Source organism: Eumetopias jubatus, unplaced genomic scaffold (genome assembly GCF_037043125.1).
Source record: "Eumetopias jubatus isolate StellerSeaLion01/CBP00866 unplaced genomic scaffold, mEumJub1_p1.0 scaffold_17, whole genome shotgun sequence".
In the NCBI taxonomy this organism is placed as follows: Eukaryota; Metazoa; Chordata; class Mammalia; order Carnivora; family Otariidae; genus Eumetopias; species Eumetopias jubatus.
In genome coordinates, this window is record NW_028274823.1 from 65,133,623 (window position 1) to 65,269,792 (window position 136,170).

A 136,170-nucleotide genomic window follows, 5' to 3' on the forward strand; every position below is an offset into this window, starting at 1 on the left:
TTCTCTCCCTCACTCATTCTGGTCCAAACACCCTGGCTTCTTTGCTGTTCTTTGAACACACCCAGCATGCCTCCTCCTAAAGGCCCCCATGCTTGCAGCGTCCTCTGCCTCCAGATGCCAGTATGACTCACTCACCTTTCACTGAGGCTGTCTCTAACCACTGTATGTAAAGTAACCATCATTCTCCACAACGGCCTATCACTTCCTACCTCATCTTGCTCAGTTTTTCTCCCTAGCTCACCACCTGGCATACTGTATTTGCTTATGTAGATAGTAACTGTTTGTCTCCTCCCACTAGAATATAAGCTTCTTGAAGGCAGGAGCTTTGTCTGTTTTGTTCACTGCTGTATCCCTAATGCTTAGGACGGTGCCTGGCTCATAGGTGTTTGATGATACATCGAATCAAGGGAAGAATGACCATAGTGGTCTCTGGAGTCTCATGATTCACCCCTAGGCCTGAAGTAAAGGCCTACCTTTCCTAAGGTCAAGAGATCTCCCCTCTCTAACTGAATAGGTCTGACTCAGCAGGTAGGAAAAGGCTGACAAGTAGGTAATAGGCAGTATCTGATACAAGGCTCTTACTCAGGAAATTGAACTATTGAAAACCAAATTTCGTTCCACCCAATTTAAAAACAAACAAACAAACATCAAAACTATAGTATCTAGAAACCTTCCTGGGCACTGAGATGATTGCCTCCCTAGCTCGCCTTTGCCCTTCCCCATCTATAGTGCTGGTGACCCTGAACCTCTGCCCTGCTGAGTTGGATGACCCTCCTGGGATCCTTCTTAGCTGTCTGCCTTCAACCCTGACAATCTCCACTTCCCAGGGCTGCCCTGTGGGTAGCTCCTTCTCTACCCTCTAATCCCCCCAGCTGTTGAAAATGGGACCCAAACAAATAAACCACTCTTCTTTTTCTTTTAACCATAAATTCCTAAGAAGCAAAGGAAAAATAAACCCTAATAACTACATCAGTCAAAACTGAAACAAAATCTATCGGGGGATAGATACTTCAAAACAAAATGTCTTAGAAGGCACATGCAAGGGCGCCTGGGTGGCTCAGATGGTTGGGCATCTGCCTTCGGCTCGGGTCACGATCCCAGGGTCCTGGGATCGAGTCCAGCATCGGGCTCCCTGCTCAGCGGGGAGCCTGCTTCTCCCTCTGCTCCTCTCTCTGTCTCTCTGTCTCTCATGAATAAATAAATAAAATCTTAAAAAAAAGGCACATGCAATAAAACATTTAGTAGCAAAATAATTTCAAAATTACTTAAGTTGCATTTCTTAAAGATAAATTCTCACTCTATTTGTTACTAATTTGAATCAAGATTTTAGTCTTTGGTCATTGATCACCATTGGAAATGTAATTAGATTCAAAATAACATGTTCCAAATTGTTGTTTTAACTCTCACAAATTGTTTTCTGCCTCTAAAGTTTACCCCTCCGCCTCCACTCGCCCCCCGCCCCCACCCCGGGGCTGTTACAAACTTGTGTGAGGAGTTTGCCTCTATTATTAGTCTAAAATTGTTTTTTAGCAAAATGATGATCAAATGTCAGGAAATTCGTAGCATTCTGCCTAATTCTGTGTTGCACAATTTGGAGAGTGGATATATCTACCATGTGGAGAACAGCCAGTGGGGTTGCGGGTGGGAGACAAGGGAAAGGGGGACAGATTTCCCCCCATCCCTGGCATGCACGGAACATCTGTTCCTTTATATTAAATGTAAAATCAGGCTCACCACAGCACGATAAACCAACTTCTGAGGTATAATTGGGTATTTAATATTCAAAAGAAATAGAATGCTCTGTAAAAACAAATTTCTCTTGGCAAGCGGGACTTTCCTTTTGAAATTTTGTACAAGATTAAATAACCTTTTATCACCATTTTGACATTAGATTTCAAAACAAACTTAAAGTGTTTTATACTCATTTGGTCTTAAGATGATAAGCAGATTGATGGCCCCGCTGAGGAGAAATGATGTGTATATTTTCATAGAATAAATTGATGTCACCACCATTGAATGTAATGTCTCCATCCCTTGCTCCATTCCCTGTAAGTATGTGTGAACATGTGTGGTGAACATACATTCCATTTGGTTAAATATCCATATATTTAAACAATGGTGAAAAACCGATTGGAGCAATACTATCTGGGGTTTATGGAATGACATTTTTCTTTCTTTCTTTTTTTTTTTTTTTTTAAGTAGGCTCCACTGGGTGTGGAGCCCAATGTGAGGATCAAGACCTGAGCAAGATCAAGAGCTGGACACTTAACCAACTGAGTCACCCAGGCGCCCCATGGAGTGAAAAATCTTAACAGGACTTCCCTTAATGGTATGGAATTCAGAGGAGAGGAGATCTTTTGTTGAGAGTAGTAAGTTAAGGGGAGTTCTTTTATCCCAAAATATATTAAATTGTAGTAATTTTTTTTCCTCTGTGCTTTTTTCCTCTTCCACTGCACTGACTGCAGCAAGTTGAATATTCAGTTAACTCAGTACAACCTAAGAACACTCTGTCTTCTAGAATAATTACTTGGGTTCATCTACAAAAGGTTGAAACTCTTCAATAAAAGCAAATACAGGGGTTGCAGGCAAGATGGCGGAGGAGTAGGAGACCTAGATTTCGTCTGGTCTCAGGAATTCAGCTGAATAGGGATCAAACCATTCTGAACACCTACGAACTCAACAGGAGATCAAACAGGAGAGTAGCAACAACTCTCTGAACAGAGAAGCGACCACTTACTGGAAGGTAGGACGTGCGGAGAAGTGAATCCGAGGCGATATTCGGGAGGATAGACGGCGGGGGAGGGGCCTCCGCCAGCCGCTTCTGGCAAGTGCTAGAGCCGCGGAGCACAAAATCGGACCTTTTAGAAGTTGGCTCCGCTGAGGAACGTCGCTCCAGTGGCTAAGCGGGGGGTGGAACCCTCGTGGGACAGTGTGGTCTCAGGACCCTTGGGGTCACAGAGAGACCGGGGGTGCCTGAGTGCGGCAGAGCTCCCAGGTATCAGAGCGGGGAAGCCGGCTGCAGAGACGGAGCCAAGTCGCGGGCTCTCAGCTCGGGGTTGCCATAAACTGTGATCTGCGGCCCAGTCGGGGCACGGCTCCCCCAGCAGGGACCCAGCAGGCGGCAGATCCGGGGAGACTCCCCTTCCTTCCCGGGGAGGAGCGGCGCGGGAGCGCACCGCAGGGATCTGCTGGGTTTGGAGACTCCACACGGGGTCGGGTGCCAGAGATAGAAACGCTCAGTCACAGGCCGGGTGAGCACAGAGTGCGGCCGGAGACCGGGGACACGGAAGTGACTGCTTTTCTCTGGGGGCACACTGAGGAGCGGGGCCCCGAGTTCTCAGCTCCTCCAGGTGGAGATTGGGAGGCCACCATTTCTGCCCTGGTCCTCCAAGGCTGTACGGAGAGCTTGCAGGGAACAAAAGCTCCTGAGAGCAAACCGGAGCAGCTTCCTTAGCCCGGACCGACAAGGGTGGGGCAATTCAGCCTCCGGCAAAGACATTTGGGAACCACAGCAACAGGCCCCTCCCCCAGAAGATCAGCACAAACAGCCAGCAAGCCAAGACCAAGTTGATCGATCAAGGAGAATGGGAGAACTCCAGCGCTAGGGGAATACTGCACATAGAATTCATGGCTTTTTTTTTTTTTTTTTTTACCATGATTCATTATTTCATCAAAGTTAATTTTTGTTGACTGTTTTTTTTTTTATTTTTCTTTTTCCCTTTTTCAACCAACATCTTATCAATCCCTTTTAAAAAAAAAAAAAAACATTTTTTATTTTTCATTTTTAGAGTCATATTTTATCCCTTCATAGTAGTTACCCTTATTTTTGGCATTATATATATAAGTTGTTCTCTCTTTAAAATTTTGAGGTACAGTTTCTTCTAACAGATCAAAATATACCCTAAAGCACTAGTGTATGGCTCTGTTCTAGTCTCCTGCCTGATCACATTCTCTCCCTTTTTCCTTTTTTTTTTCTTAAATCTTCTTTCTTTTTTCAAACAACTTCCCTTACCAAGTCCTTTTATAAAATCTTTTATAATTTTCATCTTTACAGTCATCTTACATCCCTTCATTGTATCAACCCTTATTTTGTACATATATGTCTTTCTTCCTTTAAAATTTTAGGAGGCACTTTTTTCTAACAGACCAAAATACGCCCAAAATCTAGTGTGTGCCACTGATCTATGCACTAGCCTGATCATATTTGATCATATTCTGCTTTTTTTGTATTGTATTGTTTTTGTTTTTATCTTTTTTTTTCTTTTTTTTTTCTCTTTCTTTTTTCTTTCTTTCCCTTTCTTTTCCCCTGGTTTCAGGTCTTTTCTGATTTGTATACAGTATATTTGCTGGAGACGTTGTAAACCTGTTAGCATTTTGTTCTCTCATTCATCTATTCTCCTCTGGACAAAATGACAAGACGAAAGAAATCACCTCAGCAAAAAGAACAAGAGGTAGTACCGTCAGCCAGGGACCTACTCAATACGGACATTAGTACGATGTCGGACCTAGAGTTTAGAATCATGACTTTAAAGATACTAGTTGGGCTTGAAAAAAGCGTGGAAGTTATTAGAGAAACCCTTTCTGGAGAAATAAAAGAACTAAAATCTAACCAAATCGAAATCAAAAAGGCTATTGATGAGGTACAATCAAAAATGGGGGCACTAAATGCTAGGATAAATGAGGCAGAAGAGAGAATCAGCGATATAGAAGACCAAATGATGGAAAATAAAGAGGCTGAGAAAAAGAGAGAGAAACAACTACAGGATCACGAGGGCAGAATTCGAGAGATAAGTGATACGATAAGACGAAACAACATTAGAATAATTGGGATCTCAGAAGAAGAAGAGAGACAGAGAGGGGCAGAAGGTATATTGGAGCAAATTATAGCAGAGAACTTCCCTAATGTGAGGAAGGAAACAGGCATTAAAATCCAGGAGGCACAGAGAACCTCTCTCAAAATCAATAATAATAGGTCAACACCCCGACATCTAATAGTAAAACTTACGAGTCTCAGAGACAAAGAGAAAATCCTGAAAGCAGCTCGGGAGAAGAGATATGTAACCTACAATGGTAGAAACATTAGATTGGCAACAGACCTATCCACAGAGACCTGGCAGGCCAGAAAGGACTGGCAAGATATCTTCAGAGCACTAAACGAGAAAAATATGCAGCCAAGAATACTATATCCAGCTAGGCTATCACTGAAAATAGAAGGAGAGATAAAAAGCTTCCAGAACAAACAAAAACTAAACGAATTTGCAAACACGAAACCAGCCCTCCAAGAAATATTGAGAGGGGTCCTCTAAGCAAAGAGAGAACCTAAAAGCAGCAAAGAGCAGAAACGAACACAGACAACAGACAGTTAACAGTCACCTTACAGGTAATACAATGGCACTAAATTCATACCTTTCAATAGTGACCCTGAATGTAAATGGGCTAAATGCCCCAATCAAAAGACACAGGCTATCAGATTGGATTAAAAAACAAGACCCATCCATATGCTGTCTGTAAGAGACTCATTTTAGACCCAAAGACACCCCCAGATTGAAAGTGAGGGGGTGGAAAACAATTTACCATGCTAATGGACACCAAAAGAAAGCTGGGGTGGCAATCCTTATATCAGACAAACTAGATTTTAAAACAAAGACTGTAATAAGAGATGAGGAAGGACACTATATCCTACTGAAAGGGTCTATCCAACAAGAAGATCTAACAATTGTAAATATCTATGCCCCGAACATGGGAGCAGCCAATTATATAAGGCAATTAATAACAAAAGCAAAGAAACACATTGACAACAATACAATAGTGGGGGACTTTAACACCCCTCTGACTGAAATGGACAGATCATCTAAGCAAAAGATCAACAAGGAAGTAAAGACTAAATGACACACTGGACCAAATGGACTTCACAGACATATTCAGAACATTCCATCCCAAAGCAACGGAATACACATTCTTCTCTAGTGCCCATGGAACATTCTCCAGAATTGATCACATCCTAGGTCACAAATCAGGTCTCAATCGGTACCAAAAGATTGGGATAATTCCCTGCATATTTTCAGACCACAATGCTTTGAAACTAGAACTCAACCACAAGAGGAAAGTCGGAAAGAACTCAAATACATGGAGGCTAAAGGGCATCCTACTAAAGAATGAATGGGTCAACCAGGAAATTAAAGAAGAATTAAAAAAATTCATGGAAACCAATGAAAATGAAAACACAACTGTTCAAAATCTTTGGGATACAGCAAAGGCAGTCCTGAGAGGAAAGTATATAGCAATACAAGCCTTTCTCAAGAAACAAGAAAGGTCTCCAATCCACAACCTAACCCTACACCTAAAGGAGCTGGAGAAAGAACAGCAAATAAAGCCTAAACCCAGCAGGAGAAGAGAAATCATAAAGATCAGAGCAGAAATCAATGAACTAGAAACCAAAAGAACAGTAGAACAGATCAACGAAACTAGGAGCTGGTTCTTTGAAAGAATTAACAAGATTGATAAACCCCTGGCCAGACTGATCAAAAAGAAAAGAGAAATGACCCAAATCAACAAAATCATGAATGAAAGAGGAGAGATCACAACCAACACCAAAGAAATACAAACAATTATAAGAACATATTATGAGCAACTCTATGCCAGCAAATTAGATAACCTGGAAGAAATGGGTGCATTCCTAGAGATGTATCAACTACCAAAATTGAACCAGGAAGAAATAGAAAACCTGAACAGACCTATAACCACTAAGGAAATTGAAGCAGTCATCAAAAATCTCCCAACAAACAAAAGCCCAGGGCCAGATGGCTTCCCAGGGGAATTCTATCAGACATTTAAAGAAGAATGAATACCTATTCTCCTGAAACTGTTCCAAAAAATAGAAATGGAAGGGAAACTTCCAAACTCATTTTATGAGGCCAGCATTACCTTGATCCCAAAACCAGACAAAGACCCCATCAAAAAAGAGAATTACAGACCAATATCCTTGATGAACATGGATGCAAAAATTCTCACCAAAATACTAGCCAATAGGATCCAACAGTACATTAAAAGGATTATTCACCATGACCAAGTGGGATTTATTCCTGGGCTGCAAGGCTGGTTCAACATCCGCAAATCTATCAACGTGATACAATACATTAACAAAAGAAAGAGCAAGAATCATATGATCCTCTCAATAGATGCAGAAAAAGCATTTGACAAAGTACAACATCCTTTCTTGATCAAAACTCTTCAGAGTATAGGGATAGAGGGTACATACCTCAATATCATAAAAGCCATCTATGAAAAACCTACAGCGAATATTCTCAATGGGGAAAGGCTGAGACCCTTTCCCCTAAGGTCAGGAACGCGGCAGGGATGTCCACTCTCACCACTGCTATTCAACATAGTATTAGAAGTCCTAGCCACAGCAATCAGACAACAAAAAGAAATCAAAGGCATCCAAATCGGCAAAGAGGAAGTCAAACTCTCACTCTTTGCAGATGATATGATATTGTATGTGGAAAACCCAAAAGTCTCCACCCCAAAACTGCTAGAACTCATACAGGAATTCAGTAAAGTAGCAGGATATAAAATCAATGCACAGAAATCAGTGGCATTCCTATACACCAACAACAAGACAGAAGAGAGACAAATCAAGGAGTCTATCCCATTTACAATTGCACCCAAAACCATTAGATACCTAGGAATAAATCTAACCAAAGAGGCAAAGGATCTGTACTCAGAAAACTATAAAATACTCATGAAAGAAATTGAAGAAGACACAAAGAATTGGAAAAACGTTCCATGCTCATGGATTGGGAGAATCAACATTGTGAAGATGTCAATGCTACCTAGAGCAATCTACACATTCAATGCAATCCCCATCAAAATACCATCCACTTTTTTCAAAGAAATGGAACAAATAATCCTAAAATTTGTATGGAACCAGAAGAGACCCAGAATAGCCAGAGGAATACTGAAAAAGAAAAGCAAAGCTGGCGGCATCACAATTCCGGACTTCCAGCTCTATTACAAAGCTGTCATCATCAAGACAGTATGGTACTGGCACAAAAACAGACACATAGATCAATGGAACAGAATAGAGAGCCCAGAAGTGGACCCTCAACTCTATGGTCAACTTATTTTTGACAAAGCAGGAAAGAATGTCCAATGGCAAAAAGACAGTCTCTTCAACAAATGGTGTTGGGAAAATTGGACAGCCACATGCAGAAGAATGAAACTGGACCATTTCCTTACACCACACACAAAAATAGACTCCAAATGGTTGAAAGACCTAAACGTGAGACAGGAGTCCATCCAAATCCTAAAGGAGAACACAGGTAGCAACCTTTTCGACCTTAGCCGCAGCAACTTCTTCCTAGAAACATCGCCAAAGGCACAGGAAGCCAGGGCAAAAATGAACTATTGGGATTTCATCAAGATAAAAAGCTTTTGCACAGCCAAAGAAACAGTCCACAAAACCAAAAGACAACCGACAGAATGGGAGAAAATATTTGCAAATGACATATCAGATAAAGGGCTAGTATCCAAAATCTATAAAGAACTTATCAAACTTAACACCCAAAGAACAAATAATCCAATCAAGAAATGGGCAGAAGACATGAACAGACATTTCTCCAAAGAAGACATCCAAATGGCCAACAGGCACATGAAAAAGTGCTCAACATCGCTCGGCATCAGGGAAATCCAAATCAAAACCTCAATGAGATACCACCTCACACCCGTCAGAATGGCTAAAATGAACAAGTCAGGGAACGACAGATGTTGGCGGGGATGTGGAGAAAGGGGAACCCTCCTACAGTGTTGGTGGGAATGCAAGCTGGTGCAACCCCTCTGGAAAACAGTATGGAGGTTCCTCAAACAGTTGAAATTAGAGCTACCGTTCGATCCAGCAATTGCACTACTGGGTATTTACCACAAAGATACAAATGTAGGGACCCGAAGGGGTACGTGTACCCCAATGTTTATAGCAGCAATGTCCACCATAGCCAAACTGTGGAAAGAGCCAAGATGCCCATCGACAGATGAATGGATAAAGAAGATGTGGTATATATACACAATGGAATATTATGCAGCCATCAAAAGGAATGAGATCTTGCCATTTGCAACGACGTGGATGGAACTGGAGGGTGTTATGCTGAGTGAAATAAGTCAATCAGAGAAAGACATGTATCACATGACCTCACTGATATGAGGAATTCTTAATCTCAGGAAACAAACTGAGTGTTACTGGAGTGGTTGGGGGTGGGAGGGATGGGGTGGTTGGGTGATAGACATTGGGGAGGGTATGTGCTACGGTGAGCACTGTGAATTGTGCAAGACTGTTGAATCATAGATCTGTACTTCTGAAACAAATAACGCAACATATTTTAAGAAAAAAGAAAAAGAAGAAGATAACAGGAGAGGAAGAAAAGGGGAGTATGTCAGAGGGGGAGACGAACCATGAGAGATGATGGACTCTGAAAAACAAACTGAGGGTTCTAGAGGGGAGGGGGGTGGGGGGATGGGTTAGCCTGGTGATGGGTATTGAGGAGGGCACGTTCTGCATGGAGCACTGGGTGTTATGAACAAACAATGAATCATGGAACACTGCATCAAAAACTAATGATGTAATATATGGTGATTAACATAACAATAAAAAAATTAAAAAAAAAAAAAGCAAATACAAAGACATACTTTAAATAAGCTGCATGTGCTCTCCCAAAGTTTCCTATGTCAGACTCCCAGAGAAAGCCCATTATTCCTCCAAATGAGTTTTCTGATCACTTAAACAAATAGAGCGTTCTGTTCCTCTCCTTACTTGTCATAATGAATATTCTCAAATTAATGTACTACACAGTTAATATGTATGACATTGTTGTTTTCTTACAGATTTGCTGTCAAACTTTGAAATAAACAGGTCCACAGTTAGAGAATAGATCTATGTGGTTTCAAATATTTTCAAAGCTCATTTCTATTCCTTCCATTCTAATTTCTGAAAGAAAAACAGAAGCATAATAAGTGCTTCCTTTCTTGAATATAACTTCCTGAATCTAGTGAGAAATATAGGACACTAAAAATGCTAAGCCTCAAAACTGAAATCTTCCAATATTTATCAACAAATATTAGCTTCTCTCTGATGTTCAGAAGTTGGCCTTAACAGACATTAGAATTTTCCATTGCTATTGATGTGGTTTAGAGAAGTGAGAAGAAGATGGAAAAGAGATGAGAATCTCATTCATTTCTATAGGGCAAGGTGCTTTCTAAGATGAAATTCAAATTGTGTATAAATATAGGTCCATTCCAAGTTAATATTAACATTAGGATACACTTTAGAATTATGTAAGTTTATAAGAGGAGGATTTGAATAAATCTGTATTTATTAAACAAAAGATATTAAGAGATAAATGATGCTTTTTTTTTTTTTTAAAGAAGTATAGGTGTCAGGTTCAGGATAATCAGTAATCTGATGCAGGTTATCCTCTCATCATAGGACCTGTCCCAGGAGAAATTTTCTCTCCTCAACTTTAACCTCCCAGGTAAGTTCTGTTCCCCTACTTTCTCCTTTTCATTTTCTGAACTTTACTGTAGTATTCAGTGGGGGTATAATGGGGGCTTAGTAATTCAGATTTTCACAATAATTACAGTAAATGAGTGTGAATGGGTCCTTGAAGCCTTAAAGGAAGGCCAAGAGAACTTTAGCTTTAAAAAGAAATGAGTATTGTCAAAACAAAACTACTCAGGAAAGCACCAAATGAACTTTTAACTTTAAAACAACTTTTTTGGTGAACTCACTGAGAGAAAAAAACAGTTAAATGTATCCCTAGAAAATGGGTTGTTAACTATAAGGCAGTTAATTTTAGGGGAACATTTTCCAAACATGATGACTCTGTTATCTGTTATGCAGTATTAAACTGAAGTCTTTTTTTGGCAATAATTAGAAAACTGGGTCAGTTGTCAATTTCATAATGGGTCAAAATTAAAAACTTTGTTTTTAGGCTTTTTTCACATCCATTGGAGATATTTTTAACAAGATAGAATAATCAGATTCTACTTCTGTAAAGAATCTTGGAAAAGTCCTACCTTATCCACTCTTTCCCTGCTTCCCAACTCACTCCCTGTTTATTTACTGATGAGAAAACAGACAGGCCAGAAAGCTTGTGGAAGGCCACCAGTGGAGTTGGAAGTAGCCTAGGTTTAAGCACATGCACCAAGAGTTCACCTGCTTCTGATTTTTGCTCAGGAAGTTCTCACCATCTCAACTTTCTAAAATGCAGTCATCATCTTACCAACTCTTGGAAAGTTTTGTGGAAACTTTCACCTTACTCCCCTCCTCTGCCATTCCTTTGCAAAACCATGATACACAGTGCACATGGCATGTCTGCTATGATGTAATTGCTGATTTCCCTCTATCTCCTTCATTAGACTGGGAGGACAGGTATTATGTGTCTTTCTGTATCCTCAGCACCGACATAATACCCAGAATATATTAGAAACTTAATGATCTATGTATTTAAAAGATTCAATCAGTAGAATTATAGTCTCCTTATTTCTTTTTTCTTTTTTTAATAGTCTCCTTATCTCTAAGACTACATTTTTCTCTATGCATTCTATACTTAGGCAATGCAAACCTTTATTTTATTTTTTTTTTAAGATTTTATTTTTTAAGTAATCTTTACACCCAACGTGGGGCTCGAACTTATAACCCTGAGATCAAGAGTCACATGCTCCACTGACTGAACTAGCCAGGTGTCCCATGTAAACATTTATTTTTATTATTACACCAAACATTTGGATTTTTTTGTTGCATATTTATTTTGTCTGTCTATATAGTATCCATTTCCATCTTCAGTTAGCAATATTGGGAAATGGCTCTACTCTCTGTGTGGTTGGGTAGGGTGGACCCCACCTTCAGCTCCAAGGGTCTCAGGAGACCTGATCGCTATATTTCATGTCTTTGGCTGGAGAAACTGTTCCATGGAAGAAAACAGAGCTCAAACCAGATGAATCTCACTAAATCCTAGGACACTTTGGGGACTCTTCTGGAGGAAATTCTTCTTAGGTTAAAACTGGTATCAGTAAATTTATGTTAGTTTATACCTGCCTGGGGTCACTACTTGGAGCCTGATAATGAAGCCAACAAAGAGGGAAAAACAATTGTGAGAAAAACAGATAAACATTTGATAATATCCCTCAAGCTTTTGAACTTAACCATACCTGAAATCAGTATTATCAATTACAATGCCTTTGGCTACACATAAACATTGCAATAGAAGTGATCATTGCATTTCATCTAACAAAGAGTTCAGGGGTAGATTGTTCCAGATTTGCCCCACATCTCTTGTGTAACCACTGTGGCATCACATTCTCACACAACCATGACTAAAGACAGGAAGGAAAAGTCTTTCCCAAGGGTTCCATGTTGACTTCTCCTTTTGTCTCATTGGCCAGGATTAGGTCACATGCCCATACCTTAGCTGCAAGGGAAGCTGGGAAGCTGGTTAGATGCAGATCTGTCGATTTCCACTTGCACAGTGAGAGATAGGCCTTTCTGGTAAGGGAAAGAATGGTATGGGGTGGGAAGTGAGGAGGGTGTGTGTGTGGGGGGGGGGAACCACTAGTAGGGTCTACCACAGTGATTTTCCATGGATTTTTCAAGTACCTGAGGAAAAATAGTTCATTTATTTAAGCTATTTTGAATCAGTTTCTGTCCTTTGCAACTAATTGTGTATCATAAAATATTCCATTTTAAAAATTTATCTTTTTATTTTAAATTTTAAAGTAGTTAAGAGAAATTTCTTATAAATTAGTGTACTATTACCAAAGAAGTAAAAAATTATAAAGGTTATTTAGTTTTAGAAGATGGGTTTGCTGCCCATATTTTCATACCGGCGACCCAAACATTCCTGTGTATGAAGTAGACCACTCATGTACTTACTGAGAAGGTAACTGAGCTATTATCTCACAAATAGGGCCCTGGAACAATTGCAACATAAAATCACTTAATATTTCATAGGGTTCTTCATCTTTATCTTGATTTCAATCTTTGAAATCTATCTCAATCTTTGAAATAAAAATATTTATGGAATTTAAGATTACTGTGCTCTTTTATCCACCACACATTCTGTAAATGCATGTCATTCCATTGCTCACTGTTTAAAATTTTTTTTACAGAAAAAGACCAAAGAGCATAAAGACATAAAAGTTGAACTCAGATGACTGGCAGAATTGGGACTCAAAAATTTTCTTCTCTTCACACACACAAAAAAACTAGCCTACTTCCAATGAAATTTTTTTTCTTTAGTGCGTTTTTTGGTGATTAACTTTTAAAGACTTGAATCATTTGTAAATTAGATATTCTTTCCAATTTTTTCTAAATGATGTTGCTTAATTTTTTCAAAAGCCAGGACAGATGGCTTGTTCATTTTCAAATTTAATTATAGCTGTACATATGAGGAGCAAAATTGTTACTGTGTTTTGTATTAATTTTCTCAAAAATTTTCAGACAATTTAGTGAATACTAAATTTCCTAGCTTTCATAATGGGTTTAGAAAATAGATATCAGAAGAGCAGGTGGACTAATTAGGAATGAGTATTGCAAAAAAATGAGCTTTGTACTTCAACCACAAATTGTAGTGAGATATCAAATTCTTCTGAGTATAACTACAGTTTAGTGAATAAAACTATAATCTGATCAGGGGACCAAGATAAAGGCTCATCCTAAGGGTATTTCAGGAGTCTCTCTAAAGTCATTCTGATATTCTTTTAATCTATGGTATATTTCAAATTATATGTTAGAAATAATTACTATTTATTTAGTGTAAACAATTTGTACCTAAGATGTGAAGATGATAAAAATGGACAAATTGGGAAAAGTTAGGGATAAAATAAAACTTGAATGTGACCATGCCTCTGGAGTTTCTCAACCTTGGTGCTATTGACAATTTAGCCAGATAATTCTTTGTTGGGGGAAAGGAGTTATCTCATGTACTGTAGGATATTTAGCAGCGTCCCTGGCCTCTTCCCACTAGATGCCAGTAGCACTCCCCTTCATTGTGACAACCCAAACTGTTTCCAGGTATTGACAAATGTCCCCTCGGGTCAAAACTGCCTGGATTGAGAACGAGCACTCTAGATCCTACTCCAGTTTACAAGAAGTTCAGAGGACAGAGGAACAGGACATGCAGTCAACAAAACCTACACCGTGGGAAATTATACAAATCAAGTGACATGTTTTTTTTTTTCTACAACTAAATCATAAGAAAGAGTAAAAAAGGGATTAAGAGAGACTTAAGAAGCATATCAACCATTTTCAATGTATGGATCATATTTTGACCCTGATTCATACAAATGAAGTATAAAAATGTTATGCGATGATAAGAGAACTATGAACACACTGGCTGGATATTTTATGACAGTAAGGAATTATTTAAATTATGGGACTATGGTTATGTTCTTAAAAAGAGATCTTGTCTTTTAGAGACCCTTCTGAAATACTTTCAGAAGAAGTGACATGCTGTTTGGTACTTGCTTCCAATTAATCAGTGTTGGAGCTGGAAGGAGGGGGCAACTTAGATAAAGCAAGACTGATTATGATTTGATAGTGTTGAACCCAGGTGATGAATTCGTGAGAACTCATTAAATTATTCTTCTTACTTAGAATTATGTTTAATATATGCCATCATGAAGAATTTAAACATATTTAAACATTTTTAACAGTTTTAGCTTCATACACCATCCTTACACTAGCAGCTTTTAATTTTTTTACTACACTCAGTAAAAAACTTTATTAGTTACTAAGTTAATTGCCAAGAGAAAAACACAATTCATTTGCTTTAATCTAAATTTGGTGGCTCTATTGATTAATTTAAGTATTGCTAAGTCACTATCTTATATTAAATAGAGAAAAATCTGACACAATGCCCAGTACATTAATTTTCAGGTAGTGTGCCTCACCAATCCTGAGGTTCCACAGAAGTACTTTCAGAAATACCTGATTCAAATTTCATGGTTTAAACACTTCCAATTATTTTTTAAAACTGCCATTTAAAAGACTCAATTTGGAAATCTACCTATCTATTACCATGTGTGCATGTTAATTCGATTTTCCTAAGAGTAAGAGTGAAATTACTTCTGCCATCACTGTTTTATTAAGTAAAGAGCATCCTGAGAGTACAGGTGAGTGGTTGAAAAGTAGTGTAATTTCCATTACTAGTTTGTGTGAATCCAAATTTTTTCAATGTTTTCTAACCCACTCCCAAGATGTGAAAGTCTAAAGTACTTTATGACTGTAACTTGCAATCATAATACCCAATATTAATATTTTGTTTACTGTTATTTTTTTAAAGATTTTATTTATTTATATTGAGAGCAGGGAGGGGGGAGGGCAGAGGGTGAGGGAAAAGCAGACTGCCCACTGAGATCATGACTTGAGTCAAAGGCACACGCTTAATCTAGACTGAGCCACCCAGGCACCCTGTTTATTGTTATTTCGAATCAATGTAATACTATAGAAATGTTTGTAAATCTAATAAAATAATTTTATGTTAATCAAGTCCTGAGTTATTTATACATTTAAAAAAATTATGGTGCTACAACAAGAAGTTTGAATATCAATGTCCATGTGGAAAAAAACCCTGGGCATCAACTTTGAATAAACAGACCATGTGCATTGGTGGCAGGACCACACCTTGAGAAATGAGGCCTTATACATTAGAAATTCCATTCCACCTAAAAGCCCTATCAGGTCAAGAATTATATATGGTTTAGTCACAACCATATGCCCAGACTATTACTAAGGTGTGGCCTATGGAAGCTTTAGTTCCCACTTGAATCTTTATTAACTCTCTACTAGTGTCTCAAGACTCTCTAAATTCAAAAATTTAAAAATACCAGTCAGGATACGTGGAGGGAAAGGAAGTCAACTCAGGAAGATTGGAGAGATTCTAAGAAGGGCCTCCCCCCTGAGTCGTGAGCTGAGTGAAGGGAAACGACGCAGCATGGTGAGGTACCTAGGGTCCAGCAACAGGGGAAGCCATCGGTGTCCCTATGCCTAGAAGGGTAAAGAGAGGAAGCAATACTACTGAAACCCAAGGCAGTTGGAGCCTCGAACTGGAGGTAAAGCCGGGGAGGCATACAGCCACCACTCAAAGCAGGAGGGAATGAGGAAGAGGCAGGGACTCCTGTCTTCCCCCATGCTTCAAGTACTGCCAGTGTCTCCCGCTTGCATGCTGTGGTCACCACCCAGCAACCCGCATCTCCCGCATCTCCCGCATCTCCCGCATCTCCCATCCCCACCTGGGAGATGCGGGTCGCCGGGTGGTCTCCACAGCACAGCCCAGGCAACGGATGGATGATGGGCACGGATGAACAGAGAATAATCAGCAACCTTCTCCCTCCCCTGCCCCCAAAATTAGGAAAATGAATATTTAAAATCCTCAGGCTGACAATGTCATGGATTAAATAACAAATGAATGAAATCAAGTAAATCCTTCAATCTAGGGTGACGCTTGGGTGACCAGTGGGAATTACAAGCAATCCTTGTTTCAGCTTCTACTTAAAGATTCCGTTTATGTGAACAGGTCTTCATATATCTAATAAGTTTAACATTTTCATTTTATGGCGATCAGTCAATTCAGCTTTGTTCCGTCCCTGGGGTGGCAGCCTTGGATAGTGTGACTTGTATAGGGTGGCCCCAGCAACTTCTACTTCCAGTGATATCTGCGGAGATGGCTACTAACTTGCCTGCTCCTTAATTACAGGTCCCCACCAGTTGCCCAGAGTGTACCTTCACTGCAAGATCCCTTCTCTGGGGTCCAGTTCTCTCTGCAAAGTCAGCGCCATTCTCAAGCTGTACAGGGATCTGCATGCTGCTCCCGAGCTATGCTGGGCTCTGGGAGAGCTGTCAAGGACCTTTCCCTCTGGGCATGGGAGGGGACATGGGAATCCTTCTCTGCTTCTACAAAGAGGCAAGGGAAACTGTGGAGCCCTTTTCTAGCACATCTACATACCTAGTCAAGTATCCCTTCCCTGGGGCCTCACTGCTTCTCCAATCTCTATCCAGGAGTGAGGCCCAGGTCCTCTGATCAATGATCTTGGATCCTCAGCCTGTCTGCGGTTTCCCTTTTCCAGGGACACACAGTCTCTAAGCTCTCTGAGCTTCTCCTCCTACTTTCACCTCCCCTGACCAGTTGAATCGTATCAAGTTTGAGAGTGGTATCTGTGGTAGAAACCAGAGTTTTGACATTTTTTTCTTTATAGCAAAAAACATCTGGCTCTAATCCTATCAGACACAGGCTCTCCTATTGTACTCCAATTCTATTCTATTCTATTCTATTCTATTCTATTCTATTCTATTCTATTCTATTCCATAGCAAGTGGAAAAGTAGTGTAGTAGGCTCTAGAGTCCAACAGATCTGGTTTAAGTCTCAGCCAGGGTGGCCACTAATTAGTTGTGTGAATGAACAAGTTCCTTAATTTGTGAGTCTTCCCCCCTTCCTGCCCTGTATTCACCTGCCTCAGAGCAGTGAGGATTAAATAAGATAGAACATATAAAGCACTAAGTATCATCACTGCAGAACAAAATACCAAACAAATATTAGCTGCTCCTGCTGTTATTACTGTATGTAAAGTCTCTAATTCATACTTTATATCATGGGGCTACTGAAAAGATTCAGTGAGTAAGCAAACAGACTTCAATTCCATTTTCAAACGGGGAGAATATTTAGAAGGCACAGAAAACAGAAAAAATGGAAGGCTTTCCTAAGCACATCATTTAGTGAGTATACTAAGGTCCATAGAAATAATTTAAGAGTAGTGTAAGCTATGAAATCAAAGCCATTAGGAAAATATATACTACTTTTCATTAATGGGGGTAAGAAAAGAATTGACCCCAATTAAGTTAAATGATAAATTTAACATTCAGAAAAATTGGTTAGTAGAATTTTCAAGAATTGTGTTTTCAGGATAATGATTTTGCTTATCTTTATTCTGCAGTTATTTTCACATTTTTTCCATTTTAATATTCATCTGTAACTTAGCAATTGCTAAATGAAGTGGTAAATTCTATAAATACATAAAGGGAATGACATTTCTCAAATATAGTAACCATAGAAGAACTTAACCCTTTGTCAGAAACCCAGCATCTCTTCAACATGCCTACGATTCAAAGATTTAATTCTTACTCAACATTTCAGATCCTTATTCTTTACTATAGCTTGAAGGTAATATGCTTCTTGCTAATATTATATCTTTTGCTAAAAGATAAAGGGTTTGATTCTTAATCTCTTGGGTTCTAGCTTAAATTATTAAGAGATTTGTGTAGTAAACATAGAGTCACAAAAACCCAAACCAGGTTCAAAATAATTACAAAATGAAAGCTGTTAATGTACCCTTTTATACTTTTAGCTAAACATCTTGAAAATAATTTCCCCCTAATCAATAGTGTAATAATGAGAGGAATGTTTACACTATGAAGTCAAATATAATTAATTGTAGAATAAACCAATTTTTACAAAATGTATTAGAAGTAGAACTAATAAAATTACTGCAGTATTAACACATTAGTATACAATAATTAAAGAGAAAATAAGCACATCAAATTTAAAGGATAAAAACATGATTTATAATATCCATAAGGATTAACAACTTACAAGAGAATCACTTATTTCTTTAAACAGTTTTGGTTTATTAAAAAATAGAAGTGTGAAATGACTAAGACTTATTGCTAACTGACCTATTTCAGAAAAAAGCAAGTTGATTATTAGGAAAGCAATTGAGAGCCAAGAGAAATAATCTATCCTAATTGATCATTAATTAATTTTGACTGGTTATTCTTGCTAGACATTTGTATGAAATTATTAATATTGAAAGTACTTCAATAATTTAGCCATGTATTTGACATAAGTTATTTTAATGATACATGAAAGACATCTTGTTAACATTCTGGAATGAATAACTTTATTCATACCATCATAAATATGATGATCATAATAACAGATTCAAATATGTAGTCTCATTTTTTAAATTAATTACTATGGCATCAGACTGACATTTTACCTAGTGTTGTATAACCTTTTGATATTAATCTTGTTAATTTGAGGTTTGAAATGTAGCCACAGAAATAAATAATGATGAGCCTGAGAAATTATTTAATGTTACAAAGTATATGAGAGCATTGAAGCTGAGGGTGGAGGTGGCAAGGCTTTTTGTTGTATTCTTCATCTGAAAAATTAGAGACTTAATATTCAACAGATGCAATCCTATGTTTGGTTATACCTCCAACTTTTCTCCAATAAAAACTGCAAAGAAATTCAACAGCATTGAGGCTGACTCTTGGCTTTAGACAGAGAAATGTGACGATCGTTCAAGAGCTCTATCTTAAAAGCTAGATTTTGCTTTTTATAAGAAGAGAAAAATTGCTGCTACTACAAGGAAGAAATAAAATGACTTTCTCAGTGGACAGATGACTATATTTATTCTGTGGCCAGTACAGCTGTAGCATAGTGCAATCAAGGAATCATTTTATTTAAAAGGCATTGCAACTGTCATGACCACTGAGCTCCTGGTTGATTAATGTCTTGTCTTATCTAAACTATGACAATTGGATCTGGGAGGTAGGAAAATAAGAAGCACGGCAGAATCTTCAGGGCTGGCATCTTTTCTTTAACACACTCTTGTTTCCCCATTGAAATAACTGTCTACACGTCCAACAGCATTTATAACTTTTAGGCTCACAGCTGGAAAGACAAACCAGAGCAAGAGCCTTTCACAACTGTCCTAGAAAGATGAGCATATGGAGATGGCCCTTGGGGAGATCACGTACTGCTACCTGGGTGAAACCCTGGCCAATACTGTAAGGAGTCATTTTAAAATGATGGGAAAAATACTGTGGTAGCTCATCATTAACAACCAATTTGGGTCCTTAAGTAAATGTTGTCATGGAAAAGGCCACATCAGAAAACCACTTTGTGAAACTCTTTTTTATCATATATTGGAATTGTACCTCATGCCATATAATATATATCAATGTTTATACAAATACATAATAAACGCTGGTGATGTATCATATTATGAAAGATCTTTCAGAAGAGATTACCAATATGCCTCAGTAGTATCTTAAAGGTACTTAATATGTAGTAAATTCTTTTGTTATTTTTATAATGCTTTATAATGATTACATTGTTTCTACCTTCTCCTACAAAACCGTAGAATAGAACTGGATAGGTACTCTCTAAGGCTTGCTCTAATTTCTAAAATTTTATGATTGAATCTTCTTGGCTCTGAAAGTCTTGTAATACATTTTGCCAATAGTCATAAAAATTCTGACCTGATTAAGCCATAAAGAGTTGCCATCAACCCAGATCCCTTTTTGCTACCATTGTTACACAATAGGTTTTACTCTGTACCTTAGAAAAACACAGCATAGCATCTGCCTTGTACACGTGGTGATAATTACTAAATCATTCTCATATTCAAAATATATATAGTAAAATCTTCCATTATTTAACAAATCTAACCTGTCATTCATTAATGACAATGTCTGGGACAATCAAAAATTTTTCAGGGGAAAATATTTTGTTTGAGTAATAAAAGGTGGTTAAATGCTTAATCAATAATTTGTTTCCTCTAATAACGAATTAAGATACAGAAAAAACCAATAAGATACACAAAGGACTTTTAAATATTTTTTCCTAATTTCTACTGACGTTTTCAACTTATAAAATTCATTTTTGTTAGCACTGAATTATGTTAAAAAATAATTTATGATAATCCAGATTTCCATAGCCATTCTTTTTATTTTATTAATTTTATGAATTTGAAACACAGCTAATAGAGACAAATTTAGTTTCAGTAAATAAGTAATGCCCCAAAGTGGAAACTAATTGCACCTTAGATAATAAAAGACATATAATTTTGTATGTAATTTCTACAATTAGCCTGAATGTAAGAAACTATTAAGCAAAGAAGCAAAGTAGAATTCGATTAAATAAAAACTATACAGAAAAACAAGATATCAGGGGCGCCCGGGTGTCTCAGTCAGTTAAGTGTCTGCCTTTGGCTCAGATCATGAGCCTGGGGTCCTGGGATTGAGTCCAGAGTTGGTCTTCTTGTTCAGCGGGGAGCCTGCTTCTCCTTCTCCCTCTGCCCCTCCCCACTGCTTGTGTGTTCTCTCTCTGCTCTCTCTCTCAAATAAATAAATAAAATCTTTAAAAAAAAGAAAAAAGAAAAACAAGATATTGGGCATTGGGAAGAAAATTCTTTTTTTGGGGCGCCTGGGTGGCTCAGTTGGCTAAGCGACTGCCTTTGGCTCAGGTCATGATCCTGGAGTCCCGGGATCGAGTCCCACATCGGGCTCCCTGCTGAGCAGGGAGTCTGCTTCTCCCTCTGACCCTCCCCCCTCTCATGCTCTCTCTCTCTCTCATTCTCTCTCTCAAATAAATAAATAAGTAAAATCTTTAAAAAAAAATAAACTCTAGAAAATTCTTTTTTTTTTTTTCTATTTATATGAGTATCTTTTTCTGGGCACAACATTTTAAAGGAATATTTTGGTTAGACACTTTCCAAGTATGAATCTGGTATGATTGTACATAGAATTCTTCAAAGTATTTAGTGTTACACATTAAGGAAGACACATTAAACCTGCAGGTAAAATCTCAGATTTTATTTATACCATGCTAAGGAGAAAGAGTAACATTGTTATAAAAACATGCACCAAACAAAGAAATGAAACTCCAAATGGTGAAGATACTGTTAGGACATAAAAAAATAAAGATGTATATCGGATGACTATATTCTCAAGCCTACACAAATGTCCTTTCAAGAAGTCAGAGCCTCATTTTTGAAACATAAGTGACAAGTTTCTTACTGATACTGTATACTATCTTACACTATTTATTTCAACTGAAGAATTTAGTGCATGCTTGATAATGAATGATTTCTGTAAGTAATAAAGAAATGGTTTGAAGAAATTAAATTATATTCATGGTAGAATTAACAAAGGGAAAGAATTAGAGCAGTGGCCATCAAAAAGTAAGCTTTCATTTAGCATTAGCTATTATTTAACACTTAATTTGAGCATAACAAATCAGTAAAGCTTATACAGCTCAAAATGAATCCTAAATCTTTTAGATTTCCCATTGCAAAGCTAGAAAGGACAGAGATAAGTAATCCATTCCAGGTGTCTTATATATGAGAAGGAGCTCAGATTTTCGCGTACAATTATTCATCACACATCAACATCATTATTGTGACAGCACCAGTCAACACAGCACTTTACAGAATTAACATGGAGCCCGCCCTACCTGACTGGCCAGCGTAAGATAGCAAATGGCAAGCCAAAAATAACAATCCTGTAAGACCCAGAGTTCCTTGTCATGGACAACTTCAGTGTTCATGGTCTTTGTTAACCAGTGCAGAGCTGCTAAACAGGCTCGCACACTCTGGAAAGTGGTCACAGGATGTTTTCCTGCCTTTAGTTTTCAGAAAATAATAGGAAGGGCATTTTTATAAGACTTTATGATTTATTATTTCTAATGTGGTTCTTTCAATGGAAGATAAGGGTCAACTCAGAAGAACTCACAATTTTGTGGTGAAGAAATGGCTGAAGAAGTTTGAAAACAAAGCAGTTTAATAAGCTTGGTTCTGGAATTCATGGTAAGCAAGCCAACTCAATGCTCACTTTGATATCACATTAACAAAAAACATAATTTTTAAGGCCAAGATAAACTTCTTTTTCTTCCAAATTAACTTTGGTTTTATTTTTCTTAGGTATAACTCTTTAACTTACAATAGAATTTCAAAAGCATTAAAGACTCTTTAAAGAAGTTTATGTTTACAAAACAAAGTGTGTGTAGTTATTTAGATATTTTAGATGGACATGTCTGTCTGAAATCATCAAGTCATTCATTGCACCATTATCTGATTTAAGTCTCGAGTTTTCATAACTTCATTAATGTTTTCTTCTTGGAACTGGCATTATATAGATGGGAATAAACCAATTCAATGTTGTTAATGACACTACTGGAATATATTTGCACCTCCTTTACATTTTTCAGACACCTTCACAAATGCTGGATACCAAAACCAAACCAGTGCAGCAGACAGGGGGAGAATTATTAGTCCTACCTGACAGGTGAAGGAACTTGGGTTTAGAGGCCCTAAACCTAAGTGACTTGGCATGTGGATACTAGGTGGCATACTTTAAATCCTGTCCCTCGGTTTTGTACTTGGATCACTCAGTATGGCCTATATGATGCTGTAGCAACAGGCAATCCCCGGATCCAGAGGTTCAAAACAGAGAAGATGGATTTCTTGCACTTAATACATGTTCATCACAAGATATCTGGGGCTCCCTTTAGTTCTCTCCCTCTTCAACCCAGGATATTGTACCATCCACTATCTGGAAAGTTGCCTGTCACTGGGACAGAGGGAGAGAAAATTGTAGCAAATCACACACTTGCTCTTAAAGTTGCTGCACAGACACTTCTATTCATGGTTCATCAGTCAAAGCATACCTCACAGTCATGTCTAACTGCAAATGGGCAAGCCTATGAGGAAGTGAACCAAACCGGAAATATTTTGTGAATGTCACTGATTACAATAGTCCTTCAAGGCACCAAATACTTGATTCACTCAATATATACTCATCCCTCCCTGAAGGAGAAAACCCAAAAAGTGCCATTTAGTGAGTACCACAAGCACAAAGAGCAGGATCTATGGATGAGACTACAGCGTAGTCTCTACATCAGGGAGAAATGTGCTTCAGGTCTGGGTGTGGCTCCTCTTGAGCCAAAACACTTATAAACTAAAAAGTCAAGTAATCTGCTTGCCAAACATCCAGTATACACTGGTGAAACATGTTCAGGGTAACTTCAATAACGATTCCTATTAAGAAAAGAGAAGAATGGGAGACACAGCACTTTTGTCTGTAGCAGGTGTGAAATCCAAAGGGGCAGATATTTTAAGGATCCTCTAGTCCAAAGGAAGAGAAATTTTTTTATGTTTTTTTTTTTTTAGACCTACAAGGGGCTCTCCAATCCATTTATTCTCTATGGATCTTTGTTCTATCCTTTGAAAAATTCCATCTTTGTCCAAAGATGAACAATGGTGACCTTAGTGGGATACTGATCATTTTCAGGTGGAAGGAAAAAAACAAAAACAACATGGCAAGTTTCCCTTAAAACCAAAAGCGTGCAGTGTAAGACTGCTCTTTATTCTGCACTGGAGAATATTATATACTTCTTATATTTTTGGTGTTAAAAATACCCTTTCCTAGGGGCTTCTATATCAGCAGTGGGGTGGACTTCATGAACAGTGGTTCCTCTCATTATTGAACAAGTTTGCATGAAATATAAATTTTGCATAAAGTATAACTTTTGTAGCATTGCCGAAATCTCAGGAAAGAAGAAATAACTTTTAAGGGACTAAAAATTGAATAACAACCCAAAAGACCCCCAAACAAACAAAGCAACCAGGAGTTGAAACCTGAGCTGTGAGCTATACCTGCACACATGCTGTGGCCATACACAAATGGTTTTGCTCTGCCAGTGGCACGTAGAAGGACCTGCATCTGAGATTCTGCCATTAAACCTAGGAATCTGGGCTGAGTGGTCTTACATGTCTAGAGCCTTATGGCTCCCAGCAGAATGTGCAAATCCTCTCTGGAAGAAAGTTGAGGTTAGCTACATATGAACATCCAATTAAAGACTACAAAACACAAGGAAACAAGTCACCATGAGTAAATGTCAGTGGAAACATCAAATTAATATCCTCAAAAACTACAAATATTAGAATGACTAGATACAGAATGTAAAGTATGAAAAAGATTGAAAGAAATTAAAAATAGAATCACACGAATGCACAGGCAACAACAGATTACCCAAAATGACAAGGAAGATCAAAAAAGTAAAATGGAACTCTTACAAATGAAAAACATAATTGTTGAAATAAAGAAACTCAATAGTTGAATTTAAGAGAAAATTAGACACAGATAAAGAAATAGCAAGATGGAAACATACTCAGAATTCAGCCACAAAAAGCAAGAAAATGGAGAATATAAAATAAAGTTTAGGAGATAAGAAATAGAATAAGATTTAACCTATGTCTAATTGCAGTCCTTAAATGATAGAACAGAGAGAAGAGAGGAGAGGCAATTCTTAGAGTTAATGCTTAAAAATGAAGGGCATAAATCCCAAGTAACAAGATATACAATGTAGTGAGATAAAGAAATGGTTAAACATTAGAAACATTTCCTTTAAAATCAGGAAGAAGACAAGCATGCCCACTTTCCCAGCTTCAATTTAACACTGTATTCGCTGCCTGTCCTTGCCACAGCGGTAAGTCGGGTAAGAAGCATAACAAGAATTAGAAAAGAAAGAAAGAAAACTGTTATAATTCACACTTCATTGTCTATATAGAAAAACACCCCCTGCCCTCGGCAAACCTACCATTTATTAGAAATAATAAGAGAATTTAAATTATCAAGGATAAATTGGTATTTGGATATAACACCAATAAATGGAAATCAGGCTTATTTTTATACACTAGTCACAAACAGGAGACATATTTTTAAAGCCATTATTTACCACAAGAAGAAGAGATATAAGGAATCCAAAAATATATGGAACAAAAGATATGCAAAGCCTATATGGAAAAAAGTACAAAACTTTTATTGAAAGACATTAAGGAAGATCTAAATTTGCAACATATGTGATGTTCATGGAGAGGAACGCTCAGTACCCTAAACAGGTAAGTTTCTTCTAAAGTCAATATAATTCCGATAAAAATTTCAACAGGCTTCTTTGTTGTTGCTTCAGAACTTGAGAAGCGGATTCAGAATTTTCCATGAGAGCAAAGGCCCCACAATAGCCAAAACAGAGAAAGGAGGAAACAATGGTGAATAGCTATAGACAGAACATCTCCAGAACGAGAGCAGGAAGAGAAGAATTTGTCCTTAGCCTAACTGACGGTATTAATGCACCTGAAGAAAAAAAATTCCTGGACGAGCTGAGTCTGTTTGGGAAACCAGAAGTGGTTAGGAGGGACAGTGAGGGGTGGTGGGAAGTGGAGGAGAGGAATCAGAGAAAAACTTGGGGAAGTGAGTCTGTAAGCATGCCTCTCTGTCAGACAGACACATCCAGGTTTTGCAGTGCAATGTTATTAGAGATCTAAATCAGCAGTTTTCCAAAATATTAGTGCAAAACTCCGAAAAGAATTTTTAAAAACTCTGTATTTTTCAACGTGGCATCTATTATGTTTTAGCATATATTTAAATAGTTACAAAGGATGTACTAGCTGGTGTATTGAAAATAATTACAATGTACAATTTAAATCATTATATTTGCTAAGCGTATCTAATGGATCCCAAATGTTAAAGATTTGATACTCAGCCACCATCTTCCTTTTAGAAAAGACTTGAGCCACTTTATCTCTAAATCAGAAATTTTACATTGTTCCTTTTCTTACTTGAACTTCTGTTTTTATTCCACTTTCTCCACAGACTTTTCTACTTACATAAAATATTTTTATGCTTGAGGTCTTCTTTGCTCATCCTATCATGTTTCTCTCCAGCAAGCATATAAGCATAAATTGGAATTTTATACATTTTTACATCTCATGTGACTATAAGATTTAATGGTCAAGAGTTTTCTTTTAGATTGCATTGTTAAAATTGTTAGTATACAATTGATAACAAAATGAGCATATGATGAATTATAACAGATCAATATTAAAGATTGAGAGTAAAATTGTCCTGGAAATGAATCTCATAATGAGATAGATGAGCCCCTTTTTCCTCCAATTGGTTTATGTATCCATGAACAAATATTAATGCTAGAATGAGACAGTTCTCAACATCAAGTCTACCTCTGCTATGTAAGCAAATGAGCCCCTGGTTCATTGATTGTAGCAACATCAACACCAATGAATTTAATTGTCCCTTTGGCCCCCAGATGGTTTTTATAGCGAGGAGCAATGCTGTAGTGTGGATGGCTAACACAAGCGGGAAAAGGTGACTGTGAAAGGGCGATCAGTGTGAGGCCCAGACAACAGGCACCTTAGGTAGATCAACTTTAGGATAGGGTTGAAGATCTTAACAATGATTCCTTTAACACTGTCCAAGCCTATAAAACTTCGGGAAGTTTTGTGTGCCACTATTTGAGGACCACGGATTCAAGTCATGTAACTAACTCCTCTGGCTGATTTTCTTGCTCAGTAAGGAGCCCTTTGATTTTAATGTCATTTGAATGTCTCTAGGCCTATGTGTAATATATAGGTCACATTAACAGTAACTACTCAAATTGCACTTCACTTCGTCCCCACCTGCTGACAAACCTCTCATCCTTTGCAAAATCTACCTACCTCACCTGCCATCCAAGCTCCCAAACAATGGCTCTGAAGTGTTCAGATAAACCCACATGGCCAGTTTTCATCTCTCGCTGGGCATAGGCACCAGCGCATTACAGCTGTGCTTTCACACTTTCACCTACTAAAATGTACCGGAAACGAATCAAACGTAAGTCAAATTTTGGAAGACAAAAAATGTATTGTTATTTTGCCAAGTAAGAATCTTTTAAAAGACTGTACATTATCACCATTGTTTAACTTGTACAAGAACATTTCAAATACCTTAGAATGATTTCTATTATGACATGTTGGAGGTATGCAAAAGAATATATGCTATATATATGTAAGTTACTAGGTAAACATTAAAATGAATACCTGGGAACCCAGTACCCAGCTTAAGAACTAAAACATTACTAGTAGCTTTGTGTCTGTGTGCTCTGTCTCCCTCCCATCCCCTTGCCTTTCTCCCAGAGGTAGTCACTCTTCTGCGTTTTGTTCTTAGTACTCTCTTCTTTTTAAAATATAAGCTTTTTATTACATGTATGTGTTTCTAAACATAATATTGTTTACATTCTCTTATTCAGCTTTGTAAAAAGTACATAGTCTATGTACTCCTCTGCAACTGATTCCTTCATTTAATATTTCCAAGATTCAGCCATGATGTTACATGTATCTATGGTTTACTCATTTTTACTGACATATGTCATTGGGTACACCACCACCATTTTTTTAAATCCATTGTCTTGAAATGAATATTTGGATTGTTTTGTATTTTTGCTATTACAAACATGTTGCTGGTACACGTTTGTAAGAAGTTCCCTAAGGATATATGTACCTAAGAGTGGAATGGCTTGGTATATACATTTTTAACTTTACAAGATAGTTTTGAATTTTTTCCAAAGTAATTGCACAAATTTACATCTCCTCTATCAGTGTATAATACCCTTGTGACCTGTAAATTCGCCAGTCCTTAGTATTATCAAACTTCTTAATATTTACCAATGTAGTAACTATAAAATATTTACCTTGTTGGGGTCTTAACCTGTAAATTGCAAATTTGCAAATTTACAGATTAAACTGATAATAAAGTTGAGCAACTTTTCACATTTTATTTGCCACTTGGGTGTAATCTCCTACAATATGCCTACCATAACATTTGACTATTTTCCAGTTGGATATTTATTGATTTGTATTTCTTTATAATGTCATCGAGGTATTAATTATTTTTCAGTGGTAGGTGGTATATCTTGAATATGCCCAACCCTATTCATATAAGCTTTTCTCATTCAGATCTCAGTGTTCTGTGGGTCCTGTACATCCGCCCATAGGTGCTGATGCTTCCTTCCTACAGTAGCAGTGTCTCATGTTTTTGTGGATAACCAGTTTACAAAGCACTCTCACAAATCTTATCTCATTTGAGTCTCCCAACAACTTTTAAAAAACTAGCTAGGTATTATTATACTTGTTTTATAGATAAGGACACTGAGTGGCTTGCCCAAGGTCATAGAGCTAATAAGTCCTCAGATTCTGTATTCTATATCCTCCTTATGATTATATGATGCTTCTGCTGTTTGTAGATTATGGCCTATTCATTTAAGCAAATGCTGCACCTCTGCTTAGCATCTTTACTTGTTTCTTCCTTTTTTTCTTTTTTTTGTATATAATTCAAAATACAGCTCTAGTCTATGAAGTTCATTTTAAATGCATTGCCTATGAGATAACAGATGAATAGAGGAAGCATCGAGAGAATTTTTGAATAGGAGTTTTTTAAGAGAGTCTAGGAGGATATTAGAAACCACAACAGTTATCTGTTCTGGGGCAGATCACATTTTTAAACATAATAGGTCTATTATGTAAGAGAGCTGATTTCCAGTTCAGTATTTTCTTTTCTTTTGAACTTTTAGAGATTTAGAAAGGGGAATGCAGTGATTAAGAGAAGAAAAATTTGCTGTAACATTTATTAGTATTATCTAAATTGGCTGTCCTATGTCAAATACTGATTTTATATTATTAAATATTATCTATTTGTTATATTAGAGATAACAAATACTTATAATTAGTCTTGCATGTTGAACTTACCATGGTAAATAATATTGGTAGAACAGTAATCCCATCATTCACAATTCATCTGAAGCTTTTATACCTGGGCAATTGGGTAGGCATCCATCAGGTAGGAGCCTGAGGAGGGTGGGATATTAGCTCTCAAATGAGAGATACCCAAATACTATTTTTCAAACAGTTGAGATGGTAAAATGTCATACTTTTTACTTTCCGGGAGTTGTTAAAGTCATTCATTCATTCATCCATCCATTCATTCATTCTCAAGCTAACCAAACTACTCATGTGAAATCTTTAAACTTTTGGTAGTTTCCATCTCTTTTGATGTACATCACATACACCAGAGAAACCTATGTTTGATGAAACTACCAGAGGGACCTGGGGATAAATAAGGAAACAGCATTCCTGCTCTGAGGTATTTTAATCACCATATAATAGTTATATCTTAAATACTTCCTGGACACATCCCTTGATGAATAATAAAGAGATAGGACTACATTATATCTTCTCCAAAGAGAAAGGTCTTTAATAGCAACTGTCAATTCCACAGGTAATTACTAAATATGGCTTCTCCTCAAGTATCATAAATAAATGCATCTCCAGTTAGTATTTACTCATCAAGTATTCCTACATCCGTGTCCAATTTAAAATTGGTTGGCTTGCCTCTGTTTCCATAAAGTGATGGCTTCTATAAGTATTTTGGTTTGAGTCTGAGAGCTGTGTGTGTTATATGAGAAATAATATATGTCTGTTGATGAGCTCCCTGTGTGTATTTCCTTTATGAGTCAGGTACTCTACTAGGCTCATGCAGCTCATTTTGAGTAGGGGATAATTATACCACAAAGTGGTAAGCAGAAGAGAGGGGTGTGCATTGGGGGAAGGGTACCTAATGACTTTGGAATTCAGATCTGTGTTTGAAGAGAATGAGGTGAACTCATTGTGTTGGTAATTTTGAGCTATACACATTTTATAGTTGTGTGTAAGGATATGGGTCATTGTTAATGACCCATACATTCCTAATGTAAGGGGAGGGTCATTCCTAGCTGGGAAGCTTCTAGTATCATCTTTTCCAGAGGGCCTCAAAGAGGCAAATTACCTATTTGAGAGGACGGGCACTCTTCATTTTTTCAGAAGTAAATCTTCAAACCAACTGCTTAAAAAAGAGCCTTGTGGATAATGTGACCGTACAATTTAATATTCACTTTGTCTAGACGAGCGCAAGATTGGTGGGACATTGGGACAACAAACCTAAAAAGGGAATGTCTCAGGCAAATAAAAAACATAGTCGTCCAATTTATGGAAGGAAAAGCGCCCAAGGCCTTTTATGAGGTGATGGTGGGAGGGTTATTTGGTTAATTTTGCACTTAGGAGAAAAAAATGTCAGAAGTCAAAGAGGAGTCCTGTTGCCTTTTCAAGGGTAAGTCAGGATAGGCCAGGACAATGGATTATAAGGATCTTACAAGGGCCTGAAATGTTTAGCACTTCAATTTTTATTTTAAGGATTCCATACTTTCCCATTATGATTAATAATAAAACCCTTTAAAGAGTCTTTGTATTGGGGGGGTGCCTGGGTGGCCCACGCCGTTAAGCGTCTGCCTCCTGCTCAGGTATGGTCTAGAGTCCACAGATCAAGCCCCACAAAGGGCTCCCTGCTCAGTGGGGAGTCTACTTCTCTCTCTCCCTCTGCTCCTGCCCCCTGCTCGGGCTCTCTCTCTCTCTCTAATAAATACATAAAATCTGTTTTGTTGAAGAGTCTTTGTATTGGTCTTTAGGGACAGCATAAAATGGGGCTCTGGGAAAATAATACGTCATTCGGCTATCACCTTGGATGCTGGTGGGGAAGGAGTAATGAAATAAGTATTTTGCAAGAAAAGAATGAACTACTTTCAAGAAAGAAGTCTTTGCAAGATGAACAGACTACTTGGGTGTGTGTGGTGGGGTCTCTGGAATTATAAAGAAACACTGGGGACAAAAGAAGAGACCTTGGTATCTCACCAGCGGGTTTATAGGGCCCTGGTCTCTGAGTGACCCTGTGCTGTGTGAGAGCGCTGGGGGCAGTGTCCCTTGGTTCTCTGGGAATGAGGCCATAGGCTCCTAGTGACACCGTGTGTCCCTGAGTTGTCCGTAAGAACGCAGGGACCGCAGCCAGCCCGAGGGCTGTGGAAGGAAGGCCTGCATTGGGATGCAGGCAAAATGCACTCGGCGCCAAGGGCGTGCCTCGAATGCCACCAGCAGAAACCCTGTGCCGGGCCAGGTGCGCTCCGTGGCCGGCGCTCTCTCCACCGCCCGGCCCACTCCCGTCCCAGGCCCGCCCACACCCCAGTCACTGCCTTAAGTCGGCCCTCCGCTCCGCATTTCTCCTCCGGCACGGAGAGCTCGGGTCTCCGCCCGCTTCCCGCTCGCGAGGCCCGGGCGCGGGGCGCTCCCACTGCGCGTGCGCCCTCCGGCTGCGAGCCCCCCGCGCCCCTCCCCCCGCGCCCGGACTTGGTACGGCCGGGACGGCGGTTGGCTTCGTCCGCGGCTCCCCCGAGCGGCGGGCTTTTCAAATCTTACCTTTGGAGGAGTGGCGGCGGCCCGGGCTGTGGCGCTGGAGATGGAGGGGCAGACCGTGAGGGGTCCCGAGCTCCGCCTGGCGGGCCTTCCCGCCCAGCAGGTGAGTGAGGAAGGGCCCGGCCTCGAGTCCTCAAGCCACCGTTGTGCCTCGTCGTGGAGAAACCCCCACCCCGCGTCTCCGATTCAGCCGTGGCCAGAAACAAAGGGAAGGGCTAGGAGGCCGCACTTTTGAGGCTCCAAGGGAGCTTAGAAAATTCCTCATCCCCCACGGCCCCCGATTTCTTATGGAGGAGACAGACCCGAATCGGGAAGCGATGCCAGAGTTCCGCCGAGCGTTTCCGGGCGCACCTGCCCGCTGCTTCTCGCCACCCTCCAGGGTTTGGACCCCCCAGTGTAGGCGATGCCGGGGGAAGGGAGGCCCCGGGGTTTCCGAGAAGTCCAATCGAGGCCAGGGGAGGACAGTTTGCTTATTACTCGATTTGACGGAAGCACAAGTACTGGAGCGCTGTCTCCGCGCGACAGAAACTTGAGGGGACAGGGTGGAGGAGCAAACTGCAACCTTGGAACTTCAGAAAAAGTTGGTTTGATAGTGGATTCTTTTTGAATTGGATTAGAAAGAAGCTTGATAGTTTGCTATTTCGCCATGTAAAATGTGTGTCAGAAACCTTTTTTAATGGAGACCAACATTTTTTCGTAGGGAAATCAGTTATTAAAATGTTATATTTTCCCCTTAACCATAATTTTAAAGTCTTAAAACTGATGTCTTTAAGCTGGAGCTTCACTTCTGTTTTAATCTCCACCTTCTTTTACCTACTTCTGAGATAGATTAAACCATATGAAAATACCAGTTTTGTAGGTCAAAATTGGTAGACTAGTAGGAATTTTATATGGTCCAACCTATTATCTTTGCTTAGAAACCTGGCAAAGACTTTCCTTAGAAACTTATTCTTTGTTAGAAGCCTCAGTAGATGCAACATTGTTAGTAAATCTTCAATAATACTGAGAAAAATAAAGTAAGACATTAAGAATCATTATGCAGAAAAGTCCAACTCCTTTATTAGTAATGCTGTTTTATGCCAGCATTTTCAAAATTTTCAAACATTTTAATGTAAAATACTTCTTTTTCTGTCCTATCCGTTAAGTACTTTGGCTGTCCCAATTGTTCTGGTTTTTTTGTTTGTTTGTTTGTTTAAGATTTTATTTATTTGACAGAGAGAGAAAGAGAGAGTGAGAGAGGGAACACAAGCAGGGGGAATGGGAGAGGGAGAAGCAGGTTTTCTGCTGAAAAAGGGAGCCCGATATGGGGATTCCAGGAGCGAAAGGCAGCCGGTTAAGGACTCAGCCACCCAGGTGCCCTGGCTGTCGCAATTGTTAACAAAATCTTGATTTCTAGTGAATTGGCAATCTGTTGAGGTTCTTGTGTGTATTACACAGGTGTTTGTATAGTCGTTCAAGTATATTTATTTTGTTGTGTTCAGCAGTAATATTTAGGAATTACTCAAAAGAGAGAAGAGTATAAGGTCATGAAAGAAGTTTAGCTACATGGAATGAAAATAAATGTTTAAAAATACACCAGGCTGGATTATTTTCATGTGAAAAGGTACAGTATTTAGTGATTTCTTAGGCAGCAAGAAAAGCAAATAATTGAGTTGTGGAATTCTTTCTGTTCAGATCTTGGATAAAAACTGCAAAATAGTAATAGGTTTTAACCTATTATTGAGGGTCACTAAGAGAATTTTATACATGACTAACTGAATTTTTATTTACTGTTTTTCCTTTGATGTTAATGAACCTGCCATCTAATAAGGATAGGACCAAAAATTATTGGGTGGTCGTAACACTATGAAACACCTCTCCTCAAACCTTGGAGTCATCTATGAGTACACACAGCATAGAGTATTGGCTTTAGAGTCAAATTAAGGTCAAATCCAACTCTGCTTGTTGTACAGCCTTGAATAAGTTATCTGTCTTTTCTAAGTCCTTGGTTTCCACAGCTGTAAAATGGGTAAGATGGTTATTCCAGAAAGTTGCTGGGAGTTGAGAACTTCTTTAAAATACTTAGCATAGTACCCAACACTCAGAATGTGCTTGAGAGAAAACGCTTTTTCTTACCATCTTCTGTCCCATTCATCTGAGATGTTGGGGCACCTACCTTTTCTTACAAATACTGAAGCTTTTGAAAACCCAATAAAAACGAAATTCAAGAAGTAATGCTTTGATGCCAGCAGGCCAGGTCAGAGGACCCGTCGGCAGGGGTCTCGCAGGACCAGCCCAGAGGGTCCTTAGCTTCCTGCAGGATGGAAATCTCACATGAGCCCACGGAGGTGAAAAAGTTCATTGAAGATATAGAGAGAGCAGATACAGACAAATGCCCAGGAAACTCAGAAAGACAAGGAGCATGAGTCTTGTCTTAGTGTGGGGTCCGGGGGTTTTTATTGAGGATGATGATCTGGTGTTTGTGTCCTCTCAGGCATCCAGGAACTGGTTAGAACAAAGAGGAGGACCCAAGTGTTATTGCTTGGAGCCAGGGTGCTGGGGGGCGGGGGGTCTTGGTGTCTAGATACCTAGTGCTGGTGGTCTGGAATACACATATGGTAGATCCCTCCAGTCATTCTCATCTGGTTCTTCCTTAGATGTTATCTGTTCTAGAGAAATCATGAACTCCTTGTCCCTTACAAGGAGGAAATACTCTATTTGCATTACAAGGCATGTGTAAAGTGGGGTGTGGGTGCAAGTCCTAGCAAGAATAGAAGCAGGAAAAGGAGCAAAAAGAAGATTTTTTATGGAGTTCTTCAGTTTCTCTGTCTCATTATCTCATTTCAGCAAAGTAAACATATACAGAAACATGAATTTAAGAATTCTTTCTCTAATGCCATTCCCCAGAATGACCACTATTGACGATTTCCAGACTTTTTCTGTACATAAACAATGCTTAAAATAACACGCAATTTCTTTTAGAAGAAGGATGTATGCTATATATCTTCTTTTGCAGTCTTTTTCATCATGGTCTCTTAGCAAACATGGTTTAACTATATCCATTGTGTGGGTGATAGTTTCTGTCTGGATTACTACAGTTGTCTTTCTAGCAGCCCAACTTCATTTTTTTTTTAAGTCCATGCTTAATTTCAAAACTAAGGCCACTGTCTTTGCACTTCCTTTGTCCCATTCTAGCTCTTCAAACCCAGTATCTTTCTGTTTTCTACATAATTTAGAATTGCACTTTTAAGTTCTTTCCCTATTTTATTTTTAGCCTTGCCCTGTCGGTTTATTTTTATTAGCCTGACTTTAGATACCTACATGATCAGGACATTGTCATAAGCTTCGTTTGACTTGATTACAAGGAAGCTCTGATTTAGAAAATTGAAGAAGAAATGGCAAGAGGGGGGTTTCCCCCCCATTCTTTGCTCTTTCTGGAGACTTGCTTTCAGACACTTCTAAGAGGGATGGGTATATCCTTTTGTCTGGGGTCTTACTCAGTCTTAACTCTGCCATTATGATTGAGGCAGCGGCAGTAGGGATTTTAACTTCCTCCTGTTCCACTTTGAGGTTGAGTAAGCATCATCCTTGAACACTCAGTCTTTGCCCTCATTACAGGATCATTGTTCTCACTGTGGCTAGCACCTCAACTCTTACCCCAGGAGTACTTTGCACCCCTAACTAAAATTAACTTCTTTGACTCCATAAAGACTTTCTTGGCTGGAGTAATAGCACTTGACCAGAGAGGTTTTTCTCTGTGTGTGAAGTATAAATGTGTACTAAAGTTGCATGGGGAACACAAAACTAGCTAACACCACAGCTCGCTCTCTCTCTTTTTTTTTAACCTCAGTACATTCGAAAGCATACATACACTTAACAATTCATGCCACTCACGTCAGCTCTCCCAGATCCACATCCACTCACTATAGAAGAGGAGAGGTAAGCTAGTTTACTATGAATGTTAATTTGGCTGTGTTAGGGATCAGCGAACTCTTTCTGTAAAAGAACAGGTAGGTAAATATTTTCAGCTTTGTGGGCCATGTGGTCTTAGTTGAAATTACTCACCTCTGCCATTGTAGTTTGAAAGTAGCCTTAGATAATACAAATGGGCGTGATTGTGCCCCAGTGCAAGTTTATTTACAAAAAGACAAGCATTGACTGGGCTATAATTTGCTGATCCCTGCTCTAAAGGATAGAATTCTAATGTTAATTTGTTAGATATATCTCATTTCCTCAATGAACCTTACAAATAAGGGGATTTAAAAAAAGAAGCCCTAACTTTGCATTTCATTTCTGCACTATTTCCCAAGCCTCTATAGTTTTATAGTCTATCAATAAGTGATGAAGAGAAGACAATCTTCATTTATAAGAGGGAAACCTTGGAAGCCCAAACTGATTCTTTAATGTGTTTGTGGCCACCTGCTGGTTCCTTGAGGTTGTTGCAACTTTCCAGATTGCTATGGAATTTCAAGTACTACAGCAGTGGATCTCTACCCTGGCTGTACATTGAATCAACAGAGGAACTTAAAAAAAACAGCAGCAACAAAAACTCAGGCTCAGGGCGCCTGGGTGGCTCAGTCGGTTAAGCGTCTGCCTTCGGCTCAGGTCATGATCCCAGGGTCCTGGGATCGAGCCCCACATCGGGCTCCTGGCTCAGCAAGGAGCCTGCTTCTCCCTCTCCCTCTGCCTCTCTCCCTGATCATGCTCTCTCTCTCTCTCTGTATCTCTGTGTTTCAAATGAATAAATAAAATCTTCAAAAACAAAACAAAACAAAAACAAAAACTCAGGCTCCACCTCCTGAGAGTCTAATTGTTTTGGGGTGAGTCTTAACTTAGGTACTTTTATAAGGCCCTTCTGCTACCAAAGGTGATTCTAATGTGCAGCCAGCTTTAAGAACCGCTGCGCTGGTTCGACTGGCTGCCTCACAGTAACATTTAAAAAGCAAAATTGAATTTAATGGCAGCAGATGGTATTTGTTTATATCTGAGTTGTGGGGTAAAGCTATTCATCCTGGTTTCACGTTGTTCCCTGCATGTACTCTCCAATACTAAACAGTCGGCCAGAGCTTATCTGTATAGACATATGGGTCACATAGATAATTCTTATAATTAATTATTAATTACATTAAAGAAGAATTTACTTTGGGACTGACAAAGTCATAAAAAGATAAAACAGAATTGCTGAAATTCAGCCTTGTGTAAAGAAGGAAAACCAGCAAACAACTACATTTATATAGTATACCAGTTTTGAGTTCTACTACTAAAGAAGGTTTTTATGTGGTAATTACATGATATAATTACAGAAAGTCATTAGACAGATCTGTTTTTCTGCATGTGAATAGTGCATTTGATTGATTTGGATAGTCAAGTTAAATCATCTACTGCAACTTCTCTTTTAGGGTTATTTTCATAGACTTGCTCTCCTAACTTTTAGGTTTTCCTTTTGAAAAGATTGTCTTTTTAATATCTGGAACTTCTGTTATTAGATTCCGTTTACATTTTTTGATACAGATTTTGATCTAATTAAAAGGTAAATTATAACACTCATTTTTTACCACAGAAGCCAGGATGGTCACTTTACTTTTAGAAATAGATATACTGGAGCATTATTATGTTTGTAGTATAGTAAAGAGTATCATTGGAGTATCCAATGATTTTTAATTTTTTAAAAAGCCACTGTGAATTAAATCAGAATAGTACATTGTAGTTTATAGAATTTTAATGTTACATGTGTAACTTGTATATAGAACCAGGCCATTACAAGATTATTGTATGGAACAAAAGACTTTCAGAACTGAAGTGATTTAGTAGTTTCATGGTGACTCTTAAAACTAAAGTAAACATATCCAAAAATGTATTCTAAATCTCTGTTCCATCTGATAGCTAAAGCTTTTGACATTTTCTGGGCACAGTGTTTTCACTCTTGCTTCTGAGATTTTATTTACATTGCTTACCACAGCCGCTAAACCTTAGTCCCTTTTCCAGCATCTTCTCCTTTAGAAAATTTTTCCTTGGTTAATTAGTCATCAGCCACATCTTGCCATTCCACAATACAACTTATATAATATGTGCATGTGCTTTATTGTTTACATTAGTTACTATATTATTGTATTAGTTTCCCGAGGTTGTCCTATAACAAATTACCAAAACTGGGTGGCTTTAGACAGTAGAAGTTTATTCTCTCATTGTTCTGGGATCCAGAAATATGAAATCAAGGTACCTACTTGCAGGCCCATATTCCTGCTAAGGGCTGTGGGAAGAAATCTTCCCTTGCCTTTTCCAGCTTCCGGTGGTTGCTTGGTGGTCCTTGGCTTGTAGACTCATTATTCCCATCTCTGTTTTAGTCTTTGCATGTAGTTCTCTCTGTGTGTGTCTCTTTCTTCATGTGCTTTCCTATAAGGACACCAGCCATTGGGTTTGGGCCCATACTACTCCAGTATGACCTCATCTTAGCTAATTATATCTGCAAAACCCTATATTCGAATAAGATCACATTCTGCAGTTCTGGGAGGACAGGAATATTTGGGGGACATTGTCCAACCTCGTGAAATTATGCTAAGAATATGTAATGTTTCTCACCCTTGTTTCTGTTCTGTTTCTCCACTAGATTGTAAAGACTTCCTAATAAAATAAGAAATGAAGGTTTGCAAAGAGCATTTTCAAATAGCTATATCTTTTGTGCTATTATACATTAAAACTTTGTTACTTTCTCAATATGTTATAACATTAAAATGATGTCTAGTACCTTTTCCATCTATTGGGGTAAAAAGAAATGTTATAATTTTGAATTTTTGCTATCTTTTAAGAATATTTTCTCTTTTTTTTAAGGATTGCAGCATTCAAGAAAAAATAGATTTAGAAATTCGAATGCGAGAAGGAATATGGAAGCTCCTTTCTCTGAGCACTCAGAAAGACCAGATCTTGCGTGCAGTTAAGAATCTCATGGTATGCAATGCTCGAATAATGGCTTACACATCGGAGCTACAAAAATTAGAAGAACAGGTTGCAAATCAAACTGGAAGATGGTTAGTAGCATAGTTTTCTTATGGCTTTTAATGCACTCAAGTATTTGAATAAGAACACAATATAATTTAATTTTAATGTCAATTATCAAGTCACAAAAGCTTTTAAAAGATAAATATACCAAAGTAGTCTCTGATATTATAAACATTTTGGCAGTAGAACTCAGAGTAAACTTAATATTATTAGCAGTTTTCACTAGGCAGTTTTGTTGTGTTCCAGATTATAAAATGGTTAAGAAGCAAGAACTGAGGGAATATTTTAAAAAGGACCCAAGACTAGGGCCCCTGGGTGGCTTAGTCAGTTAAGCCTCTGACTCGATTTCAGTTCAGGTTAGGATCTCAAGGTTGTGAGCGTGAGCATCGCCTCAGGCTCCACACTCAGTGGGAGTCTGCTTGAGATTCTCTCCCTCTTGGTCTGCTCCTCTCCCCACAAGCTCACTCTTTCTCTCTCAAATGATAAATAAATAAATCTTCAAAAAAAAAAAAAAAAGGACGAAGACTGATAGTTGACTACATAGAAATGTGAATTTGAAAAATTGCTTAAAAATGCTAATAAAGAGGTGCTAGCTGAGAGTAATGGGAACTTAAGTGTAGAAATTGAAATGCACACTCCTTTCATATGGTGAACATAAGTCCTAGAGAGGCAAGCAACTTACTCAAGGACATGTCACTGGCTAGTGACAGATGCTAACGAGAGGTTGCTTAGGATTTGCTGAGTACCTTCTGGTCCTTGTTCTCTCGGTTACTCTGTGCTGCCATTTTGGATCAGGGCTAGGATTTATTTGTAAATAAAATTTACATCCTATCCCATTTACAATGCCAAGTCTTTTTTTTTTATTTCAACTTTTTATTATCAAAGTTTTCAAACATGCACAAAAGAAGAGACTGTTGAGTAACACCCATATATCCATCCTTAGGTTAAATAATTTTTCAATATTTTGCTGTACTGATTCATCTATCCCCTTTTTTCTTTCTTAAAATTTTTTTGACTTTTATTATTTTTTTATTTTTTTAATTTTTTTTGATGTAGTGTTCCATGATTCATTGTTTGCATATAACACCCAGTGCTCCATAATGCCAAGTATTCTTGAACCTAAGAATTGACTCAACTATGTTGGTCTCTTTTCTAATATAAATGGTCTTACATCACCCATTGTTGATCAGTCTTAAAGCTCTAGCACTAGTGAAGAATTTCTTTTTATATCTTAGGGGCCATTGTGCCGTTCACAGTACACCTCTACTAAATAGATACATAAGATAAAAACACAGGTTACAGAATAAGATTTTTGTAAAAATAAAATGTTGATGAGATTGTGATATAATAAAGACTTGTGTACAAAGTAATATTTATTCGCTGTACTGCTTTTGGATAGCTATTTAATCTCTTTGTGCCTCAGTTCCTTCATTATAGTTGGCAAGATAATATTTACATTTTTAAAACTAAGATTATATTAAAAACCTAATCTAATACTTTTTACATAATTGTTATTCAACAAATGTCAAATAATTTTCATTATTATTTATCCCTGACATTATAAAATGAAATTACTCTTGTGTCATAATTTAGGAAAATATTTTTTCAGACGGACATACCTTGGTTTAAGTCAGTGCCTCTCAAACTGGGTCACATATATCACTGAGAGTATGTGATTATGTGTCAAGAGATAAAAAAGCCATGATAAATATGGCATATCTTCTTTATAACCATGAATTTTTAGGGTAAAACATGAGAAATTTGGAATTGTGGTATAATTTGAATTATTCTATGCACAGAGATATATGTTCTCCCCTCCCCATCCTTTTTAAGGACATTTTGTCAGGAAGGGGCTGTTTCAGTGGAAGAGTTTGAGAAGCACTGGTTTAAGTACAGGGTGGGACTAAACCCTTGCTATTACATCATCTCTCGCAGTTACATGAAATACTCCTCTGGGAATCCTATCTGTTCTCCACATTTATGTTCTTTATATATTTTTAGTGAATTGTGAATTGACTGTTTTCCTAATTTGGTAGTATGACTTTTCTAAAGTTACTGATTTATAAAAATATTAAATAAACTTAATCCTTATTGGATTGATAGAAAAAAGATAGGAAAAAATATTTGGGACTCTCAACTGGAAATGTATATGATTTTCAGTTTCTTTAGGGATTATCTTCATTAGATGAAACTAGCTTTGCGCTAACATGTATTTGTTCATAATTCCTATAAAAAATTGTCTCCCTTAATTATAAAATTATTTCTTTAAAGAAATCTGAATATTCCCTATGAATTCTTTTGTTTACAATTGCATTTTGTCATGTGCAGATATGATCTGCACTGATCAAATGTAACTGGAAATTGTAATTTTTTTTTTAAAGATTTTATTTATTTATTTGACAGAGAGAGACACAGCGAGAGAGGGAACACAAGCAGGGGGAGTGGCAGGCAGAGAGAGAAGCAGCATTTCAAGAAAGAAAAATAGCAAAATAAAAGCTAAGGGTGAAAGATGACCATGGGTTATTTAAGAGCAGTGACGAGCTGTGTTTTGCTGAGGCTCAAGTTGAAGCCAAAAGTTGAAAAGCAAGGGGGAAGCAAGATTCAGGGAAGTTTAGAAGGCTAGCTGGCAAGTGAACAGTTGTTAACTGACAGATTTCCAGGTGCCAGATACTATGTTAAGGTGTGCACAAATATCACGTTATAAACTGAGAGAAGTATAAACCTCTATTAAAGACTCGGCAAATGGGACTTTGCAATATTAGATAACTGTTTCAAAGGACACACAGTGACTACGTGGCTAGGATGTGAACCCAGATGACCCAAAGGCCTGAGGACTCCTCACCCTGGAGGAAGTTAATGGGGGTTAACGGACAGCCCTAGGTGCCAGATAATTGTGCTAAGGTGTTCGCAAATGTCACATTATAAACTGAGAGCTATAAACCTCTTCTTAAACTTCCCAGCATTCTTTTTGTCACCTTCATGCGTATTCTTAAGTTCTAATTTTTGTTCTCCTCTACGCTTGCCGTGTTAAATGTCAAGTATTATTCCCTACTTTGTTCAGTTTTTTAGTCAACTTTTTATTATGAAATTTCATATGTAAAAAAATAGTAAGAATAGTATGATAAAAATTGTAAGAATAATATATTCTCTACCTAGATGGGCCAGTTAATAGTTTATAGGTTCATCTACTCTCCCTTCTGTCTTTGTATTGTATGTACACACATACACATGCACACACATACGTTTTTCTTTTTTTGTATTGATCCATTTGAAAATAATTTGCAGACAACATGGCATGTACATCTCAATGGTTCTAAAAACAAACATTCTGCTACACAGCCAAAATATGATTATCATATGTAAAATATTAACAATAATTCCATAGTAATCATCTAATATTCAGTCTGAATTCACTTTCAGCTAGTTGTTAAAAGAAAATCCTTTATAGTTGTTTTTCCCAAACCAGAACTCAATCAAAGTTCATGTAGTACAATATCCTTTAAAAATATCCTGCATTTTCTATTTCTTTAATTAGCTCTTTATAGTATCATTGAAACTTTTCTCCTATTTTCTGTTTTTGCTGTATCTGGAATTTGGATTTAAAGGCTTATTCATAAGACTCAGGTTAAATATTTTTTTGGCTAGAATCTTTTGAAGGGATGTTGGGTAGGATCTGTGCTGTTGATGTGAATGTGATGGGATTTACCACTCTGTGTGCTGCAGTTCAATCCCTTGGTTTGGATGGCAGTTGCTTGATTTCTCCTTTGTAATATAATGGTTTTTCCTTTGCAATTCCTAAGTAATCTTTGGGACATTATATTGGGACTAGGAGAATATTCTGTTATCTAACTAGCTTTCACTTAGTGGTTATATACATTTATGATCCTCACCTACATTATTATAATGGGGTTTGCAAATAGTGATTATCTAACCCTATTATTTTTTCTACACTTTGTAGTTAATCTTCTGTAAGGAAGGGCATTGCTCTCCTTTCTCTCTCCATAGATTCATGGATTGTTATTTATTCAGTGTGTTATCATTTATAGTCATTAGTCTTTTGACAGATAAATTGTCTCAAATTTGTTTGATGGAAGTTCCTTCAGACTGACATCTTTATTCTTTTGACTTGCCTTTATTAGTCCTTAAGAACTTTCTTACTTTCTAGCACAAAAGGATGACCCAGGCTTGCCTTGTATTTTCTGTGCCTCACACCTAGAATCAGCCATTTGTCTAATGAGTCCTGGTTCCCTTCACTGGCAAATGGTATTTTGAAATCAAGATCTGGGCACTGGGTGTGCCCATTGTTACTGGGGATCACTGATTTTAAACCTTTTTAGTAGACATAGCTATGGGAGAGATTTTTTTAAAAATTGTGAGTTTAAATTGGTATTTGTAGGTTTTTGTTTTCTTGAATTATTTTATATTTATCTTTTTACTTATTCTGAAAATCTTAAGTCCTAGTAATAGTAATCTTTTTCCTTATTTGTTTAATAATATGATTATGTAAAGTAGTTTCATAATTTTAGTATCAGTATGATTACTGACAGTAATCATAGGCATAGACAAGTTCAGGATTTCTTTGCAGTTCTTTTCCAACATACAGAAATTATGAAATTTTCCAACATACAAAAAGGTTAAAAGAATTATACAATGAAGACTCATATACCCACCACCTGGATTCTACAATTAATATTTTAACTATATTTGCTTTATTCTAAATTCATCCTTCTGTTCATCCATCAATTCATCTTACTTTTTGTGATGTAATTCAAAGAAAGTTCAGTGTGTGTGTGTGTGTGTGTGTGTGTGTGTGTGTGTGTGTGTCTATGTACATGCAAACATGTATACATTCCTGTGGATAGACAGAAGACCATGATTAAAAGTTATTTAAAAATTATGTTTTTCTTTCTGAATGGTTATGTTATCAGTTTCATAGACAGAGTCATCTATTGTTTCAATTTGAATTTGCCTTTTTTTTTTTACCCTTGGAATAAATGATACTTCTTGGATACATCCTGTTTCTTTTTCTCCAACTCTCAATTAGTAGTACCTACCTCTGCCCCCCACTCTAAGAGGCAAGCATTGTTAACTGATTTTTTTTTCCACCATAGGTTTTGTGGGTTCTAGAGCTTAATATAAACGGAATTGTCTAGTATGTACTCTGTTTTTTCCTTCAGCATAATACTTTTAAGGTTCATTATGTAACTAGTGATTTGCTCCTCTTTATTGATAAGTAGTATTCCATTGTATGACTATACCATGGTGCCACTCCTTTGTAGTGTTGACTCTTCTCTAATTTCTTCTTACTTTTGGTTGCTTGTCAGTCCTTTCAGTTCGTTGTTTTTTAAGTAGTTTTTCTGGATTTTATGTTGTTTTCTGTGGGAAACAGAAGAGGGAGAAGTAGAGTTTTTCTAATATGAGGTATTTGGACATTACCAAAGAGGAATTCATTTTATATCTTGATCAAACAGATTTTTTTAAATTCTACTTTAAGGAATATTTTGTAATTTTCTTTCTGACTTAATATAGTCAATCTTCATAACTTTCATGGGCTTTTAAAGTTACATTTCTTTTTACTATGATACAAAGTTTAGTTCAAAAGATCTGTGTTATTGATTGTTTTTAAAGTCTTCTCTAGGGGCACCTGGGTGGTTCAGTTGGTTAAGCGTCTGCCTTCGGCTCAGGTCATGATACCAGGATCCTGGGATCGAGTCCCACATAGGGCTCCCTGATCTCAGGGAGCCTGCTTCTCTCTCTCTCCCTCTGCCTCTCCCCCAGCTGTGTGCTCTCTCTAACTCTCTCAAATAAATAAAATCTTAAAAAAAATAAAGTCTTCTATAGTCTTATTTTTTGACCACTTGAACTGTCTTGGACTGAAAGATAGGTTGAGATTTTTGTTATTAAGGTTTTTCTGTCTTACCCCTTTTATATTTGATATTTTCTGTTTTATGAATCATTTGGTATCTTTGCACTTGTTACATACATATTGTCAATTGCAGCCTTTAGTATTATAAAGTGTCCTTTTGTTGCTGTTGTCTCACAATGCTTTTTTAGACTTGAATTCTGGGGTTGCCTGTTAACAAGAAGATCATAACCACAGGCATTCTTAGTGTTTGCATTTGTTTGGTTTATCTTTGCCCATCTCTTTATTTTAGCCTTTATGAATCACTTTGTTGGAGGTGTGTTTCCTGTGTGTTTCCTGTGTTCATCCCAGAGTTGGGTTTTACATTATGAGCATATCTGAAAATCCTTTAACTAGGGGGTTTAAGCCTATTTACATTTATATTACTGATATACTTGATTTTAACTTTGTCATATTCTTTTATGTTATGTTAACTTATGTGTATTATAATTATGGTTTGTCTTTTAGTATTTGGTTTGTTCTGCTCTTTTTAATTTTTTTTTAATTTAAGAAGAGTTTTATTGGTTATAGTAGTTACTGGAACTTTATATTTAAAAAAATCTATATAATGACTTAAGCTCTTTTTTTCCCCCCTGACTTAGGCTTTTACTATTTTGTTTTTTACTTTAAAAGATGTCATTTTGTTATCACTTATCATCTGTGGGTAGATCAATGAACTTATTTTGCCATTTATTTCCTTCTCTATCTTTCTATTTTATTTTGGTTTATTATTATTATTTTCTAGGCTGTTTTCTCCTTTGGTTGAGTAGATACTATTCACATGCTAATCCTGTACTTGTCTCTTACCTTTTTTTTTAGTCTTTGATCTACTATTAAATATGTATAACGTTCACTACCTGTCCTTTTGTACTTTCCAAAATCATCTCTTATTTGGAGAAAGGTTATGATCTAGTAGATTTCTCAATGTGAGTATAGCTTTCTTCACATTCTTTTGTGTTTAAAGTGCTTTTCTTTAGTGTTTGAACTTAAAAGCACAGCTTGGCTGTATACAAAATACTTGGCCAATGCTTCTTTCCTGGAGTTTCTTAAAAACCACGCTCCTCTGTTTTATCAGGAAATCTAATGTCTAATTTTCTTTCCTTTGTAAATGACTTGGTCTTTTTGTCTAAAGACTGAAAATACTTTTCACTATCTTAAAGTCTGATAATTTTATTGGGGTATGTTTAAAGGCTGAGCATTTTGGCTCGCTTAGGACTCTTTCAGTATGTAGCTTCAGTTCTTTTATTTTCAGACAGTTTTCCTGGAGTTAAAGCCTCTAGAATAAAGCATTAATTGTCTCATTATTTTGTTTTTATTATTTAAAGACTCCATTTACACATAAGTTAGATCTTCTTTGCCTGTCTTCTATGTCTATCACTTTCTCTTTGATGTTTTTAAAAATCTTTATCTCATTTTTGTCTTTTGGCTCTTTTCATTCTCATCCACTATGTCCCTTAATGTACTTTCAGTTTTATGGCTTCATCCTTGGGCACTTGGTATTTTACTCTTCATTTCAGAAATGATTTTATTTCCCTTTTTCCAATTTCTTTCCTGTTCTTATTCTCATTTTTTTTGCATATTTACCTATTGTTTATCCTTTATTAGTCTGAGATATAAAGATTTCAAATTCCTCACTTCCTCATATTTGTAATAGCTTATTTATTGCACTTAATTCATTTTGGAATATCATGTTTTTGTTACTTTATACGTTTTGAGGAGTGGTTGATGGAGTATTTTTATCAGCTGAAGCATTTTAACTCTTCCTACTTTCGTTTTATAGTAGCTTTCTATGGATGTTTGGGTCCTTTTTTTTTTTTTTTTTTGGTCCCTAGTTAAATATGCAGGATGTAGAGTTTTCCTGGGCCAAGTGATGATTTATGGGTAGAGGGACTTACTTGTTTTTTGTTTGCTTGTTTGTTTATTTTTTTGGTCCAAGTGTGTTTTCGATTATTGGAACTGTGAAGAGCAGTTTCTTTAATAAATGATGCCTTTGGGATGTTGGTTAGTTGGTTTCCTGATTTTTTTTTATGGTATTTTGTTTTTTAAGGCTTTTAACTTCAATTGCTTTCTTCTTCTTTTTTTTTTTTTTTCATGGCTAAACCTTTAAAGGATACCTGTTTCACTGTGTGTCTTTCTTCTCCATAAGACTAACTTCTGAACCAGAATTCTTTTGGAGTCCCTTTCAACTCTCTAGGAACCAGTGCTATGGTATCCATCAGGTCTTATATCCATTGTCTTTTCTTCTAGGAGAGATCATAAGTTGATATTGTGTTTTGCAATGGGTACCTGACCTCCAGGAGCTGGCTTTGACGGTTGCAGTTGTCAATTTTCCCACTTACATGTAAATTGTAGTTTGTTTAGTCTCTGTTTTCTAGTTATGCTGTAAAGTATGGGCTATAGGTGATTTTATTTGCTTTCCTTGTTGATCTGAAAGCTTTTGTAAGATACCTGAAGAAATTCAGGTTTAGCTACCATTATCTTACAGGAACTGGGAAGTCTTCTCTGATCACTTTTTTTTTTTTAAGATTTTATTTGTCAGAGAGAGAGCACAAGCAGAGGGGGCAGCAGGCAGAGCAGGCAGAGGGAGAATCAGGCTCCCCACTGAGCAAGGAGCCCGATGTGGGACTTGATCCCAGGACCCCAGGATCATGACCGGAGCCAAAGGCAGACGATTAACCGATTGAGCCACCCAGGTGTCCCCATACTCTGCTCACTTTAACAAATGTTTTAGTGCCTTTTCCACATAAGCTCCAAGTTAAATACTGAGGCCCAAAATATAAATAAAGAGTCATCCTTTTATTTGTGTAACATATCTAAAATGACATAGAATACATTTAAAATATTATTTCATTCAGTACCTATGAGGTAAGTAGATATTTCTCCTATTTTACAGATGATGATGCTGAGGCTAAGAGGTTAACAGCAACTCTTTAGCATAACTAGTTATTGATGGTAAGAATCAGACCTAAGATTCAGACTGAATCTACTAAATACTCCCTCCTCCATCAAAATGGCCACATATATCTCACTTCATTCAGTATTCACTAAACATTTATTGTCTTAGAAGGTACTAAGCTGTATACCAGGTACTGGTGATTCAGCAGTGAACAAAATAGATGAAAGAAATCCTTACAGACCTTACATTCTAGCAATAATATTCTCTTCTATCCCAACCTGCGAATATATCTCTTGTCTTAACTTCTGAAATACTTTATTTGGTTTTGTAAAAATAACATTAGCCAAACTCATTTGTAGTGCCTAATTATGTATATCATTCAATGTAATTGTGATTTTAATAATGCCACACTAACCAGTTTCTTATAATCCAGTTGCCTAATATATTGCTTAAATACTAATAAACTGAAAAAAGAAAAAGTATAGATGGCAAGTGAAAATTGTGTACTCCTGGTAATTCTACAATAAAACATGGTATATTAAAAACATCGCTGACTTTATTTTTTAAACTATATTATTTGGTGTCGATTGAGTTTGTTAGGTCAAGGTTTGAAATATAAACCTCATCTTCCCAATTTAAGATATAGAAAGTTATTAATTTTATACCACATAATTTAAGATGTTTTAAATTCCACATTAAGCACTTCTGAATGTCATAGTTTTCACATATTTGCATAAGAGGTGAAGGATTTTATAACCTGCTTCCAAAAAATAGAATCCCAGTTAGAATTCTCTTAGTACTTCATTAAGAAAATATAAAATACTTTCATAGTTGTTTAATTTATAATTATACCTTGTTAATTTTGGCAAATAAATGCTTTTTTAAATTCCCATATTGAATAATATAAAATAGGATAATCTGTACTTAGTCAATTTTAATACAGACTTTTGAGCAACAAAGTGGTTGATTGGCACCCTCTGTTGGTCATTTTATTTACCTACAGGCAGAAATTAAGTAAAAAAGCAAAATTAAAAGTTTGTCTTTAATATTTTTATCATTATCTTTTAAATTAGCATTTACAAGTCTCACCAAAATAATACTCTAAACTGGCTTTATAAGAATAAGGTACACTACTATTTAGCTGTGCCTCTGTTTGAATAATTTTGTGGTTATTTGCTTTTTCCTCAGGCTGGCTCTCTAATTGTAGCGTTTAGAATTGGCATTAACATTGCAGATTTTCAAACAAGTATTTATTTAACTGTAGCAAACTATTAGCTACAGTAGCACATTATTAAACAGAGAATGTTTAACAATTTTATTGTCAATTTGGATTAATTAGAAAAACATCACATTTTAGCACCCTAAATAACAGTTTGAGGAGTTATTTGAATTGAAAATAATTCAGGCTTCAGCAAAATGAGGCTGAATTAGTTCAGTGTGTCTCTCATTTAAAAAAAAACAGATTTAATTATTCTGTAAGATTATATGATTAAATGGATTTATATTATAGTTTGATAATATTTATGTATAATAAGTTTGTTGGCTGGCCTGGAAATGCCTATGCAAGTATATTATAATACAGAGAAGAAAGCTGTATGTACTCTGCCATGTGGTTAAATCATTTGGGGGGAATTTTTTGTGTGTGTGTGTGCTAAATTTTCAGCAAGTTTGCTTTTGGTGGTTCTTATATTTCAGAATTTCACTTACCTGCAAAAGCGTCACGTTTAATCCAATTTAGTAATACCTAATGGATCTCAACTTTAGCATAATCTATGACCTATTCCATAATACTCAAGTTACTCACCATATTAGAGCTTTCTTGCATTTCTTCACTGAAATAAGTATTTTAGGAATTTATATTATGCATTGCTCATATAGAAGGTGTTTTTAGAAATATTACTTACAAGTGCCAGCCAACTGTATATATATTGTATTTCTTATACCAATTTGAGGAAATTGAGATTTGTGTTTGATTTCTAGTGTGCCTTAGAGTAGGCTAGTCAATTGAAGTTTTCACTCTGAGATGAACTAATAAGCAAGCTAATGTTCTCCAACATGACAAACTAAACTTGAGTATAAAATTTTGAACTTGACTCTTAAAATTTATGATTCAATGAAACATTATTTTTAAGTAATCAATGAATACTTTTATTTTTACTTAGTGAATTCCCTGTTTTAACTTAAATACTAATGTGACCACAAAGAAATTAGATAGGATCTTGAGAAATTTATGGTTTTAAGTCTACTACATTACTTTAGTTATACCTCACATGTAGTTCTATAAATACTATATACATGTCTTATGTAAGTTTATCAATTTAAGTATATCAGTATATTATTTCAGCTCATATGGACTATATTTCCCTAAAGTGCTTATGTGCTTAATCCGGTAAGAGTAAGAGAAGTAGACTGATATATTGTCTTCAAATCTTGATGTATAATAAAGAATATCTATGCAATCTTTTTAACATGCCTACTGAAACGCAATGAGATGGTGTCATACTCTTCTGAAAATTAGTTACACTTCAGAATCCCACCCAATCTTTCTCCAAAAGCTCTCTTAGAATCAAACATTGCTAAAATGTCTATGCTGCCCAGAGCAGTCCATACTTTCAATGCCATCCCGATCAAAATACCAACAGCATTTTTCAAAGTGCTGGAACAAACAATCCTAAAATTTGTATGGAATCAGAAAAGACCCCGAATTGCCAAGGAAATGTTGAAAAAGAAAAACAAAGCTGGGGGCATCATGTTGCCAGATTTCAAGCTATATTACAAAACAGTGATCACCTGGACAACGTGGTACTAGCACAAAAACAGACATATAGACCAATGGAACAGAATAGAGAGCCCAGAAATGGACCCTCAACTCTATGGTCAAATAATCTTCGACAAAGCAGGAAAAAATATGCAATGGAAAAAAGACAGTCTCTTCAATAAATGGTGCTGGGAAAATTGGACAGCTATTTACAGAAGAATGAAACTTGACCATTCTCTTACACCATAACGAAGATAAACTCAAAATGGATGAAAGACCTCAATGTGAGACAAGAATCCATCAAAATCCTGGAGGAGAACAGAGGCAGTAACCTTTTCGACATCAGTCACAGCAACTTCTTTCAAAACACGTCTCCAAAGGCAAGGGAAACAAAAGCAAAAATGAACTTTGGGACTTCATCAAGATAAAAAGCTTCTGCACAGCAAAGGAAACAGTCAACAAAACAAAGAGGCAACCCACAGAATGGGAGAAGATATTTGCAAATGACATCACAGACAAAGCGCTGATTTCCAAGATCTATAAAGGACTTCTCAAACTCAACACCCAAAAAACAAGTCAAAAAATGGGCAGAAGACGTGAACAGATACTTCTCTGAAGAAGACATACAAATGGCTAACAGACACATGAAAAAATGTTCATCATCATTAGCCATCAGGGAAATTCAAATCAAAACCACATTGAGATACCACCTTACACCAGTTAGAATGGCAAAAATTGACAAGGCAAGAAGCAACAAATGTTGGAGAGGTTGTGGGGAATGAGGAACCCTCTTACATTGTTGGTGAGAATGCAAGTTGGTACAGCCACTTTGGAAAATGGTATGGAGGTCCCTCAAAAAATTAAAAATAGAGCTACCCTATGACCCAGCAATTGCACTCCTGGGTATTTACCCCAAAGATACAGATGTAGTGAAAAGAAGGGCCATATGCACCCCAATGTTCATAGCAGCTCAATGTCCACAATAGCCAGACTGTGGAAAGAGCCGAGATGTCCTTCAACAGATGAATGGATAAAGAAGATGTGGTCCATATATACAATGGAATATTACTCAGCCATCAGAAAGGATGAATACCCACCATTTGCATCGACATGGGTGGAACTGGAGGGGATTATGCTAAGTGAAATAAGTCAAGCAGAGAAAGTCAATTATCATATGGTTTCACTTATTTGTGGAACATAAAGAATAGCATGGAGGACATTAGGAGAAGGAAGGGGAAAATGAAGGGGGGGAATCGGAGGGAGAGATGAACCATGAGAGACTATGGACTCTGAGAAACAAACAGGATTTTAGAGGGGAGGGGGGTGGGGGGATGGGTTAGCCCGGTGATGGGTATTAAGGAGGGCACGTTCTGCATGGAGCACTGGGTGTTATACGCAAACAATGAATCATGGAATACTACATCAAAAACTTACATCAAAAACTAATGATGTACTGTATGGTGACTAACATAATAAAAAAAAGAATCAAACAGTGTTTTCAGATGAAAAGTTTTAATCTTATAACCGTATTTGAAGTACCTAATTAAATTAGCCAGTAGTTAATTAGCTAGCCAAATTAAGTCGAGACCCACCCTCACCCCCAAAAAAGTGCAAAGCAGAATACTCTGGGAAATAGTGCTCCAGAAATGCAATGCTAATTTCTAAATGTGGGATATTAGGAAATAAGATATTGGAAAAGTATTCAAGGGTGGGATTGATTTGATTTACCAGGAGATAACTATTTTGAATTTTTTTTATGGTAATAGTATATTCTAAAGTCAGATCTGGGAGTGTCTTATATACCAAGAATTTTACTTGAGACTTTTTCTATTGTCATGACAATGTTTTACTCCATATTTTATTCTCTGCAGAGCCACTCCCTTCCTTTAGTGCCTGAGTTAATTTATTGTTTTAGTATATAGTTTTTTTGAATGTCAAAGAAATGATATATATTGCTGCATATAAATATATAGCAGAGAATAAATTTTTTGATATTTGTAAGATTTTTATAAGGATAAAGTACTACTGAGCAGCAAATTCATGGTTGGGAAGCTCTTTAGCTTTTTCAGGCAACTATAATCTGGTAAGCTAGAAATGTAATTTACGAAAGGTGATCCAAGGTATTACACTTCCTAGGACCTGGACAAATATTGCACATCTTGCTTATAAATAAGTGTTCACAGAAGGCTTTCATTGTAGGGTAAGCCAGTATATAATCTTCAGGGAATGTAAAGCTTATATGAAAAATGAAAGAGAATGTCTCTATATATTTCTCTTAAAAGGCAGCTAGCTGTTGACTAAACATGGTGAAGTTTGAGTGAAGCAGTTTATGTTAACTGGAAGTCATTATTATGCGTGGATATGTGTCTGTTTTTAATATTTAGGCATTTGTGAAAGATTGTTAAAATATTCCTTATTAGAAAAGATCTTTTTTTTATTAGGTTTTTTCCTTTTGACAGTGATGTGAATTTTGACAGTAAAGAACGGACAGCATGTAAAGGAAAGATTGCCATATCAGGTATGATTGTTTTTATATTGCTGAATAAATTCTATTAAGTACCTTCTTAGAATTCGTGGGCTTTTAACTCCCTGCATCCATTCTTTTTCTTCATTTTATTTTGCATACCTCTATCTATAGTTGTTCCAAAACACTGTTTTCATCACTCTGCTGTACATTTATGTAAGATTTTACAGTTTGAGAAAGCTGTTTCATATGTATTATATATATTATGCAGTTTTCTCTTCAGTGCAGTTTTGTGAAGTAGGTAGGATAATTCTCTTTTTCTAGACTCAGACTTCCTGTAAGTGGTTGGGCTGGGCTACAAACTCAAATATTTGACTCCATTCCTTTTCTGCTCAGAAGTTTCAGTAGCATTTCTAGTGTTTGTCCAGGCTAGAAGTTCCATGAGGGTTGGAAGTATGTTTTGTTCATCACTGTATACCCTGAAGCCAAAACAGTGCTTACACATAGTAATTGCTCATTGGATATTGATTGGATGGATGACTGCTTCTTGTTTTCCATAGGATAAAAACCAAACTTTCCCCCTCAAGAGTTTTCCATTCTGACACAACTATTTTTCTAGCCATATCTTCTACTCCTGTACATAAACTGTCTGCTTAGCCAGACATTTCTCTCCCTTTTCTGTCAATACACTGCCTACTTCTGACACCAAATTAGCTCTTGAAATAACTATATTATCTTCAGGACCTGTTTGCTCATCTATAAAGCCTTCCCTCTTATCATTCCAGCTGGAAATGATGTTTTCTTTCTTTAAATTCCTAATCCAGATGGGAGACCCTTTACCACTAGATGGCACTTATGCTGTGCTGTCTCAGTTTCTCCAAAGTGTTAAGGAAACCAGACAGTGGCTTGGAGATGCCACAGATTGAAGTGAACACAGGCTGACTCGTGTACACTAGCCAGATAATGTACCTTTTACAAATATTATCTCATCGGTACATTTTGGGAACAACCGACCTCCATCAGCCCTAAAGTCATAACTAGCTTGTTTCATTGGCCGGAGGCCTTGTTCTCTTAGCTCCAGGGTACATGCAGCTGCATTTCAGCTCTCTTACCCAAGAAACTGTTTTTAGAAATGTCTTTATGGATAAACAAAATTCTCATGCAGGAAGGATAGATCTGAATTTTATAGGATGTAATTGTCCTAAATCATAAGAATTGCCCTCAGCAAAAAATTCTTCAGGAAAGTAACTGAACTATATAAAATCTGTTGCTTGTTTTATAGTTATTTATATTCATGTCTTCATATTTCCAATTATAAGACTGGAATAAAACTTGTTTTATTCCTCCTTATATGTTTGTGATGCCAAACACAGTACTTTTATGTAGTAGTTGTGCACTATGTTCGATACATTTCAATGTGAATAAATAAAATATTTGAGATCTTTAAGGGAGATTTTCTAAAAATACTTAAACATAATCCTCATTTCTTGCTTCTGATTTAGTGCCACTAAGTACACGAGTAAGATATGTTAAATTGCTGTTGAAGACTAAAATGACATGATAGAGTTAACATCTATCGACATAATAGTTTATTTGCTACAGCAATTCATGATATTAACATTTACTGCACATTTAGAAGAGTACTTAAGTAAAAGCATTTAAAGTAAGAGAAAAAAACTATTTTCCTGACCACAAATACTCAAGTGTAGAAATTAAACTTATTTCTGCATGTGCTCCTTCTTTCCAAGAGATAATTTTAAGTTAAGGAACTGGAAGCCTCAGAAAATGGAATACATATGTAATTTCTCTTCATCTTTGCTTCACCTTAATTATATCTTGTCTGTTTATTTGTAAGAAATAAAAACAAAGAAAATTAAAAACTAATTCACCTTTATAAATACATTTTCTTTTGACATTGGGATGACTTTTGATCAAAGTGAGTATTTGCAACAAAGGTTCCTAATGTTCTGAGATTACATTGATTACCAGGCAATACCTGGGTTTTCCATTTCCAGCTTCACCACTCATGGCCAGATCCTTATAAAAATAAAAAGATAAGTCAGATATATCCTGATCGTTCTTACTAAATATCAAATAATTGCATTGTGGCAATTGTCTCTGCTTATTCATTGACTACTAATTCAATATCTAAAGCCAAATCAATTCATAAAGTGCCTCAGTTTTTACTTCTGAAAATGATAGACTTTTAGGAGTTGACAGCATCAAGTTAGCCATTGTATCATGTATGTCTCTTTCAGTTTATCATAAAAGTGTCAATGAAGACATAAAAAGAGACAAAGGTAAGAGCACTGTCAGCTAAAACTGAGCCAACCATTTGCAAGAATCTGGAAGGAATTTCTATTTGAAGCTGAATTAAAAATCATAGTTGGTAGGTTACACATCTTTTGTCATCTGAACAGTACCTGACCACCTGGAAAATAGATAAGAAATGTGTGCCTTCTCTTGAGAATTTGACGTAGCTAGGCATGGGAAAAGGTAAGACTGACCCATAGGCTAATGGTATATAGCAGAGGAACTCAGGGTTCATGTTCCTCCCAAGATAGTGTAAATAGTTAATACCACCCTAATAGGACAAGAACAGCTGTGAACAAGAACAGTTGTGAAATGAAATGAGTCAGCAACTGTGGCCAAGCAAGAAGCAGGCTCTTTGACAGGGTATCAGCCAAGTCATAATTATAAAACAATAAAGGCAATCCCATTAAAATCAAGGACAAAGTAAAAATGTCTATTATTATCAATATAATTTTGACACAATTTAAGAAATTGTAGCTAAAATAGCAAGAATGAAAGATGAAACTGCTGAAAAGAAATAGAGAAACTGAATACTATTTTAAAATAATAGATTGCAGACCTAGAAAATCCAAGGAAATTTACTGAAACACTATTTGAACTAATAAAGAAATCAGTAGAAGTGGCTAGATTCAAGGTAAATATACAAAAAGTGGTAAGCTGTTCTCAAAACCAATAATATCTACTTAGAAAATATGGCAAAAAGATCTTTTACAATAAAAACAACAAAAAACAAAAATATTAAATAGCCCAAGAATAACCTTAATAAAAACGTAAGGGTAACTGTATAGTGCTACTGAATATATATGGACAGAGTATTATAAAGTTACCAGTTCTCAAATTAATTTGGATAATAGAATTCTAATAAAATGTTTTATTTATTTATTTATTTTTATTTGATTATGTTATGTTAATCACCATACATTAGAGGGGGAATTTGGACAATATATTTCTAAAATTCACATAAAGAAATTAGCAATTGAGAATAAGATGTTTTGGAAGGATATATTTCTAGCAAATGGTAAAGTATCCTATAAAGATTCAGTAGTTATAAATGGTATTGCTATTGGGATAGACAGTAACTGTTAAATGGTTCAGTTAGGTCTGTAAAGCATATCGCCAAAGGACAGATACTCAGAATGGCATATATGAGAAAGATCCATTGAATCATTAAATCAATGAGGAAGGGAATGCCTATTAGATATATAAATGGAGCTGGAACAATTATTTTTATAAGAAGGATATTTTACCTCATATACCCCAAAATTCTCACATAGATTAAATAATTAACTTTTAAAAGTACAAAGCATAACCAGTATGTTAAAAAAAAGAAAAATGGGTCATGGATACAAACATTCACTGAGGTGGCTGATAAATGTATTAACATTTTTCTTGTTAATTAAAAAAATGCAAATCTAAATTTGTCAATTGTCTGTTAAATTAGCAAATATATTTTCCTAAAAATTATGGTTAGATGAGATGTATATAAAGTGTTTAGCTGGGCACATGGAGAGAGCCCAGTAAGTAATATTTTTTTTATCAAAACTGCTTAGGTAGCAGTGGCAGGGACACTCATACATACATACCTGGTTGGACGGGTAAGGATGAAGGAGTATTATAAAGCTTTTCTAGAAAGGAAATTAGAAATAGGCGTTAAGAACCTTAAAAAGGATTCTAAACAAATGAATATGTAGACAAAGAATCATAGGACTTAAAGTGAAGCACAACATAAATGTAGCCAAGCAGCTTATGTTCATAAAGATTTGTAATTATTTGAAAGTGGCATAATTAATAGGTATGAAAATATGCATATCGACATCCTAAGTGTAATAGGGAAGTGTCTTGAACAGAGCAATTTTCCACAAAGGTTTGAGGTATTTATACTCTGAGTAATTAAAACTGATTTCACTTTATCATTGAGCTTTCTACTGTGCTGTGTTATGCTGTAATTCATATATCTTAATTTACTTGGTAGAACTTTGATTCTCTTTGAAAATATATAGATACCGTTAGAATGTCAGAGGAAAATTGTTGATCTAGTATTAAAAGTAAAGGGAAGAATGGAGGTAACTAGGAAGGAAAAATTTTGACTGTGTCAAAGGTCTAGATTAACATCTGGAATAAGGATCATTAACATAATTACTTTAAGGTTTGAAGAATGTGTGAATGAGAGAAAATACATTTTGATCACTTTTAGAACATATGCCCTTTCCTTGATCTTGAAGAAGGAATGCATTACTTTTTTTAGTTTTATTTCTTAAGGGAAATGCCATAGTTTGTAACATGAATATACAAAGATCTGCAAATTCTTTCATAGACAAGTTAAATCTTCTTAATGAAAAAGTTTGGATCTGTTTGTCACGAACAATGATCTTAGACAAGTCACTTAATTTTCATCTTTAAAGTTTGCATAGTGGAAGTCCTGACATCCTTTCTACCTACTATTTTATGATTTTGAAATGTATTTAACTACATTTGTTGCTACTGCTTACCCAAAATAGAAATTCAACTATTTCATCTATTGCAAAAACACAAATCACAAAATGAAAATGTTATGGCATAAGCTTATTACAGACCTTACTTAATAATTTCTTGAGTAATAGTTGGTAGGGTTTTTTAGTAAATTATTTAAATAACTATAAGAGATTTTATGTTCCTAGTCTAAGCTATTTTTGAGAAAATATTGCCTGTGTTAGAATATTTAAATAATAAATTTTATATTGGCTTTAATGGTCAGAATCCGTTATGGAATTCAGAGGTTCATTTCACGCTAAGAAATGAAATTTATCAAGATTATTACTTGTCATTTCTTTTTCCCTTCCTTCATAGATATTCGTATACCACTAATGTGGAAAGACTCTGATCACTTCAGCAATAAGGAACGTATGTACGATTTTAATTTATATTTTAAATGTTTTCTTTAGGGTATAGTAAATTTGTGATTATTGGGAGAAAAAGCTGCTACCACACTGAAATCAATTGATGTCAGATGGCAGAATAAGCTGTATCTTGCTGAACTGTGTTTTTTCCTATTTTTAGTACAAATATGTTGTAATTGCTTGATACTAATTAAGATAATACCTACCTAATGTACTTTTAGTTGTTGATTGGAACCCATGCAAGAACTGTAACAGGTTGTGTGGAAGGGAAGGGTACAACAAAAGAAAATGTTTAAGGAGTAAAGGTAAAGGCAGCATTTCTTTTTGACCAGAATCTGGGAGATCTTTTCTGCCTTGTTTTGTTACTTCAGATTATTTAACAGGTTTAAGAGGGAAAGATTTTTAGCTTGATCTGATTTTCCCCCTTCAGCATTTACAAATCCATGTATTTTCACAAATCCATGTATTGCTTAGGTCATAGAAATTAACCTCAAATGATTTCTAGCTGTTAGAGGCAAAGTGGAAAAGATATGATAATCCTTTATCTTTCTTGTCTATTGTGATAGCTTTGTTCCTCATAGTTTAAAAACTGAATCATATTGAGCATAATTAGTTTTGTATGAAGAATCCAAAGTCAGGTTAGTATATTTGTTATTCAATTAGAAAATATAATTTACTTTACAAAGGAATACATGTGGGGATTAAGTGTATCTTTCTGATTACTATAGAGAATGTTTTTCTGAAGAGCTACACTTTCTCAGTAATGAGGTTTTAGCCCTTTAATCACCCATTACTTTTAAAAAACATCACCAAATTAAAAGGCTCAGCAGCTATGTTTTTTGTGTTCACATGTCTACATTTTATTGTTTTTGTGGTTTCCTCCTTTGCTCTCAGTTTTGTGGAAAATGTTTTGCTGTTGTTAACGTGCCTGCCCCTAACCTCTTATAATAGAAAACTTCTTCTTAAATAGACTTGGAAACCAAAATGACAGCAGTAATAGTATATATACAATAATAAATTGGCTATTAATGAAAGTCTAAAGAGTTTCTAGGAATAAAATTTATGAATGTGATGCTTGCTTTAGGCTGCTGAGAGGCCTGTATTTTCAGCTGTATTTTTTGATATTCCTTGGTTTAATTGCTTTGTTCTGGTTGGGAAAGGCGTTAACATAGACTGACAGAGCAGTCCCTATAAAAAGTTGATTACAGTGTAACATATATGAAAATAAGAATCTTTTAACAAGGGTGCCTGGGTGGCTCAGTTGGTTAAGCGACTGCCTTCGGCTCAGGTCATGATCCTGGAGTCCCAGGATCGAGTCCCGCATCGGGCTCCCTGCTCAGTGGGGAGTCTGCTTCTCCCTCTGACTCTCCCCCCTCTCATGTTCTCTCTCTCATTCTCTCTCTCTCTCTCAAATAAATAAAATCATAAAAAAAAACTTTTAACAGATATTAGAGATAATTTGTCATTTTCAAGTAGATTTCAACATGATATAGGCATGATTCATCTCATGGAGCACTCTTTTTTCCCTAGGATCACAGCAGTATGCCATTTTCTGTTTATTCAAAATGGGAGCTGAAGTTTTTGATACTGACATGGTGATTGTGGATAAAACAATCACAGATCTATGTTTTGAAAATGTAACTATATTGTAAGTATGTTTAAATCTTCAGAGAATGAGAACAATTTAAAATTCTACCTTTAAAGGAAGGCAAAATTATTGGGTTTGGATTATTTTTGAAGCATTAAGATCTTTAAATGTTTAAATTGATTTTGAAAATTACTTTATTCAGAAGAAGCCCATTTTTGCATTTGAAATTTTTCAATGTAAAATAAAGTAGAAGTCATATAATATTAGTAGTAAATATTTTACTCATTGGATATGATAAATTTTTATTAGTTTCTTTATACATGTATAGTTTCATTATTAACCAAGCTGTGAATACAATGGAATCTCATTATAACATTATTTTATATAAAGTGAATTTGAGCATAAAACAGGTTCTTATATCTCATATGGGATATTTAGTTACAGAAATGCTAAAATAGTTATAACAACTTTATTTATAAGATTGTCCTGAAATATGTACCATAGAGAAAGCACTTTGGTAAAATTTCGAGATGTTCTTTTTCTTACAGTGTACTTCTTTCGTGTACTCCAAAACAGTAAAAAATTGGGTGATCCTTAGGGCTGTTTTTATTGCCCCTGCTCTTTTACAGGCTCATTTTATTGTGGTCATAATACAGAACCAGAAGGAACTCCTCAGGTAGCCATAGAAATCATTTTTAACCAACATAAGTTTTTCCTGGCCTCTTTCAGAGGTTCTATTGGTCTAACTCAGTGTGTGATTTGTATTTCTTTCAGGGTTTCAAAAACACGTCTTTGTATCTAAATATTAATAGCTACTTAACTATTAAAATAAAACTGAATGTACATGGTTTTTGCCATTTTCAGTTATGGAGCTAAACAGTAGAGATTGGAGAGTAGTTTTGCCACTCACATAACATTAGGAAAACTATTGCAAACCATGTTTTGTGGCTTCTGTCCAGTATGCCATAAATAATTGTGTAGCACAGAAAAATAAAACACATTGTTCTGAGTTATTAGCAGTTGTGCAGGCCCTCTTACAAACTATTGAACAAAGGAATTTATTTAGGATCCTCAAAATATCACCAAATGCTTATGTAACTGAGACTAAAAGAATAATTTTCCTTGGTTATCTAACTACTTTTATTTCCATAATCAACTTTTGCTAGTGCATTTTTTTCTACCAAAACTGTCCTCTTAATGGGCTCTTTTCTTCACATCACTTTGCTATTCTTTGCTTTCAGCACAAAGACAAAATCACAATTTTTTTTTTCATTGAGAGAACAATGCAAGTTACTTCGGAAGACACCACATGATTTATAATTTTTTAAAAATTCTGTAAATATTTTAAATTGTTCCAAAAATAACTGCTGACAAATGTTCTAAATGTTTAAAAATGTGCTTTTGTTATGATTGTTTTTAATAAGTATTCAATATTTATGAATCTCTGGTTTTTCTCTAAATATTGACATTTGTTAGTCATTACCAGTAATACTGTATGTTTAAAGGTTGCCAAGTAAATTATAAAAATATCTGGGAGTTACTCCTTGGATGTATCCAAAGTATAGATTGGCCATTTAAAATCTCTGAGACTGATGGATCTTCCATGTAAGGCAACATCTACTGCTGATGGATCTCTTGTGGTTTTAAATAAATTTTGTTAGTAATACCACCACAATCTTTTATGGTAAAGGTAGTTCATTGTGTCTGAAAAAGTGCAAAGCCAGACTTAGCATTTGCTAAAAGTGCAAAATTTTTACATATGAGTATAATAGTGTATTGAGTACCTTTTATGCAAGATTAAGAATATAGAGATTACCAAGGCAGCACTCTCCCTCAAGGAGTTCCTGCCTTGTAGTATATAGCTCTTTGTATTGCTTCTTGCTTGTGTGTTTGTTTTCCCCTAGATAACCAAACAGTGCAGCATTATTTTAGAGTTATTGGGTACAAAGGTGGGGTGGGGAGGGCATGGTAGTGATTGGACTGTGACTCTTTATGAAAAAGAAATGAACACTGAAGTTTTCAGCAGAAAAATCCTTTTCTTTGGTTTTATAAGTTTTTCCTTTTGGAGGAATAGTTATTTCAGGAAATCACACATATTATGTAAATACCTTACAAAAAGGTATAACTGAAGACATGACATCAGGAAAACAGCATTGGCAATAAGATGACCAGGGCATATCATTGTTTTTCTTTAGGACTGTGCCTACATATATTGATCGCATTGTGTTAATTTGGCCCTACTTTAGAAGCTGGTAGCTCTGGAAGTTACACTGACTCTCTGAGGTCATTTAGATACTAAATAAACACAGGGAGATTCTGTCTCATTAACATATATTAACATAAACCTGTTTCAAATTGTGATTTTAAATGTTATGAAAACACCAAAGGATGTTCCAGTTTTATTTTCTACTGAATTAAGTTTCTAATGTTATGAATGCTCTTGATTTTAGTAATGAAGGAGGGCCAGACTTTCAGATAAAGGTGGAGGTATATAGCTGCTGTACAGAAGAATCTTCTATAACCAACACACCAAAAAAACTAGCTAAGAAACTGAAGACTTCTATAAGTAAAGCTACAGGGAAGAAAATAAATTTGGTGATTCAAGAAGATCATGAAACATGCTCGTCTTACAGTTCTGCTATTTTGTAAGTTTTTTAATACAGCATTTATAGTGACATAGTATTACTATGTATTTGTGACATTTTAAAGTACTGTATGTAGAGTATAAGTTTACATTTTAAATGGAAAAAACATCCTGAAGCAGAAACAAAACTGACATTTACCCAGTTGAGGTATCCTTAATACCTTCCATTGAAAGTAGGAAGTTGGGGGACAGTGTGTTTTAGTGATTTGGAATTCCAGGACCTACCACAAAACTGAAATGTTTTTCTTGAAAAGAAACTATCTATTTGTCAAAGTGTTTGCTGCCTGTCAGCCTACTAACTGGATTTCTATATAGGTCATGCGTTATTCTTACAGATTTTTAAAAAAATATTTTATCTCTGTATAACAAAACTTCAGTACTGTTACCATGTCTAACAAAATAAAAAATAAGTCCTTAATATCATCTGGTATCCAGTCTGTATTCAAATTGCCCCAATTACGAAAATGTCATCTTGTAATTTGTTTATGCAAATCAGGATCCAAACAAGGTCTACAGTGTTGCATTTAAGTGAATCTTTTAAGTTTCTTTTAATCTTTAATGATTTCCTGTCTACTTTTTTCTTGCCATTGTTTATTGAAGAAATCAGATCTTGTAGAATTTCCCATATTTTTAATTTAGCTAATTGCATCTTTGTCTTTCTAAACATCTTTTTCTATTCCCTGTTTCCTACAATTGGTAGATCTAGAGGCCTGATTTGATTCAGGTTCTTTTTTAGGCAGTAATACTTCACATTGATTATGGATACTTCCTACTGTCTCCCATTAAGAGGCCTTGTCCCACTTACAGTTATGTTAAAATTGATCAGTGGGTTCAGGTGTTGCCAGCCTAGTTCATCCATTATAACATTCCCTATCAATGTTTTATCTAATGGTCTTAACAGCTATCACTGATAAGTATTTCATTAGGGATTATAATTTGGTGACTTTCTAAATTTGTCATGCATTTTTTTAAAAGATTTTGTTTATTTATTTGACAGAGAGAGAGGGACAGAGTGAGAGCGAACACAAGCAGGGGGAGTGGGAGAGGGAGAAGCAGGCTTCCCGAGGAGCAGGGAGCCTGACACAGGGCTCGATGCCAGGACCCTGGGATCATGACCTGAGCTGAACGCAGATGCTTAATGACTGAGCCACCCAGGCGCCCCTGTCATGCATTTTTTTTAAACTTTGAATTTTCTCAAAGAGGAACTTCCCTTCATGAACTGTGGATATAAATGAAAAAAAATTGATGGAGGAAAGGGAGAAAAAAATGCTAGATTCTTTTATTTACCCAATTTTAGAATAATGAGTTGATATCCTAGCAACCATGGAGGTAATCAGTGTTCTCTTTTATTTGAACTCTTGAATTTTTGTATATGTTTGTGTTTCAATCTGTTACACTTATTATTCTCTTTGAAGCCAAGTTGTCCCATCTTTGATCAGGGGGAAACTTTTCAGCTGACTCCTGCAGCTTTTGACATAAGCTAATCTCTGATAGCTTCTTTGCTTTCTGAGATAAGATGTTCCACATTCATCTTGTATTTTTCTGCCCAGACTTAGAGTAACCATTTCTTCAAGGAGCCATAGTTTCTTTCAGATACTTTCTTTAAACATTGTGTTGTTACTTCACAAATAGTTTTATGTTTATGTTTCTTGGGAAAACTGTTGATCAGTCTATATTCTTAGAATTTCTTTGCATGTTCTGATAGATATGGCTCTTCAGCATGTCAATAACTTTACTATGATTACAAAAAGCAAAATATTTCAGGTATATAGACCCTGGAAATGTTAATCATCACAACATAATTATATAACTCTTTTCATGTCAGATACATTACATATGGAAAATGTCTTGGGATTCTAGAATTGTAGCTTTCAGTCTCTTTTGATTGAGGCCTATGCTAGAAATACATTTTACATCATTACTGAGTGTACAGCAGCATAAGCAACATAGATTTCATGAAGCAATACTTGGCCCTAGCTATTTATAATACATTTATCAGACTTTTTTATTCTATTTTTAGTTTTTTAAAATGCAGTTTATGAGTCATAGGTTGATGTCACGATCCATTGGATGGGTTCCCCCCCCATTTTCCACTGAAAAATAGTCATAGAAGATGTTAAGTCTTTTCTCATATAAATATCATTAAAAAGTAGGTAAAGGACCCTTTAATTTTCTTCCTTTAGAATTAAGGCCTTCTTAAAACTTTTCTAGATTAAGATATGTCAAGAATTTTCCATTGAGTTGAGTAGTTTTTAAAACTTTTTTAAGCAGCAAAATTTATTTTGCTTTATTCAAAACAACGAAAGGACCAGTAATGTCCTGGAGAAGTTACATTATTCCCTGGGTCTCAGTTTTCTCATATGAAAGGTAAGGATGCTTAGACACAATCATTTATTAGGCACCTCCTTAGAGACATTTCTAGGGTTTCATATGCCTTAAAGCTTGTATAAAAAAAAAGGGGGGGAGGGCCTCAAGCCTCATTTTAAAACCTTATTGTTTGGCAGTGAATATTTAATTTTTTATCCTGTCGTGTATTATTTGTGTGACCCAGGGCAGGTTAATTTGCATGTAACATATTAGCTTCAGGTGTACAAAATAATGATTCAATTTTGTATACACTGAGAAATGATCACTACAATAAGTCTAGTTACTGCCTAGTAACTAGTTCACCATTCCAAGTTAAAGATTTTTTTTCTTGTGATGAGAATTTTTAAGATTTAAACTTTCAAATATTTAATACAATATGATTGACTGTAGTCACCATGCTATAAATTACATCCTCATGACTTATTTATTTTATAACTGGAAGTTTTCACCTCTCGACTCCCTTCACCTATTTTGCCAAATCCCCAAAACACCTCCCCTCTGACAGGCACCAGTCTGTTCTCTATATTTATTAGTTTCATTTTATTTGTTTTGTTTTTTTAATTCCACATATAAGTGAAATCATATGGTATTTGTCTTTTTTGTCTGACTTATTTCACTTGGCATAATATCCTCAAGGTCCATCCATATTGTTGCAAAAGGCAAGATTTCATTCTTTTTTATGGCCGAGTAGTCATCCATTATATAAATATACCTCATCTTCTTTATCTATTCATCCATTGGTGGGCACTTAGGTTGTTTCCATATCTTGGTTATTATAAATAATGCTACAGTGAACATAGGGATGCATACACCTTTTTGAATTAGTGTTTTCATTTTCTTTGTATAAATACCAGTAGTGGAATTGTTACATCAAACTAAAAAGCTTTTGTATAGTGAAGGAAACCATCAACAAAATGAACAGGCAGCCTACTGAATGATATGAGATATTTTCAAATCATATATCTCTTAAGGGGTTAGTATCCATATACATAAAGGATTCTTAAGATTTAATAGCAAAAAAAAAAAAATAGGGGCGCCTGGGTGGCTCAGTCGTTAAGCGTCTGACTTCAGCTCGGGTCATGATTCCAGGGTCCTGGGATCGAGCCCCACATCAGGCTCTCTGCTCAGTGAGGAGCCTGCTTCTCCCTCTCCCTCTGCCTGCTGCTCTGCCTACTTGTGCTCTCTCTTCAAATAAATAAATATTAAATTAAATAAATAAATAAAATCCAATTAGAATAGAGGCAGATGATCTGAATAGACATTTCCAAAACAGACATACAGATGGCCAACAGAAACACGAAAAGATGGTCAACATCAAAAATCATCAGGGAAATGAAAATCAAAACGACAGTAAGATATCACCTCATACCTGTTACAGTGACTGTTATTAAAAAAATAAGAAATAAATGTTGGTGAGAATGTGGAGAAAGGGAGAACCCTTATGCACTGTTGGTGGGAATGTAAATTGGTGCAACCACTGGAAAACAGTACGGGGGGGGTTCCTCAAAAATTGATAATTGAAAAAAATAAAAATATAGTGGGAATTTAATAATTGTAGCTCTTTCCATTATTGTTACTATTTTTACTGTGCTGAGACTAGTGCTTTTCCTTAACTTTTTTTTCAAACTCATGCTAAAGCATTGCAATTTAAAAATAACATAGGATTATAAAATAGATATTTTAAAATTTAAAACCATTGTTTATAATTTCATAGAAGATAATCTAAGTGATGTTAGAACTTGCATTTAACCTATATTCTTTTTGAAGCCTGGAGGAATTTTTGAGCATAATATTGTTGGTATTAAGTTCCTTTTTTTGTTTGTTTTTTAGACATTTGAGAGTGAGAGAGAGAGAGCACTAGCGGGGAGTGGGGGGAGAGGGCCAAAGGGAGAAGCAGACTCCCTCCTAAGCAGGGAGCCTGATGTGGGGCTCCATCCTAGGACCCTGGGATTATGACTTGAGCCAAAGGCAGATGCTTAACCAACTGAGCCACCCAGGCACCCCAGTATTAAGTTCTTTTAAATAACAACTGACTTATTTGTTTTGTTCATTCTATTTAGATTTGTTATTCTACTTGGTTTATACCTGAATCCAAACACTAATTTTCTTTATGAACATTCCCCATGCAACTTGCATGCCATTTGCTTATTTATACCAATTAAAGTTGGTCAAAGGAAGAGTCAAATCTTTTACATTTCACTGAATCATTTCTGCTAATACCTATATTCTGCTGAGCTTCAGGTATGAATCCAGCATATTCTAGGTTAAATTCATAGCCCAGGACGACTCTTAACTAGTAATTCCTTAACTGACTGCTTCAGCACCATGATAGGAGTTTGAGAATAGCACTAGTGATCAGAATGCATAAGGGGATCAGTTTTGTTTCTTTAATAGTGATCTAGTTCAATGAGAAGATTCCCAATACAGCTTTTAATTTTCAACCAAAATGGTCATAAAAGATCAAAGTTGGGCTGTATATATCTTCTCTAGTAATATGGCATGTGACCGAATGTAGCTGTTCTTTCTGACAAAAGAATGCGTTTTTTAGACTACCATTTAAAGTAGTCATTTATTTTTTCATAACATTTTTGGACCAATATCCACCCTCCCTGCAATGTTATAACAATTGGCCTATTTGATAAAAAAAATGTAACTGATTAAACTGTTGGGAACTCAATATTAGGGTTGGCTAAAAGGAATGAGTGTAATGTTTTAGTAAGAAAATGTTATCCTGACAAGAATGTTTTAAAAGTGAGATCATTGTTGGTTTTGGAAGCATTGGCATTGTAATTAGTCATGGTTTAAAAATGAAGTAACTTGAAATATCATCATAAAGTATTGTTTGATCCAAAAGAAGACAGTGACATTTTTGGTAATTTTTAGCATACTCCTTGATGTGATTTATTTATTCATTTTATTCGTGGAATTTCACTTACTGAAATTCCTTTAGCCAGATTTTCCCAGTGTCTCTAATAGCTGAGTTCACTATTTTATGCTTCTTGAGAACTATTTATTTAGTACATTATTTATCACTGTGTAAATATACATCATTTTAAACCATCATTTCAAGAAAACAGGTAAAATTGAGAGTGATTATTTGACAAAAAGGTATATTAATTTTTTTAAAAAAATTAAGACACTATACTGCATTTTAAATTAGATTGAAGTTATAAAACAAGTATCTTAATACTTGTCCAGCACAAATGGATTATTTATGTTTTGAGGACAATGAAGTTACTGTTTTGATTGTGTGAAAGATGATGCAGAGTTCACACGTAACTAAGGAGCTCCTCAGCCATTGGGTGTAATTTCATTATTCATTCATTTAATAATCTTAGAAAGGGTTATTCAGCAGTTATATCATATGGCACATTGGATTCCAAGGTTAATAAGTCATGCTCTCTGAACTCAAAATTCTTGCAGTGGTAAAATATGGTCCCTTGTATCTGTTTTAACAGAAAAAAAGTACCATAATTTTAAGCTATTTCCTAATGAAGTATAAAGGTAGTAAGTATAGTGGGGCTTTCTTCCCAGTATACTACTTGCCTAGCAAGAGGCAAGTCAATTATATTCTCTGAACTTCAGTTTCTTCCTCTGAAAACATGGACCAAACTATCTGCTATGCCTACCTCAAGTAGTTATTGTGAATCTTTAAAAAGATATTGCTTGTCAAAATGCCTTACACTGTACATATGTGGTATTAATAATGCTTTGCCTGTCTCTGATTTTTATGGGAGAGTTCCATCATACTACTGCTTCACCACATTATTTGATTACAAAAATTATCAAATAGAATCTAGAAGAGAAAAAAAGTTATTCATACTTCATTCTAATTCAAATACTTTTTATATATGGACTGATTTTTTTTAAGGTTTTAAGTACCTAGCTTTAGGGGATAGTTAGATATTCATAGTTATCTACACATTCAGCTTTTTTTCTGGAGTTATTACAGAGTCATCACATAATCATTTTAATGACCACATTATCTATCATTTGGCTCTATCATAGTTTATTTAACCATCCTTAGAAGTTATCAATAACTTTCTTCCGATTGTTATTTTCAGATGTGTCATTTATTGAAAATAGAGGCAAATATGCTCCGTGTTTACCTGGAAGTAGCTGAGGAAAAGATGTCTTAGTCACAATTATTTCTTTAGTCTCTCATGGTTCATCTCCCCCTCTGATTCCCCCCCCTTCATTTTTCCCTTCCTACTATCTTCTTTTTTTTTTAACATATAATGTATTATTTGTTTCAGAGGTACAGGTCTGTGATTCATCAGTCTTACACAATTACTTCTCAAGGTCTGAAAAAAAATTCGAACATATACCTCACTCATCACATAATTTTAGCCTGTACTGCCACGCAAGTTGCTTTCTGAACATGCCACCTCCCCAGTGCACTTGGTGCAAATGCACAGCCTATAACCAGCTGCTTCCTGTGCACACTAATAGCAGTATTTTATATTATATTATGTATTGAAATGATGCTATTCCTGAAGTGAAGAATAGTCAAATGTTTTTAGTGGTTAGTAAGAATAAATTACAGTGTCACTCCGAAAAATAAAAAGTATCTTCATTCTCTTTCTCTCCCTCTCCCGGCCTCCCACTATTTCAGATATTTTTCCTGATGGACTTAAAAAGACATGTAGTCTATCCATCTAATACCTTGACGTATCAGTTTTGTGAACCCCTGCCTCCAGTGATCTTGTCCTTCTGCCTATTTCAGTCCTCCACCCTATTATTGTGCCCTAGACTTTGTTGTTATGAATAATTGCACACCCTCTACCATCTTTATAGCAAGTATCCCACTCTATCTACCACCTCCCACATTTCCAGCTTGCGCCCTTTAGTACTCCCTTTAGTACTCAAAATTAGCCTGGACTCCATGATTTACCACTTTATTCTTTCCTAGCATTTTTCTCATGTCATACTTACCTTGGAAAAAACTCCAACCTTGGTTAAATCCTCCTTTGAGTTCCTCTGCACCTGCACTCATGAGAAATAGATGAGGAAGCTGGAGAAAAACAGTCAGAATGACTGGTCTCCCTTTAGACCCATGATCACTAACCTTAAATGAGTTCTTAGTGTGACAGCAATCCTACTAAGTTTCCATAGCCTTACACTTTACCTCTCTTCAGGGAAAGCATGTCACATCATATTACTGTCTCCTCTGAAGACTCCAATTCCCCCTCCTCTCTACTCCTTATTCAAAGCTGATGACTTTGTTTCACCTATCACTAATACTACTAAAGCAGTCAGGAGAGAACGTGCATATCTTCCATCTGCCAAATCTGTCAGCCTGTCTGCATCTGTATCTTTATTTGCTGCTTTCCCTCTTTGGGAACTCTGCCTCATCTAAGGCCACCTTCTTGTGCACTGGATCCCATTTTCTGAACTATTCAAAAGTAAACTCCTGCGCATGTCCCCCACTCCCCTACATCATCAATTTTTTTTACTGCATCATTGCTACCAACAAAGAAGCATGCTGAAATATTTCCCAATCGTACTGCCCCATTTGACAGCTACCCTTTACAGAAAAGTTTTCTATATTCCCTACCTCTACTTCCTCTCCTCTTACTCTCTCTTGGACAATTTCTGTTAATTTGCCTTCTGGATCCACTTCCCTGTTTTTTCTTCTACCTCTGACTGTTCCTCACCTGCCTCCTTTGTTCATGTTCTTCAACTTGACCTGAAATGATGAAGTGTGTCTCATTTTTCAGTCCTTGGACTTCACTTGACTTTCTAACTTTAAATTTCATTTATTTACTGGTAACTCCCAAATTTAATTCTTCCATATTTTTTTCTTCTAACTCCAAATTGATATGTCCAGCTACCTACCCTACAACCCATCTAGATATCTAAAACAATTTTAAACTTGACTCATCCACAACTAAATTCGTATTTCCCGTATCTATTCTTCTCTGTCAGCCTTACTGCAGTGTAATAACAATTCCATTTTTCTGGTTGCTCAGGCCAAAAGCTTTGGAGTTGTTTTCAGCTCTTTTTTTTTTTTTTCACCTCCCATGTCCACATTGGGTCGACTTGAAGAATAGATCAAGAATCTTGCCACTTCTCACCAGCTCACCAGCTAACACCCTATTCCAGTCCTGCATCAGCTTTTTTGACCTGCAGTCAGGTCAACTGCAGAAGCTTTCTAGTTGGTGTCCATTTTCACTCTTGGCCCCTGTGGCCTGTTCTGCACATGGCAGCCAGAGGGATCATTTAAAAATACAAGTCACATCATAGTGCATGCCTCTGCTCACAACCTACCATTTGTTCCCATCTCACTCAGAAGAAAATCCAGTGTCCTTAGTATGCCCCACAAAGCACTGCCATGTACAGTGTCTGCCCCCTACTTACATTTGGGACATCTCTCCTTCTCCTTCATCGTACTCCAGCCACACCGGGCTTGTGGTTTGTCACACACATCTAGCATCTTTCTCTCGCACCACTTCCCTGCTTATTGACAATCAGCTGTTCCTGAAGATAACACGCTGCATTAAAATGCCAGTAGGGAGTCTAATCCCCTTTATTCTAAGTGGGAGAAATTATAATGTAGTTCTATAAAACTTATATATCAGGGACAAATTATCATGTTGAGATAATGCTTAACATATTGGGCCCTGATCACCAGACAGTTAGTGATTATTAGTAGCCACTTTGTATGTATTCATATTTGCTCTTCCATTGTAACTGCTGTTCTCAATTGCTTTGACTCTTTTCTCCATAGTTTTCATTAATACTTTCTCAACTTTTGTGGGGGGACTCATTGTGTAATGCTAGGGAAAAGTAAGAGCTAACTATGGAAGGTACTATAGAAACCCAGGATAAGTAGTAGCAGAGAATGGCCCACACCGAGTACGAGGCTGGTGCCTTTTAGCTCCTGCAACAGTGGAGATTTGTTGGTGCTTAGTGAATTTTTCCAGAAGTCTGCATAGTAGTTGACATTATACCAATTTTATTTAGAATGTAGCTTGAAATTTTAGTCATGCATCACTTTGTTAAATTCTTGTTGAGTTTTAGAGACAGAAACATGAATTTCCCTATATAAACACTGACAAAAGACATTGGGTATTGAGAGATATCTCTAGTCTATGGTGGTTGTATATTAAAAACCAAGGTAAATCAGACCATCATGCTGTACTTATAAAGTATTTCCATTATTTCTCAATAAAACTGGAGAAGAAAACAAACCAACAGGTGTTCTCCAAGGGAGTAACGTTCTGTGGAGTATGCATTACACACCTACTACATGTATACATACTTTTTCTTTGTAGTAGAGATTCTATTAAGGATTTAGTATGAGACAAAGAAGGTTTATGAAACATATCACTTGGCACAATTAATAAAAATTCCTATCATACTTCTCTCTTCTCCAAAGTTTGTCTATATTACTGTCTGTCTGTCTGTCTCATTTTAACATGCTTTCTGATGTTTTGAATGTTGAGGTTTTACTAATTTGGAAAATAAATAATAAAACCAAGAAAAAGTCTTGAAATAAAATTAAGATTACTAGCACAGAAAATAGAATTATTATTGAATGAAAATTCACTCTTTATCACCACAAAGTACCAGGATATTAAATTTAGCATCAGAATTTTTAGATACTTTGGCAAGAGTGCTATTTTAACCCAAGTAGCATAAAGGGGACTATCATGAAAAAAAGTGGAATTAGTAATGAAGTCCTTCATTTTCCCATATGATGGATGAAAATCCCAAATCTTTGGAGTTGGTAAATCAGAAGAAGATTCATTCTTATTCCCAGGAAGTAAATATGAATCAGATCCCATCACTATCTTCTTATTAACCTTCTCCAATGACTTCCTGTTACACTTGGAATCAAATCCACTCTTCTCCAAAGCTCCCAGCAAAGTCCGAGGGATCTAATCCCTGCCATTATCTTTAACCTTGTGTCCTAAGGTGGTGTTTCCCACTTGCTGCCTATGCTCTAGCTACACTGCTCTTCTTTCAGTCCTCTCTGCTTGGAATATTTTCCCACATTCTTTGCTTCGTCCCATCCTCTTATGAGATCATCACCATTACCCCTTAGAGAGTACTTTCCTGTTTCTCCTGCTTAACAGGTCCTCAGTTTTCTTATCCCCTTTGTTTTATAGAAAAGGTTGCATTATAACTTACAAATGCCATTATTTTATTTATCCCTCTGCTTACTTTTTCACCCCTCCCCCTTGCATCAGAATATAATACTGAGTCTTGTTTACCAAAATGCCCATCACCTTGCATAGGACTTGGCACATTTTAGGCGTTCAGTTAATATTTTTGAATGAATGGAGATCTTTCAGAGAAACATTTGTGAGTTAAACCAAATAACTTGCAGATTTTCTTAAGATAAAATAGCATAAAGAGATAAACATAGTAAGTTGATAATTCATTTATGTTTATAATCTGTCATCTATAACATCTAAATGTGGCTTTTCTTCATTTTTTATTATGGTTAAATATATTATAAAATTTACCATTTTAACCATTTTTAAGTGTATAATTCAATGGCATTAAGTACATTCACAGTGTTGTGCAACCATCGCCATCATCCATTCCCAGAACTTCTTAATCTTTCCAAACTGAAATTCTATACCCAATAAACAATAGCACCCTGTTCCCCCCTCCAACTAGACTTTTTGTTTCTATGAATTAGACCACTCCAGGGACTTTACATGTAGAATTAAGCAGTATTTGTCCTTTCGTGATTGACTTATTTCATTTAGTGTAAGGTCTTTAAGGTTAATTCATGTTGTAGCCTGTGTCAGAATTTCCTTCCCTTTTAAGGCTGAATAATATTCCATTGTATGTATGTACCACTATTTATCCTTTCATCCTTTGAATGGACAGTTGACCTTCGTCTCCTGTTTGGCTATTGTGAGTAATGCTGCTATTTATACAGGTGTACACATATCCAATTGAGTCACTATTTTAAATTCTTCTGGTATATACCCAGAAGAATTTGGCTCAGGTCATCTTAGGGAATTGCTGAATCATATGGTAATTCTATTTCTAATTTTTTGAGGAACCACCATACGTTTTCCATAGTGGCTGTAGCATTTTACTTTTTCATCAGCAATGCAAAAAGGTTCCAATTTGTCCACATCCTAGCCAACAATTATTTTCTGTTTTATTTTTTTTTAATAAAAGCCATCCTAATGGATGTGAAGTGGTGTCTTGTATTTTTTTTTAATTTTTTATTGTTATGTTAATCACCATATATTACATCATTAGCTTTTGATATAGTGTTCCATGATTCATTGTTTGTGCATAACACCCAGTGCTCCATGCAGAATGTGCCCTCTTTAATACCCATCACCAGGCTAACCCATCCCCCTACCCTCCTCCCCTCTAGAACCCTCAGTTTGTTTTTCAGAGTCCATCGTCTCTCATGGTTCATCTCCCCCTCTGACTTACTCCCCTTCATTCTTCCCCTCCTGCTATCTTCTTCTTTTTCTTTTTTCTTAACATATGTTGCATTATTTGTTTCAGAAGTACAGATCTGTGATTCAACAGTCTTGCACAATTCACAGCGCTCACCATAGCACATACTCTACCCAATGTCTATCACCCAGCCACCCCATCCCTCCCACCCCCCACCACTCCAGCAACACTCAGTTTGTTTCCTGAGATTAAGAATTCCTCATATCAGTGAGGTCATATGACACATGTCTTTCCCTGATTGACTTATTTCACTCAGCATAACACCCTCCAGTTCCATCCATGTCGTTGCAAATGGCAAGATCTCATTCCTTTTGATGGCTGCATAATATTCCATTGTGTATATATACCACCTCTTCTTTATCCATTCATCTGTCGATGGACATCTTCGCTCTTTCCACAGTTTGGCTATTGTGGACATTGCTGCTATAAACATCGGAGTGTACGTACCCCTTCGGATCCCTACATTTGTATCTTTGTGGTAAATACCCAGTACTGCAATTGCTGGATCATATGGTAGCTCTATTTTCAACTGTTTCAGGAACCTCCATACTGTTTTCCCAGAGGGGTTATACCAGCTTGCATTCCCACCAACAGTGTAGGAGGGTTCCCCTTTCTCCACATCCCCGCCAACATCTGTCGTTTCCTGACTTGTTAATTGTAGCCATTCTGACTGGTGTGAGGTGTTATCTCATTGAGGTTTTGATTTGGATTTCCCTGATGCTGAGCGATGTGGAGACTTTTTCATGTGTCTGTTGGCCATTTGGATGTCTTCTTTGGAAAAATGTCTGTTCATATCTTCTGCCCATTTCTTGATGGGATTATTTGTTCTTTGGGTGTTGAGTTTGATAAGTTCTTTTTTTTTTTTAATTTTTTATTGTTATGTTAATCACCATATATTACATCATTAGTTTTTGGTGCAGTGTTCCATGATTCATTGTTTGTTCATAACACCCAGTGCTCCATGCAGAATGTGCCCTCTTTAATACCCATCACCAGGCTAACCCATCCCCCTACCCTCCTCCCCTCTAGAACCCTCAGTTTGTTTTTCAGAGTCCATCATCTCTCATGGTTCCTCTCCCCCTCTGACTTACTCCCCTTCATTCTTCCTCTCCTGTTATCTTCTTCTTTTTCTTTTTTCTTAAAATATGTTGCGTTGTTTCAGAAGTACAGATCTGTGATTCAACAGTCTTGCACAATTCACAGCGCTCACCGTAGCACATACCCTCCCCAATGTCTATCACCCAGCCACCCCAACCCTCCCACCCCCAACCACTCCAGTAACACTCAGTTTCTTTCCTGAGATTAAGAATTCCTCATATCAGTGAGGTCATGTGATACATGTCTTTCTCTGATTGACTTATTTCACTCAGCAGAACAGCCTCCAGTTCCATCCACGTCGTTGCAAATGGCAAGATCTCATTCCTTTTGATGGCAGCATAATATTCCATCGTGTATATATACCACATCTTCTTTATCCATTCATCTCTCGATGGGCATCTTGGCTCTTTCCACAGTTTGGCTATGGTGGACATTGCTGCTATAAACATTGGGGTACACGTACCCCTTCGGGTCCCTACATTTGTATCTTTGTGGTAAATACCCAGTAGTGCAATTGCTGGATCGAACGGTAGCTCTAATTTCAACTGTTTGAGGAACCTCCATACTGTTTTCCAGAGTGGTTGCACCAGCTTGCATTCCCACCAACAGTGTAGGAGGGTTCCCCTTTCTCCACATCCCCGCCAACATCTGTCGTTCCCTGACTTGTTAATTTTAGCCATTCTGACGGGTGTGAGGTGGTATCTCATTGAGGTTTTGATTTGGATTTCCCTGATGCCGAGCGATGTTGAGCACTTTTTCATGTGCCTGTTGGCCATTTGGATGTCTTCTTTGGAGAAATGTCTGTTCATGTCTTCTGCCCATTTCTTGATTGGATTATTTGTTCTTTGGGTGTTGAGTTTGATAAGTTCTTTATAGATTTTGGATACTAGCCCTTTATCTGATATGTCATTTGCAAATATTTTCTCCCATTCTGTCGGTTGTCTTTCGGTTTTGTGGACTGTTTCTTTGGCTGTGCAAAAGCTTTTTATCTTGATGAAATCCCAATAGTTCATTTTTGCCCTTGCTTCCCTTGCCTTTGGCAATGTTTTTAGGAAGAAGTTGCTGTGGCTGAGGTCAAAGAGGTTGCTACCTGTGTTCTCCTTTAGGATTTTGATGGACTCCTGTCTCACGTTTAGATCTTTCAACCATTTGGAGTCTATTTTTGTGTGTGGTGTAAGGAAATGGTCCAGTTTCATTCTTCTGCATGTGGCTGTCCAATTTTCCCAACACCATTTGTTGAAGAAACTGTCTTTTTTCCATTGGACATTCTTTCCTTCTTTGTCAAAGATGAGTTGACCATACAGTTGAGGGTCCATTTCTGGGCTCTCTATTCTGTTCCATTGATCTATGTGTCTGTTTTTGTGCCAGTACCATACTGTCTTGATGATGACAGCTTTGTAAGAGAGCTGGAAGTCCGGAATTGTGATGCCGCCAGCTTTGCTTTTCTTTTTCAATATTCCTCTGGCTATTCAGCGTCTCTTCTGGTTCCGTACAAATTTTAGGATTATTTGTTCCATTTCTTTGAAAAAAGTGGATGGTATTTTGATGGGGATTGCTTTGAATGTGTAGATTGCTCTAGGTAGCATTGACATCTTCACAATGTTGGTTCTCCCAATCCATGAGCATGGAACGCTTTTCCATTTCTTTGTGTCTTCTTCAATTTCTTTCATGAGTATTTTATAGTTTTCTGAGTACAGATCCTTTGCCTCTTTGGTTAGATTTATTCCTAGGTATCTTATGGCAATTGTAAATGGGATCGACTCCTTGATTTGTCTCTCTTGTGTCTTGTTGTTGGTGTATAGCAATGCCACTGATTTCTGTGCATTGATTTTATATCCTGCCACTTTACTGAATTCCTGTATGAGTTCTAGCAGTTTTGGGGTGGAGTCTTTTGGCTTTTCCACATACAATATCATATCATCTGCAAAGAGTGAGAGTTTGACTTCCTCTTTGCCGATTTGGATGCCTTTGATTTCTTTTTGTTGTCTGATTGCTGCGTCTAGGACTTCTAATACTATGTTGAAGAGCAGTGGTGAGAGTGGACATCCCTGCCGCGTTCCTGACCTTAGGGGAAAAGCTCTCAGCTTTTCCCCATTGAGAATGATATTCGTTGTGGGTTTTTCATAGATGGCTTTTATGATATTGAGGTATGTACCCTCTATCCCTATACTCTGAAGAGTTTTGATCAAGAAAGGATGCTGTACTTTGTCAAATGCTTTTTCTGCATCTATTGAGAGGATCCTATGATTCTTGTTCTTTCTTTTGTTAATGTATTGTATCACATTGATTGATTTGTGGATGTTGAACCATCCTTGCAGCCCAGGGATAAATCCCACTTGGTCGTGGTGAATAATCCTTTTAATGTACTGTTGGATCCTATTGGCTAGTATTTTGGTGAGAATTTTTGCATCCATGTTCATCAAGGATATTGGTCTGTAATTCTCCTTTTTGATGGGGTCTTTGTCTGGTTTGGGGATCAAGGTAATGGTGGCCTCATAATATGAGTTTGGAAGTTTTCCTTCCATTTCTATTTTTTGGAACAGTTTCAGGAGAATAGGTATTCATTCTTCTTTAAATGTTTGGTAGAATTCCCCTGGGAAGCCATCTGGCCCCGGGCTTTTGTTTCTTGGGAGATTTTTGATGACTGCTTCAATTTCCTTAGTGGCTATAGGTCTGTTCAGGTTTTCTATTTCTTCCTGGTTTAATTTTGGTAGTTGATACATCTCTAGGAATGCACCCATTTCTTCCAGGTTATCTAATTTGCTGGCATAGAGTTGCTCATAATATGTTCTTATAATTGTTTGTATTTCTTTGGTGTTGGTTGTGATCGCTCCTCTTTCATTCATGATTTTGTTGATTTGGGTCATTTCTCTTTTCTTTTTGATATGTCTGGCCAGGGGTTTATTAATCTTGTTAATTCTTTCAAAGAACCAGCTCCTAGTTTCGTTGATCTGTTCTACTGTTCTTTTGGTTTCTATTTCATTGCTTTCTGCTCTGATCTTTACTATTTCTCTTCTCCTGCTGGGTTTATGCTTGTTTTGCTGTTCTTTCTCCAGCTCCTTTAGGTGTAGGGTTAGGTTGTGTATTTGAGACCTTTCTTGTTTCTTGAGAAGGGCTTGTGTTGCTATATACTTTCTTCTCAGGACTGCCTTTTTGTAGCCCAAAGATTTTGAACAGTTGTGTTTTCATTTTCATTGGTTTCCATGAATTTTTTTAATTCTTCTTTAATTTCCTGGTTGACCCATTCATTCTTTAGTAGGATGCTCTTTAGCCTCCATGTATTTGAGTTCTTTCCGACTTTCCTCTTGTGATTGAGTTCTAGTTTCAAAGCATTGTAGTCTGAAAATATGCAGGGAATAATCCCAATCTTTTGGTACTGGTTGAGGCCTGATTTGTGACCTAGGATGTGATCAATTCTGGAGAATGTTCCATGGCACTAGAGAAGAATGTGTATTCCGTTGCTTTGGGATGGAATGTTCTGAATATGTCTGTGAAGTCCATTTGGTCCAGTGTGTCATTTAATTTCCTTGTTGAGCTTTTGCTTAGATGCTCTGTCCATTTCAGTCAGGGGGGTGTTAAAGTCCCCCACTATTATTGTATTGTTGTCAATGTGTTTCTTCGCTTTTGTTATTAATTGCCTTATATAATTGGCTGCTCCCATATTCGGGGCATAGATATTTACAATTGTTAGATCTTCTTGTTGGATAGACCCTTTAAGTAGGATATAGTGTCCTTCCTCATCTCTTATTACAGTCTTTGTTTTAAAATCTAATTTGTCTGATATAAGGATTGCCACCCCAGCTTTCTTTTGGTGTCCATTAGCATGGTAAATTGTTTTCCACCCCCTCACTTTCAACCTGGGGGTGTCTTTGGGTCTAAAATTAGTCTCTTGCAGACAGCATATTGATGGGTCTTGTGTTTTAATCCAATCTGATAGCCTGTGTCTTTTGATTGGGGCATTTAGCCCATTTACATTCAGGGTAACTATTGAAAGGTATGAATTTAGTCCCATTGTATTGCCTGTAAGGTGACTGTTACCGTATGTTGTCTGTGTTCCTTTCTGATCTATGCTGCTTTTAGGCTCTCTCTTTGCTTAGAGGACCCCTTTCAATATTTCTTGGAGGGCTGGTTTCATGTTTGCAAATTCCTTTGGTTTTTGTTTGTTGTGGAAGCTTTTTATCTCTCCTTCTATTTTCAATGACAGCCTAGCTGGCTATAGTATTCTGGGCTGCATATTTTTCTTGTTTAGTGCTCTGAAGATATCTTGCCAGTCCTTTCTGGCCTGCCAGGTCTCTGTGGATAGGTCTGTTGCCCATCTAATATTTCTACCACTGTAGGTTACATATCTCTTCTTCCGAGCTGCTTTCAGGATTTTCTCTTTGTCTCTGAGACTCGTAAGTTTTACTATTAGATGTTGGGGTGTTGACCTATTATTATTGATTTTGAGAGGGGTTCTCTGTGCCTCCTGGATTTGATGCCTGTTTCCTTCCTCACATTAGGGAAGTTCTCTGCTATTATTTGCTCCAATATACCTTCTGCCCCTCTCTCTCTTTCTTCTTCTTCTGGGATCCCAATTATTCTAATGTTTTGTCTTATCGTATCAGTTATCTCTTGAATTCTGCCCTCGTGATCCTGTAGTTGTTTATCTCTCTTTTTCTCAGCCTCTTTATTTTCCATCATTTGGTCTTCTATATCACTGATTCTCTCTTCTGCCTCATTTATCCTAGCAGTTAGTGCTCCCATTTTTGATTGTACCTCACCAATAGCCTTTTTGATTTCAACTTGGTTAGATTTTAGTTCTTTTATTTCTCCAGAAAGGGTTTCTCTAATAACTTCCACGCTTTTTTCAAGCCCAGCTAGTATCTTTAAAGTAATGATTCTGAACTCTAGGTCCGACATCGTACTAATATCCGTATTGAGTAGGTCCCTGGCTGACGGTACTACCTCTTGTTCTTTTTGCTGAGGTGATTTTTTTCATCTTTTCATTTTGTCCAGAGGGGAATAGATGAATGAGAGAACAAAATGCTAACCAGTTAACAACGTCCCCAGCAAATATACTGTATACAAATCAGAAAGGACCTGAAACCAGGGGAAAAGAAAGGGGAAGAAAGAAAAAAGAAAGAGGAAAAAAGGAAAAGAAAAAGAAAGATAAAAACAGAAACAGAACAATACAAAAAAGGCAGAATATGATCAAATATGATCAGGCTAGTGCATAGATCAGTGCCACACACTAGATTTTGGGTGTATTTTGGTCTGTTAGAAAAGAGTGCCTCCTAAAATTTAAAGGAAGAAAGACACATATATGTACAAAATAAGGGTTGATACAATGAAGGGATGGAAGATGACTGTAAAGATGAAAATTATAAAAGATTTTATAAAAAGAATTGATAAGTTGTTTGAAAAAAGAAAGAAGAAGAGTTAAAAAAAAAAAGAAAAAAGGGAGAGAATGTGATCAGGCAGGAGATTATAACAAAGCCATACACTAGTGATTTAGGGTATATTTTGATCTGTTAGAAGAAACTGTATCTCAAAATTTTAAAGAGAGAACAACTTATATATATATATATGCCAAAAATAAGGGTAACTACTATGAAGGGATAAAATATGACTCTAAAAATGAAAAATAAAAAAATGTTTTTTTTTAAAAGGATTGATAAGATGCTGGTTGAAAAAGGGAAAAAGAAAAATTAAAAAAAAAACAGTTAAAAAATTAACTTTGATGAACTAGTGAATTATGGTAAAAAAAAGCCATGAATTCTATGTGCAGTATTCTCCTAGCGCTGGAGTTCTCCCGTTCTCCTTGATCGGTAAACTTGGTCTTGGCTTGCTGACTGTTCGTGCTGATCTTCTGGGGGAGGGGCCTGTTGCCGTGGTTTCCAAATGTCTTTGTCCTCCGGGCTAAGCAAGCTGCTCGGGTTTGCTCTCAGGAGCTTTTGTTCCCTGCAAGCTCTCGGTACAGCTTTGGAGGACCAGGGTGAAAATGGTGGCCTCCCAATCTCCACCTGGAGGAGCTGAGAACTCAGGGTCCCGCTCTTCAGTGCGCCCCCAGAGAAAAGCAGTCACTCCCGTCTCCCTGGTCTCTGGCCACACTCCGTGCTCACCCGGCCTGTGACCGAGCGTTTCTGTCTCTAGCACCCGACCCCGTGTGGAGTCTCCAAACCCAGCAGATCCCTGCGGTGCGTTCCCGCCCCGCTCCTCCCAGGGGTGAAAGGGGAGTCTCCCCAGCTCTGCCGCTTGTTGAGCCCCTGCTGCAGGAGCAGTGGCCTGACTGGGCCGTGGATTACAGTTTATGGCCACCCTGAGCTGAGAGCCCACGCCTCAGCTTCGTCTCTGCAGCTGGCTTCCCCGCTCCGTCCGATACATGGGAGCTCTGCCGCACTCAGGCACCCCCCGGTCTTTCTGTGGCCCCAAGGGTCCTGAGACCACACTGTCCCGGGAGGATTCCACCCCCCGCTTAGGCACTGCAGCAACGTCCTTCAGCGGAGCCGACTTCTAAAAGTTCTGATTTTGTGCTCCGTGGCTCTATCACTTGCCAGAAGCGGCTGGCTGAGCCCCCCTCCCCCACCGTCTATCCTCCCGAATATCGCCTTGGATTCACTTCTCCGCACATCCCACCTTCCAGAAAGTGGTCGCTTCTCTGTTAAGAGAGTTGTTGCTACTCTCCTCTTCGATCTCCTGTTGAGTTCATAGGTGTTCAGAATGGTTTGATCCCTATTCAGCTGAATTCCTGAGACCAGACTAAATCTAGGTCTCCTACTCCTCCGCCATCTTGCTCCGCCCCCTCCTTGTATTTTTTTATTTAAATATTAAAATATTTATTTATTTGAGAGAGAAAGAGCACACGCGCTTGTACGTAAATGTGGGGCAGGGCAGAGCGAGAGCCAGAGAATCTCAAGCAGACTTTGTGCTGAACACAGAGGTGGATGCGGGGCTCAATCCAACAACCCTGAGATAATGACCTGAGCTGAAAATGAGAGTCAGATGTTCAATTGACTGAGCCACCCAGGCGCCCTGCTCATTGTGGATTTGATTTGCATTTTCTAATGATTCGTGATCTTAAGCATTTTCATGTTTTTATTGGCCATTTGTATATCTTCTTTGGAGAAATATCTATTAAAGACCTCAGCCTGTTTTTCAATCAGGTTGTTTATTTTCTGTTATTGAACATCTAAATATTTTATGTAGTAGAAAATATACTAAAATACTCAAAGTATGTCTTATTTCTCCCTATTACTAGTGGTGCAAAGTATAATTTGCTGGCTCATACTACTCTGACCTTGGAAAGTGCTGAGGATAGTTTCAAGACACATAATCTGTCTATTAATGGAAATGGTGAGTATAATCTATATTTTACTTATTACATATGTTATGTTAATAGATAACGTGGTGTCAGTAATAATTTCTAATTTTAATATGCTCCTCTGAAGCGGATGTTGGCTTAAATAATGTAGGCATGCGTTTATCTGTGGGTTTTTTCTAATATGTCTATTCCTTTTCCCTTAAAGAGAAAAAAAAATTGTTTTTCTTTTTCCATGCCATTTGCCAGAGATTTGTTTGTGAGGCTAGCTTAGTGAGGATAGAAAGATTTTGTGTATTCTGAATCTTTGTCTTTGACTTGAAATTGATTACTTTACCACCCCTCTAGTTGGCAGTCAAAGACCTGTCTTATTTTTGAAGTTGAAATTGAGGAAGCCAACCCTCCTGTTGGTAGAAACAGAGAATATAGGAGAAGGTAGGGCTGAATTAATCTGAACCCTTTTCTCTCTGGGTGATACTGGTAGTTGTAGTTTATCTAAAAAAATAATATAACAAGTTGAAGAAGGGAGCTAAGTGATTAGAAAGATTTGTAAAATTTAACAAGAGTATTCTCCATTCTCCCAGATTATTTTACCTATGAGGAAAAATACAGAGTGGTGATGGCAAAGTAGTTTAGAAATATAATTTGAGTTATTTATTCTTGTCCATTTTCTGAAGGAGAATATATAAAATTATGTACAACCTTACTTATACTTATTGTTGTAAAGATGGGTGACTCCATACTGATGAAATAGATGATTTTACAAGAATATTTTTAGATTTTGCACTAAAAATTACATTAAAAATACAGAAACGTTCTTAAAATGTAAATGTACAGTGTAACAAATAATTATGAGATGAATATATGCATAACTACCTTCATGTCAAGAAAGAACATTGCCAACATTACTTCTTAATTATTCTAGGTGTAAATGTATCCCAGTTTTTATGGTATTCACTTCCTTGCATTTATTTTTGGTTTTACCACCTATGTGTGCTTCTCTAAATAATACAATTTAGTTTTTTCTGGTTTGAACTTTATATGGATAAAATCACATTATGTCTTCTTGGCAACTTGGTTTTTGTTCATTCAGTATTGTATTGCTTATAGTATTTCATTGTATGGTTATATCACTATAACACTATTCAATTATTTTTAATAGTTACAGGGTTCTTTAGGTTTACTCTTTCTTGAGTCAGGTTTAGTAAGTTATATTTTTATATATATGCATCTATTTTATCTAAAATTTGAGGTTCATGGGGGCACCTGGGTGGCTCAGTCGGTTAAGCATCCAGCTCTTGATTTTGGCTCAGGTCATCTTAGGGTTGTGAGATTGTACCCGTGTTGGGCTCCTTGTTGAGAGTGGAGCCTACTTAAGATTCTCTCTCTCCCTCTCCCTCTCCCCCTCCCCCCCACCACTTGCACACGTGCATGCTCTCTCTCTCAAAAAATAAAACATAAATTAAATAAACTAAAATTTGAGGTTCATAAGCATTAACTTCTTAATGGTGGTTTTATGGAATTTCCCCAGCATCTATAGTGATGTTCCTCCTTTCTATTTGATACTGGCTTTCTGTATATTCTCTTGTCTTTTCATTATCATTCTTGTAATAGGCTTGTCAGTGTTTTTATTCAGCTGTCTTTTCTATATATTCTGTTTGTTAGAAGTAATTATTGTAGTCTATATACTCTATATTACTATGAGAGGTGTGATAAAATCTGCTGTGATTGTAGATTTTTCTAGTTCTCACAGTTACATCTATTTTTGCTTTATATTATTTGAGCCTTTGCTATTTGATGCACACAATGTATTTTTAAGGGGATGCCACACTGGAGCTCAATGTGAGGCTTGAACTCAACTCTGAGATCAAGAGTTGGACATGTAACTGACTGAACCACCCAGGAGCCCCTGATGCACAATTTTTAAATTGTGCATTTTCTTCCACTCTTTTACCTTAAACTGTACTTATTTTTATATTGTAGATATGCCTCTTCAAACAGGATTATATACTGGATTTTAATTTTTATCCAATTTGACAATCTTTGTGTTTTTAATGGAGCATTTAGTCATTTTACATTTAATACCAAATAGTTTAGAAGCCATATTATATGATATTAAATATTTGGGCTTAAATCTCCCTTCATATCCTGTGTTTGCTATTGATCTTACACATACCATGTGTTTTTCTGTTCTTTCTTGCCTTTTTAAGGATTGATAATTTTATCATTTCACTTTTTCCTTGTTCTAAGTAAAGTTATAATTCTTTTTCTCATCTTTCAGAAATTACTTTTAGAAATGTCATTAATCATACTTATTAAAGTCTAAAATTAAAAGATGGTTTTACTGTTTTCTTAGACAATGCAAGGACTTTCAAACAGTTAAACTCCATTTCTCAGGTGGGAGGGATTGGGTGGCTGTGTGATAGACATTGGGGAGGGTATGTGCTATGGTGAGCACTGTGAATTGTACAAGACTGTTGAATCATGGATCTGTACTTCTGAAACAAATAATGCAATATATGTTAGGGAAAAAAAAAAGAAGAAGAAGATAGCAGGAGGGTAAGAAGGAAGGGGAGTAAGTCAGAGGGGGAGATGAACCATGAGAGACGATGGACTCTGAGAAACAAACTGAGGGTTCTAGAGGGGAGGGGGATGGGAGATGGGTTAGCCTGGTGATGGGTATTAAAGAGGGCACATTCTGCGTGGAGCACTGGGTGTTATGCACAAACAATGAATCATGGAACACTACATCAAAAACTAATGATGTAAGGTATGGTGATTAACATAACAATAAAAATTATTAAAAAAAAGAACTCCATTTCTCTGACCTGTGTGCTATTGTTGTATATTATAATTCTATTTGATTTTTAAAGTTCACAAGATGTTTTATACATTTTGTATTTACTTAGATTTACCTATAAGTTTCTGTATACTATTTGTACCTTATATCTCACATCTGGGATTACTTCCCTTATGCTTTAAGTATAATCCTTAGAATTTCATTTAGTGTGTTCCACCAGTACCATACTTCTTTGTTCTTGTGTTTGTCTGAAGATGACTCTATTTTGCTTCATTCTTGAAAGGTATCTTTTATAGGATATAGGATTTTGGCAGTTTCAATTTTTTCTTTTTGAATATTAAAGATATAATTGCACTCTCTTCTGGCTTCTTTTACTAGCTATTGAAAATCATTTGTCAGTGTGTCACTTCTGGGAAGGTAACTTTATTTTCTCTTTGTCTTTGGTTTTCTGAAGTTTCATTATAATATAGGTGTAGAATATAATTTCATTTATCCTGCTTTTGGAACTCCTTTAACTTCTTAAATTACTGATTGGTATCTTTCATTAGTTCTGAACAAAAATCTCACTTTGCTACTCAGAGAGCCTCTGTTCCATCCTCTTGCTTTTCTTCTAGCATTCCTGTTAAACCCGTGTCCATCTTTCTGGCTTTATCCTCTATGTTTCTTACCCTTTATGATGTATTTTTTATCTTTTTGTCTGTCTTTAATGCTTTTCTGGATTGCTTTATGAACTATGTTCTATTTCCTTTATTCTCTCTGCAGCTCCATCTGATATGCTGTTAAACCTATATACCAAGAGTTCTTCATTTCTTTTTTTTATTATGTTAATCACCATACATTACATCATTAGTTTTTGATGTAGTGTTCCATGATTCATTGTTTGTGCATAACACCCAGTGTTCTATGCAGAATGTGCCCTCTTTAATACCCATCACCAGGCTAACCCATCCCCCCACCCCCCTCCCCTCTAGAACCCTCAGTTTGTTTTTCAGAGTCCATAGTCTCTCATGGTTCATCTCCCCCTCTGATCCGATTTCCCCCCCTTCATTCTTCCCCTCCTGCTATCTTCTTCTTCTTCTTCTTCTTTTTTGTTTTTAACATATAATGTATTATTTGTTTCAGGGGTACAGATCTGTGATTCAACAGTCTTACAGAGTTCACAGCGCTCAGCATAGCACATACCCTCCCAAATGTCTATCACCCAGCTGCCCAAGAGTTCTTCATTTCTGTTCTTGTATTTCTTGGCTCTGGAAGTTCTATTTGACTTTTTCAGATTTGCTCTGGAACTTTGTATTTCCTGCATGCATTGTCAATGTTATCTTTTAGGTTTTTAGTAAAAAGGCTCTTTTATAGTCTATGACTAATAATACAGATATATAATAATGTCTTTCTGGATCTATTTCTGTTGTCTTTTTCTAGTGGTTCTCATGATGTTTCAATTCCTTGAATGTCTTCATATACTTGTTATCATAATCAAAAGTTTACATACAGGAATAAATTGATGCGTAATGTTTCTGTTTGCTTCTGGCAGGCACCTAGGGGGACTATCAGTCTAGGCCCGCTTTACCCAAAGATCGTGTCTGAGTTTCTCTGGGCCCCTTCTATCCCCTGCCTCTAGGCATTGAGACTCCTGGGCTTGGATTATTTCTAGTTCACCACTACCCTGTTGGTGATTCCTTCAGGATATCAGCCTAGCATGAGGAGGATCTCCCATTAAACTGGTTACATTGTTCAGGCCCTAGACTTTGATTTCTGCTTCCTCATCTTGCAAGATCATTAAATCATAAATTCAGACTTGCTGGGATTGGCAAATGCTCTCAGGACAAACACAGCTTCTGTGCTCACTTAACTCACTGGTTCTCATCTATCAGATTTGTACTGGTAATTTCTTATAGTGTTGTTACCTCTTTGTTGCTCTGGGAAAAAAATTTAACTATATTTGATTCAGCATTTTCAGTAGTTTTCAGTGGGAAGTTTGGTCTGAACAATCTAGACTTCCATCACCCAAAACTTGAAGTCCATTATAGAATTAGCATTATCAGTTTCATCAGAAAATCTGGCAGATGGAGTTTATTGTCATTTCATTTGTGTCAGTTCTCTAGAATTATAAAAATTACCATCATATGTTGAGTGTCTATTATGTGTCAGACACTGTTCTGTGAAATACTATTCAGCCTTAAAAAGGAAAAAAATTCTGCCGTATGTGGCAACATGAATGCACCTTGAGGACATCATGCTAACTGAAATAGACAGTCACAGAAGGACAAATACTGCCTGATTCCACTTATATGAGGTAACTAAAATAGTCAGATTCAGAGACGCAGGCATAGAATGGCAGTTGCCAGGGGAAAGAAGGAGTTGCTAAATAACGGGTATAAAATTTCAGGTATGCAAGGTGGGTAAGTTCTAGAGATCTGCACAATGCACTGCCTATTGTTAACAGTACTGTATTGTGCACTTAAAAATCTGGTAAGAGGATAGATCTCCTGTTAGGTGTTCTTACCACAATAAAATGTAAATAAATAAATACTTTGTAGCAGTTTTCATTGCTAGTATCTGTGAGACATATCTATAAAGAAATGTTACAATGAAGTGATTAATAGCCTGGACTGTGGAGCCATCAGCCTTGGACTCCTGTTCTAGTTCTACCATTGGCTAGCTCTGTGACCTTCACAAGTTCCTCATTTTATTGTCATTTACATTTTACAGATGGGTGAATTGCAGCCTAGAGAAAATAACATGCTGGATCATGTAGCTAGGAAGTGGGTGAGCCAGACTTTAAATAATCCAGGACAGGCTGCGCTCTTTCTGCTATGCTTTCTGGTTGGGGATGATGACTGCTAAAGCACCTAAAGAATCAAAATACTATCAGTGTGTGAATAATGGAATTGATGATGAAAGGGTCCATTCTTTCAACCAAATCATCTGAAAAGTTGTGGAAAGGAATACAATTCATAAAGGAAGCATTAATTTAGCAGTGATTCCTCAGTTGTCTTCAGTATTCTGTAAGATAGTACTAGATTCTTATTTAATAAAATGCTCATGGGCAGATCAGCATGGGAACTGTGTGGTATGGCTCTGTTTTAGAGAAACACAATCCAGACTAACATATTAAAGACTGTGAGAAGACCTATGCCTAAAATAATAACACCCAAAAACTGTTGACTTTGGAACTTGTAGGCTCCACAGAAAAAAATTTAAGAAATAGTAACATATGTGCCTAACTCTTTATATAATACGTATGTATATTCCTAGGAGTGTGGGTAAATTAAAATCTTGGAAATCATATTTTGAAAAATAAGAAATATTGTAATCTAAAGGAAACAATTTTATACAGCAAAAAGCCATCCTCAAATTTATTCATTAATATAAATCTACGTTAATATAGTGGGTTTTCCTAAATATGTCTATAAAATTAAGAGGAAATACTAGAATTTTAAAAATTTATAACTCAGTTTTATTATTCTTGATAATTGAAAGGAAAAGCTAAAATGATATCTTTGTCATCAAGAAATTTTTATGCTTTTTATAAAACAATGAAACCACATTGTGAAGATTGACTCACACGGAACTGAGATGTTATCTGGATTCTTTCCCTTGCCTGTGTTTTGTTTTTGTTGTTGCTGTCATTTTTAAACACCATTTTGTTCCCCATTTGAAACTACAAATGAATTAGATAAAATCTTTAAGTAGTGAAAAGTCAAATTGCTTTTTCACTTCCTGTTTCATCTTGTCCTAATGCTGCCCTTGGTTAGAAAAGAATTAAATATTTCGATTAGTTATGTTGCACAAGGACAGAGACAGCTCTGAAAATGGAAAGGGTGTGGTTTTGAGAGTGAGACTGCCCTGGATATGAAATTATGAGAAGCAGCTACTGTGTGCCAGACACAATGATAGATGCCATTTACACTTTGTGATTTTCACAACCCTCCTACCTAAGAAGGTAGTATTTTTAAAAATGAAGACTTGATACTCAGATAGGTGAAGTAACTAGCCTAGATGCCGTATTTCTTGTCAGAAGTCAAGAGAAGCAGCTGTGACTCTACACTTCATTCCACAGGGGTCCTGAGCTATAAAGAAACCTAGGTTAGAAGGGACAGGTGATTGCAGAGTATGTGGCAAGGAGTCTGTAGAAAAAGGAATTCTACATCCAATATCCCTTTTTAAGGACTGCAATCAGGAAGAAATTATTTTTCTCTGCGTGCTATGAAATCTAAACTTATTTTAACAGAGAAGCACATGGTTACATGTGGTATTTAGGTTCCAGATACATTATTGATTGGAGAAACTTTATGAACTCGTCTGAAACACTAATCATCATTTATGATTCTATTTTTTTAGAAAGTGCATCCTAACTTAAATACAACTAGCTTACAGATATTTAGAACGTAAGCCATTCATAAATCTGGGATTGCTATATAAAGAAATTTGCTTTCAAACTTTAAATTCATAACTCACAAAGTTGATTTCAGATGTATTACTTAGATGCCTGCTTTTATGCAATTTTTATTTCATTTCCTGCCTATTTTAGGAAAAGAGATTCTCATATTTATTTATTTATTTATGTCTGTGTTTTAGAATCATTGCCTTTTTTGTATTTATGCATTTATTTCTCCTAGTTCAAACCCTTTATTTCTGAAAGATAGCAGCTTTACCAAGGTATTAATAAAAAAGATTTTAATAGTCCCAGGCAATTTGTTGTGTTCTATTCTATAGTAGAATGATGAGCAAGCTGGTTGTTAAAAACTTTGTTTTACTTTGTATACTTCATTTCGGCTGGTCTTTTTCATATTACTGATGTACCAAACCTTGGCATGGCATCTATATATAATATAATTGTATTTTTACCTAAAAATGTTTTATTTTCCAGAATTATTAAGACTTTTGCGTCAATAATAGTCAGAGCCAATAACTAGCCATTTTATAGTCATTACCAACAGGGATGCAGTAGAAACTTTGAAAATCATTTTCGTGTGGTCGAGTGTGGGCAAAGGGCCATATATTGGGTTTTTATTTAGACCCTAATACAGAGAATTATGCAAATGTGAAAGCTCTATGCCCACCTACACACTACATTAAAGGAATATCTTAATGTTTTTTGAAAGAACTTTTTAAACAATTGCACACTTACAGAAAAATTACAAGTTAAATGTCAAGATCTTCCCCCCCCAAAATACATGAGAGCAAGTTGTTTACATGATTCTCCATTAGCCCCAAATATGTTAGTATGTATTTCCTACTGTAGGACATGGGCTACATCACTACCACTCTCCAAGTCAGGAAATGAATATTAATACATTACCACCTTTAATCATCATACTCTATTAAAGTGTTGCTTATTGTCCCAATAATGTCTTTCATGACAAAAGGAGCCAGTGCAGAATCCTGCATTGCTTTTAATTATCATTCTTTTTTCAGTTTCTTTCAAACTGGACCAGTTCTTCTTTTTTTTTGTCATTTATAACCTTGACATTTTTAAAAATCATAGTCTCTTATTTTGTAGAAGGTCCCTAAATTTGGGTTTGTCTGATGTTTTCTTGGGATAAGATTTAGGATATGCATCTCTGGCAGAAATATCACGGAAGTGATGCTAAGTTCTCATTGCATTCTGTCAAATGGCATATAATTTCGATTCATCCCGTTACTAATAATTTTCACTTTGATCACTTGATTAGTGTGGTGTCTGCCCACCTTCTCGACTGTACAGTTATTCTTGTTTCCCCTTTGCAATTAATACATATTTTGTGTGGAGGAGGGGAGTGTTTTGAAACTATGTCGGTGTATTTCTTATTAGTCTTTCAGTTTACTCATTGATTTATTTATATCAATATGGACTCATGTTTTCCTATTTTATTCAGTGCATCAAAATTGGTTAATATTGCTTACTTTAAGGTTCAGGTTGTCTCCAGTTTGGCCAAGGGGAGCACATTCAAGATGGGTTCTGTTGTCTTTTTGACAGCGTTCTCATCATTCATTGAGTAGTTTCCTTGCTTTATGGCATAACAAGATATTTCAATCTCATCAGGTACTTTCTGTGCCCCAGCCTAGGAACCAGTCATTTCTCCAAGGAATGCCAGTTCTTTTTAATGGAAATAATACTTAGAAGACACGGTCTGGGATCTAGGTACACTCCCTGCCATAAGAGTACCACCATTAGGGTGCTGCTTTCCCCAGGCCCTCTCAGCGGGCACAGCAACACATATGCACATATGTGGTCTTATATTTCTTAATCTCTATATGTTGGAAACCATGAGTCCACACCAGTGTATCCAGTTCTAATCCCAACAGTGCAAGTTCATTCTACACATTTGTAACTCCTTTCTCTGACAGAGAGAAAACTGTCTTTTATTACCTTTAAAAATGCATTTTCTTTGATCAGTCTTCCTGAAGGCAGCCATTTTTCTATCTCCCCCAGATGGATGCTCTTTTCTCCTTGCTGGAGCTCTGACTCATTCTAGGCTGTCCCTTGCCCCGTGTGGCCACTCCTTACCTTGCTGAGGCTTACACAGCCCACATAGGCCTACGTCCTCAGGCTTTCAGTTCTCATGCCTGGCTGCCCTTTCCCTTATGCCATGTGGACACCCCCCTCAGCCCGCCTGTGCTCTGGCACCCCATGCCCAGTGCCTGTTCTCAGATGTCACCGGGCTCTGACACACTGTTCTGGGTCACTGAATGTATGGATTGTGTCCTCACAGCTCTTGGACTCTGACTCCCATGGCTGAGTCACATGCCAAATGTGTGCACTCTCCTTACTCTTTGGCTTCTGATACCTCGCATTGGGCAGCCACACCATGTAGACACTCCTCACTCTGCTTGGGCCTTGATCCCCTACACCAGACCACTCCCTGAGGAAAGATTCCCCCACGTCATCCATCTTCCCCAGCCCATTCAGGCTCTGACACCTTGTGCCTGGCAGCTCTCCTATTCACCCTCCCCATCCTGCCTGGCTGTAGCACCTTGCTCTGGCGCACCACAGCTCCCCCCACAACCCCTGGCACAGATGCCCATGTTGGAGGGCTTCTCCTAATGTTCAGTAAGGGAAGGGAAAGAAGAAGAGCCAAAAGGCTTATTAAAGTATTATCATGAAATTGTGCTCTGAAGTGTTTTATTTAGAGGATCACTTTGCTAGCTATTATAATGAAAATCAGAGCAAAAAGTAGAATTTGACGTATGAAAATCATTTTATTAGAAGTTTTTTATATTAGGTGAGTTTCTTTATATGCCCTGAACTACTTCCTTTGATTAAATACTTTAAGCTCAAATGAGAGATCAAGAAACTAAAAGTTCTATGTCTATTCTAGGTGAAAGTGTTTTATAAACTATCAGTTTAATATCATCTTATCCTATCTATTTTCTCATATTTGATTTTGTCATTAACTATGGCACTTGTATATGAGTAGGATGAACCTTTACATATGTTCTTATATAAAGCAAAAAAAAGTTGCAAAAAGAAAAAACATAAAAATGTATAATGACCTTAAATAAACATGTTTGTAATTTGATTTTTTTTTCTATCTTGTTTAAATAGAGGAGTCTTCATTTTGGCTTCCCTTATATGGCAACATGTGCTGCCGCCTAGTCGCCCAGCCAGCTTGTATGGCTGAGGATGCATTTGCAGGATTTCTTAATCAGCAGGTTGGAGGACTTTAAATATCCTACAATTATAGCTACAATCTAGATCTTAATATACTGGCAGTTGTTTCACCTTCTAATAATAAGTATTTTTTAAAGTCTTCTTTTAAATGACAGTTTTCTCCATGTTAGACATAGAATGATGGGTGACAGGGTTGGGGGTGAGAAGGGGGGAAGAGTGGGGTCTGATGCAGTTTAGATGGCTAAGGAGCTACCTCTCCAGGTTCCTCTGTTTCATAAGAGCAGGAACCGGATAGTCAGCAGCAGAGGACTCCTTGTGGAAGCGGATGATGACTGCTCCACACCTTTCATAGAAGGGTCTTTCTGGCAGACAGCTTTTGGCACAGTTTAGTCCTCTGGGCTTCCAAGGCTGCCTCTGTGCCACCTACTCCTGATTTATTTATAACCAAAGTTATTTATATTCAGTAAATAATTAATTATGGGCTTCAATGAATCAATAACTTTTCTTTAAAAGATTCCATTAAGAGGAGAGAAAATTTGCATTCCTATGGGGTAGTCAACATTTTCCAGTGTTCTGAGAACAGTAAGGGAAAATTATATTTTGAGTATTGAGTTATTTTTATAATTTTTTTGAGTCATTAGATGGCTTGCTGTGGAATTTAAAGCACTAAGTTTGAATAGACTAGCTTTTCTAAAACTGCATTGATTTATGATTTTATGTGTGTAAAAGTTATGTGGTAATCTTTACCTCCATTTTGCTTAATGCTTTTGAGAATTCCAAACCTTTCTTCTGTGATACTAACTTACTCTGATTTTGGACTGTTGACTTATTGCACACTAAATTAATGGGTAACTCTATCACATTTAAAAATTTTTTTAACTAATGTAACTTTGATAATTAAGTATTTTGTTGAATTTAATGATGATAAATAATGATTAAGGTCGATGGTTTCTTGAATTTTTTTTCAGCAAATGGAAGAAAGCCTGATTAGTTGGAGAAGGTTGTATTGTGTTTTAAGAGGGGGTAAACTTTATTGTTTTTACACTCCAGAAGAAATTGAAGCTAAAGTGGAACCAGCTTTGGTAGTGTCCATTAACAAGGTAAATAAAATGCTATTTTGAAAATAAAGATATAACATTTTATAAAGTTTGTTCTTTTCTGTACAATTCACATTGTTACCATTTATGGACAAAAGGGAAGGACTGCTAAAAATAGGTTAGTTCAGCGGTGCCTGGGTGGCTCAGTTGCTTAAGCTTCTACCTTCAGCTCAAGTCATGATCCCAGGGTCCTGGAATCGAGCCCTGAGTCAGGCTCCCTGCTTAGCGGCGAGTGTGCTTCTCTCTCTCCTCCCTCTTCATGCTCTCTCGCTATTTCTGTCTCTCTCTTCTAACTAAATAAGTAAAATCTTAAAAAAGATAAAAACAAAAAATAAAAAGTTAAAAATTAGTTCATAAAGATAAATTAATCTTATTTTTCCTCCATTACAGAGCTTATCTGGTAAAGGAAATACTGTATATTTCCTAAAAAAACATAGTATTGGAAATCTATACCAGTAAATAGGTTTTAAAGCAGAGAATGTAACTCCACATTAACATGATATTTACATTTTTCATGAATTTATTTAAGAGATTATATAAACATAAATTGTTAGTTCATATTACAGTGATGCTTTTTGTAGTTAATATTCAAATGAACCCATAAAAAGACATTCCTGAGAATACTTCCTGATTTCTTATGTGATTGATGGGCAGTTGTCCAGCCTTGTGTCAGAATAGGAAAGCCTGATCCCTCCCCACCCCACCCCCTGCCATGCACACACGTGCGCACACACATGCACACACACGTACGCATGCGCACACATGCATGCACGTGCACACACATACCTGCATGTGTGCACACATGCACGTGCGCACGCACACGTGCATGCGCGCACAAGCACACACACATGCATGCACACGCACATGCATGCGCGCGCACACACATAATGCACGCGCACACAAGCACACACATGCATGCGCACACATACACACATGCGTGCGCACACAAGCACACACATGCATGCGCACACATACACACATGCGTGCGCACACAAGCACACACATGCATGCTCACACACACACATACATGCATGCGCACACAAGCACACACACATGCATGCGCGCACACAAGCACACGTACATGCATGCGCACACACATACACACACACATGCATGTGCACGCACACACACTTACACCGTCATCTTGAATTTATCTTCATCTGTTATCCAAGCCTAGTATTCCCCAGCCCCCTTTTTGGCATTCCTACTCTGGAGTACTTAAAGTCATTTCTAGAGCAGAATATCATGTTTTCTCTCCATAGACTGTACTTAATTGTTTCTAGTTGTTTTACTTTGCTTGCTTGTGGAGTGATTGAATTGAAGGCAATGGTAAAGCATGAGCCATCACATCTGTTAACTGTGCATGTTCTACTTGACTTTAAATTATCTTTTGAAAAAAAAAGTTGTATGTCCTGAGAAACATATGGATACTAGGTTGCTAATCTATAAGGACTTGAGTTAATTTCTCTGATCTTTTCCAATAACAACATTTGGTCTGTTTCTATCCTGCTTTTGGAAATTATACTGCTTTTTCTTAAAGGAAATTCTTCAGTGAGACCTTTTAAATTAAGTCCACTTAATTTATCCGTTTTGTGTATCAGGAAGATTACTGCTGCTCTTAAATAATAAACCTCGATGTTACAACATGGTGAATTTATTTTGGTTTAGATAATTAGGTTTATGAAAGTATATTTTTATTATTGGAAAATTGATATAATTTTTTCATTACTTGCACGGTGTTTTGTTTTGTTTATGCAGTGTCCACTTTTCTCCACCTTAGCCTTTTGAAAATTTCAGATGTGCAGAAGAGTTGAAAGAATAGAATAATGAACAGCTGTCATTAATATTTTCCCATATTTGCTTTCTCTTTACGTAGTTTGAGATTTTTTTCAGAACCATTTGAAAATAAGTAGCAAACAGCATAACGTTTCTTCCCCAAAAACAAGGACATTTCCTTCATAACCATAATATTATTACCACACTCAAGAAATTTATTGTTGATACAATAATAATACCTAATATATAGAGCAAATTATCCCAATTGTCCCTACAGTGTTCTTGCTATTGTTTGTTTATTGTTTGATCCAAGACCCCCATCAGGGATCACAAATTGCAGCTGGTCACCATGTCGTTTGATTGTTTCCTTTTTTTTCTAAATTGGACCCATCACTCACTGCCTCTTTTTCTTTTTTTGTCTTTTATTATATTGACATTTTGGAAAAGTCCATGCCAGTCCCCACATCTGTTTTTGACTGTTTCACTAGGATTCAGGTAGATGTTTTTGACAAGAGTTCTGCGTAGATGATTTTGTCTAAACTGTTTTTCACTAGGTACCTAGGTAGTAAAAATGGAATTCTACCAATTTTTCTCTTACATGTTGTACAATAGAATATGGATAGTCCTAAAACAAATTAAAATGTAATCTAGACAAAGGGTATTTTAAAATTCATTTGTTTTATTTGAAAATAATTTTCAAGGTATTCATTTTACCATATCAGTCCTTTATGGCAGACAGAGCAGGTAAGTCAGCCCTGTTTTATAGGTATGTTATTTCTGTTTTATAAGTGAAGAAACTGACTCACAGATCAGATAGAACTTGTCTAGCTAGTAAGTAAAATTATATGGCTCACTGTTTTTCTATTTCCTTACAGACATACTGCTAGACTAGATTTGGAAGACAAAATTAGACTTTTTCCTAGCCCCATACCCACTCTGAATACGTTTTGAAAGTAAGAAATATCTCTGAAATGAGGTTGTGAGCCTGAAGCCACAGTTTCTACCTCTAGGCAATGGCGTAGACATGTGTTGAATCTTTAGCATTTAAATGTAAGAGGGCAGTTATAGTGGAACCCCTCTGTTACTGTAACCAGGGTATGTGTATTTTCTTGTCTGATGACAAGGGTGTAATTCCAGAAAAGCAGTTAACAGTGTTTACATGGCCCAGCTGAATTGACCCTTTTTCAATTGATTCATTTTTCCTTGTGGTTATAAAAGCTGAAGGCCTGGTGACTGATGTGATTCTGTAGTCAATCAGCTCCATTATTAAGATGCCTGAAGTCACCATACTTAGAAATCCCAGTGGTGGTTTCACAATTGACCATTACAAATTCACAGGAAAATGATTAATCTAGTAATTTGTATAGACTTGACCTTAGACTTGGGGACAACCATGGGCTATATTTGACCCTGAGGACTGATGACATAAATTGTCATTGTGCATGACTTTTGTCTCAAGTACAAAAGAGGATTTTAAGATTAAACCATGAGGTAAGGGTTAGGTTGAGAAGATTAATAGAATTTAGTTGCTGATCTCAAAGATTGAACTGATACCAAGGTGCAACATTCTCTAGCTTTGTGATGTTGCTGTCTTCATTTTCTCCAGGGCTGATTCCTGCCCTCTCTCTACAGCAGCTCTCCTGTTGGCAGTTCCTACTCCTACCTCAGGTTTCCCTTGAGCCCTTCCATTCACCTGAAAACTGCTCTTTAGCAGTAAATACCCTGGTTACCTTATTTAAATATGACTATCTGGGTCAAGAAATCTGTTTGTTACTTCTGTAAGCCTGGCTGCCATGTAGTTATATCTTCTATTAAAGTCATTTTTACTTATTTTTTCTCAACTTAGACAATGATTCAGATTTGTGAAGAAGTTGAAGCAATACTGGAGTGACACTCATGCCACCTAGATTCAGCAGTTACTGTTGCTGTCCAGTTTGCTTTCTCTCTAGGTGTTCTTCTTGGGGGGAGTTGAAGCTCTTTGTATTTCATTTTTAATTTGTCTTATGATGGTATAGCTTACATAAAATAAAATTCACCAATTGTAAGTGTACAATTTGATAATTTTGACAGATAATATACAGTTGTGTAATCATTACTACAATCATTATTGGATTATAGGTTTTTTAAGCTTTTTTGGGAGAACATTTAAGTTCTATTCTCTTCACAAATTTCAATTATACAGTAGTGTCATCAACTATAGTCACTTTCAGACCTTATTTATCTTACAGCTGTGAGTCTATAAAGCCTCTTATCTATATTTTTTGCTGACCCGTTTGAACATAAGTCTCCAACATTGACACTTCATCCCCGAATACTTCAACGTGCAACTCTTAAAAATAGGAAACTCTAAAACAAAAGTGTACCTGTGTGTGAATGAAATTACAATACCATTATCACAGCTAACCAAATGAACAGTAATTGTCTTATATCATCTAATCATCCGGTCCATATTCACCATTTCCCCATTTTCCCTAAGACATCCTTTTTAGCTTTTGCTTTCAATCTAGGAATGTTCAAGGATTATGCATTCTACTAAACTGTAAATTAGGTCTAGAGGCTTGATTAGATTCATTCTTAAACATCATTTACCACCATGTTTCCTGCATAGTGACAAATACTTTATAGGGCATTCTGTTCAGAGGCACATGATGTCAGGTTGTCTCATTGTTGGCAATGTCACGTTTAATGACTGGTTAAGGTGGTGACCACTAGCTCTCTTCAGCATAAAGGTAAGTTTTCCTCTTTACTATTAGCAAGTAGTCAGTGAGGTGATAGTTTGGCACTGTGTGAATATCTTTGTCCTCCAATAGTCTTTCACGTAATAGTTTTATTACCTGATTGCCCTTGTCTGAATTGATTATTACACCGGAGATTGCATATGCTTTCTCATAATACCCCTCATTCTACATGTATTAGCTGGCATTCTTTTGTAAAGAAGGACTTTTTCTCGTCAAGTAGGAATGAATGAATCCCAGTCCCTCCTGAAAAGGCAGGGTGAAAGCTTACTGTTTTAATTACCAGTTTTCAGAGTAAGGAGTTGGTATTACTTACTGGTCTTGTACTGATATTGGCAGTGTGTATTGGAGCACTATTACTCCCTCCAGAAGAAGCAAATGGGTGTTGTGTCTGTTGTGTTCTCCCCGTACTAATGATAAACTCATAGATTTTTATTTATTCAATGTTTTAAATTACTTTTTTTAAGTAATTACTTTTTTTAAATATAAGGTAGATGTTTTCATTGTTTGGCTTACTTTGGAAATATTCTAAGGGACATATGCTATTAGTATATTCTCAAATAAACAAGATCTTTGATAAATGCCAACTTGGTATTTTCTGATCTGTAGAGCAGGTAAGCACCAAATAAAACTTTTAAATAATAGTGCTTTTGTTTCAGTTTTTAGTATATTTTCAATGCTGGGGCTCTAAGATCTTTTTATGCTTAATAATGTTAAATATTAAATACAAATCAGAGTTCTTTTCTTTTGGTTGTCTTTCTTCTCTCATGATTTAGAAAATAATAATTTTGTTTAATGCCACTTTATGTAAAAACATAAATTTTGCAGTTGCTAAGGTATATATAAATAATAGTTCTGTTATTTTGATCACAGGATCTGTTCTCTAACCATAATTTTTGTTCTTCTACATGGCATTTCCTATAAAGCTAAGTCAGTTTATTAATTTTCATAGGGAGCCATCTGTGGAAAGAGTCACATGAAGGAAAGAAAAGCCTAAGCTATTCCCCTCCTCTTTTCAATCCAAATTTGAAAGGATGGTTTACTTCAAAGTGATTGCTTCAACTTCAAAAAACTTCCCTATTAATGTTCTTGAGCAAGACATTCCCAATCAGGGGTACTTAACAGAGCCACTGAATCCTCTATACATTGTAGAAAACATTTTATTAGCCAAAGTTTTATTCATTGCCAGTGGGGTGGGGAGTGGGATGGAAAAGTGGCGTGGGTCTTTGTGATCAAAAGTCTTTTCTTGATTTAAATACTGTATATCACTTCAATTTAATGAATAATAAAAGTTGTACTAAACAAATCAGTATCACTACTTGGTGTGATAGGCCTTTGTTAAATTGTCTTGAAATTGCTTTTAACCATTATGTTTGTCATGGATCCTAGCAAGCAGATTATTATGAAGCACATGGGATTTTTTTTCTGATTATGTTAGTCCTTTAATGTCTCAATGCTACCAATGATTTAGATTGTCCTTTATTAAATATAGCAAAAATAATTATTTAAACAAACCTCTTCCTTTAGGAATTTACATCTGATTTAATTGGCATAAATTGAAAATAATTATATCACACTAATACTAATCCTTCCTAATGCTTGGTTTAATTTATGGTTATGGTTTATGTATTTCAAACATTCCTTGCCGTATATTGTGAAGGTATACTTTCTTTGTCATTAGAGTATATATAAGGTCTAAAGCTTGTTTTTGGCCAGCAACATTTTGTTTTTGTTCCTGATTAACAAGACTTTAGACCAAACACCTTTCAAAGAACTCATTTATTCTTACAACATGTTTATGAGGAAGCTGTGAGTGAAATAATGTTATCGGTAGGAAAGGAGGCACTTAGTTTTTTGTACTTGTATTTTATTTTCAATTTTTGAGGGGAAAAATTTAAAGATAATCTATAAAGAGAAAGGTAGAAGTAAACCTATATCTGCCTTCACACATTGTCCCCACCACAGAATTATTTTGAAGCAAATCTTGGAGACTGTATGATTTAACTTGTAAATATAACAATTATCATACTTTAGAAAAATATATAGTCATATGTATAGTCAATCTATCATCAAAATTTCAGTGTTCAAATTTCCCAGTCTTGTAATTTTTAAATTCGTTTTTGAATCAGGATTTTGAAATAGGGTTATATATTGCAGTTAATTGATTTGGTCATTTAAATCTCCAAATCTGTTGGAATGCTCTAGCACTCTCGTGTGCTTTCTCTCTCTCTCTCTCTCTCACACAGACACACATATACACACCCACACACTCTCACACACACAATTTATTGAAGAAATTCGGTCATGTATCCTACAGAGTTTTCCATAGTCTGGATTTTGTTGCTTGCATCTTTGAGTTGTCTTTTTCCTTTTCCCTTCTATTTTTGGCTGATTTAGGTTGGTTAGTAACAATATGTCTTAGGAAATATTTTGTACTTTTATTGGGAGGCATTTAAAGTTTTTTTTTTTTTTTTTTAAGAGAGAGAGAGGGCGTGAGTTGGAGGAGGGAGAGAGAGTCTGAAGCAGACTCTGCACTGAGTGTGGAGCCTGACCTGGGGCTTGGTCTCACCACCACAAGATCATGACCTGAGCTGACACCACGAGTCTGAGGCTTGACCAATTGAACCACCCAGGCACCCCATATTGGGAGGCATTTAATATGTCTGAGTCTTCTATTCATATTAACATTCACAGATGAGCATTGCTTAGATCCTTTATTTCATTAGGGATTGCAAACTGATGATATTTTAATATTCTTCATTTATTAGCTGGGAAACTTCTACTTTATCAGCTATTTGCTTGAGGTACAATTCTTATAGGGAAGACAGAATAAAGACTTTAACTAGTTACCAAAATAGTGAGGTAGTTCCCTTAGAATCCTTAAAAAGTGACAAATGAGTTCATTTTTAAATATCATTATGAATTTATAGATTTAAAGATATTTCCTGCATCAATCCATTACCGTTCTTATTGACATCAGATGGTCCCAACTTTGTCTACTGGAAGCCTCTTCAACTTGGCTCCTGAGTCCTTTTGATACAACCCTAGTAATCTTTGATTTCTGGTGGGAGAACATGTTCTAGGATTATCCTGTACATTTCCTGGCCCAGGCTGAGAATCAGCCATCTCTGTAAAGAGATCTGGTTCCTTTTAGCAGGAAAGAGTATTTAGAAACCATAATCTGAGTACATAGTAGCCTTTTAAAGATCGTGTAGTCAAAAAGTAAGGTAAGAAACAGTTCATAAATCTAGTCCTGACTTAGTAATTTTCCATTATCACAGAAATCAAGAGGTTGAAGTACAGTCTTAATTCAAAATAAGGAATAACCTAAAAGAAACTTTCCTTTGATTTCAGAGTTAACTGTATTTTGTTACAAAATTGACTTCTCAGATTATATTTTTATTGACTACACTTGGCCTTCTCTGAGTACCCACTATCTCATGCAGTGGAAGATTGCAGTTCGGTATATAATAACTGACAGAGTAGATCCAGCTGAGGATTAAAATTTCACAGTGAATAGTCTCAGATCTATCCACAAAGCAATAAAAGTTGACTGTAAAACCTCCCAAATCAGGGGCGCCTGGGTGACTCAGTCAGTTAAGCTTCTGCTTTCAGCTCAGGTCATGATTCCAGGGTCCTGGGATCAAGCCCCGCATCAGGCTCCCTGTTCTGCCAGGAGCCTGCTTCTCCCTCTCCCTCTGCCCACCTCCCCACTTGTGATTTCTCTCTCTCTCTCTCAAATAAATAAATGAAATCTTAAAAAACAAAAACAAAAAACCCCTCCCAAATCATCTAAATGGTTTGGGCAGAAAACTCTGACTTTGGATAGAAAACTGATTTCGGAACATCAGTGTCCTCATCTATAAAGAGTAGGATTAGGGTCATCTCTGGGATCGGAGTCTGTCAACCTACAACTGTCATTACTGAGTTGTTCTCCTATCTCATTCACTTATTTTTCAAATATATTTCAAATACAGTGAGTGACAGATAATATTTTAGGCGGCTGAAGTAGGGGGAGCGAAAATACCCAAGCTTCTTGCTTTCATACCCTAAAACGCACCTTGTGTTTTCTAATCCATTCTTTGTTTGAGAAGTGCAGTTTTAAGCACTCTTATTGATACTTTGTCCACAATGAAAAACAACTTGCATAGACTTTCTGACATTATCAGAAACTTTATTTGTTTAATGACTTTTTCTTTGACATGGAGTTTTTTGGTTGAAAAACTTCCCATTAGTTAAATTATGCTAAAATATAGTAAGTTAATTCAAATGGTCTATTTTGTGTTTCATTTGCACCCGTTAAAAGCTTCTCATGTTTTATTTTTTTTAACTTTTTATTTATTTATTCATGAGAGACAGAGAGAGAGAGAGAGAGAGAGGGGCAGAGGGAGAAGCAGGCTCCCAAGGAGCAGGGAGCCTGATGCGGGACTCGATCCCAGGACCCTGGGATCATGACCTGAGCCGAAGGCAAACGCTTAACCATCTGAGCCACCCAGGCGCCCGCTTCTCACGTTTTAAAAATTTAGTGGTATTTATGGTTCTCAGAGTTAATGGAGTGTATAATGTATAGTATTTTTATATTATTGCATTATATCCTCTTAGAAGGATATAAATGATCCAGTTCGTCAGATTTTCTACATAGCTGTTTTCATTTGAAATGGTATCTTGGTGTTATTAAAAATGTACATATTCATCTGTAAAAATCACACTTTCCTTATTTAAAAGTTGAATCCATTTTAATCCTATATATAAAAGGTAGTCAGAAATTTGTATTAAGATAGATTTGGATGGAGGGAAGCACAATTTCAACAACAGCAATACTTCATATTTCATTGTTTGTTTTTTTTAATACTAACAGCAAGGAGGGTTCTCTTGCCCTCCTCCCCCACTGAGTCAGCCTTCAATAAATCTTATTGAGAGCATATTAAAGATTCTTCCTAGAGCTTAAGTCATTCTCTGCTAGTGATAATAAGCTTTCTATTTAAAGAGATGGATTATATGCATTTTCAGCCTCCAAGGATGCCATTTAGGGCACCATTTTGTTTTTATATTGTATAAATAATTACTTAAAAGAGTTAATTCACAAAGTTCATTACCATGGCATAGGAATGTAAAAAGACCCTGTTCTTTTAGATTACAATGTTGACCATAAGTCCATTATAACCCTCTGAAGACATTCACATTCCTACATTTTAAAATTGACAGGATAGACTGTCTCTAAGATGGTTACCAAATCCTTACCTTTTGTGATGCTCAAAACTTTCAAAGTTATGTTGCTACTTCATGCAGCATACATTTTTTTCTCATGTGATTCTTGAATAAGAATTCCTTCCTTCAGGAAAGAACTTCTGTAGTATAAGTCCCTTCCTATCTGCAGGGGATATGTTCCAAGACCCCTAGTGGGGGCCTGATACTGTGGATAGTACTGAACCTGTGCTATGCTGTTTTTTCCTATACATACACAGTTCTGATAAAGTTTAACTTATAAATTGGGCATAGTAAGATATTAACAACAGCAACTAATAGTAGAATAGAATAATTCTAACAATATATGTAATAAAGGTTATGTGAATGTGGTCTTTCTGTCTCTCAGAATACTTTGTTGTACTGTACTCACCCTTCTTGTGATGATTGGAGATGGTAAAATGCCTGAGTGATGAGACAAAGTGAGGTGAATGACGTAGGTGCTGTGACGTAGCTACTACTGACCTTGGGACCATATGTCAGAAGAAGGATCATCTGCTTCTGGACTGCAGTTGACTGGAGGCAACTGAAACTGCAGAAAGTCACAAACTGAGGATGAGGGGGAGCTGGTGTATATGGTGTTCACCTGCCTGTAGTCACCCATTCTTCAGGGAATTTACAGTGTTTCTTTGTAACTCTTTGCTACTTCTGTAACGTCCACATAGACATCATTATATGTGTATGTTGGTTTTGGGGTATGACTATACATACAATCTCTCTTCACTCAATACTGAAAGAAATGAGGAATTTCTTCTCATTCCCAATCAGCTTTTGTAACTGCCAGCTAACTACTCTTCTACACACACTACAGTAGGTTTACACATATGAGTCTAGACCTGTTCAACCCGGTCAGGAGCCACTAGGCACCAGTGGCTGTTAAGCACCTAAAATGTGCCTGGTCCAAATGGAGATGTGCTGTAAGTTTCAAATAGAGACTGGATTTTGGAGACTTAGTATGAAAAAGAGTGTAAAATATCTCAAAAAATGTTTTTTGCTCACATGTTAAACTAATATTTTGGATGTGTTGGTTACATAAAAACATGATTTTAAAATAATGTAACAATTAATACATAATGATTTTCACCAGTTTCATTTTACCTTCTTAATATGGTTACTAGAGACTCTTAAATTACATATGTGGCTCACGTATTTCTAATGGACAACACTGCTCTAGAATAACGTCAGTCATTATCCAAGCAGCCAAATCCCTATTGTTGCATAAATAGATAGTTGTATTCCAGACTTCTTTCCCCCAAACTCCTTGGAAACTGCATGTAGATGCTAGTTTGTCATGAGGTGTGGTGGTGTTTGAATGCCTTGGGAACAAGACTTTTCTGCATGTAGATACAATAAGCACCACAATGTCATACCTAGTACCATGCAGAAAAAGTTTAAACTACCAACATGAATGAAATCATTGCCTTTGTTGTAGATCGGTGCATTCAGCGTTTAAAAAGATAATTGTTACTATCACGAAGGTTATAGTACTTCATGGATCTTTAGCTATGAGCTTTGTAAATGAATGGTACATATGAAATAAATGTTAATGGAGAAAACCTAACTGCTTTGCTGCAGTAAACACTAAGTTATGGTTTTACTGCTTTAAGTGATAACACTGTATATAATGCCTAAATATTAGAATAACAAACATATTTTACAGATTCTTTTATTACTGTTGAAAATGTAGTTAACATAATTCACATTACAGTTATGACATGCTGTACTTGTTTTATTGCAAATTTTAAGATGTATATAAAAGACAGCAAACTCCTACTTAAACAGATTAAAACAGGTTATGTTTTAATCTCATGTAATTTAAAGTACGTTCGCTACGTAGCATACTTTGAAACATTACTCAGTATTTTTCAAACAAAGCATTTTTTATCAATTTGAGTCTGAATATTGAAAGTTCTCAAAATTACATATTTTAAATGATCAGCAATAAGATTTATAATTGCATCTGGTGTAAGTAGGGTAGCTAAGCAGTAAAACATTTATTTGATCATACAAAAATACTCTCCTGTAAAACACCAATTTTGTCTTAATTTTTAGGAAACCAGAATTCGGGCAATGGATAAGGATGCCAAGAAAAAAATTCATAATTTCTCTGTCATCAACCCTGTTGCCGGACAGGCTGTAACTCATATTTTTGCAGTGGACAATAGAGAAGATCTTCAGAAATGGATGGAAGCCTTCTGGCAACATTTCTTTGATCTTAGTAAGTTGATGTTTGGATTTGCTAGTAATGTATTCATGAAGCATGAAAGGATGCACAAAGCAATCTAAATATTAAAATTATAATCTTATATGGTTTGTATCAAGATATTTTATGCTCTTGAATAAAATGATAGTATATAGCATCAATGCATCGATGCCTTTTTCTCTCAACCTTTCCCCAGTGCCTGACTTACTGTAGTTTATTATACCTTTGAATTCCTCGTATCCCTACCTATTATTTTTAAGTTTCTCTGGTCCCTAAAATAATTAGACCACATTTTTTCAAAATATTGGGTTTTAACTGGTTAAGGCAGTGTGTTTAATCAAAGGGATAAGAAGCCATTTGAGTAGTAAAAAACTTCTCTAGGTTACTGATGATCCTAAAATTTGAAATGTTCAAGAGATTCATGTAACCTTCTGGTAACTCCAGATTTGTTATATCACCTTGGACATCATCCAAAGATTTCTTTTAAACCATACATATGGTTTTTCAGTTTCAATAATACAGCCCATGATTATAAAAACAATGTGACAGTAATATAATAGAGTTCTATGTAAAATATGTGAGGTCCTAATATTCTCAATTTAAGGAGGAATTTTATCAACAAGAAAATATTGAAGTCATATATTGAAAATGTAGACTATTGATAACAGCTATTTCTAGTCAAACTAAGCCTACCATTAGATTCAACCAGTATTTTATGTCTTTAGAATGGCTTTTTTTATAGAATTACGAAAGAGAGCCATTTCCAAACGATACAAAGTTGTTTCTGCAACTCCTAAAAATAATCCTACAGAAATTTTAGGACTTCTTAAGATCTGTTTTTGAAAACTTTATAAAAGAGTTAATACCTGCTGTCCTCAAATTAATTTTTATAAGCCTACTGTGATCCATGACCTGGTCAAGTATTATAGTGATGTTTGGGGTGGGGGCCAAGAAGGGAACTAAATTTATTGATTACCTTCCACATACCACATGGCTTCATTTATTTCTCACAACAGCCCAGCAGGGCAGAAATGATTTCCCTCTGCTCTGAGGTTGAGAAAATTGAGGCCTGAAGAGATTGCTGGTTTACTGCAGGAAACCAGAGGACTCCCTCCATAGCCTGGAATTCTTTAGGACTTGTTTCCCTTAAGTACTACCCCTAGGCACTGAAGATAGATGTTTAAATATTTGTTCCATGCTTATCAGCATGCACTACATTTTTTTTTTTAATTTCAGCTGATCTTAGATGTGTAACTTAAAAGACAACAACTTCCTTTCGTTTGCTGATCACATCTGAAATTTTAACTGCTTTCCTAAATGCTCTGCTCTAGAGAGTCTGTCTTACAAAGACTATATTATTTTTAGAAGTGATTCTGCTATTTTACACTTTTTATGTGTATAAAAACAGGAACGAGGGGTGAAAGGAGGTAAAAATGCAGAATATTATGGTCTGGATATCAACTGCTACTAGACGGTCTTATGTTTTTATTCGCCAGAGTAGGGAAAATAATTTATCATGCTAAAATGGGGGAGTTGCAGGGATACAAATCTCATGATATTACCATCAAAATAGGGAAGGAATGACAAGTAGGTTCTTACATCTGGCTACTTCTTTAGTATTTAATGATTTGTGGATAAAATCTGCCAATCTTTAAAGTATAAATTCTATTAGATTTGCACTTTAGAATTCATGAATGAAGATATGAAGCAAAGATGGAAATGTTTGTACTATCCTAAAGATTGACTTTTAAGTGATAAGTGTAAGTGTAGCCTCTTGTGACCTTAGGTAAAATATGATGTGTAGAACAAAGTAGAGGATAGATATTTAGGGCAGAATAAACTAAGGGTAACTTAATATTTAGAGCAAAATTCAATTACTTGACTCTGATTAAGAGTAGAAAATCAGGAGAATGAGAAAATTAAAAACCAAGAAAAAACATAAATGGCAGTAGGTCTGTTTAGCCTGGCGAAGAACAACCTGAAGAGTGGAGGTTGGAGGCAAGGCGGGTGTCATAGCTAATTTTTAATATTTGAGAGCTAACGAACTTGTAAAAGAGGAATGACACTTGTTTTGGTTGATCAAAAGGGGTAGAGCTAGGAATGGTGGCTCAAAGATACGTTTTTTCCAAGTATTTAATAATATAAATATTGAGTTACATAAGCAGCTTAGCATAACAGATCATTTTGACTGGGAACGTTATAGCAAATATTATTGTGGTAAACATCTTCAGTGTACAGATTTTATGTGAACACAACATAGCCGTTTAATATTTCATACGGGGCCTTTATTTTTACGTTAGCATGTTGGTATCAGGTATAACAGTGCATACTAATTTATTCACTGATAAAATAAATGTTTCCATTGTAAAATTGATCAGTGAACATACCACGTGACTCTGACTTCAGTAACGCATGGGATAATATGGCTTTATATTCCAGTCTTCAACATGATTAGTATTCTGCTACCAGTTTAACAATGCAAAGCTTTCATCTATGAATGTAGAGAGAATACTATACTTCATAATTTGCCAAAGATTTGATGGAGAAATGTTTGCTAGTTCAAAGTATTTCATTATTTTTCTATTAGATAAGACCTTATTTTTTTCTGCCCCCAAGAAGGAAAAGCTGGCTTTTATATATTTATCTAAAAAAAGGAAGTGGAGGGGAGGAATAAGTTATCAGATCTCAGATCCTACTAGATTTAAATTCTGCAGAGCAACCTTTGAAGCCTCAAACTCAAGATTTCATTCCCTTTATGAGATGCTACGTGGGCTATTTTGAAATTTTTACCATATTCTATACTTAGCATTGTAATAAAACATACTAAAAGGTTTTTTATGTTTCTTAGCTATTGAAGGTGATGGATTTAAAATTTATGCATATTACCATATAACCATGGCTGTATATTAGATTTAAAACAACAAAAATGAATAGATAACTTGACCAAACATGAAATGTCTTTTATTTTTAAGCTATGGAAAATAACTAAATTGGATATTGAGTATGGAGACTGAGAATATAATAAGAAGAAGAGAAATATAGATCATAAATCATTCCAAAAAGGCACATGTGTATTACATTTACTTTTCTACAGATGTAAGATAGAGTATAAGAATAGTGAGGTGCAATAACCTACTTTTATAACATGGATATAGAGGCACATAGTCTCTGACACAGTTGTTATCCAGCACGCAGGCACACAATAAACATGGAAAGGTTAAAGTTTTTATATCCACTCAGAAGAAAAAGTCTGAGCATTTTAAGATGAAAATAGTAAAACATAATTAAAAGAAAAATTAATGTTGTCCACACTCTTAAATTTTAACTTAAAAATCAGAACAACTTATTTAAGAGTATTTTTTTAATTCCAAATGACTAATGGCTTTAATTAAAGTGTCCTTCCTAAAATAAATTAGATCTAGTTAGAATTTTGACTGATGTGTAATAGGCTCTTATATACCTTTTACTTGAATGAAAATGCAGCATTTTTCTAGAGTTATACAAATTTTGAAAAGCATAATCATTTGAAGAAATAATTGTTAAATAAGCAATTCTTATTTCTTAATTAGAATTTTCAAAGTTAACACCATTTTTGAGAAGCACTGTTTCCTTCTAGATAACTCTATTTCAGTTGATTTTTGTCTTTCAACTGCCTTAAGTACTGGATATTTTTATTTAATATTTAAAAGAGGAGAACTTGTACAAATTTTTGCCATGAATAGAAATTTCATTTACTAGACCATTTAGTGAAATAGTATAGTATTTAATAGCCTAGAGATCTTAGCTTCTTATATCTGTGCACAGAACTTTATTTTCCAAATAGATTACTCTTATGCTTAGACTTGGACTTTAAAATTATAGGTAGTACTAGGTTTTTGTGGCTTCCTTAAGGCAATGCTTTATAAATTCACTCTTACTTTTCACAGCAAAAAATATGTTGATACCTATTGAAAATGAAGTATACGTCTTCACATTTATGTTTTAAACTAGCCTTCCTTTTTCTGTCTTTCTTAGGCCAATGGAAGCATTGTTGTGAAGAACTTATGAAAATTGAGATTATGTCACCACGGAAACCACCTTTGTTCTTGACAAAAGAGGCGACCTCAGTCTACCATGATATGAGTAAGTGGGGTTTGTCTTTTCTAAGCTGCAGGGTAACAAAAACAACATTGTCCAACTCAAGCAGCTTATTCTATTGACATTAAAATGCTAAAATTTTCAGGGCACAGTCAAAATGAATGAAAAAAGACTATGATTATAGACTAAGGAACTCATGTTTAATAGATGAATTAATACAAAATTAATGAATACACATTTTTCATAGTTTGAATGCTTCAGATCAAACAAAATGTTAAGGCTTCAAAATGAATAAGGGTGCACTGAAAATAAATATTAGCTGAGTAGCTGATGAAAATTCTGAAAATGTAAACTTGCAGATTCTAAAATATAATCATGTTCTGTAATTTTTTCTGTATTTTATTAAATTTGTTTTAAAGAATGTTGATAAATGAATATTAATAAATGGAAGCTTTCATCTCAGGTCAAAAAACTGGTTAAGTTTAATACTTTGGAAAATTTTAAATTTCTAGATTCATGAATATTCCATTTTCCCATACTTTGAAGGGTATTTATTTCTCTGTGGGATTGCCTGACTGAACAGTGCTGTGAACAAACACAGGTCAACACTAAATTCTATTTTATTTTGCCACAATATGTACTTTACACACACTTTAAAATGTTAGATTAAAAATGATACAACCAGTGATTCATTTAATACCAGTAATTCATTTAATAGACATTTATCCCTGTTCTTTTATTTTCTCCCAAGGAAAAATTCATCCAGCATCTTTATCACCAAACAGATATCAGGGCTTCACTCTGTTTCCTTGGGTTTCTGGTTTTGGAATTTTCCCCTATTAAGAGAGACTTTGCTAGTCTACAGGAAAGGATGCTAATCCAGTTATACTTGTCCAAGTTTACATATCAGGCTTTTATAAAAAGGGAATCCACTCTTACCTAGAAGTCAGAATAGATTTTAAATCCAAGAAAAGTTATTTAATAAATATTTAATCTGTAGGATTGAAAAACCTGATGTAACTCCACTCCTTTGAAAACTGGCTTTTACTCATTTATTTTGGAACATATTTGTGTGTGCAGTGCATAGTGAATGATCTTATTTTTTGGTTCTGTTGGTAGGGTTATTTTTAAACCAAAACCACTTGCTTATCCAATGTGTTTTTGATGACTGTTACAGATACTGGTTTAGAAAACAATAACTCAAAATGTACACAATTTTTTAATTTTCCCCCATATATTTTTTCTCAAAATTATTATAGGCATTGATTCACCTGTAAAACTTGAAAGTTTAACTGATGCAATACAAAAAAAACTTGAAGAGACAAATGGACAGTTTCTTATTGGTCAGCATGAAGAATCCTCACCACCTCTTTGGGCCAGCCTCTTTGATGGTAATCATCAAGTGGTTATCCAGAAAAAGGTATTATCTCCTGCAAGCAAGCAGTTACATGATGGGAAAGGGAAAAAAAGACACGCTCCCCTTCCTCCTTCTGATAAAGCTCCACTCAGCTTAAAAACCCAGAGCAACACAGATCAATTGGTTAAGGACAACTGGGAGAAAATAAGTGTGTCTTGGACCTCGCCTTTGGATACCAAATTATCAACCCTAATGCATCACTTCCAGAAACCAATGGCTGCTCCTCGAAAACTTCTTCCTGCCAGGAAAAATCATTTAAATGATGGTGAACACACAGACACTAAAACCAATTTTGAAGCCAAGCCAGTGCCAGCTCCAAGGCAGAAATCTATCAAAGACATTTTGGACCCTAGATCATGGTTGCAGGCACAAGTATAGAAAACCTTAATGTATAAAGCATTTAATAAAATCTATAACTGTTAGGCTTAATTCAGAAGCACTAGAGATATGGTAATATGTAATTATGTTGGTAAATATAGTGATTTACGTCAATAATTAATAAGCTATTAGGTATTAAAAATGCTTTATAATGAAGAAATGGATTTCTCTTTTACTTCTGATCTTCAGAATATAAGTGATTTCCCTGGTAGAGTGTAAAAGGCAGTTTCTAGACAATATCCTAATTGTTGGAAGGGTTAATTCCTAAATTAGTGCCAGCAGTGAGCAAGCACTAGGGCAGAAGAAGGCATTAAAATTTCTTTGGGGAGAGACTGTCTAGTAATTTAAAATGTGTTAAATATGAGCCATATTCTCATTGTGAGAATTTTAATAGTAATGGAATGTTTCTAAAGTTTTATTCAAACCACAAATTATAGAATCCACCCAAGAAAATTTCTTCTTAGCATTCTGGAATTCTCATCTAATGGTTCACTGGCTCTCATCTGTTGTTTAACACACTAGTTAACTCACTGACCTTTCAAATTCCTGAGATGAATCTTGGAATATTAAATTCTTCATCTTTAAAGGGAATTTATAATGTGCTATTCAGAGTTGTTTCCTTGATGAGCCCTGAAATCCTGTTGACATTAACTCTCATAAGTGAAGCATAACATTTATTAGTTTAGAGAAAAGGTAAATGAAATGTTCTTTATTTCCATTTTTCTATGCATGGTGCTAATTTCCATTGTGACATTGGAATTTGGGGAAGTGAGTAGCTGATTAACACCTTAAAGTTCATTTAATACTTATTTAAAAAGCAGATGGCCAATTCAAAAATATCAGAAAAGTTGGCCATGATAATAATTTTCAGAATTAATCCTTTTAAAACATTTTAATTAAATTTCCTTTTTCTAGTAAGGGTTGATGTCTGCTATTGATATTATTCATTAAAAGTCATATTCTTACAACAATGACATCGGAATCATTTCCATAGGAGGTAATTTCCATAGCAACTAATCATAGTGACCCAAACAGGATTATGAAATCAAGTGAGGAATTAATAGCAAGAGGATGAATCCTTAAAGGAACAAAAATCCATTTTTTAAATAATAATGCTTCTTGTAAACAAGAGCTGAACAGTTTTAAAAACCAAATCAGAATTTCCAAATAAAACAGTTTCCATAAGGTGTCAGCAATGGCACAAAAAATCTGACTTCACACTGAACCCTAAATGTCATTGCAAGAAATAAAAATATAAGAATTAAATTACTGCCCTGTGTTTAATCTCTAGAGATCTTTTTAAAGCTCACGAGAACTCTATTTGGATCAGAACTACATTATTACAAAGTAAAATGAACACTTGACAGAAAAGTAACATTAATTTAAATGGAGGCTTTCATTATTTTTAGATAGCAGTCTTTCTTCATTTATATGGAATGATGTAACTGCCAGGTTACTTTCGTGTTTGCGGGGGACTCCTAGTAAGAATTGCAACTCCAGGGAGTAATGACACAAAAGGTCTCTTGTGACCTGCGACACCAGGATAGACATAGTATTTGGTGAGAAGGAAGCCCCATGTGCCTGCCTTAGAGAATTGTAGAGACAATCACATGCATGAAAACCTGCAAAGGTAGGATTAATTTGTTTTTCTAACAAGAAGGCTCTCATAAATTCTGTTGTGGTTGCCAATTCAGTAAATGACGTATTAAAAATCTACAGGATATTATTGTTTAAATTTTTGTTTATTTTTTGAACCTCACTGCTGTTTCTGACAGTGTTTGTGGCTGTCATTGCCACTAAATTATTGAACTAGAAGATGTTGCAGGCAAAATTGTTTCTGAAACTGGTATCTAAGCAATTTTTTTTTTTAGTCGAAGCCTTCCTTGTAACAACCAGTGTTAAAACTTCCAAATTATATTCTTGTCATTTCCTCATGCATATTATATCAAGAAGGATTTAAGGTGTACTGGAAAGAGAATTTATTCATAGAGAAACTACCTAGCAGTTGTGCCCTCAGTGGGATACTTTGAAAACAAGGCTGAGGCCCTTCCTCCTAGAAATATTTATGTGAAGCCTGACCAAGGACCACAGTTACTCAGGCTATTTCTGGGGGCCCATCTAGCTGTATGCTACAGAGACTTTGGGATCAGGCTGAAGGCTTCAGCTTCACTTCCTTTAGCGTAGTGTTCATTAAATGTTAGTTCACTTCCCCCAAAAGGTATAATACAAAGTCGGGGCTCCCTCCCTTCCTTCTTTCCTTCTTACTCCCTTCCTTCCTTCCTTCCTTCCACAGTTAAAAAAAATCTAAAAATACTTAAACACTTTGTCAAGGAGTTCGTCAAAAGAAGTATTTGTTTTCTCATTTCCTAAACCGGAAGTTTATGACAGATAAAAATATGTCATGTAATAAAAGACGTTTCAGCTTTTTATGAGCTGCCTTTTCACATTCCTTTTTTGTCCTTTTAATTTGTTTCTTGATATATGAAAACTATAAACTTGAAAACAAAGAGTTAGCTGTCAGATCTTGATAATAATATTATAATTAGAGAAACCGAAAGAATAGATATTTTATGATATTATGATAATTCTGATGATCTGAAGATAATGTCTTAGAAAATTACATTTACATTTCAAGCTCTGGGACATAAATTACTTACAAAAGCATTAAGATAGTATTATTTTTACTTGCTACAAAGTGGTGAGTTTTTTATTTAAACATCTCGCCAAGGACAAAGACGGCATTTTGTTATTATAAACACATACCTCCTAAGGTAAACACAGTCTTTCAGAATATCAAGCGTGCCAACTCTTGGGGAGTTTGGTTAAATCCTCCTTAACTGTCTGCAGTGCCCCCTGACTTCTTTTAAATGGATGTGCATGTATGTGGAAAACTAATTTCATTTATTATAAATGCCTTATCTTTACCGTTTGAGATCCTACTAAGTAAATTTTTCTGGTCCTGTTTATTAAAAATGGAAGCTGCCTTGTGTTAGAGATGATTCATAATAAGGTAGGTTAAGCAGTCAAGTATTTCCTTAGGCTTGTGTTCAGCACCTCAGTCACCTACTGAGAAGTTAATTAATTCAGTCCAAAATGAAATTATAGGGCAGTTTGGCTCAATTTATGGTAAATGCCATTTGAATGTAATCACCTGTGTTACCATGAATGAGGAACAACTGTATTAGATACAGACAGAACGCTGTACCAGGAACAAGAAGATAGTGCTTTGGCAGGGAAAATGTCTGTCCCTGTGGTCAGAATTTATCAAAGCCCTTGTCCTTTTAAAGAGTGAATTATTGAACAGTAATTAAACTTTAACTGATGATCATTTGGATAGTGTTCTGTTAGTCTTAAACTATAAAGTAGACAGAGTTGACTTTGTGCCCTTACATTTCAAAGGCATCACTATTTTTAAATGTTTACATGTTTAAATGTAACTGCTTCACTGCTAATAATAGTTCTATGAAAAAACAGTTTATTTTGGATCATGCATATTTTTAGTTAACACTAGAAAAGGTGTTACCTTTGAATTTTAAAAAGACAAGATTTCATTTGAAAATACGCTAGGGGGTGTTATTTTTTATAACATGCTTGCGTAATTGGCATTGTTTGTAATTTTTATTTTTTAATTAAATGTAGGTCAAGCATATGGATTAAAACATATTCATGGGGCACCTGGGTGGCTCAGGTGGCTAAGGGTACAACTCCTGATTTTGGCTCCAGTCATGATTGCAAAGGTCCTGAGATAGAGCCCCACGTCAGGCTCCATGCTGGGCATGGTGCCTGCTTGAGATTCTCCCTCTCCCTCTACCCCTCCCCCCGACTCTGCTGGCACTCTTAAAAAAAAAAAAAGTATTCTATTATGGGTATGTATTTTTTAAAGTATTTTTTAAAGATTGGTAAGGAAGCCAATGTCATGTGATTAAAATTTCTATACATTAAAGGAACTGATTCATGAAGACATTTGCTAGCTTTTTCTTTAGGTACCCCCTTCTGTGCTAGACTGATAGAAGTAAACTGTTGTGAAATCAGCTCAATCAGAGAAAGACATACCCAAAGCTGCTGCTAATTATTATGACTAATATTTGATAACCTTGCTATAACTAATAATCATTAAAATGTTTACATATAATCTTTCTTATAGTATACTCTTTTAAAAATTCACTGATATAAACTTAGTTTTAGGTTACTGATATAGAATTTGCCCAGAGCTTAAGTCACTCTGATAATAAATTAGCGACCTAGGCTACTCAGTTGCTGTTAGCCACAAGGAGACTCCTTATTCTAATGTACCTCCCTCCCTGCTTAATTTATTCCCATGGAGCTCCTCAGGGGAGGGGGGAGAGAAATGAGCTATCCTGGCTCAATTATATTATTTCAACATTTTACTTCTGAATCTGAAACATGACCAGAAATATTTAACATTTCTTTTTTTTTTAAAAAGCTTCCCATTCTCTGAGGAGATTATTACATAAATATTTTTGTTTATCTGAATATAGGAAAAATACCAGTCCTAGCATGTTTGATAATTAGAAAACTAGGCAAAATCATTCCAAATCTTACTGAAAATTGTGTTTTAAATCACAGCAGTTTGCTTTCAGAGACAAGGTAATCTCTTAATGTACTACTGAAGGAGAGATTGAAAAGATCTTGTATATACATAATTATGCCATGTCATAAACATGTTTCAAGATATTCAAATAAAATGTTTCAAACAGAAAACAGAATCAGACCTGTAAATACAGAAGACAAACTGATGGTTGCCAATGGAGAGAGGGCCAGGGGGGATGGACAAAATGGGTAAGCAGAGTGGGAGATACAGGTGTCCAGTTATGGAATGAATAAGGCATGGATATAAAAGGCCCAGCACAGGGAATATAGTCAATGGTATTGCCATAGTGTATGGGGACAAACGGTGGCTACACTTGTGGTGAGCACAGCATAACCTATAGACTTGTCTGTCGAGTCACTATGTTGTACACCAGAAACTAATTAACACTGTGTGTCAACTATACTCAAAAAAATGTCTTTTAAATAGATGGTTTTGTTGAAAATGGGTACTTTTCTAAGTGTTGTATTTTTATGTTTGTTTACTCAAAAACCATTTTCTTTCTGTTTTTGTGAGTAGATACATTTTTGTTGAATTTAGCCATCTTAATAAACATCTTAATTTACTTAGTTGTGGTAATTTTCGTTTTATATTAAAGAGGAGAAAAAGTATTAAGAAGAGTTATCTATCCACTTCCCTCAAACATTAAAACATGTGTTTATATATATATATACTATAAAATTGTAGACACATACATATACTCCATCAAGTCTTCAATCCAGATATTTTCAATTAGTTTTAAAGGACTCTTTTGTAAGTGCTGCCAGTGCTGGCAGGATAAAAGTCCAGGCCTCTCCACAGCTGGCGGAAAGCGTCAGTCATAGCCCCCTTCCAACCTGCCACGCCCTACTGGGCGCATTTCTCTTGCTGCTCTCAGCATTTGGACGTTGCCGCAACAAGTTTCTGCTTGCTCATCATTTTCTTATGCTATCCTCTCTGCCTAGAACATCTCTCCTCCCTCTCTTCTTCATGCACTCTTCCCTCAGCCCACAGCCAGCAAATTTTATTTGTTCTTCAAAATGGTAGCACCTCTAAATTCCTCAAGACTTCATGCCCTCTTCAACCTCTCCACCAGGATAATTACTCCTTTCTTTGTGTTTTATTCCTACCTCTACAACCCAAGTCCTTGTTCATAGTTTTGTGTTCCCTTACATATTAGTTTTGTGAATTTGTCCCCTGTATAACAAATTACAGTAAACTTACCAACTTAAAACAACAAACATTTATTATCTCACATTTCTTTAGATCACAATTCTGCATGGGCTCCAGTGGATTCTCAGCTTGGGATCCCACAAGACCGACACGAAGGTGCCGGACAGCCTGGGCTCTCTAATATGGAGCCTCTGGGGAAAATCCACTTCTAGGCTTACGTGTTATTCAGCTGTTGGCAGAATTCAGTTCCTAGTGCTTGTGGATTGACCAGGGGTCACTCTCAGCAACTGGAGGTCACGCTCCAGTTTTGGCACACGGCCCCCTCTTCGAAGATAGCAACAACTCATTAAGTCTGCTGAATTGAATCCCCCTCATGGAGGAGTTGAATCTATCTAATTCAAATCTGTCTGACTTTTCCATCCACTACCAGCTGGGGAAAAATACTTTTAAAGGAGTTATGTGAGTAGATGTAGCCCACCAGGATAATTTCCCTTTTCATTAGTTCAAGATCCACTGATTAGTAACCTTAATTACATCTGGAAAAATCTCTTTTGCATATAATATGATCACGGGCATGATATATTCATAGGGCAGGACATCTTGGGGTGCATTTTAGAATTCTACCTATCACAAATTAGGTTTTTTTTCAAAGACAGGGAGCATGTCTTATTGACCTTTTAATCCTGTCACAGTGAAATGCTGATGGTGGAATAGCATTGGGTAAATATGTGTAGGGCATTGTGCTAAGCATATGAATTAACTCAGTAGCCCACTAAGCAAACACAGAAGAATTGCCTGGGGTCACATTGCATGGTAGTTAGGAGTGTAGATTCTGGAATCAGACCTGGATTTAGTTGTAGCTCTGTGCGACCTTGCTGTGTAATTTGAGACTTTTTTTTAACATTATCTAAATTTGGGGTTTTGGTTTTTCTAATCTTTAAGGTAAAAATAGTATTTACCTCATAGGATAGCCATGATTATTAAGATAATGCAGGTAACAAACATAAAGCCCAGGGCCTGGCATATAAGTTCTTACCTTGTCTCTATAGTGTGACATATAAAATTGTAACAAAGGTATAAAGAAAGGAATGAGAAGATCTAGCTAATATATACACATACATACATATATTCTTAAAAGAATTTTAACCCAGCCCCATTTTTTTTCACTTCATGTGAAAATATTGGACTTTAAGAGATATCTAAAAATGAGTCCAAATACTTATTGTCCCTATATTAGAACCCTATGTTAGGCACCACTGGGGTTTGCAAAATTAAAAAGAATACTTATTTTTGAGAAGTTCATGTAAGAGTTTGTAGGATCAACCATATTAGAGAATATTGAAGTGAATTACTGCTTGAATTTGCATTCTGCATATCTAACAGCAATATATCTGTACACAGACATTTAAAACAATCCCTATCTACCACCAGTGTACCTGAGAAATTAGTTGAAAAGATAATACATAAAACAACGATAGGCGATATAAAAGAGTATTCAGTATAACACAAACACCTAATTTTAAGAGTTATGAGCAATCAGACAGAGACATGAGAACTTTTACAAAGCAATTTTCAACAAGTGCAAAATGCCTTGTATCTTTTCGCTACTAAAATGAGTTAAGCAATGCAAAATTATATACTATGAGTATCTTGGGACAATGTGAGAGCAAGTCGTAATAGGAAGATTTTTCAAATCTAGGAGAAATAAGTAAAATAGAAATCAGTTTATCCAGTAGGTTCCCGGAGGAGTTTAATTTTACAGCATTCAAATTTAAGGGGGGAATGTAGTCATGAAAGTTGTGGAAAAGAATGGATTAGATAAGGCAGTGAACCTATTTTTAAGGTAAGAATCCATAGAACATGGTGAAGATTGGCATGGCTAAAGTAAAATTGGCAATAGGGGAAAGGTAGGGTATGTTGGACCACATGCAGGACCTTGAATGCCAGTTCAGGAAAATAAGACAAACTGAAATAGGAATAGTTGACATCAGCAATAGAGTTGGCAGAGTTAGTGGAAGGAGTATTCAGTTTATGAGTTGGGAGAATTGGATTTTCTAGTCCTTGGCTTACCATTAACTAGCCATGTTGCCTGCGCAAGCTATTTATTCATCTGTTCAACTTTCCTATCAGTAAAACCGCTGGAATGGCTGTTGGTATTTATCTCAAACTAATCCAGAGAGCCCTAGGCTCTTGAGTTGATAACCTTTGAGGTAGACCCAGCGAGAGTGATGCCAAGTAAATAGCCTCTGGTTCTCCCTCTCCTAATTCAGCTAGAGCAGCTCCAAGTTGATCTGCCTCGTTTTATCCCCTCAGGGTGGTATCATAACAATCACCATTTTACAAATGAGCGATTTAAGGCACAGAACAATTAAGTAACTTGCCTAAAGTCTCACGGGGAGTGAGACAGGATTTGAACATCATCATTCATGATCCAAAGTGAGTGCTCAACTTCCTCATTGTACTCCCAGCCTCTAATAAATGTGAAAGAGCAAAAAAGCATTAAGGGCAAGTTTTGCCAGACTAGCTTCCAAACTTTTCCCCTAGTGATGTGGTCCCTGGGTATATCCCTTTGTATTGGAGCCCCAAATGAAAATCCATTTCATTCACAATAAGATCCAGCATATACTATTCTGGGCATGATGCTTGGCCCCAGGAGGCATTCAGGAGGGACCTGCTTTGGGTATGTGTAAACTTGAATCGACTACCAAGCTGTGGAAAGCATTATAATAGAAATATGAAGGGGAAGAAAAGATAACTTCCATCTAAGGAAATCAGGGAGAACTGGAAGAAATGGTATTTGAGCCAGACCTTGAAAAAGAAGGGAGTGGGTAGGGGAATTTATTGAAAGGCTATTGGAGTCAGGAGTGAAGGAAGCCCGGGAACAGTTGACAGGACAAATCAGAGTCCTCAGCAACATAAAGTTGAAAGAATAAAGTCACATTCTAGATTGTTAGAACAGTCTTTTAGAGTAGTGAATACAACAGCATATTAAAGCTGTTTAGTATCGGGGTTTCGGGGTTACAAAAATAAATCACTGAACTTTTAACATCTAGAACTGTGGTTCCAAACCAGGGGTGATTTGTGTTCACCATGGAACATTTGACCATATCTGGAGACAGTTTTGATCGCCATGCCTGGGGTTTGGGGTGCCACTCAGATCTGTTGGGAAGAGACCAGGATGCTGCTAACTATTAAGTCATGTCCTTTGGGGCCATGCCTATTTGGAAGGGCATTCTGAGCAGAGGGAACAGAACAAATGGTAAGGCAGGAGCATTATGGTGGTTTAAAATACATCTACAGATTCTTTGACACTTCTCTTCAAAGGTGGAGCCTCATTCCCCTCGCCTTGAATAAGTGCTTCCTAAATTCTTGACCCACAAAAACTTATAGTAAGATAACAAATGCTTCTTGTTTTAACCAGTAACTTTTGGGGGGGTTTGTTTCCCTAGCAATATATGGCCTTAAAAAGCGTGAAAATATAGGGTATGCCGAGGGCCTGAAATGGTTTAATTGCACATGGCTGGGGATTAGTGAGAAATAAGGTGAATGAAGCATAGGGTTGGATGAACTGCCTTGAATGTCAGATGAACTGAAATATTTGCCTTTCGTTTAGTTTCTGAAGAACTCTGCCATGTGGGCTGAGCGCATCCAGATAACCTGTGACCTACTACTGTCTTTAGAGCAGGAGGGCTGGAGTGGTGACAGTTGGAATTGGGGGAGCACGCTCGCCATGTCTCTAGAAGAAGAAAAACAGTAGCCTGTACACGCCACCGCTACCTGGGAAGTCCATGGACGGCAGGGGCTAGTTTTGAGTCTTGCTTTGTCAATACAAAGGTGCTGAGAGGATCAAGCCTTCCCTGGCTTGATTAAAAAAAAAAAAAATTAAGAAGAGAAATAACTTTTCACATGTATCCAGGTCACTAACGTGACACCATTGACTTGATTCTTCTTACCTACCAGCCTTTTTACAAACAGAGGGTGACACATTAAATTGCTTCCCCCTGCGACATCTGAGCATGATTGAATTTATCAAATTCTCTTTTCAGTAGGCAAGAGGAAGGAGAGGCCTGAAGGGTTGTGAAGAGGGACCCAGAGCCATGAACAGATTGAAGGGAGGAAACATTCACGGGCCCAGGGCAAACCTCATACGTCCATCCATACCAAGCCCTGTGAATGGAGTTCATGATTCCTGCCTCCCTCTGTGGAAAATGCAACTGTACTTTTTTTTTCGTAATTTGTGATACCAAAAGTGCTTTTTAAATAGTCAATTATGAGAGCAATGCTGACATCATCCCCAAATGAGTCATTCAAAGTTTCTTCAGGAAATTAGAATGGTGTGCCCAGGATACTTCCATACCTTTGCTATTTCATGCAGCAAAGCATCCCAAGAAATGAAACTCAATAAAAATGCAGAGATATGATGCCACTTTAGACTGATTTCAACCCAAATCAATTACTAAAATAAAATGCTTCAAATGGAGAGCCCAGAAAGTGTCGGGCTAAATGTACCACAGGCCTGATCAACACCAGTGAAAATACTCTGTTGTTTAATTTTCTGCCGTGAACTTCCTGGGAAGTAGCAGGTGACTTGTATTATTAATGTAATGGGGAAAACACGACATGCATTCAGCCAGCACTTTAGTAGTTCCCATCATATGTAGGGCTCTGCTAGCTGCCCGGTCAGGGGAAGATGAGGATGAAGGCTAGTCTCCGTCCTCAAGGAGATTATAGATTACTTGAATTGATTCATGGGGTTTAGTTCCAGTGCCAGAAAAAAACACAAGTACTTTTCTGATCAGTAACCAGCATTAAAATGACAAGTACACAATTCTATGCTTTTGTTGCAGCAGCAGGACCCCATTTCCAAGCAAAATCTTATGTGGGTCTTTCAATAATAAAACAGGTCTCGGTGCAACTACTCTGGAGTGGAAAGGGAGTAAGGAGCGCATGGCCTCCCCATCCTGTTGCCTGCCGATCCCACTCTTGCCATTCCAGAAGCTGCTCTCTAGGACCGTGGGCTTTCCCACAGCGATTTGGAAACCATTAGTCTAATGCATTCCTTGAGTCTTAGTGAGGTGCTGCTAGACATTCAATTTAGAAACTGATGAGCTTTAGACTAACTCCTCTTTCTCCTTTTTGCAGTTCGTTGGGACCTTCTAGAAACTTCCATTTGGACTGCTCAGTACTGGATTACTCAGTTTACAAAACTAAGCAAATCTCCATCCAACAACACCCCCCCACACACACACACATACACACACACACACACACGTGCGTGAGAGAGAGTGAGAGAGAGAGAGGCAGATTTTTCAATAAGAAGAAAAGAAACTATATTAATTCCAGCACCCATATAAGATTAAATTTAATGGGTTTTATTGTACTCCTGTTTTTGAATTCTATAAGGTGGAGGGAAGGGGACACCCAAATCTTCCATGTCTCCCAAGGGCTTAAATGAGCCCTGAACGGATTCCTGGGACCATGAATTAAGGAGAGAACATATCTCATTAAACGACACATGTCCTTTCCTCACGGGCTGATAGCCACATTCCCTGTTGTGCCAACTCCCATTCCAGTGAAGAGACAGAAGGACGCCAACAGGTTCACTGTGTGCTCTGTTCCTCCATGGCTATAAAGTCTCCGTATTTGTCCCCCTCAAATCAAGATAATGTTCCTTCATCAATCCTGTTTCTAGTAAATCGCTCACTTAACTTGTCCTTCTTTAACAAAACTTTACTGAGATACATAGAAGGTATCTCTTTTTGGAACTTCACACTATCTACATGCATCAAGTAGAAGTTTTAGCTGAATTATAGACGATTTCTCCAAGTGAAACAAAACAAGGACAAGATACACATGTACAAGTCAAGAAAAGGTGAGAATGAGCTCTCCTAGAAGGGGAGGCAGGCATGGAGAAGAGAAAGCGAAGGCGTGATGGCCCGGCTCCCTCCCACAGGGAATCCCACTCCACAGTCTGGCCAGCGCAGTGCTGAAGGAAACCAGCGGAGGGCTGAGTCCCAGGGAAAGGTGCTGCCTTCACCCACTGGCCTTAAGCCAGTCAGCGTAAGGCTGCTAAGCCACAGACCTTGTAAAAGGGTAATGATAGGACCTTCTTCAGAGGGTCATTGCAAAGATTCAGTGAGAAACTACACATAAAGCTATCTGCAAAGTTCCAAGGAAATAGTACGTGTCCAGTAAATGTTAGCTGCTAAGGCTATTCTTACCGTCCCAACGCCTGAAGTTGTTCAAAGCACAAGAAACATCTAATAGACTGCTTGGAAGACAACCCAGCTTGGGGTGGCTGCAAGGTGAGGAGCCAGTAGTCCTGCGGTAACTGTATTAACATGAATTCCGATGTTCGGTTAACCTGGGCTCTTCCTGAAGGACACCATTCGAAAGTGAGACAATGGCTTTGCCAGAGGAGCCCTTTTTGAATCAGAGCCAGGGGAACTGTTGCAATCAAATGCTCATTGGCTTAGGATGTGCACCTAAGTGCCAGTCAACTTGGAGAAGCTGCCAATCAAAAATGTGAGTTTTTATTTTTACTATGGAGGCCTTTTTAAAGAATAATTATAGAAGCGAGGAATGGTAAACTAAATTTTAAGATGAAACAAGAGTCATCTGAAGTTGGCACTGAAATCTGAAATGTGGGTGGAAAATTAGTTAGAACAGGGAGGCAAAAGCTAGGGGAAAGACGTTAGCAAGGTTTCTGGGGAGTTGGGGATGCTGGTGGTGGCAGGGGACCCTGGACTGATCGTTGACCAGTTTGGTGGTTTACCAATGAAATTTGACAGACGTTTGGCCCGCAAATGGTAAGATTTCTAATGAACTTAAGGCAAAAAAAAAAAAATCTGGTAAAATCTATACTTTTATTTAACTCTCTTCAGTAATTAACAAGCCCTGTTTGTTTTCTTTAGCTCCATCTCTGGTTTGAGATCATTGTTAAATAATTATAAAATATAAATAGAATCAGCATCTTGGGTGTATTTGGCTATTGAGAAATCTTTCTCTAGAGAAAACATAACTTCACAATTGTACTTATTTAGGTTCCTTCAAGCTAGGAAGGAATCTCAAAGGCAGTCTAATTCAACCACCTTTCAGAGACAGAAGCCACTCCCAGGAGTCCATAATATCTGTGAACTTCTAGCCTGTATTTGACATAAGTTTTTGTTTGGGTGTTTTTTTTTTTTTTTTAATCTTACAGTGTTTTTAGAACATTCAGCCTAATTTCTTGTAAGTTCTAGTTTTAAGAAAGGTCTTACATATAAAGATGGCTTATCTTTCCTGAGACTTGCAACTTTTTCCACTGACTGTACTTTGTGATTCTGCTTGGTGGTGATTTTCTGGGTTTCTCCTTACCTTTGTGGGACTAAAGGTGGTTTTTTTCAAAATAATAGTAATCAACTACATAATTTCCAGAAACGGGTACAGCCTGTAACCTCCAATTTCCTCTTCACATAGCATCTCAAAAACTTCATTAAAATGGTGATGCCAAACTTAAAACACAATGTGGCATTTCTCTGGCAGAATATAAGCTTCATGAGGGAAAAGACATGTGTTTTCTTCTTGTATTCATTAGCACCTAATACAGTACCTGACACATAATGGTCTCAGAAGAATACTTAGGGGCATTGAATGAACGTTTGTTAGAGCTGTCACTGTTTATTATTTTTCATTCACTGTGTACCAGTAAGTTCTTTTAACAATGTCTACTATTTAGACAGTCACTTCATTGTTCATTAGTACATGACTTTGGTAAGTATATCTCTTGTGAAGAGAAATAATTTAACAAACTCTTATGACATTCAACACTGATATTTCAGTTACTCAACTAATCCACCCACTGATAGAGTGAACTTTGAATTAAATGCTTTGAAGAATAAAGTCAAGTAAATCTTGATAAAAATCAAAGGCTGCGGAAATCTTGTTTGACAGAAGGCATGAACAAAATGCTAAAATGAATACTGTTTGGGGAGAAATACTCGTTCTACGTCAGACTAAATGAAGAGTAGTAGTTCAAGAGTATCAAAATGCCTGTGTGATCAAAAGGCAGAAACAGCTTCTTTTTACTATGTCTTAATATTCCAGGACTCATGATAACCTGCCTCCATGAGCACCTGTCTTTGTGGTAACTCAAAGTATTTGAACACCTTATCTCATCCAACCTCAAATTTCCTGTGAGGTAGGTAAGTGCTGAGAGCTCTTGGTGCTGTTTTCAAGATTAGGCAAGTGAATTAGAGAGGCTGTTTACACACCAAATTTCACAGAGCTCTGAGAAGGAAGAGAAGGTAAGAATTAGCAGTTAATTCCCAGTCATAGAAATCAGTGTCAGAGCTTGAAAGGACATTGCCAAGACCCTGGTCCAATGTGGGCTTTTCTGATAAGATTTATTTGTGATGACTTGATTCATTTCACCAACCACACAAATTGTATATGATTTTCTAGTTACAAAAGTAATACAGGACACAGTAACACATACATACATTCATGTAATACATGGTACAGAAGGGTATTAAATTTAAAAACAAACAAAAGACATGGATTAGTCTCTCCTTTTATATCCCAGTGCCATTTATGAAGATTCCCATTATCCAGAGGTAACTGCTGTTAACTGTTTTGATGTATATTTCCAAAAATTTCTTACGTATATAAAAGTGGGTGCATGTATCAATTACATCTCCCACTTCTTATTAAATAGCTACACTGGGAAGCTCAATAATCATTCCAAACTTAACATGACCTTCTACTCTTGTCTCCTGGTCCTGATCTTCTCAGTTCATCTGGAGGATACCAACTCCATCCTCCTAGGTGAGAGGGTCAAGAACCTTGAGATCATCCTTGGCTTCTCTAGCTCCTCCCTACTCCATGTCCAAGTCATCAGTAAATCTTGTTGGATGTAGGTCCAAAATACGTCCAGAATCCAACCACTTATCACCTCTCTGTTGCTTCTACCCTCATTCAAGCCACCATTATCTCTTGTCTGAATTATTACAATCATCTTCTAACTGGTCTCCCTACTTCTTTTAGCTTCCTATTGTGTGTGCTCAGTCTAGTGGAAAGAGGGATCCTGTGAAAAGGCAATTTAACATACAATGTGTATTTCTTCCCTACTCAGGAACCACCAAGGCTCTCCATTTAATTCAGAGTAAAAGCCAAACTTCTTACAATGGCCTACAAGGCTCTATATGAACTGCTGACCCCTTACCTCTCTGATTTTATCTCCTCCCAGTCTTGGGACCCCTCATCCCTCTGCTTCAGACAAATCAGCCTTTTTGCTGTCTTGAATATGCAAAGCATATTCCTCTTTGGGGCCTTTGCACTTGTTTCCTCTGCCTGGAATGTTCTTCCCCCAGTTTCCTCTATTTCCTTCAAGTTTTAATGTAAACATAACTTTCTCAATGAATCCTGATTGCAATTCATACTACACCCTTCCCTGCTTTAGTTCTCTCCTATTATTTATTTTCACTGATTTATCTTTGTTATCTTCTCTCAGAGGTAGATTGTTTCCAAAGATGACTACAACATTAGCTGCCATCCCACATGCTCTTTTCTGAGGTGACATTGCCACTCCCCCATCAAGAAATGGAGTCTGTTTCCTCTCACTCCGGTCTGGGCTTCTGCTTTTGATGTCTGGAGTGCTTCCTTTTGGAACCAACAGACAAGTAAGAAGATCAGCTACCCACAGACCAGCAAGCCCAAAGGAAGCTCAAGCTAGCCAAGTGCTGCGAGGCCACATATGGGTAATACCAAGGCTCCAGGCATGTAAATAAAGCCTTCTTGACCTTCCCAGCCTATCATAGCTATCAGCTGAATGGAGCCAAGTGAATGCCCTCTACAACACTATCTGGAACAGAGCTGCCAAGCTGGGCCCTGAATTCCTGACTCAGGAAATAAAAAGTTGTATTTGATGACACCATGTTTTGGGATAGTTTATTAAACAGCAGTGGATATAAAAACATGCCTACTAGGGCGCCTGGGTGGCTCAGTTGGTTAAGCGACTGCCTTCGGCTCAGGTCATGATCCTGGAGTCCTGGGATCGAGTCCCGCATCGGGCTCCCTGCTCGGCGAGGAGCCTGCTTCTCCCTCTGACCCTCCCCCCTCTCATGTGCTCTCTCTCATTCTCACTCTCTCAAATAAATAAATAAATCTTTAAAAAAAAAACATGCCTACTAGAATGTTAAGTTTTGTGAGGAAGAGGATTTTTATTGGTTTTTTTGACTGCTGTGTCCCCACTGCTTACAATAATGCCTGGAACAAGGTAGCAAGTCTCAGTTTTGTCCCTCTGCTAACAGTTCCCTTGGTAGTTGGTCTAGAAAATAATGTGTAGGCACAAGTTAGCCCTTAAGATTCCCCCTATTTTGTTACTTGCTTTCCCTCTACACAGTATATTAAAGAGTGTTCCCAGAATGTGTCTAAAACAACATTTAGCTTCCATGTACTGAATATTATTATAGCCATGGCCCATTTAATCCTCACAACAACTCAGTGAGGTAGGCACCGTCATTATTCCCATTTTATACATGAGGAAACTGAGGCTTGAATAGGCAGCATAACTTGTCCTGATAAATTTGAACTCTTAACTTCCTTCCTCCACTGCCTCTGTCACAGATCCTGAACTCATTATCTTTAAGTGCTACACTCTTATAGTCCATTGCAGTAAGAGGCCAGCAATTTTGAAACTATCTTTTATGCATTGTAGGCTTGAGCAAACGATACAAATCCTGAGGATAATGGGATCCAGGTTTCTACTGGTGGGTTACAGGTCTGCGAAGGGAAAGAGTAGAACATACCATGCATTGCCGGATTGGAATTGGAAGTGTCACGATTAACTCCTTTCTCTTACCTATCCTGGCTCTCTCCACGGCGGAGGCCTGGAGATCATGACGTGCCAGTGTCAGTGAGTATACCTGGTGCCCAGACCTTGGTTCTAAATACTCTTCTCCACTAAAAGAAACCAAAGTTCCTTGTAGAAATGGCTGACACTATTGTTAGGATAGGGACAGCACAAGATGAGTCTGGAACACCTTGTTGCACCAGAAAGTACGGAAGTGTCCCAACAGCCAAAGCTGGAACCATGTGAGCAACAAAACCAAGTAGAATTAGGTTATAACACAAAATATAAAATAAATATTCACGAATCCATACTGTTGTAAATAAATGATTGAATAAATAAAAAGAGAAGAATTCTAATATATCTTCATTTATGGGAATAAATAAATATTTATTTATATATATATTTACACACACACACACACACACACACACACGTATACAACTTATGTGGATACTCCCTTCTCCAGGAGATGAAGCGTAACCCCCACTCCTTAGGCTGAGGCTACACAGAGTGACTTTCTTCCAGAGAGAACAGTATGGAGAGGAGGGAAGAGAGTAACTTCACAGTTGTGAGACTTGACAAACTCTACCTCAGCCATGCGAGCTCTTTTCCTTGGCCCCCGTGTTTCTTTGACACACTCCAGTGACTGTGTTTTTGAACGAGTGCTTTCCTACTTTCTGGTAGCACGGAATTCTCCAGGCTACCTGTGTATTTCCTGTCTTAGTCCTAAAATCAGCCATTTCTTCAAAGAACTCTGGTTCCTTTTATTCATTGTTACTGAGTCTTCTTGCTTCTGGATCTCTCTGCTGACAGAGCAAGAAAATGGGAACACATGAATGTATCCACATCTATAAATATTTCTATCTGTAATCATGTATTTATAGTAAGCTCAACCTGAGTTTAAACTTACGTATCCAGCTCGAAACCATTACCTCGGAGATCAGTCTAGCCACTTCTCCTTGATTATTTGCAACCTCCCACTCAAATAGTGAGAAACCTGGCTCCCACATCCACCACCAATTAACGTAATTGTTCAATTCCAGTGTATGTGTATCGTGGCAGCCCATCTTTTCAATTTTAATCATTGTAATGAGTAGGTAGTAGTATCTTAACTGAGGTTTCGATTTCCATCTTCCTCATGATTAAAGATATTGAGCATCTTTGCCAGTGCTCATTTGCCATCAGTGTAGCTTCTTTGGTGATGTATCTGTTCAAGTCTTTTGATCCTTTAAAAAACTGAATTGTTTGTTTTCTTCTTATTATGTTTTGAAAGTTCTTCATATACTCCGGATACAGCCTTTTCCCAGATAATTTGATTTGCAAGTATTTTCTCCCAGTCTGTGCTTTGTCTCTTCATTCTCTGAACAGTGATTTAAATGTGGATGCAGTTTATTTATCAGGGTTTTTTTTTTAATTTTATGAATCATATTTTTGGTGTCATATTTAGAAAGTCTGCCTAACCCAAGATCACTGAGGTTTTCTCCTATGTTTTCTTCTAAAAGCTTAATAGTTTTTAGGTTTCACATTTGGTCTCTGATCCATTATAGTTTATTTTGTATATGGTGTGACATATCATTTCTATATGGGTATTCTCATTATTCCAGCACCATTTATTGAAATGACTACTCTCTCTCCACTGAACTGCCTTTGCACATTTGTAGAGAATCAGCCCATGCATTTGTAAGTCATTTTGACTTGGATGCTCTCTATTTTGTTCCATGATCTATTGTCTTTACACCAAGGCCACACTCCAGCTTTGTAGTAAGTCTTGAAATCAGATTGTTAGTCCTACAGCTTTATTCTTTTTCCAAGTTGTTTTGACTTATTTGAGATCCTTTGCATTTCCATATGAGGTTTAGAATCAGCTTGCTAGTATCTACAAAATCCCTGCTGGCATTTTGATTGAGATTCCATTTAATCTATAGATTAATTTGAGGCCTCCGACAATGGGTTGGGAAGTATTACATCCTTTTCAGTTTTCTGGAAGAACTTGTATAAAATTTGCATTATTTCTTCCTTACATGTTTCATAAAATTCACTAATAAAACCCTCTGGGCCTGGTTTTTTTTTCCTTTGAAAGTTTCTTGGAAAAACTTAATTCCTTTAATAAATACAGGGCCACTCAGCTTATCTATTTCTTCTTGAGAGAGCTTTCACAGTTTGTGTCCTTCAAAAAATTGAGGCATGTAATCGACATTGTTAAATCTATTGACATAACATTGTTTGTAATATTCTTTAATTATCTTTTTAATATCTGTAGACTCTATTAGTGTCACTTCTCTCATTCCTGATATTGATTATTTGTTTTTTCTCTTATTTTTTCCTGATAAATCTGGCTAGAACTTTGTTAATTTTATTGCTCTCAAAAAGCCAGCTTTTATTTTATTGATTTTCTTTATTGATTTTTGTTTCTAAGACAATTGATTTCCACTTAATTCCCTATTGTTTCCCTTCTGCTTACTTTGAGTTTCATTTGCCCTTGATTTTCTAGTTTCCTAGTGTGGGAACTGAGTTCACTAATTTGAGACTGCTCTTCTTTTCTATTATAGGCAGTTAGTGCATGAATTCCCCTCTAAGCCTGGCTTTAGTAGCATCTTACAAATTTTGACATGCTGTGTTTTCATTTCATTCAGTTCAAAATACTTTTATATTTCCTATTTTATTCCTTCATTGATCGTAAGTTATTTAGAAAAGTGTTATTTAATTTCCTAAACATTTGGAGATTTTCTATAGATCTTTTTGGTATTTATTTCTACTTAATACCACTGTGCCAACAAACATACATTGTATAGTTTGAATACTTTTAAATGTATTGAGATTTGCTTTGTGGTCCAGAATGTTGTCACTCTTGATTAATGTTTCACGTGTCTGCACTTGAAAAGAACATCTATCCCCTGTCATTGGATGGAATGTTCTATACATGTCAGTTAAGTCCAGTGGTTGATTATGTTGTTCAAGTATTCTATATACCTGTCATCTACCTTTTATTTACCCGTTTAGTCAATTGGGGAGAGATGGATATTGAAATCCCTAACTATAGTTGTGGATTTATTTATTTTTCCTTGTAGTTTTATCAGTTTTACAAATATATTTTGAAATTCTGTTAATAGATTCACAAAAGTTTAGTATTTTCATATCCTTCTGATGAACTGATTCCTTTAGCTTTGTGAAATAAATTTCTTTCTCCCTGTCACTGTTTTTGCTCTGAAATCTACTTCATTTGATATTAACATAGCCACTCTGGCTTTTTTTGATTAATATTAGCACATCACATCTCTTTTTAGCCTTTTACAATCCTTGTACATTTAACCCCATTTGTTCTTTTCTATTTGTTCCATTAGTTCATTGTTCCCCTCTTCCTTCTTTTTTGCCCTATTTTAGATTACTATTATAATAACAATTATTATTACATTTTATTATGCTTTTTGATTTATGAGCTGTAACATTTGTTTTAGTGATTCTTTTAGACTGCATAGTAAAAACCATCTATTTAGATATGCAGTGGGATTTCTCTGCTATATAATGCCTATCTCTTAAAACTTTTACAGAAATTACATTTTTGGATATCTCCTATGTGTTACATAGTGTTCAGCACTTTAAATGTATTTACTCATACAATACAACAAAACTGTGAAAACAGTCCCAAGAATTTCATGGACATTTGCTTAAGGTTACACAGCTAGTAAATTAAACCACTCTTTCCTTAGCCCTGGCTGTTTATGGTAGCTTAAACATCAAAGATTTCTTTGAATTTTTTAAATGTTTGTTATAATTAAATTGTTATAATGTGTTTTATTATTTATACAGTTATTTTTATTATTTCTATTTTAATTTTATTTTAATTCCAGTATAGTTAACATACAGTGTTATATTTGTTTCAGGTGTATAATATACTGATTCAACAATTCTATATATTATTAAGTGCTCATCAAGATAAGTGTACCCTTAATCCCCTTTACCTATTTCACCATGCCCCCCACCCACCTCCCCTTTGGTAACATCTGTTTGTTCTCTATAGTTAAAAGTCTGTTTTTTGGTTTGTCTCTTTTTTCCCTTTGTTCATTTCTTTTGTTTCTTAAATTCCACATATGAGTGAAATCATATGGTATTTGTCTACCTCTAACTAACTTATTTTTTTAGCATTATACTGTCTAGATCTATCCATGTGGTTGCAAATGGCAAGATTTCACTCTTTTTTATGGCTGAGTAATATTCCATTTTATATATGCTACGTCTTCTTTACCTATTCATCTATCGGTGGACACTTGGGCTGCTTCCGTAATTTAGCTATTATAAATAATGCTACAATAAACACAGGAGTGCATATATCCTTTTGAATTAGTGTTTTTATATTCTTTGGGTAAATACTCAGTTGTGTGATGGCTGGATAATACAGTAGTCCTATTTTTAATTTTTGAGGAACCTCCATACTGTGGTTGCACCAGTTTGCACTCCCACCAACAGTGCACAAGGGTTCCTTTTTCTCTACATCCTCACCAACACTTGTTTCTTGTGTTTTTTATTTTCGCCATTCTGACAGGTGTGAAGCTCATTGTGGTTTTGATTTGCATTTCCCTGATGATGAGTGATGTTGAGCATGTATTCCTGTGTCTTTTGGCCATCTGGATGTCTTATTTGGAGAAATATCTGTTCATGTCTTCTGACCATTTTTTAACTGAATTATTATTATTATTTTTTTTTTTTTTAGGTAGTGAGTTGCAGTTCTTTATATATTTTGGATACTAACCTCTATCTGATATGTCATTTGCAAATATCTTCTCCATTTTGCTGATTGTTTCCTTCCTTGTGCAGAAGCTTTTTATTTTGATGAAATCCTAACAGTTTATTTTTGTTTTTGTTTCCCTTGCCTCAGGAGACAGATCTAGAAAAATGTTTGTATGGCTGACATTAGAGAAATTATTGCCTGTTTTCTGTTCTAGGTGTTACATTTAGGTCCTTAATCCATTTTGAGTTTATTTTTGTGTATGGTGATTCTTTGCATGTAGCTGTCCAGTTTTCCCAACACCATTTGTTGAAGAGACTTTTTCCCATTGGATATTCTTGCCTTCTTTGTCAAAGATTAATTGACCATATAATCATGGGTTTATTTCTGGGCTTTCTATTCTGTTCCCTTGATCTATATATCTATTTTTGTGCCAGTACCATACTGTCTTGGTTACTACAGCTTTGTAGTATAACTTGAAATCAGGAATTGTGATACCTCCAGCTTTGTTTTTTCTTTTTCAAGTTTACTTTGGCTATTTGGGGTCTTTTGTGGTTCCACACAAATTTTAGGATTGTTTGTTCTAGTTCTGTGAAAAATGCTGTTGGGATTTTGATAAGGATTGCCTTAAATCTATAGATTGTAGGGCACCTGGGTGGCTTAGTCAGTTAAGTGTCCTACTCTTGGTTTTGACTCAGGTCATGATCTCAGGGTCATGGGATCGAAGCCTGCATCAGGCTCCATGCACACATGGAGTCTGCTAGATTCTCTGCCTCTCCCTCTCTTTCTGTCCCTCCCCCTGCTTGTGCACATGTGCTCTCTCTCTCTCTAAAAAAATAAATAAAAATCTTTTAAAAATCTATAGATTGCTTTGGGTGGTATGGACATTTTAACAATGTTTGTTCTTCCAATCCATGAGCATTGAATATTTTTCCCTTTGTGTCGACTTCAATTTCTTTCATCACTGTTTTATAGATTTCAGAGTACAGTTCTTTCGCTTCCTTGATTAAATTTATTCCTAGGCATTTTATTATTTTTGGTGCAATTGTAAATGGGAAGGTTTTTTAATTTCTCTTTCTGCTGCTTCATTATTAGTGTATGGAAATGCAATGGATTTCTCTACATTGATTTTGTGTCATGTGACCTTACTGAATTCATTTATTAGTTCTAGTGGTTTTTTGGTGGTCTTTAGAGTTTTGTATATATAGTATCATGTCATCTGCAAACAGTGAAAGTTTGACTTCTTCCTTACCAATTTGGATGCCTTTTACTCCTTTTCCTGTCTGATTGCTGTGGCTAGGACTTCCAGCACTTCCTTGAATTTTTAATTTTATGATTTGCGAAATTGTCATATCACATGGTTCCATGCATGAACTTCTCAGTTCCTGTAAAGTAATCCATCAAACTAAAATCATGGTATTTATTGTTTTAAATACTCTTCCACTGGACGTTAGGTTGAACTCTATCATTTCTGTGGTTTTTATTAACCAGCTTTATTGGTCTTTTAAAATTCTCCCCAAAATTGATTACTAAAACTTATAATTTGTTTATAATTTTTAAATGTGGTATTGTCCCATGTAATATGGAAGTACATTTTCTTGTTGCCCAGAAAATACTGTACCAGAAGAATAAGATTCCCTTGCTCAATGATTTCAGCTAATATGAATGTACGTTTAGCAGGTTGGTGTATAACACTTATATTATTATCTAAGTGTGATCCACAGATCCCTGGCTATTGGAGGTAGTGGGGATATCTCTGAGACGCTTTCAGCAATATGAGAAAGCAAAACAATTTTCACAATAACGCTAAAAAGATAATTTACCTTCTTCACTATATTGACATTTGCACTGATGGTAAAAAAAAAAAAAAAAGGATAAAACTGGCATCTTAGCAGGAACACCAGCTAGTAGTCATTATATTTTTAACCACCATGTGGAGGGAAAAAGAAGACAGTTTTGTTTAGCACCCTTGATGGATCATTTAAAAATTATTACTTGTATTAAATATTGACCCTTGATTACATGTATTTTTTAATACTCTATCTGGTGAAATAGGAAGTATGTATAAAGCACTGTGTACCAAAGTATGATGGTTGCCTTCAGGAGTGTGGTTGCTTGAGTTGTGAGCCCAACTAGCCTCTCTCTCTCTCTCTCTCTCTTTTTTAAATGGAACATTTTTACTTAAAAGAATAACTGACAGACAAATTATGGTTATTTAGACTTGGTTATTTGGCAGACATATTCTCAAAAATGAATGAAGTCGGCTTGTCACCACAGTCATGCAATTGACAGTACTTTTTGCCAATGCTAAAATTTAAGCTTTCAAGTGAAAATTAGAATTTTAGAAAACTTGTATCAGTCACCATGAATGTGACAGTTTCTCGATACTTAAAATTCTTCAGATGAGATTGGTAATGATATCTCCCAGCTCACACTGAGCCTGCCTCTCTGATAACTGCCCCTTCCTCTGTCCACAGGGTGTGATTATTTACCTAGGCTGTGATCCTTCCCCTCCTACCCATCAGTATACTGGGGGTGAGAAGGGTTGGGAAGTGGAGTACTGAGTGGATACCCATCTTATTCTCTTACAATTCAAGTGGGACCTTAAAAGTTCTGGTGTCTCTCCAGTGCCTGATCCCATAATACATGATGTCTGTTACCATATCAGGCCCAACTTTCTGTCTAGTGGAGGGAGTAGAGCAGTATTGGTTTGCAGACTAAGAAGAGAATGAAACAGGTAAAGAGAATAAAGATGGGAGGCAGAGCAAAAATATAAATTCCCAAGGTTTCCCACAGACCTCTAGTCCCTGGTTCGTTTGTGCCTGAGGACAGGCATGGGTTCCATGGAAGAGCCCAGTATCAGAGTAAATAAAGAATATCTTTTCCTTTAGCTAGCTTGAGTGGGCGGGTGTCTCTTAACTTGAAATCACATGAATCATTTATAGCTAATAAAGTAGGCCATATGTGATCTGTTATCAAACTT

General features: G+C 36.4%; 1 protein-coding gene across 1 annotated transcript; it reads left to right on the top strand.

Moving 5' to 3' along the window:
* Positions 1-31,975: 31,975 nt before the first annotated feature.
* RTKN2 (rhotekin 2) lies at positions 31,976-111,872 on the top strand. Its single transcript, XM_028124015.2, has 12 exons — positions 31,976-32,035; positions 38,740-38,936; positions 52,923-52,981; positions 58,067-58,120; positions 59,647-59,764; positions 62,155-62,349; positions 82,492-82,586; positions 92,880-92,986; positions 93,914-94,045; positions 105,850-106,015; positions 110,015-110,122; positions 111,337-111,872. The coding sequence occupies exons 1-12, from the start codon at positions 31,976-31,978 to the stop codon at positions 111,870-111,872; spliced, it is 1,827 nt and encodes a 608-aa protein (XP_027979816.1).
* The last annotated feature ends 24,298 nt before the right edge of the window (positions 111,873-136,170 follow it).

Coding starts and splice junctions, on each gene's coding strand:
- RTKN2 (XM_028124015.2), top strand. CDS start 31,976: ATGGAGGGGCAGACCGTGAGGGGTCCCGAGCTCCGCCTGGCGGGCCTT. Junction 58,121..59,646: donor TCACTTCAGCAATAAGGAAC/GTATGTACGATT, acceptor TTTTTTCCCTAG/GATCACAGCAGTATGCCATT. Junction 62,350..82,491: donor TCTTACAGTTCTGCTATTTT/GTAAGTTTTTTA, acceptor CCCTATTACTAG/TGGTGCAAAGTATAATTTGC.